Consider the following 143,591-nt stretch of genomic DNA (forward strand, 5'->3'; position numbering starts at 1 on the left):
AGAAATATAATGTCCTTGACCTCACACTCTTTTATATATATATATATATATATATATATATATATATATATATATATATATATATGTGGTGTTTAGCCAAAATCTTAACATGGAAGACCACTTAAATTTGGAAGTGTATTGTTTTACTTTAGGATCAATTCATTTATATCATTTTCTCTTTTATCAATACGACTCAATTACCTCATTGGCCAACTTTATTCTTTTCTCGATCAAAACCTCTTGGTTCACATGGGAAAACCCTTAATAATGACTAGACAAAGAACTACTACTACTTGGATTTGGGTTATCCTTAACAAACATATTAGAACTATTAGAAGACATACCTGATTCTAGTCGGCAATATGATGTTAAGAACTTTTGAAATAGATTATCAACAATAAAGAAAGAATGCTAACGTAAGTGATCAAATGAAAAATGTGTACTTTATTTATAGCACAATCATGGAAACACTTCATCTTCCACCTCTATAATCCCAACCATCAGATAACAGTCAAAGGTTACACCTTTACATCCTCCCAACGTCACATCATTTCCTTCATGCCTGACAACCATCAAATCAAATCTCTTCTTTGTTATGCTTCTTGAGACTGGAGGCTATACTATACCTATAGAGTCAGATGACCAAAGAAATGTAATTTTTCTTTGCACATGATAACTAGGCCGTAGACTATCATCATAGCAACATCTCGTAAGACTTCAACATGTAACATTTTAAGCTTGGGAACCAATGAATTATAGACATCTAGCCGTACCTCGACCATTCAAGTATAAATATTATATTTGTTGGAGTACATCTCAATCATGTAAGTCGACATATACTCGGTCCAAATGTATTTGACTAAAAAAGAACTACACTAGTTAAATTATTAATATTAATAAATTATGATTAAATTATGAATAAAAAATCAAAACAAGATTGCTACCCAATTAATAGATAAGGATCTATAAGCAAAATATATATATATATATATATATATATATATATATATATATATATTAATTACGTTCATTATTATAATATTTATTATAATATGACACATTTAATTTATTTAAGCATCAAAGTTTTTCAGACATAATTTCCTATTAGGGTTAGAATACGAAAAAATAGTAGCTGGTGAAAATGTTTGTAGAGAGTATTATTGATTTCAGGGGAAAGAAAAGATACCCAATGCACGATAGATGATGCACACCTTCAACCCAATAAGCTTTCTCTATTTTACACCATGAATGCATTGAATTCTGTTATGACAATGCTAATTGTTAAATCATTGAAATGAACTTTCTGTACGCCTTTTCTACGAGATCAAACAAAGCTTTCATAACAAGGAAATGTCTTGCGCACTTAGAAACAGGTCGAGCGAATGAAAACATTTGAAAGTGATACAGCAAAATATTTTAATTTACGACAACACAAATTATTGTACTAAAAAATACACACAAACATGTTCTCATGATGTGTTTCAACTATGAAGACCACATCGTTATAAAGATAATATCACGTTCCATTAATTTTACTTTTGCATCACTGATCTCTTTAAAAAAATCCCTTTTCTTTATTTTTGTTTGTTTTGATAGTTATATAGTCTTAACATAAAATGTAGTCAGTCCCTCAACGAAGAATTATGTTATCTTATTATTATCTTGTGCAAACTTCACACTTACAATTTACTTGTATTAATTCTTTTATAACCCTCTTTCATTAATTAGTGTGCATCACGCTCCACTTATTTTAAAGAAACAATGTTTTATTTTGTATATAAAAAAATCCCTTAAAGTGCTTTTAAAAGATAAAGCATTTTTTAATAAAATATTAACCGTTCCCACTAAGCAATACACAGGTGTCAGTTGTTTCAATTTATTTGAATTGGCATGTTGGGTGTTGGGTTATATCACTTCAAGTGTAGTTTGTTGGGTTAAAATAGGACAAATATCATATAGATATAACATTTGTAATATAAGAGTTATATTAAAAGATAATTTATCTAATTTATTAAGATAAAATTTCAATTTAATTAAATAAATACCAAAATATTTAAGAAATTTAATTTAAGTTTAATCTGGGGTTCATTAAATTATTGGTCTAAACTATCTTTATATGGGATGCTAAAACTATTCCATTAGCTAAAAATTAGTTATCTAATATTTAAATTGTAAACAATTTAAATTTAAATAATCCCCTTAATTTTTAAAAATTCAATAATCTACTTAATCAGCCAATGTTAAGCCCTGCATTAATTTATATTAAAGATTCACATTAATTATCGCATTAAGTAAACCCAGAATTTTGCAAGAATAACATACAGGTAAACTTTAAAATCAGAAATTTAATAACTTCAGTAATTCATTGCGGTAGTTTGAGCTTGGTAACTCAAGTTTTGTTCGACAATTCTGGCTAGTTGGATAATTTTGGACATTTTTTTTTAATTAGCATACTTCTCACAATTTTTTTTATAAAAATATTTGACTTATCTTTATTGTCCACCTCAGCATACTTTTTACATTTAAATTATACATTACTCGTATTTAAATTTACTCAGCAAAGACAAATGTGTTTAACAAAGTGATTTATGTTTATATTTATATTTATATTTTATTACATTGCATAAATTCCCTACTCTAATATAAATTTCTCGTATTGATTATTTGAGTCTTTTATATTGGTTAATGAATTGATATGAAAAGTGAGGAAATTTCAATATTTGTAAATATTTTGTTGTAGGAAATGAGTTTTTAGAGAGTGAGAGGATTATATAGTGACTGAATAGAATGTTATTTCTATATTGTTGGCAACTCTAATTGATGAAATGTGATATTTCATATTGATCAGAGAACTATAATCATTATAGAATGTGATGTTTTTCTTTTAAAGTATTACATTCTTAAAAAAATTCAATAATAAAAAACCATGTTGGGAAACTTGATGTATAGATCTACAAAAATGTTGACATTAATCAAAGTTTCTACATCGAAAAAGATGTAAAAATAATTTAGGTCTCAAAATCTAAAACATGAGAAACAGTTATTTAAGATACTAGAGAACTCAAATTGAAATACATGTACAAGATTCTAAGTAGATATGAAATAAAGAGAATAAGGTAAGAGAGTGGAAAATGAAAGTAAATATGATTTGTTTGAATTAAAGGGAGATCGGGAAATGAAACAAATAAAGAAAGGAAAAGATAATGAAAAATGAAGTTGTTAGATTACGATAATATGATTGAAAAGTTTTAAATAGATGTATTGACTTGATAGAATAAATTTAATTGTATACATTTAAAGAATAATTTATAAAATATAAATTTAAAATAAATTAATGTTAAAATTAATTTTTGAGAATATAAATGAAAGCTAAAATACAAATTACTATAAAAATTTAACAAACAAAAAACTATATTTAAAAAAAATTATCCTGATAAATAATAAAAATTTAAATTAATTATTTCTAATTTTATTTATTATTTCAATAGTTTTTATTTTAATTATTATGTTTTTACAATACAAAATATATGTTAAAAATTTGTTTTATTTTATCAACTATTTTAATATTTTTTTTATTTTATCAACTATTTTAATATTTTTTATTTTAATTATTCATTTATTATATTTTAGTATAATATTTTTTAAATATTTAACTATTATCTAATGTTCAAAAGTCGATTATACATAGCATATAATTATTATGATTAACTTCCTTCATAAATCTTTACATTACAGTAAAAAAAGTCTAACAAAATAATTTTGTCTTGTTTTATGTGGATTTCATCTTTCAATACATTGACATTTTATCACTTTCTAAAGTTGTAGATCCAAATATACATTAATAGTGAATTATAATTAATGTAAGAACTTCATGAATGGAAGTAGATCAGGAGTAAAAAAATCTAAGAAGAATCAATCATGGCGATAACAAAAGGGATAGAGTGGAAAAGAACAAGAAGAGTGACAATAATACAACATGTAGAAAGAGATGAAAATTGGTAAAAGTATGCAAAGTGAAAAGGTAAGAAAATAAGATAATGACATGATGCCACTGAGAAGAGAAATGAGAATGAAATGAATAATGAGAAATCATATACGATTTTGCAGATATATTTTAAAAAAACTTTAATACATACTTTATGCTATTGTGTCTCAAGGCACAAAATATAATGCGATACATATTAAGTTATTCTTTAGTTTGATTTTAATTTCTTTATGCAATTTCGTATGTTTTGTTTTTGTTTAATATATTTTTATTATGTAAAAGTTTTTAATCTCTCTAGCTTATCAAATATTGGTTCGAATGCACATTGCTGGTAGAAAAAGGTTAAATTGAAAGTAGATTTTAAAATTACAAGTACTAATGTTTTCTTTAATCAAATATATCAACCAGAATTAAATTAAAGTAGACCGTAGGGATTAAAATATGTTTGAATTCATACCTATAATTTAAAAGAATTATTATTGGCTCGATTTTATATACGAACTTTGGGAAGTTTGAATGAACTACATTGTCTTGTAATAATAAGTGTTTTACGCGTTATTTCTATGCAACGTGAATAAGCATACTAAAATCAGTATTTAGATATTTCATTGGTTAAGTAGAGGTTAGTACGTCTTAACGAAATAGTACATAAGGATTGGTGGTGTTGATATGGAAGATAGTACGTTAATATATTACTTTTTATGTATTAACTTTTTACATGGGATAAGATGGTTGTACACACACAAAAATTATAAAAAGACTAATGATATTTTACACGTTATTTTTTTAACATTAATTATTATTATTTTTCTTTTATAAATATAAAAATCCACCTTTTTATAATTATTTTACTCTTAGAATAATGATTCTTAATGAATGGTTAGTTTAACTTAGTTGTATGAGTAATTGAAGTAGTATACTGGAAATATATAATATTAATTAGTTGAATAGTTAAAGTAAGAGAAAATGAGAGAATGGTTTTGAGAAGATGGTCCTGAAAGAGGCGAAAGGCAGAGTGAAAGTGGCGATGAAAAGGGGGAAAACGGTGCGTCACATCAAATGAAATGAAATGTGTTAATGGTATGTGATCTAATCTAAATTTTGAATAAAGCATAGTCACACACAACAAAAGTCAAGAGCCGCGCCAATCGCGATCTTTCCTTCCTTCTTCCCTTCACTAACCCACCGGCCGCCACACCATACCACGGAGTCAACCTTCTACAATCATAGCCATTTTCATTACCACAATAACTGTAAAATCTTTCATAACAAACACGTGTCTTCATTCTTCAATCATCACTTCTAACTGCTCACACGCACGCCACCACTCCATTCCACAATGCTTCGTTACCTTTTGCTGTTGTTCTTATTGGGCCTGGGAGCCCGGGTGGAGTCACACGAGGAATCGGGCCCCTGGAGCTGCAACTCCGAGTCCGAGATCCGAGTCGAGGCCAATTTCAAACCCGGCGTTATTACACTGGATGGCCACGCCGACGATTGGAAGGACATTGATGCGTCCTACTTCCCCCTCCTCCCCGCCCTCGACCCTGACGCTGAGAATGAATTCAAAGGTGGAAAGATGAGCGTTAAGGTATCGCACTCCATCCGCTTCAGTTAACTTTCGTCATTTTTTTTTCTTTATTATTTTTCTCATTTTTTTTTTTGTTGCAGAGTGTGCATGATGGCCGCGATATCTTCTTTCTATTGCAAGTCGACGGTGATTATGCGTACTCCAAAGGGTAATAATATGCCCTCACACGCATATAAAAAAAACTTCTGGCTAGTTTAGCTTGTTTGTTTTGATACTGAACCAAACTTATTTCTGTTGATAATGTTTTGAAATTTAATGTTAAGGTCCGATATGTTTGTAAATAAGAGAGGATACATCATAATTGTGAGTTTCATTTAAACTTTACTTACATCTTATACGATTTAATCATATTATCGAATTAATCCTATTTATTAACATGATGCTCCACTGAGGTGAGTTCCTGTGTAATGGCTGTATAACAACGTTTTAGATCCATGTTACTTATAAATTAAGTTCTTTATATGTATTATCATTTTCTTCTTTTTTTCTGTGTATGGTAGTTTATGACGAGATTTTGTATGGTTGGTGCATTTGTTTTGCAACGCAGTGAAAGCAAGAAATGTCCATCTGTTGCTCTCATGTTTCAGATTGGAGATGGTGCCTCTTATCATAATGTAAGCTGATGGCACTGAACAATAGTTTGTTCAAATGCTTTCCAAGTTTTGCGGTCTTTGTTGCTTTCAATTATAATCCTGATCCTTTTATCAAAATATTTTTATGAAACATTATTTGATAAAGATTGTGTCGATTGTTATAAGATGGGTGGCTGTGAGGAACATTCAACCTCATGCACTAACAAGACCTGCAAAGGTCATGAAGTTGACATTATGCACTTTTCCATAGGAAGTGCTATTCCAGGACGGCTTTATGGCGGCAATCCCTTGGACAATAGGGATGGAAATGGTGGCGACAGGTGATGTGTTGAAAAGTTTCTTAACTTGTACTGTATTGTTTGACAATTCATGATAGCTCTTTTTTTTGCTGGATGTGTTCATTCAGTTTCCTATATTTTGGTGGTACAGGTTTGGTCACTTGGTTGATCTGTATGCCTGGAATCCACATTGTAGATACTTGGATGGAACTGGTCCTCCAGGTTCTGGTATGTACAAGGGCAACACCATTAATAAGAATTATTTGCTTGTATGACTGAAAAAACAGCTGAATAGGATTGAAACACCCTGTGGAATTATCACAGAGGCTTCCTAGAAATTTGAAATTACTGGTCTGTAGTTACTTCCATGACTTCACTCTTGTTCACTAACCACATCTTCCTTCATACTTATGCCCATTATTCTGGTGTTCATGCAATTCTTTAAGTGGAACATGGTTTATTCTTCTGTATACATTTTCTATTATCATATTACTTGTCTTTTTCCCCTTCCAGTGTTGTCTGTATTTTCTATTGTACGTTATTTAGTTTGCTTACTTATTAATATCCTTAACAGTTTACTCACTTTAGCCATATAAAAAGAAAATATTTATATCTTGTTTTGAACCATGCACGAGGTGGTTCATTATTTTATTCCTTTAGCATAGCATTGGAAATTAAGGTTCACGCTGATATTAATCTCTTCTAAATTTGCTCCTTGGTTTTTCTTCTCAGCAGTTTTTGTAAAGTAATTTATCTTTGCCCTACAAATCCCAATTTAAAATTGATGTAACTTTACATATGAAAATGATTAAGTAGTGATTTTGGCATATGTATGATGCGTCTTAGATTACTTTAAGATGACTTCATTCACATTGGAAGAAAGGGATGTGCCAAAATTAATTAAGGCATCTCTTATCCGTATATTAGAGGACAAGATGTAGATATAAGTGCTGTTAATGCTATAAGATTACATAAGACAACTTTTAAGTTCCTAAGTCAGGTGAAGGTATTAAGTTTTAAATGGCATGACACAAGATGGACAAGTGCTGTTGTTGGGCCCACAGTTCATAGCACTCAACACAATAGCACCAAGCAGTATTTCATTGAAATCATAATATGTCCTACATCAGTTACTTTATACTCAGTGGTATTTTCATAATCTTAAACATATAATATTTTCTCTTTGTATCTAAAATGATGTGTGGAGCATAACATATCCAGTCTCGTAATGGCAAACCAATTTACATTATTTTCTTTATCTGTAGAAAAAACATCATTTCAGCTAGTATATCAAACAAAGATTTATTTTACTAGGTGAAATTAGTCACATGAACAAAAGTCGTTGAAACTTCAAAAATTATTGTTCCAATATACTTGTCTTAACCTGTCGTGATGCCTTTTTTGGAAAAAAATTGAAATGGAGTCCACAAGTTCCAAAGTCGATAATACAATTGAATATGGTGAAAACTCCCTTGTGTTCAATATACACATAGGATCCTCTATTTATAATAGAACAAATATGGACTAAGCCCAAAATACAAATAAGAAATAATAACAAACAAACTAATAAAGATAAAATATAAAGATAATATATCTAACACTCCCCCTCAAGCTCGAGCATACAAATTGTATGTACCAAGCTTGGAACAAATAAACTCAATTCGAGGACCCCTTAATGACTTGGTCAATATATCTGCGAGTTGATCGTTTGACCCAACAAACTCAATACATATTTCTTTAGTCAACAACTTTTCACGAACAATGACAATCAATCTCTATATGTTTAGTCCTTTCGTGAAACACTGGATTTGATGCAATTTGGAGATCAGCTTGATTATCACAATACATCTTCATAGTAGGGATGTCACCGAAGTTAAGCTCTTGAAGGAATTGTTTCACCCATATAACTTCACATGTGAGTGACGCCATCGCCTTATACTCGGCTTCAGCTGTTGATTGAGCTACTATATTTTGTTTCTTACTTTTCCATGAAATAATGTTTCTTCCTAGAAAAACAGAATATCATGTAGGAGACCGTCTATCAATAGGCAAACCTGCCCAATCTGCATCACAATACCCAGAGACCTGAATGCTTCCTTTATCTTCATATAACAATCCTTGCTCGGGAGCCTTTTTGATATACCTTGTAATGACAATATCATCAACATATACTATTAAGTAAACAACCGAATGGTCTGCTTCACTATGTTTTAGCCCAAATTTTTCAACAATGGAGCTAAACTTTCCAAACCAAGCACGTGGTGATTGCTTGAGGCCATATAGAGATCGATGCAATTTGCATATCCTGAGTTCTTCGACAACAGATTGGGCTTCAGCCATGAAGGACACCATATCATGGTCGGCCATTTTAAGAGATGCAATAGAGACGTTGCATATCGTTGGCATAGATGCTTTGAGCTTTCTTCCAAAAGGAGTGACAAGTTTTGAAAGCCCTCAGAGATATAAGAAGTTTAGGTTCCACTAATTGCCATAATAGGGCACACAACTAGAAATCTGCTTGTTTCCACTGATCAACTATTTTAGCAGGCACATGGCTTCCATCTCGCTCAAGGTGGTCATAATGCCCTTGGCCAAGGAACCACATTTCAACGGCAGCAGACCATGATAAATAATTTTTTCCATTTAGCTCCTCGGAGGTAATGGATGGGCTTTCGGAGAAGGAAAAAGTATTGCCATACGCCATCTTTGACGAAGACGAATCACACCAGCGAGGAACAAGAAAACCCTAAGGGTTTAGACGGACAAAACTGTGACGACAGCCGGTGGTGGATGGCCGGCGGCGGGCGATGGCGGATAGCGACACCAAACAAATGATACGAGACAGAAACCAGAGCAGGATCGACCCGCTCTGATACCAAGTTGAATATAGTGAAAACTCCCTTGTATTCAATATACAAAGGGTCCTCTATTTATAATAGAACAAATATGAGCTAAGTCCAAAATACAAATAAGAAATAATAACAAACTAACTAATAAAGATAAAAGATAAAGATAATATATCTAACAAATACTTTGGAAATGGTGACCCTAATGATATCAATGGATATGAGATTGAAATATTGGTGCTAAAAGGGGAGTTTAGGCTACTTTTATTCAAAACTCTCACATCATTTAAAAGACGAGGCTAAGGGAAGTTACAAATACCCTTCTTAGTTAACCCACCATTGATGCACCTTTTCAAAACAAAATTGTGATAGAGCCACTGAATTTAAAACCAACAATAACCTTGGTGTGGTAACTATGTCAACAAGCTTGAGGTCGGAACAATTGAATATCATGTAATCCTATTAATAGATGTCCTTGTACTCTCCCTTGCCTTTTTAATTATTTCCAATGTCTTCTATACGTGTCCAAACCACCTTACTCGATTTTCTATCTTTTTTCTTTTAATTAGTTCCATATCATTATCGTTTTGTGTACACTCATTCCGTATCTTGTCCTCTTATATTATTCCTACCTTTTTCTTGTTATCCCTATAAAGCTCAAGATTGATATCATAAAGTATAGTTAGATGCATATAAGTACCATATAAGTTGTCCTTGAACTATAGTAGGTACTTTGCACTCACAAATGATGTTCAATGACTTTCTTCATTTGAGTCAACCCATTTATATCCTGTGGGTGACAACCTTGTTAATTTCTTCATCATTTTGAAGTATTTGAATGAAATATTTATACCTATAATCTTGTGGTACGACATCTTTCAATTTTACTTTTGTTGAAATGTTAACTCTCACATTGAATAAGAATAAACAAGTGAAGTGTCATATGAATGAAAAAAAATGCAATTCTAATACCTTTGTTGAATATCCTACATCAATTAGATATAAAGCCAAATTATACTATACAAGAGGGTGAAAACCTCAACTTACAAATCAGTTTTGTGAAGTTGAGTTAGACTTGAAGTCTATTTTCTAAGATGGTGTCAAAGTTAATCTTATAAAGGGTTCTATGGCCATCACGCCACTTGTTATCAGACCACTCATAAATATATAGTCCTATGCTTGAGATGTTTAGTCCCCAACGTGAGAAAGTGTGTTGGAAATCTCACCTTAACTAGATATGACCTAATTATTGTATGTAAGTGGGTTCAAACCACACCTTCAAAGTTGGGGGTTAAGTTAGGACTAAATTCACATTTTAAAAACCTTAAAGTTTTTTATTGAATGTGGTGTCATGTTCACTCGTGTAGTTCTCATGGCAGATTGAGGGAATCTTTCAATTGTTTTATCCACTTGGATTCAAATTTAGTATTAGGTTGATGGTTGACTCATACAAATATAAAGAAATTAGTGGTGGATCTATGGATAAAAATTCTTTGTATTGAAATTCTCTCTGACAATAGATCTATGTACAAATGTCAAATGTTGTGTTCAATTGATGTGAGGAAATAATTATTCAAGTGGCTATAGTGTATTGACAATAATGACTGAGCTTTAGGGCCACACAACAATGCAAGTATTATAGCATATTGGCAATACTGTCTAAGGTTTAAGGACCCATTGAATTGTCAATGATAGAAAAAGGTTTATGCTCAGGAGAGACCATACCATGTGAAATAAATGCTCACTTGAAGAAGAAATTTTTGGAGCACAAGTGTGAATATAATGTTTTTACATTTAAGAACGAACAAATTGAGTACATGTAAGTGAAATGAACCTACAAACCTAATGCCTTCAAGCTTTAGATTTGTGGTGTCAAATTCTCTTGTATAGTTTGCCCTTGATCCACTGATAGATATATTCCTAGTGTTTTATGCCATTAGATTCCCAACAATTTCCAAGTCATATTCTTATTGTCTTTTGTTCAAGTTACAATGTGTATACTTTGTTAGACTCATACTTAAGTGAAAAGCTTTTGTCTTCAATTTTATTTTCAAAGCTAAGTTTAAGTTTAACAACTTTCCTTGATTAAAAAAACTGCGTAATTTGTAGAAAGGAAGGCAATTTGGAATAATCCTTTGTATGTCTCTAGCAATCACATTCAAGACTAAGTAAAACAAATAAGGACTTAAGGTTGAGCCTTTTTGTTGTCCTATCACCATCCAAAAGTCCTTCATATTTCCTCATGCAGTTTTCACTCTAGTGGTTATCATATCATAGATTTCTTTTGTAGATTTGATATAGGTCATGAAACATCTTTCTTTTCCAAAGTTATTCACTACACTTCTCTTGATACTCGATTACAAGTTTTCTCAAAGTCAATAAAACTTATATGCAAGTCTCTTTATTTCAGTATCTTTTCATCTACCTCGTAAAATATAAATGAGTTCTGTTGTAAACCTTCCTAGTATTTCTGTTGACTCCCCATAAGTGTTTTCGAAATCTCTTACTTCAGTATCTTTTCATCTACCTTCTAAAATGTAAATGACTTCATTAGTAAACCTCCCTATTATAAAAGTCTCTTCTCTTAAATCTATGCTTTACCACATTTTACATAATTTCTCAGTGACCCATAAGTTAAATCCTCTGTAGTTAACATAATCCCGCATATTATCTTGTTCTTGAATGTGCAAACTAAAGCTCTTTCTCCCCACTTAATTGACATCATAGATCTCAAACTCATTGGTGGGCTGATAAGCACCCAAACACTCGAGGAGCCTACCCTACAAAGCTAACAATTAAAGGGAGAACCAAACACTCATGCTTTATCTCATCCTTAGAGTGACATTTCAGCGTTAACCAGGTTTGATACAAATTGATAAACATCCAAACAGTTGGGGAACCCACCTCAAAAACTAGTTATTAAGGGGGAGAACCAAACACTTAAATACTCCATCAACCGTGCCACACTACTTAATATGGGACTTAGACACCCCCACAATATTAAAGTCCTATGGGACAAATGATACATTGTGCCCGTATGCACTTTTGAACTTCAACAAAAAATACCTTCTAGACCAACAACTTAACTATAATCCATCCTTTTCTGGGTCTTTTTTTGTCAGCACTTGCTACCAAACAAAATCTATTTCTGAACTTAAACTTCCTCTCCCATGAATGATTTGATGTTCCACCTCCTTCATGAAACAAATGTTCATAATTCTAAAATCTTAAGTAAAGAAATAAAAAGTAAACTGCTACCCCTTATATAGTTCTCTAAAACTAGAACCACATGAACTATAAATTGTGTTGCCTCACAGCTGTCCATTTAGATGTCTTCCTAGGAAAATCTTCTTGTGCAACGCCTTGAACTATAAATTATTTTTTTTCAAGTGCTTCAGAACCTACTTGTGGTGCATAACTACCAATAGTATTGATGGTCTCGTTTGCAACCAATAGTTCTAAGGTTCAAATTTGGCTTCAATTTTTTTACATCCACCAACCTCTCTTTCCAATCCTTGTCCACAACAATACCCACACTATTCTTCTCTCTAATTTTCCCGGTATACCAAATTTTAAATCCCGATGTAACTATGTAACTAACTCCTTAACATTTTCTCTAACCCATTTAGACTTTCGTCGTACATAATGTTAATCGTCTTCTGAATCATGGTGCCTACCACCTTTATAAACTTACCTGTCAATGCACCAATATTCCAAGTATAAAAAATCTCTGAACTAGCTCCTCCGTCCACATCTACATATGTTCTAGAAACTACGAGCATTCTTCCTTATTTGACACTATATATGGACATTGATGCTGTGACTCTAGATTATTTGGGTCTGTGCTCAAGTCATATATAGCTCGTTACCTCACCAACTAACATCTGAAATGAATCTCTATGAGAATTATGAATTAAATTTATGTCGGTAGATTTTGTTGACCTATTAATGTTTATGGTTTGAGAGTTACAATAAAATGTCTATTACTTCATAAGAATTGAAAAGAATGATAACGCATCTATTTTCAAAGAGTTAAAATTCTGAAAGGAAAGACACTTCCCTCCAGGCAATGAATTTTTCTTTCATTTGTGTATTATGACTTGGAATGTTGTGGGTTATATATATTTGACATTTTTTGTTTTCAACCCGTCACTTGTTGATATTTGGTAATCTTTATAACTTTTATCATTTAAGGTATATAGACTGACCCTTTTTCTGTTGTCAGCTAATGATTCTAGTGCGCAGAATGACTGGAAGGGTGCCTGGTGGCATAGTAGTTTCACGGTTCACTCAGGTGACTGATTCATTTTAGATTAAAAAACAAGTATTATGTCCTATCAATTAATAATAGTTGGAAGCTGAATTCATACTGAATTTTTGGTTGATAGTGACAGGAATGCCAAAACAATATTTTCTGAGCAGTAGTTAAAATATGTTTCCTTATACATACTACTTATGAAGTAAATGGTTCGTATATATGAGATAAAACATGCTTTGTACTGTGCTTCATTTATAATTTTTGTTTTATCTTATGTCAACAGCACTTGAAAATTTTCATACATGTTAGTGGCAGTTGCTTTCAATTGGTACCGTCTATGTAGGTCAATCTCCCACTAAGTGCCAAAAGTTCAGTGATCCATTAAAGAAGAAAATCCACTTTGTTTCTTATCTTGCCATACAAAATATCCCTTTTTTGGGGAGTAGACCCATATTTTCGTTCTTCGATAGTTACAAGCATCGTCACTTTAGTCTCTATTATTCAAGTTATCATCAAATCAGCCGTTCGTCGATGACATCTTGCTTGAGATCGAGAGACTAAATTGATTTGCATTGTTTAGGTGTTATGTTGATGTTAAAATATAAGGAATATTAAAGTGATAATCTTTTGCATTATTGAGGGGATTATTTTGATGATAAATGTCGAGTACAAAAAATACGGCACCTGTGTTCTCGTAGGACAAAAGTAGGGATTTATTCTATCTTTTATGCTAAAACATATTTTGTATTCTATATTTCTAGTGTATGAAACGCAGTAATGGACATAATTAGGTGCTGGGTCAACGGTAAGAATAGTAATTGATTATCTGGTTTAACCATGTGTGTGTACTAAAATACTTCCTATATATCAAAACAACAGTGTTTTTAGCTTTTGAAGTTATTTTTTCCAGTAATACCTACTCATATAAGTAAAAGTAATTAATATATTATTATTTATATTGAAAGAGAGATGACAGTAAGAAGTAAAGATATTTTTTTACTAGATTTTTATTATTTCTCCATCTCATGTAATTAATGTTTGTTTTTACCCAGATGAAAAGCAACAATAGATATACTACTGCTTTATGAAATGATTTTATTAGTAATTAGTTGTTTCTTAGTCAGGGTACCTTAAAATACTATAAATTTAAACTGAGGTAGTATAACAACAGGAACATAATAACTAACATAGTTTTGGTGTAATTCTTGTTAATATTATGTAATAGGATCAATAGATTCACACATTATTCTTTACTCATGGATAACACTAAAATTTATTGACCTCAGTTATTTTTCTTGGTGGTTCAGACCAGTTCAATCACTGCCTCTGATTTGTTGATTCGAGCTGTTTTTTGTTTTATTTTATTAGAGTACCTTAACTACATTGTCTTAAATCTGATCTCTCTGCTTTAGTTTTACCCTATCATTTAGTTTCTTACCATCTTTTTTTTCCTTCTATTTTATGTATTGGTACTCACATGCTTGTCTATAACAGGTTTCGTAGAGGATGAGAGTCCATATGCAGATAATGGAAAAAAGGGCAAATACTTTTTTGAATTTTCCAGGCCTTTGAGGACCATGGATCATCTTCAACAGGTTAGAACCTAGAAAGTAATACGACATTCAGAAGTTTTATTTGCTAAGAGCTTGCAATGATTAATTGATTTTTTTCCCATCAGCTCAATTATTTATTCTCAAGTTCTCTTTCAATTAATCTTTGGAGCCTTTTGTAAATCTAATAATGGTTTGTGGATGAAAAACAGAAGAACTTATTATTTATCAATTTTGATCAATGCTGGCACGGTGTATCCCAGGTCAAGCGATACAATATTTTTTCAATAGATTTCTATGCTGTTTTCTTGTTGAAACAACTTTGGCTTTGGATGAGACTGCTATACTGTATTGTTTGTTTTACCTTCTTCACAATTCAAACTTGGATTCTGAATACATGTTTATTGGCTATGGCCAAAAACTAAAACATATAGGATTTAGATCACTGCCTCTCTTTTTTTTTGGTTTTGTTTGGGGTGGGAGCATTGATGAAAAAGATGTTTTCAAATATATATGTGCTTGAAGGAATTTTTCTGAATCGTGTGGTTTTTGTTTTGACAAATTTTGTTTTTTTCTTTTAGTTTCTTACTAGCTAAGAACCCATTTTATAGCTTAATTAGAGAGAACTGGAAACCCAATGTATTTGTTTTAATAGTTCTGTACTGAGTAATATCTGTATTCCAAAGCTTCATTTATAAAATAACTAGCAAGTAAAATGATGCAAAATAATACCTTGCAGGACGTGCAATTTAACATCGGTGGATCCAGTAAGATGTCTGTTGCATTCTGGTATCCAGTAGATGGTCAGCCATGGCATGGTTCTGGACACTACTCTGTTAATTGTGATTGGGTTCCCATTGACATATCTGTTGGCGGTTCTTTGAGTGGCAACTCAGTAGATGCAGCATCAAGTAGCTCGTGGAATGTGGCTAGTGCCTTTTCCGTTATACTATCAGTAGCAGCACTTTGTGTGTCTGTGTTTGTGAGCTATCGAGTGTTCAATCCTAAGAGTGTTCCCTTTACACCGTTAGAGAACAATAACCTTTAAATATTGAACCAACAGCTTAAGTTTGAGATTGTACTATTCATTACGTTTGTACTAGATAGGTTTGTACTGTGTAGTGCTTTCTCTTTGCTCTATTTTTTTATTGTAACTGAAGCATTACTTTAGTTATTTTAAGCAGTGTCCAGAAAAGTATTAATTCATTATCTGCATTATGGAGTTCCATCCTCTTCGGCTTAGTTGCAATTGCAGTACTATTTGCTTTTCAGCATCATTCAGTACGAAATCGAACTTGAACTGGAATCCGGCCAAAGGAAGAGGATGATTTTGGGTTTATAAATAAAAACAAATGCGAAAAAAAATGGAAGCATGGCTCCTTTCTTTTTGGTACATGGTTGCATAACTTTGAGACTGGCTGTTGTTGAAAGGGATGGTTAGGTAAAATTCTTCTTTAGGTAACAACTTGACAATTTGAATTTTAACATTTCAAACAAAGTTTACATGAAGTTGTGGTCTATTTTCACTCCAATTAGTCTCAATTAAGTGATACATTGTTCAATACAAAAGGCATACAAAAGAGCAGTTAACTTGATATGATAATATGAGGCATAGGTGATATAATTGAACTTAACCGCTTGCTTATTACTGTATTAAGGTTCCAATTGAATAAAATATATTAGAAAATGTTCATTTATCAAAAGAAACTGCCATCCGTAATATCGACATAAATATAATGTTTAGTCGTGTTGGTTTCTGTATCAATGGTTTGGTTCTTTTATTTTTCTATTTTGTAAAATTAATATTTTAGTAGCGATGCTTACATTATTATTTGGTGAATTGTAATGGTTCCTGTGTTTTAAAAAATAGTAACTGTGATCGAGTAATTAGATATAGTCTTAAAATGAGAGAAGCACGTCGATGGCATCCACAAGTTATATACTCTTTTAAAAATTATGAAGCAAACATAAAAGGCCAAGAATTTTCGCCTCCCTATCAGCTTAACTTGAAACTGTTAGATACTTACAAGAATCGAAAAATACTTACAATATCACCGAAAAGGAAGATGAACTACAGACTTCAACCGTCTCAAATTTAAGTCTCTCTTGAAGGAGATCTTTACTAACAGTACTAATAGTTTGGCATAGTGCTGATAAAAACGAAGACCCAATTCATCACAATAGATTAATAGGTATCAGTATGGCATCCAAATGTTAGTGGTCCTAGACAAATTGAAAAACAAAATTAGAGTGAAATTGTTTTATTTGTGCCATGTTTCGAATGAAAAAATGATTTTCTATTTTTAGTTCTTCTATTTTGAAATAGAAAATACGGGAACGATAAAAATAAAATAAGAACTAAAGATATTTTCCAAATGAAGTATTAAAATAGTTCCAAATCTTATGAAAATAGTTCTCCTGCGCACGATAGTTTTGAGGATCATCTTCCTTCAATCTTGGATCAGTTTCAGGAGACGCTTTGGCCTCATTAATGCAAGTTTTAATCCAGGAATCATCAAAATTCTTAGCCTTGAGAATCTTACACAACTCATCAACACCATCCATATCCGTCTCTTCTTCGTAGTACTTCAGAAAAGCCTCAACAACTTGTCGTGAAAGATGCCATTCATCACCCTTGACTTCTGAAAGCGCTGCATCCAAGTGCCTCAGAGCAGCATCCAATTGACGTTTCTCCAAGAAATACAACATGAACATTTCCTCTATCCTAAACAAAGGGCTTTTGCTCCTCCTGCTAGCCCCCTCAAACACCAATGCAGCTTCTTCCACCATGTTCTGACCCAAATAAGCACTAACGCAGACACCAGCTAACTTCACATCATAGCTAACACAACTAGCTTCCCACTCCTTAAAGCATTTTGTTAAGCCCTCTATATCATTAAGCCTTCGGAGGGTACTAAGCATAACCATATAGCTAAAATTGGTCACAGGGGAGACAGACTTGAGGGAATTCCACACCCTATGAACTTCTCCCAGATTACCTGTCCCAGCGTAGAGGCCAAGCAAGAAATGGTAAGCATCACGCTGCCTTGGCTTCACTCGTTTCTCCAGCTCCTTAAGCATCATTTCAGCCTTCTCAAAGTCCTTAACCTTCACATAAATAGCAGCAAGGTTGCTGTAAGTCTGCCAACCAATTTTATCTTCAGTTTTCATCTCCTCATAGACTCTCTCCACCCCATCAAGATCGCCCAAAGAGGCGCATGCGTTCATCCAGACATGATACGTGAATGAAGACAAGGGAATGCTTCTCCTTTTCATTAGCTCCACCAGGTGAGGCACTTTCTGGGGTTCACCACTTCTCATATACAGACTCATCATATTGTTGAAAGCCAGAGAAGAGACATAACCCAATTCATCCATTTTGTCAAAATGACTCAATGCCTTGTCTTTCATTAGTTCCTTGCAGTAACAGTTCAAGAGAGCACCATACGTATACTTGTTCTTGGCCGGAGTTGGAAGACCACTGAAAAACTCTTCACCCGCAACCACCCCTTTGGTTTTGGACACAAGATCTAATTGCACTGCATAATTATCCCAGGAAAAGTTAATTTTCCTCATCTCCATCCATTTAATTATCTGCCATCATCATAAATTATAAACTTTAACATACATCAAAATCACAAAAATAATTTAAATTGACATTTTATACCTCGAGTGCATGCTGAAATCTGCGATACCTTCGGAGCTCCTCGACACATCTTTCGAGTTCTCTTTTTTTAATGGCTTTGCCTTGCATTACATGGTTGTCTAAAGTTTCCGACACGCTTCCTCCAGTCTTGCCCAACGCCGATAACATTCGATAGATGTTTGGACTTTTTGCTGGACTCTCAGCCGCCGTGCAAAGCCGCCGGAGTAGCAACCGTCCACCAGAAATCAGCCGGCCGAAATTCATCTCCGTTGATCTGGCATCGTCCCACAGCTGGTGCGGGTGCTATTAAAACCCGCTACACGGCGTCGTTTCGATTGTCACTTGAAATACCAGGTAACCGGTAACAATTGTGTGTACTTTAACCTAAGAGCCTGTAAATAAGAAAAGGTTGGTAGATGGAAAGATTGAAAATAAAGTATTAGAATATAAAGGTATTTTAAATTAATAAGATTATATTATTTCTAATGTTAAAAGTACATAATATAAATAAAAATTTGTAAACATGTTTCATTATCTAAAACATATATCATTTCTCTAAAACACTTCTTTTAGATTGTTTTTCCTTTTCTTTAAGTATTTTAATTCCTGAGTCATCTTTTTTATGGTCAGAAAATACTTTGATGATCACGACGGTGATATCTTCAACTTCATGCGATCAAAAATTTTAAAAGAGTAAATTAGTTTCTACTATTTTCTTGAGTTGAGCTTCTTTCTTGCATGTGAGAAGATTCCCTGATTGCATGCAAAATCCTAGAGTTCTTGTGTATTCTTTGATGATCATTGGTTCTAATGATATACTTGAATGAAAATTCTACGGTTTGTAGATATAAATAGAGTTTTTTTAGTTAAGGCAAGGATAATTGCTTTCTAGAGCCATTTGAGCTTTCCAACTAGGTAACGAAAGCTAATAATTGCTTTAATTTAGTGTTAATAAGTATGAATGTATGCTAGATAAGTTATGAGATTAAGGTTTGGTTGAATATGTTATCAATTGTGATTATTGTTGAATGATGTTGGTGTATTGATGAATGAATGTTGTCTATTGAAGCATAATGCTATGTATGATTGTCAATTGGTATCTGCTTTTGTACCATAGGGGCCGAACGGCCTTGGAAAGTGAGACATACCACGTGGGACGGACGACCCTAGAACATCTAGGACAACAGTACATTACCCAAACTGACAGATAAAGCCGAACGACCATATTCGACAGATAAGTTTTCTCTACAAGGATTAAGGTAAACGATGATTAAGGGTAATGCGCCAAGATTGGGTCGAGATTAAGGTACTACTAATCTCAAGCCCACCTCAAAAACTATAAATATAGGTCAAAGGTAAGAGGTAGGTGATCACATTTACTATACATTTAATACTATTGCTCTGACTTCCGTACGAACAATTTGCTGACCTAAGCATCGAAGAATCTTTGGGAGGTACCTCTCTGGACGGTTGGAGTGAAGACGAAGATTAGACGATTAGTTACCCGAACGACATTAAAGAGGAAATTGTGAAGGTGTTAGAAGTGACTCGACCCTATACACGAAACAACTTTAATCTTTAATGTTGTTGTTTTGAAGTTTAGTGAGGTATAAAGTTTTGAAGAATTTAAAGTAGTCAAAATGGAATGTGAAATGCTAGTTTTGGTCTTAAAAAAAGGGGTTTTGATAGGTGAAACTTTGAAGTAATGGTTGGATGGGTTCATTTAAGACTTGCTTAACTAGTTAGTTCACTAAAATTTGGTCGGTAGCATGTCAAATTTGTTGTATGTGTTTTTGGATAGTTAGGTTGATCTAATGGATAAATTCTCTAACAAAATGAGCCAATTGGTATCAAATTCGAAGGGTAAACATTTTTCAAATCAAATTTTGGTGTTAAAGATACAAGTTGGGTCATTGGAATGAGTTATGGGGGTATTTAGATCAAAGTATGAAGTTTCTGAACTTTTGGGGTGGCGCTTAGCGGCACCAAGCAATGCTCCAATGCTAGAAAATTGAGAGTTTTGGCACTTAGTTGCACTAAGGTGGCACTTAGGTGCCAAGTTTCTGAAAGGGTTGGTGCTCAACAACAGGGTATGTCGTTCAATGCCATTATGTTCTTCCCAAATTTGCTTGCTTTGAACTTATTATAACTCTATGGTTTCTTCAATGTTATTTTGGCATCTAAGCTTGATGTAAATGGTTTAGATGCATTTCAATGTATGTATGTTTGTAAAGCTATATAGAATTGACAATAAAGTGAATATCTTGTGAATGAAAATGATGAAAGTGTATTCAATTTTAGTATGTTGAAGGGGATTCCATGGGGAATAACCTTGTGTTGTGCTTGTGTAATGTATTGATGTAAGAGATTTGGAATGGGGGAATGTTTCTTACTCCAATAGTTATCCAAACTCAAGTAGAGAGTGGTAGTTATGTGGTGAGGAGTAGTAAAAGGTCCAAAACCTCAAGTATGTTTGACGATAGGTGTTTGACAAACTAACCTTGTGTGACAGTTTGGATGGTATGTTGTTTCACCACACATGTGCGGGTTCCCCAATAGTTCGACACCAATACATGTATGTGAATGGTGTCTAGAGTCTAGATATATGTAGGCAAAGTTGTACTTGGTTTTAATGGATGTGATATTGGACTTTTTATGTTTATGAATTTTATTAATGGTATATGTGATTCTTTTAAAATTAGTTTACCATGTTGCTTCTGTTTTTGTTTATTGTGTTTGATCTTTCTTCTTGACAGTAATCACCTGATTGGTGTGAGCAGAGAAGGATGTTTCAGTTGAGCAGACACTCAGAGTGGAAGATGTTGATGTATAGATAGTTAGACTTGTATTGTTTTAAATCATAATATTTTGTTGAACCTTTAGTTCAATGTTTACATAATATTAGAAATAGAACTTTTGTATATAAAGTTTGAATTATAGTTATATTTTTGGATAACGGTAATCACATTTTATATGTCCTTTTTTGTTAACCATTCTTGACTATGAAAGATGTGATAATTTCTCTTATGGTATTAAAACTATAATTTGGGATGTTGAAATTTGGTATTAAAACAGTTCTTCCTTAGAAAGATTGTAGGTTATTAGTGTACGAAGTTTTTGTTGTGTACTCTTAATTGTGTCTAAATAGTATTTCAGATTATTTGAGTTAAACTAATGACTTTTGTTTGTATGAGCAGAGTATGACACCTAAGCCTCCTCTTCCGTCACCCACAAATCTGGACATGCCAAATCTAGTAAGGATGATGAAATCCTTCGTGTTGGCAATGTAGCAACAAAATGCATCATTATTTCAGCAAAATATGGTAGCCTTACAGTAGTTAGAAGTTGTTAGGGTGTCAATTGAGACATCCTAAAGGCAGTACATGACAACTATGAACCATATGAGTGATACAAGGTCAGCAGTGGAGCTTTCTCACTCTCCTTTTTCTCAAGCTCAAGAATTTAGTTTGGAGATTTTTCTCACCATCATCCAGCTAAGTTTGATGACAAGATGAGTCATGATGAGGGATATGGAAAGTATTTTTGATCCAAAGAAATGTCCAACAGAAAGCATATTGTCTTTTTCTAAGTACTGTGTAGTGCTTTCTCTTTGCTCTATTTTTTTAATGTAACTGAAGCATTACTTTAGTTATTTTAAGCAGTGTCCAGAAAAGTATTAATTCATTATCTGCATTATGGAGTTCCATCCTCTGCTGCTTAGTTGTTGCAATTGCAGTACTATTTGCTTTTCAGCATCATTCAGTACGAAATCGAACTTGAACTGGAATCCGGCCAAAGGAAGAGGATGATTTTGGGTTTATATATAAAAACAAATGGAAGCATGGCTCCTTTCTTTTTGGTACATGGTTGCATAACTGAGACTGGCTCTGGTTGAAAGTGATTGTTAGGTAAAATTCTTATTTAGGTAACAACTTCCCAATTTGAATTTTAACATTTCAAACAAAGTTTACCTGAAGTTGTGGTCTATTTTCACTTCAATTAGTCTCAATTGAGTGATACATTGTTCAATACAAAAGGCATACAAAAGAGCAGTTAACTTGATATGATAATATGAGGCATAGTGATATAATTGAACTTAACCGTTTGCTTAATACTGTATTAAGGTTACAATTGAATAAAGGAAATTAGAAAATGTTCATTTATCAAAAGAAACTGCCAGACGTAATAGCAACATAAATATAATGTATAGTCGTGTTGGTTTCTGTATCAACGGTTTGGATCTTTTATTTTTCTATTTTGTAAATTTAATATTTTAGCAGCGATGCTTACATTATTATTTGGTGAATTGTAATGGTTCCTGTGTTTTAAAAAAATAGTAACTGTGATCGAGTAATTAGATATAGTCTTAAAATGAGAGAAGCACGTCGATGGCATCCACAAGTTATATACTCTTTCAAAAATTATGAAGAAAACATAAAAAGCGAAGAATTTCCGCCTCCCTATCAGGTTTTGAATGTCAGTAATAAAGACAAAACTTGCGCGGATATTGCATATAAATCGATTTTTGTTAATAAATGAGTCTTTCAACAAACCAATCCCACAGAGTTCACTTTCATAGATTAAAATTATTTCAAGAATCGAAAAATACTTACAATATCACCGAACAGGAAGATGAACTACAGACTTCAACCGTCTCAAATTTAAGTCCCTCTTGAAGGAGATATTTACTAACAGTACTAATAATTTGGCATAGTGCTGATAAAATCGAAGACCCAGTTCATCATAATAGATTAATAGATATCAGTATGGCATCCAAATGTTAGTGGTCCTAGACAAATTGAAAAAGAAAATTAGAGTGAAATTTTTTATTTGTGCCATGTTTCGAATGAAAAAATTATTTCCAATTTTTAGTTCTTCTATTTTGAAATAGAAAATACGGGAACGATAAAAATAAAATAAGAACATAAGATATTTTCCAAATGAAGTATTAAATTCTAAACAATTTTGGAGAAAGTGTTCCAACTCTTATGAAACCATGATAACTGCCAAATCACTTGCATCATAAACTGCGCCTACAAGCTGCAGACAATTGCTTTTTCATGATGTCTAGTTCTCCTGCGCACGATAGTTTGGAGGATCATCTTCCTTCAATCTTGGATCAGTTTCAGGAGACGCTTTGGCCTCATTAATGCAAGTTTTAATCCAGGAATCATCAAAATTCTTAGCCTTGAGAATCTTACACAACTCGTCAACACCATCCATACCCGTGTCTTCTTCGTAGTACTTCAGAAAAGCCCCAACAACTTGTGGTGAAGGATGCCATTCATCACCCTTGACTTCTGAAAGCGCAGCCTCCAAGTGCCTCACAGCAGCATCCAATTGACGTTTCTCCAAGAAATACAATATGAACATTTCCTCAATCCTGAACAAAGGGCTTTTGCTCCTCCTGCTAGCCCCCTCAAACACCAATGCAGCTTCTTCCACCATGTTCTGACCCAAATAAGCACTAACGCAGACACCAGCTAACCTCACATCATAGCTAACACAACTAGCTTCCCACTCCTTAAAACATTTTGTTAAGCCCTCTATATCATTAAGCCTTCGGAGGTTACTAAGCATAGCCAGATAGCTCAAATTGGTCACAGGGGAGACAGACTTGAGGGAATTCCACACTCTGTGAACCTCTCCAAGATTACCAGTCCCGGCATAGAGGCTAAGCAAGCAATGGTAAGCATCACGCTGCCGTGGCTTCACTCGTTTCTCCAGCTCCTTAAGCATCATTTCAGCCTTCTCAAAGTCCTTAACCTTCACAGAAATAGCAGCAAGGTTGCTGTAAGTCTCCCAACCAATTCGATCTTTAGTTTTCATCTCCTCATAGACTCTCTCCACCCCATCAAGATCGCCCAAAGAGGCGCAGCTGTTCATCCAGATATTATACGTGAATGAACACAAGGGAAGGCTTCTCTTTTTCATTAGCTCTACTAGGTGAGGCACTTTCTGGGGTTCACCACTTCTCATATACAGACTCATCAAATTGCTGAAAGCCAGAGAATTGACATAACCCAATTCATTCATTTTGTCAAAATGACTCAATGCCTTGTCTTTCATTAGTTCCTTGCAGTAACAGTTCAAGAGAGCACAATACGTGAACTTGTTCTTGGCTGGAGGAGGAAGACCACTGAAAAACTCTTCAGCCGCAACCACCCCTTTGGTCTTAGACACCAGATCTAATTGCACTGCATAATTATTCCGGGAAGAGTCAATTTTTCTCATCTCCATCCATTCAATTATCTGCAATCATCATAAATAAACTTCAACCTACATCAAAATCACAAGAATAATTTAAATTGATATTTTATACCTCGAGTGCATGCTGAAATCTGCGATACCTTCGGAGCTCCTGGACATATCTTAGGAGTTCTTCTGTTTTTACGGCTTTGCCTTTCATTATATGGTTGTCCAAAGTTTCCGACACGCTTCCTCCAGTCTTGCCCAACGCCGATAACATTCGATAGAGGTCTGGACTTTTTGATGGACTCTCAGCCGCCGTGAAAAGTCGCCTGATTAGCCATCCTCCACCAGAAATCAGCCGACCGTGATTCATCTCATCTGGGATCGTGCCACAGCTGGTGCAGGTGCTATTTGTGTATTGTTGATGGATTCCTGGGTAGGTTTTGTTAAGGTTTATCAAAATCCGCTGTACGGCGTCGTTTCGTTTGTCACTTGAAACAACAGGTAACCGGTAACAATTTTGTGTACTCTAACTGAAGAGTGCGCAGAAATAAGAAAAGGTTGGTATGATGAAAAAAGAGTGAAAATACATAAGTGAGAATTTTGTCACTAAGATAATTTATGTGATCAAATAAGTTTTTTAAAATTGATATATTCAAAACCAAAATTAAAATAATTTTTATATCAAAATAAAATGTGTTAATAATTTTGAAAGATAAAATTTTTAAAATAATAAATTAAATTCATAAAAATACTGAAATTAAAATTTACTTATTTATTTTACTTAAAGTCAAAATTATAGTACTAATTATATAATTATATATAATAAAAAATTATTAAATCATATAAATAATATTCTTTCAATATAATAAATTATTGTGTAAGATTGAAAAAATTATTTAACATTAATTAAATACATTATTGTTGAGGATATGAAAATTGAAATATTGAAGAAGTTTATAAAGAGGAATACGTAAAAAAAAGAATGAAGTGATGGAAGTAGGAGAAGAATGTGAAGAACATCATGAACCGAATTGGCAGTAGAATTAACACCACACTCTCTTAACTTGTATATAAAGAGCATACTGTTTAAAAGGATATATTTCTCTTAATAGTAAATCCATTTAAAAGAACACTGTCTAAATGAAATGAGTTGAAGTTAACTCACAACCCATCTACCTTCCCTTCCAATGTCTCCTTATTTTCATCATTGTCATCTTCTTCACCTCGCGAACATTAGGTACACTCTCTTTGATTTTCTCTTCTTTCTTTTGTTCCCCTAGTTCTACACAATCATTGAGTCATGGATTATTATATTACTCACTTGTGGCAAAATTAGATAGATGTTCTTAGAGAGACAACCATATACACTTCTTTGAAGAATATTTGCTCCCTTCGACATACCCAAACATTTACCAAATCCGAAAATGAAAACCAAGTTGTCATTGATCCTTAAAAACCAGAAGCACTTGTGTTTAGAATTCAAGAAAATGAAACTCCTTTTTGCTTTATGCATGACTCTATTTTTGTTAAACTAGGGCTATGGATCCCCTTATATTGACATTCGTTCGAGCAGTCAATATTCTATGTCGCATTTTGGTATCCATACTTCTACCAACTTATTTATTTACTTTTTCAAATTTAAATTGTTTTCCAATCTTCCTGGACATTTGTGAATGGCTTAGGACTCCTCTATTTTTACCAGTCCTCATATACACAATTTAAAGGAATTTTTTTTTAAATTTGATCATCTTGCACTGGTCCCAACATTTTACAGGGATTTATCTTATATTAGTCAAACCCTCCCTAGTTTTAGTAGGCTCGGCAAAAAGAAGAGTTGGAACAAGACATACTAACCTATTGTGAGCAACATAACACAATTAGAGACAATCTTTAATATATCCAATCTTTAATAAATTTCTTTGTTTTTGCATATTTATGTTATTAAAGTGTTTTTAGACTAGTTTTCGGTTTATTTCTTGATTTAGATCATTCTAGTTTTTTTAAGGTGATAAAATTCAACTTTAATTCCTAATTTTAGTTTCTTATTTTAAGTTATTGTAGCCTTAGTTTTTGTAAGTCGGCTTTGTTTCCTTTTAATATGAATCTTAGTTGTTTTTTTGTGATTTTAGTTTTCAAATTTTAATTATTTCCTGTGTTAATTGATAGTCCAATTTGGTACGTTTCATTTGATAGTATTTGTAAATATTCTGTTTAAAAGATGATTGTTTTAAGCTGATGGATTTTTCAAATTGCACACACCAAACAACTTCCCTAACTTTTTAAAACACATTTATCTTTAGAAATTTAATAAAATAATCACCAACTTTGTATTCATTTATACAGTAAATCAGAGCAATTACTTTATTATTTGTAAGATTCCGTTTTACTTATATATTTTTATATCTATATATTCATTTCTTCCATGTAACAAAATATTTGAAAATTTTGATTATTAAATTATTTTTACAGTAAATTGTTGTTAGTTTTTATTGTAACATGTATAGTTTTTTAAATATTTTTTCAACCAAATAGCTTCACACGCATATATTGTTACAGACATAAACTCTGATTTAATTCTAGATAAAGTGATAATTATTGACTTATTTGATGATTAAAAAATAGTCCCTAAGTTCAATATAAATGCATATCTTAAATAACTTTTTCTATCATCTCGATCACCACCTATCAGTAAAACTAAATAAATCTGTTTTCTCACCATTTTTACAGAACAGAATAGATCATAACTAGCCATGCCTTTCAAATATCGAAACATTCTTTTTGCAATTAAAAGATGAATTTCTTTTGAACACTCAACATGCATAATATCTGGTCTAATGAGAATCAAATACACTAAAATTTATATCATTTACTTGTAGACAGAGCTATCAACCTTCCTCCTTTCATGATCTTTAATAAGCTCCATGCCCACTTCATTAGATATACAAACTGAGTTGCAATTCTTCATTTAAAACCTTGGTAAAGAGTACACATCAGCAGTTGTCAAAACCTTCTATTTGAAGTAAGCTTCGACTACACCAAAAAACTGAATACCAGAATTAACCGATTCTCTGTTTTTTGACTCTTGACACAAATAAGGTGGAACTCCCATCAAAATCATCTGGCAGCCAAAAGCAAATAGGGAATAAAGCACAGAGGCCTGAAAATGAAAGCCATGAAATTGAATGTCCCTTTTCTAATTCGTTATCACCCTCAATTTCTCAAATCTCACCCCAAGAAGACCAAGAGGAATCTGAATGTGCAAATATTGAATTTGAGGAGGATGTATTGGTGGAATAATGATATGATTTTCCAAAGCATAAAGAAGCTTCACTTGATTCCAAGTCAATACAGAATTCAACACTTAATATATTTAACAACTTGTTCTTCATCTTGAATAGCTCATCTCGACTATCACTTGAAACAACAGGTAACAGGTAATAATATATTTGTACATTCTTAAGTAGAGAAAAAAAAAAGTGAAAAAACAAGTGAAAATAGATGAGTGAAAATTTTATCACTGTTATAATTGATGTGATAAAATAATTTTTTTAAATTCATATATTTAAAACTAAAATTAAAATAAATTTTAAGTAAAAATAGAAAGTAGTATATAATTTGGAAAGATACAAAATTATTTTGAAATGATAAATTAAATTCATAAAAATACTAAAATTTAAATTTATGAATTTATTTTAATTACAATTAAAATTACAACATTAATCATATGATTAATTGTACTATATTGTTAAATAATCTAATCAATATTATTTAAATGTAATTAATTATTGTGCAATATTAAAAAATTAAGACATAATTGATTAATTATACTATTGATTGTGTTAACTTGTTTTGCGTAAGTCTATTTGTAATTGTGTGAAAAACTATAACACTTAACTTACCTTTTTTTTATGTTTTTTAATATTTCAATGTTTACTTTTTCAAAATTTCTTCACTTTATTAAATTTTTTGTCGGCGTATTTACGCTTTAAAAGAAACACGCCAATAGAGAGAAATAGAAGTGTTAAGCATTATTACCGGCGGTGATGTCCTGTTTTTAGTGTTGTGTTTAAGTATTCAAAACTATTTTCATTTTCTATTTTCTTTTTTTCTTAAGTTCCAAAATGGTGTGTATCTTTTGCATGTGTTTTCTGATATTTATGTTACAAAATTTGCTTCTATCCATGCAAGATCCCCATATTACATAACTAAATAAAGTGGAACAAATGAGAATTGCAACTTTGAAATTCAAATACAGAGTATAGTCTTCTATGCAATCAATAGTTCTAAGGTCGGCAACAATACCCACTCCATTACTTTCAAGAAGCTGAAAAACATTTTAGATACTAAACAATACATTGACAACAGAAAACACACATGAAAAACTAAAAAAAAAGAGTAGAGAATATGAAGAAGATTATTTATTAACGAACACGTAAGAATATACACAATTGCATAATTTTAGAATACAAATGCTCATATAGAAAGAAAAAAAATGAAAAAATAGGAATAATTAATATGATCTACACTTAAATATTATTCAAATGCATTAACTTTATTTATATTTAAGTAAATATAGACTAATTATAATCTTAATAAATTAAGTAAATATATTATTAGTTTATGAACTTTAACGCGAAATTAAAATTCTATCAGTTGAAAACGCATTTGACACAAAAAAAAATTAATGTAATTGGATTAAAAGGAGTATATTAATTTATTTTTAAAATTTAGAGATCAAAATATATCAAGTTTTAAACATTAGTGAATTTCAATTTCGTATCAACATTTATGTATTAAAAATATACTTAACCTAAAAAAATTAACAAAGTCTAACCCACTAAACAAATTCAATATCTAATAAAATATATAAGGAAACATTAATATTTCAGAAAATAGATAATATTTATTTAATAATACTTATCATACACTGTTATTAGAAGATCTACTAGACATAAAACAAAACTCAACAAATATTACTAACTTTGTCTTCTTCTAAAACAATGTTGTTAAACGATTGTTACTAGCCATCAACATTTAGAACTTTCAAACACTACATTGATATGTTCCTAAGAATAAGTTTAGTTAATATATCAATATGATTCTTTTCATATCAATCTTTTGGACTTTAATGCTAAGAAAATTATACATGATGTTAATATGCTTGGTTCGCTCATAATGAACTTGAACTTTGACCAAACAAATTGCACTTAGACTATAACAAAACATAATAAACCATGTACCTACTCATGAGATTGATTAGTTATGATAAAAGAACATAACTCATTATAAATCATATTCGATCAAGATCCCATGATAAAAAACATAACTCAATATAAATCATATTTGATCAAGATCACTGACATAGTTTGAATATAAATATCTAAGAAAAGTACATTAAGTATCATCTTCATAGAAAAGACCCACATCATAATACCCTTATGTTATGTTTGGATAAGGCAATTTAAGAGAGTAATTCATTTATTTGAAGAATTTGATATAAAATGACTTGTTTTGATGAGAAAATTAAAAAAAAATGAAATTGAGAAATTTTAAGAAGATATTTCAAATAACTAAAATAATATAATTTGAAATTCACTCAAAAATGAGGAAAATGAACTCCACACATTATGGAATTCCTCTTTGGTCAGGATGAAAAAATTCTACAAGCTTACTCGACTTAAGCTTTAATATGCACCAACTCTTCTCGACCTTCGTCTTAAATTCTTATCTTGATGATTAACTCATCTTGATCTTTAGTCATGGTTATCTTGTCACGACCTTCGGTCAAGTTCGAGTTTTCTTGACCTTCGACTAGGATAAACTAATCTTAACATTTGGCTAAAGCAAACTAGTCTCAACTTTTGATCAGGACCGACTAGTCTTGACATTCGACTTGGACCAACTTAGCTCAACAACACAATGGTCCAGTTAATTCAGTTTGTGACGAAGGATGAACATAGTCAACTACGGCTAAGGGAATAAATGAGTGGACTTGGATCAAAAATCGAAACAAACCAATTCAGGCCCAAGATTAAACAGAATTAACCAAATCAAAGACAAATATTTCTAAGTAATTTAACTACTATGTATTTTAATTTCTTAAAATTGTTAAAATTCCTTATCCAAACATAAGATTAAGATACTTAAGTATATGCTTAACCAACAACAAATGCTTTTCCTATATGAACCATGTACCTACTCATGAGATTGATTAGTTTACAAAGTGTGGTCAAACACACAATTACACATACATTACGCTATATCACATTAGTATACACTAAAAAAAAGGAAAAATAATTAAATAATAATTAGTTTAAAGACAAAAAGTAAGTTATTATTATATTAATTGTGTTATACACTGTTTTATTAACTAAAAATTATTAATGTCTAAAATAATTTCTATTATTAATAAAAATTTATAATTAGTTTTTGGATGAAATATAAATTGATCTCTAATATTAAATACAATATTTTAGCTCCAAATTCTAAATTAATTAATCTTTAATTAATAATAGAAACTAATACATATATTTTTGAAATGATTTTATAATTTTATTAGTAGTGTTTTATAGTCTAGTACCTTAAAAGACTATTTGATGGAGAATACTTTGAGATACTCCTTCAACTAGAGATGCTCTCTAAGGTGTGTAAGACTATTTGATGGAGAATACTTTGAGGATACTCCTTCAACTAGAGATGCTCTCTTAAGGTGTGTTGATGAAACTCTTCAAAGAATGGACTCTATGTGAAATGATGAAGGTTACGGAAGCTATCAAAGATGAAGAGATTTTATTGTTAGTGTCGGATAGTCTTAGTAAAAGTTCTTCCAAGAAGTGAGACTAACCATGAAACAGAAGGTAAAAAAACCATGAAACAGAAGGTAAAAAAAAGTTTAGAGAAAGACATTTCATAAGGTGAAAACTAAGGAATAGTAGCCTTGTAATTTTAGAAAAGTAACTCTCCATTCAACTTAGTTCTAAAAATTAGAATAGGGTTGCCCCTCCTTTTATAGGAGGTGGAGGAGGGAGGTAAAGTACAGAAGAGGAGCCCAAAGCATTTAACGGTTTCCAAAATGAAGTATTAAATTCTAAACGATTCGGGAAAAAGTGTTCTTAATCTTATGAAAACCAAGATAACTGCCAAATCACTTGCATCGTAAACTGCGCCTACAAGCTGCACACAGTTGATTTTTCATGATGTCTAGTTCTCCTGCGCAGGATAGTTTTGAGGATCATCTTCCTTCAATCTTGGATCAGTTTCAGGAGACGCTTTGGCCTCATTAATGCAAGTTTTAATCCAGGAATCATCAAAATTCTTAGCCTTGAGAATCTTACACAACTCATCAACACCATCCATATCCGTCTCTTCTTCGTAGTACTTCAGAAAAGCCCCAACAACTTCTGGTGAAAGATGCCATTCATCACCCTTGACTTCTGAAAGCGCAGCCTCCAAGTGCCTCAGAGCAGCATCCAATTGACGTTTCTCCAAGAAATACAACATGAACATTTCCTCAATCCTAAACAAAGGGCTTTTGCTCCTCCTGCTAGCCCCCTCAAACACCAATGCAGCTTCTTCCACCATGTTCTGACCCAAATAAGCACTAACGCAGACACCAGCTAACCTCACATCATAGCTAACACAACTAGCTTCCCACTCCTTAAAGCATTTTGTTAAGCCCTCTATATCATTAAGCCTTCGAAGGGTACTAAGCATTACCATATAGCTAAAATTTGTCACAGGGGAGACAGACTTAAGGGAATTCCACACTCTATGAACTTCTCCCAGATTACCTGTCCCAGCATAGAGGCCAAGCAAGCAATGGTAAGCATCACGCTGCCTTGGCTTCACTCGTTTCTCCAGCTCCTTAAGCATCATTTCAGCCTTCTCAAAGTCCTTAACCTTCACATAAATAGCAGCAAGGTTGCTGTAAGTCTGCCAACCAATTTTATCTTCAGTTTTCATCTCCTCATAGACTCTCTCCACCCCATCAAGATCGCCCAAAGAGGCGCATGCGTTCATCCAGACATGATACGTGAATGAAGACAAGGGAATGCTTCTCCTTTTCATTAGCTCCACCAGGTGAGGCACTTTCTGGGGTTCACCACTTCTCATATACAGACTCATCATATTGTTGAAAGCCAGAGAAGAGACATAACCCAATTCATCCATTTTGTCAAAATGACTCAATGCCTTGTCTTTCATTAGTTCCTTGCAGTAACAGTTCAAGAGAGCACCATACGTATACTTGTTCTTGGCCGGAGTTGGAAGACCACTGAAAAACTCTTCAGCCGCAACCACCCCTTTGGTCTTAGACACAAGATCTAATTGCACTGCATAATTATCCCAGGAAAAGTTAATTTTCCTCATCTCCATCCATTCAATTATCTGCCATCATCATAAATTATAAACTTCAACATACATCAAAATCACAATAATAATTTAAATTGACATTTTATACCTCGAGTGCGTGCTGAAATCTGCGATACCTTCGGAGCTCCTCGACACATCTTTCGAGTTCTCTTTTTTTTATGGCTTTGCCTTGCATTACATGGTTGTCCAAAGTTTCCGACACGCTTCCTCCAGTCTTTTTCAACGCCGATAATATTCGATAGAGGTTTGGACTTTTTGCTGGACTCTCAGCCGCCGTGCAAAGTCTCCGGAGTAGCCATCCTCCGCCAGAAATCAGACGGCCGTGATTCATCTCCGTTGATCTGGGATCGTGCCACAGCTGACGCGGGTGCTATTTTTCTCTTGATCAATTCCATGGTAGGTTTTGTTAGGGTTTATAGAAACGAGCTACACGGCGTCGTTTCGATTGTCACTTGATACAACAGGTAACCGGTACAATTTTGTGTATTTTTAACATAAGAGTGCGTAGAAAAAATAAGAAAAGATTTGTGGGATAGAAAAAGATTGAAAATAGATAGGTGAAGATTTTATCACTATTGATGTGACAAAAATAAGTTTTCTAAATTGATATATTAAAAAATAAAACTAAAATAAATTCTATATCAAAATAAAAAGTATTATATAATTTTGAAAGATAAAAAATTATTTTATAATAATAAATTAAATTTTAAAAAATACAAAAATTAAAATTTATTTATTTATTTTAACTTAAATTAAAATTATAATATTAATTATATAATTATTTATACTAAAAAAATTACTAAATCATATAAACAATATTCTTTCCAATAATTATGTAACATTAAAAGAAATATTCAAGACAATTGATTCCATAAGAGAAAATATGTGTTAAAAATACTCGAAGAAAATGGTATGTTTGCTGCCAAACTAGTATCCAATCTTATGGAACCTTTTACCAGACTAAACAGGTCTTTCAACATTCCTTTATCTAACCCTCAAGTTTATTTTGATTGATTGGTCATATATCATACAACCACCATACCAGACTTAGCTTTTGTCACTTAACAACTGAGCCAATATGTTTCCCAACACATGGGTACTCTTCATTGTTTTTCCATAAAAGTGTTTCGTTATCTCAAAGGATCTCCGGTTAAAGGTCTTCATTTTTCTGCCACTCATCTCTCATTCCTTTTAGTTTTATTGATTCTGACTGGGATTGTTGTATGGAAATCCGGAAATCTAGCACAATATCTTGTGTATATGGGCTTTTCATTAATTTCTTGGAAAACCAAGAAGCATATATCACAATATATCGGTCTTCCTCTAAAGCTAAATACATACCCTTTAAACACATACCCTTTGCAGCTCTGAGTCGAGTTGCAATGGCTTCATTATTTACTCGATTTAAAATTTTCTAGTATTATCCTTATTTTAATTTATTTTTTTTAAATCAATCTACTATATACCTAATTCATAATCCTACTTTTCATGAGCGAACAAAACATGTAGAAATTGACTATTATGTCATTCATGTTGTTGATAAGTTGTAGATAAGTTGATATAAAACACGAACAAAGATTTTTCGAGACATGTAAATCATTGTCTTTAAGGGCTTATTTGCAGTGAGTTGCAAAAGTTTCCTAGGATACAACTAGAACTTTTTAAAAAAATTTTAGAATATTAGAACTCGCAAGTATTTCTTTGAAGTAGAATGAAACACAAGATATAAAGTGTATAAGAAAAGAAAGAAAAATTGAGAAGGTAGTTCCTGGAATAATATTTCCTTTTTAGAGGTGGAGAAAGAGTTTTGTTTTGGTGCCTTCCTTGGAATGAAAGAGGTGTTCTATTGTCGCAACCAGAATTGTACCGGGAAAGACGATAAAACTCATTAAAAATAATAAAAGAAAGAAAAATTGAGATATAATAAGTGACTTGTTTTTACCCATATGAACCTTATTCATGGATATCTAGTCACAAAGGTTGGGTTACCACCACTTGTTTGTTTGCTAGTGACTTAAATCTCATTCCACTCGATGTTCTAAGATCATATTTCTTCCCAAGGGTTTAGTCGATGATTTGCTAGATTTTGTTCTGAAATCACAAAATCAATGGAAATAGTTCCACTCTTTAGCAACTGCTTCACCAAATTGTATCTCAATTGTATATGTTTATTTTTTCCATTGTAATTCTTGTTTTTAGCAATAACTATTGTCGATTGACAATCACAGTGTATTGACACTTATGGGGTTGGTTTCATTCCTAGTGGAATGTTAGTAAAGAATTTTTTTTCAACCACTCAACCTCACTCAGTGGAATGTTAGCAATTCCTAATTAGGACATTGAGTGTATCCACTCAGTCTACCTACTACATAAGTAATATCAAGTCTAGAAAAGATCATCAAGTATAGTAAACTCCAAATTATTTGGGCATATTGAGTCTAAGAAATAGATTCTACTCTATTTTTCATCAATTTAGAGTTAACATCATAGGGGTACTCACGAGTTTGGAATCATAATATCCAAACTTCTTAAGAAGTTTCTCAATGTATTGTTTTTGGGATAGAATATATTATCTCCATTCCTTATGATTCTAATACCTAAAATTACATTGGTTTCACCTATGTCTTTTATTTCAAAATTCGATCCTAGAAACAATTTAGTTCTAGTGACAATCTCACTGCATGTACCAAAGATTAATATGTCATCCACATACAAGCATATAATAACACAATCACCATTTTTAGATTTAGAGTACACACATTTATCAACATCGTTAAGTGAAAACCCATCACTTAGCAATACATTATCAAGTTTTTCATGTCATTATTTTGGTGCTTGTTTCAACTCATACAAAGATTTTAAAAGTTTGCATACTTTACTCTCTTGACTAGGTACAACACATCCTTCAGGTTGAGTCATATAAATTTTCTCTTCTAAAACATCATTCAAAAAGACAATTTTAACATTCATTTGGTGTATCACTAGTTTAAGGATAAGTGTTAAGGCTAACAATACTCAAATAGAGGAAGGAAATCCTAGTCATAAGAGAAAAAGTGTCAAAATAATTTGTTATTTTTCTAAGTAAAACTTTGTGCTATTAATCTTGCCTTATACTTTTCTATAGACCCATCTGGGTGATACTTTTTCTTGAAGATCCACCTACTGATTTAAAATTGTCTAGTGTTGTCCTTATTTCAATTTATTATTTTGAAATCAATCTGCTATATACCTGACTCACAATCCTACCTTTCATGAGATATGTTATAGATAAGTTGTAGATAAATGGACACAAAATACAAACAAAGATTTTTCAAAGCATATAAACCATTGTAATTGAAGACTTATTTGCGATAAGTTGCGCAAGTCCTTAGGATATAATATGAACTCTTCAAAAATTTACGAGGATATTAGGACTAGCAAGTAGTCTCTCTTTGCAATAGAATGAAACCTAGGATATGAAGGGGAAGAGAGAGTTTGTTTTGGTGCCTTCCTTGAAATGAAAGAGGTGCTCGAGTTTTAGATGTGTGAAGTGACCAGCACGAAAAGCCCAAGCCTTGCAGAAGATTCCGCAATATGTGATTCGTTGGAGAAGAAATCAGCAGCCCACCAAGTCCAATTCTTACGGAGGAAGAAAAGCAGCAACCTAGAGTTAATTATGGAGCAGTATAAAATAACAGGCTTTATAACAATTCGTCAAACAAAGTGACCTTCTTCATTTGCTGCCAATTCCTTCTTCTACAGAACTGACTTTTATGTTTACTAAAGCTCTCCATCCCAAAACTTTCGCACACTCTGTCTCCACGCTAGGACTGTTCGATGCTCCCAGTCCCGCTTGAGGGGTATTACCAAATAAATATGTTTTATCGTTAGAATTTGTTACCGTTTTGTCTTATCCTATGCCTACGTGTAAGGTTTGTTACGTTTTGTTATGTACGGATGTTTTCTTCATCCTAGTATATATGACCATTGCTTTTCTGTACATGATAGAACATTAATCAATGAAATATTATTTTTGTGAGACCTATGAATTCAATGACTTCAGAAAAGCCCCGACAACTTCTGGTGAAGGATGTCATTCATCACCCTTGACCTCTGAAAACGTCGCTTCCAAGTGCCTCACAGCAGCATCCAAGTGACGTTTCTCCAAGAAATACAACATGAGCATTTCCTCAATCCTAAACAAAGGCCTTTTGCTCCTCCTGCTAGTCCCACAAACACCAACGTAGCTTCTTCCACATGTTCTGACCCATGTAAGCACTAACACTGACACTAACTAACCTCACATCATACGTGGACGAAGAAAAAGGGTAGGCTTCTTCTCTTCCTCTTAGCCCCCCATTTGAGGCACCTTCTGGGGTTCACCAATTCTCATAAACAGGCTAATCACATTGTTGAAAGCCAGAGGAGTGACATAACCCAATTCATCCATTTTGTAAAAATAATTCAATGGCTTGTCTTTCACTAGTTCCTTGCAGCAACAGTTCAACAGAGCACCATACGTATACTTGTTTGTTCTTGGCTGGAGAAGGAAGACCACTGAAAAAATTCACAGCCGCAACCACCCCTTTGGTCTTGGACACAAGATCTAATTGCACTGCATAATTACTCCAGGAAAGGTCAATTTTCCTCGTCTCCATCCATTCTATTATCTGCAATCATTATAAATTTATAAACTTCAACATCAATATTACAACAACAAAAAATTATAAATTGATATTTGATACGTCGAGTGCTGGAATCTGCGATACCTTCGGAGCTGCTCCACGCATATTTCGAGTTCTGCATTTTTTATGGCTTTGCATTGCATTATGTAGTTGTCCAAAGTTTCCGACACGCTACCTACAGTTACGTCCAAGGCCGATAACATTCGATAGAGAAATACTTTTCACTGGTCTGTCAGCCACCGAACAAATTCGCCGGAGGAGCCATACTCCACCAGGAATCAGATGGGCGTGATTCATCACCGTCGATTGGATCGTCTCACAGTCGGATCGGGTGCTCTGTCTCTTATTGATTCCTTAAAAGGGTTTCGTTAGAGTTTATCAAAACGCGCCACGAGGCGTCGTTTTGATTATGAGTTGAAAAAACCGGTAACCGGTAGTCTTTTTTGAGTTTTTTTAACTGAAGTGATTATGCGGTTTAGTTACGGTTAGAGAGAAATGAAGGCGCTAGGCATTGTCGTTGGTGCTGCCCCATTGCCCGTGCTGTGTTCGCGTGCTCGGAACCATCGTTTTCGCGTTTCCTTTTCTTCTCCTTCGTCAGGTTCCAAAGCGGTGCGTATCTTCTACATTTGTTTTTCATATTCGTGCTACAAAATTCGCTTTGGCCAATGCACGATTCCCATATTCCTGGATTGATCAGGTGGAACAAGTGGGAATTGCAGCTGCGAAACCTGAATACAAGCCTGGGGTGTTTGATGACATGTTTCTCAATTTGTTCCGCAACAAATTGGTACAGGTAAAGAAAACCTTGTAGAGTGCTCTTCTCATACGATGGTTAATTTATTGTAGTAGCTGAGTGGTTGTGAATAATGTAACAGGAAGTTGGATGGGACTCGAAGGAACCTGGATATGATGGACTAATTGAAGTTGCGCATCGTCTAATGATGAAGGGCACTTCCAATTCTACTACCGTGGAAGCAGCGGTATTTCAATTTGTTTCTCTCTCTCAATTACCCCTTTTCTGAAACGTTCTTATATGCTATATCACTTTTCGTAAACTGTTTGGCCCCTTAGAACTGTAATTTTATTATTATTTGGCTCCTTTAAGATGAGAAAGTGTATAACATTAGATAGCCAATTTAATTTGTTTAAGCGTCTCGAAAGGAGAGCTGTTTATGGAGGTCTTAAACTTAACAAGTTTTTGTGCAGTTTTACAATTCAGGCAACTGACAATTGACGTGACAATTCTTATATAAGAAATCAAGAATTGTTGTTTATAAGCAATTTTCTTATCAGAGTTCTTAACATTTTTTAGATAATTGCAGAACGTGTTTGAGAATTTACTTAAATTTCGCGTGCCACTGTAGGACTCACACCGAAAAGTGAGTTAAGTTATTCCATTGTGGTTGCACTGTCGGAGATGTTACAACAGATATTGATTGATAAAATCGTTTGTAGTGAAGTAGAAAACAGTAAAACTTTTCGGCTCAAATAAAACCTAAAAGGCTTATTCGGTAAAAATGAAAAATTGTTTTGAGTGTGATTTTATTTGAGATAATCTTGTATTAAATTAAAAGTTTATTACAAATTGAGCTCATCTTGAGTCTATATGGTATGTTACGAATTTTTAATGGTCATGTTGTCCGAAAGTAAGTTCGCTACCTGTTGTGACAACTTGTGTCAGGTACGAATATTGAGGTCTCTGTTCCCTCCATATCTTTTGGAGCTCTATCAAATGCTCATAGCTCCCATAGGAGGAGGCAAAATTGCGGCTATGATGGTTGGTGAGTCTGATGAGATATATTTCATTTTTCAATTCTTTTAGATGAATCCCGAATCTTTATCCTGCCTCATGTTCCCCTAAGAAATTTGGTTAGATATCCTAAAACGTTTTGGTTTTGAAGCAAGGGTTACTGTATTGACTTGCCAATGGCTAATGGGCCCTTGCAAAGTGAATTCTGTTGATCTAACAGATGGAACCTCATGCAGTAGTGGGGTGAGCACTTGTACTTTTCAATGTGTTTGATCATTTTTAAGTGTTGGTAAAATAATACCAAAAATCTGTAATATTCAAAGCAGTGTATTTGTAAATCTTGTAGGTGTATGTGGAAAGATGCAGGTATCTGGAGGAAAGCAAGTGTGTTGGTATTTGTACCAACACCTGTAAGTTTCCGACACAGGTTAGTGATCTTTAACACACCTGCTTATTTTTATTTTATGTTATAAACAGATGTAAGCGTGTTATGCATGCTTCGAAGTTTTTGCTTTCTCTAGAGGACTGTATTGACTCTTTTCTATGTAGACCTTCTTCAAGGATCATATGGGGGTTCCATTACTTATGGAGCCTAACTTTGGCGATTACAGCTGTCAGGTAATATTAAGTAATCTTTATTGAAAACCAACTTTGTACTTGTCATTACTCTCTCGTCTTTTAAAATTGCAGTTCAAATTCGGAGTTCTTCCCCCACAAGATGATACCATCCTGAAGGAGCCATGCTTGGAAGCCTGTCCAAACGCTTCCCGACGACGCATGGTAGCCAACAATGTAGATGTAACTACGTGCCCAAAGGCATGAATTCATTTTTCTGAGACTTGGGGTTTTCACCTTTATGTTCACTGTCCAAAGCCTCATGTACATTCTTGAAGAAGGAAATACAGCGAGAACCCATGAAATTAGTAATACAACTTATCCTTTTCCAACTAGATTATATGGAGTGCTGATATTTTGTACTTGAATACATTGATATTTAATCTCCTGGATTTAGACATTTTACGATAATGATATAATACAAAAACGTATTTTGTCTTTTGATGGTTTAGTCCAAAATTTAACTTGATTGATGGGAAATCAAAGACGAGAAAATACTAGGGAGATCTTCATTAATGAGTAACAGTAGAGAACTTGACATCTTCAACTTAAAACTTATATTTATGAATCCTTCATACTGGTGTATTGTTTAATTTGTAATATTTCATATTGATGACATCAACTCGTATTTAAACTCTAACTATCTCTTTTTTAAGTGTGATTATCTTGCACATTATAAGCTTCCTTTGAGCGAAAGCTCTTGTTTGTCGGTAAGTACTCGATAATGACTCTTGCTTGTCGTATTACTCGCCTCAACCTAGACCCTGCCAAGAAAAGTTTTTATATACAGAGAGAGATGATGCATTGTCAAAAGAGGTCACAGTGAGATCCATTATTACGAAGGTGATCCTGAAAATTGGCTCCTGCATTCTCTCTCAAATTCTTAAATTCAAACATATTCTATCTAGTATATCCGTCTGCGATAATTGGTTTAAACGATAATTGGTCTAATCAGTAACATCTATTTAAACTAACAGAGCCTAAAACTGACGTTGACTTTGGTAACACTTTGCTGGAAAATTATGTTGAAGTTTTAAGTGCGTAGAATCTTATATTGTTTATATGGACAAGTTAACAAACATAAAAGTGGCAAAGATTTACAAACCTTTTATGTTAAAGAGTTTGGTTTACTGTTTTCTTATCTTCTCTTATGTAATTAGTTGATGGCTCATTGGTAAATAGTCTTACTCCTTAGACTTTCCGACATTAGTTAGAACTTCTTATAAAAAATTAAAAAAATAGTAGCAACCTATGCATTGAGAATTTTTCTTTACATTAATCATTACCTTTTGTGTTATTTATTTTAGAAGGAGAAAACAAGGATGTATTAGAAAAATCACTCTATACTTTTGTAAGTAAAAAATGATATCAAATATTATTTGTTTGTAATAAATTTATTGTAAGAGTGAATCTTCCTGCACCTCCCTCACCTCATCCTGTACCCCCAAAATTACCTATATACCCTTCATTTAATTAAAAGTAAAAACTTTCATTTAATTAAAAGTCAAAACCTCTTCCATTGCATTATTTTATTCTATTTTTCATGGTAAGTGTCAATTTTTTTAATGGAGCATTGCTATACTACACTAGATGTGATCCTGCTAGGCATGTATTATCAATGTTTAATAAAAAAAAATGCCACCACCGCATATCAAATTCCGGTGCTTACGTTTGCCGCAGATCGAACTGCGGCGTGCACCCCAGCGAACCGCACTTCGAAGTCCGGTTCTGCACGTTTGCCGCACTTCCAAATGCGCGTGCACCTCCACCGAGCCGCACTTCCAACTGCGGCTCTAATCCTTGCCGCACTTCCAAATACGGCGTGGACCTCCAGCGAGCCGCACTTCCAACTGCAGCGTGCACCTCCAGCGAGCTCCGATCCCATCAGATCACGACCCACGAACCCAATCACTATCCAAACCCAACCAAGCACATAACAGACAAACCCAACCAAGCACATGAAACAAATATATTACATACTAACCTGGACGCCAGCCACGAACCCGAGCAAAGCAGCGGAGCGGATGCCAGAGACAGACAGAGGAGAGGACGGAGAGAAAAAGAGGGAGGAAGGAGGGGTGTAGATGTAGGGTTTTAGTGAGATGCGGCAGTGAGATGCGGCAGGGGAGGGGAAGAAGATGAGTAAAATAGGTTTAATCTTTTTAATTAAATTTTTTTTCTCTCTCCTCGTTGACTGTGAAAGGGCATTTTTGGAATTCCAGTTTTTTTTGGAGGTGCAGGATGAAGTTGGTGAGGTGCAGGGAGAATGACTCTTATTGTAATACAACCTTTCAAGACTTTATTGAAAAAAAAATTGAACATAGTTAAACTTAAGTAAATCAATACAAAACAAGCATTTATACATATTTTTTCTTCTATTACATGTGTAAATTATGTCTACCATTAATCTCTCATACACAATTGTTGTGAAAACTCATTTATGAAAAGTTTCCATCGAACCACTAATGATAGTTGGTTAAATAGTATACTAGGATTTTATTTTTCGATTAAGCTTTATGTTTCGGATAGTGAAGTCAAAAACTACTTCTGTACACTTAATTGTCTATCTTCCTTTGTCACTTTCTATTTTGGATATCGTTATTCTCAATATTCTTAGTTCAGTCTTCAAGTCCAGCAGTGATGTACCTGTCAAAAGCATTCTAATGCTCAAGTTAGTTACGGGATTCGATCAATTATAACAATGAGTATTAATTTTACAATAAATGTAATCACTTACATCTTTACCTTTTATAGATTTTGAAGTGAGCTTTTAATTAGTGTTGACCCAATTATGACCCAAGAGTTCATAAGTATGTTTGTTGTTAATCATGTAGGCTTTATGAAGAGTAATTTACATTGTACTTAACGATCGGTCACCCCTAAAACATAGACCGACCGATTATAATGTATATAGGTCTCTCCAAGTTTGACAAGATGTTTAGTTTCGAGGAAATTGATATATTGGTAGTCGTAAGAAAGTACATTGATGATTGGTTATACGATATATTTTACAAAATATATTAAATTGTTCTTTAGAGTTAGGTTGGTAGCCAAAATCTTAGTAGTTAATATTAAATACTAGTTTAAAATCTAATCATACTTTTTTATTCATAATAGAAATTATTTTAAATTATCAATAATTTTTAATTTATAAATTGGTATATAAAGTAGTCGTTAAATTGTATATTTCGATTAAGCTTTACAAAAATATATTAAACTCCTTTCTAGAGTTAGCTATTTTTTTGGAAATAAAATTAAAATAATGAAAAAGATATTATAAGCCATAGTAAATAGATGGATAAACCTATTTAGACATTAATTTTTTTTAGTTTATAAATTAATATCTAAATTAGTGATTTTTTTGTTTTTTAAATTGGTTGTTATTTAAGAATATTTTTAAGTGTTTTATTTTATATTTTTTATATGAATAATTTTTATCATTTATTTTTTCTTATTCTATTTTATATATAGATTTTTTATTGATATTTCTTACGCTAGTAAATAACTTCTATTTGTTATATAAATATTTAAAAGTATTTCCTAACAGAAGCATAGAAAGACAATTGAACATGTGTTTTTCTTTAATCGTTTACAGAAAAATTAAACTTCACCGATCATATTCATGACTAGGATGTGATCCCTAAACTCTAGGAACTAATACTTATTCCTTCCTATAAAATAAGAACATAACTGAAAAATAGAAACATAATAAAAAAAAACAGACCAAAAATACTTTTAATTAAAACCTGACATTCCCTTCCTAAAGCCAATGCATTTATACTAGCTGCTGCAATCATGATCCAAAATTTCTTGAATTGTTCTAATTTTAAAGTTTTTTTCATAATATCTAAAAGCTGGTCTTAGGAGCCGCAAAAGCTCAACTTGACTATTTCACCATTCACCAAATCTCGAAAAAAAAAAAAAAAACCTTATATCAATGTGTTTATTTTTTCCCTGAAACATTGGATATCTGGATACTATCAATAAGCGCATAATGTGCTGCTATATATTTTACCTAAGTGGTAGATAAGGCAAGCACTATTTGTTTCTTTCAAGCCTCAAGCCCAAGAAACTGCTCTTATTCTCATCATAAACACAAATTCATATGTAATTTTTTTTTGTCATCAAGTCACTAGAATAATTACTATATGTAAAGGATAGTAATGTTCTACTACCAGCTCCTTTCTTGTATATCGGATTTCCAAATTTGTTATTCCTTTTACATATCATAACTCTCTTTGTTGTAAGCCAATGTTCCATAGTATTACTGGTCATAAATTTGATTATTAAGCTCATTGTATACATTAGATCCAGTGTAGTAAGTATTGCATACATCAAACTTCCAATTAGTTGTTTAAATTTTATTCTTTATACAATCATTTCCCAGATTCATAATATGTCATATATTTTAGTGTTCTTCTTATTCTTCCTATAAAATAAAAACACAACTGCAAAATAGAAACAAAACAAAGATTCTTTTAATTAAAACCTAACATTATTATTTATTTATGTTTCTTGTTTTATATTGTTTGAACTCGACAATATTTTTCACTTAAATCATTTGAACATGTTAATTAAGGTTGAAATTCTAACACACTAAAGATTTCGTTTAATTTAACAATTATTTTAGTTAATGAAAATAGTGTTTTAAAGGCGTTGTTTATCAAATTTCATATTTTGTAAATGTTGAAAAACAAAAAAATGTTTTTTGAATTAGTTAAAAAAGAAGAAGCAATTGTCAACTAATACTCAGAGAATAAACTTACCAATATTCTTAAAACTTTTTTTAATAATATTTCTGCGAAAAAAAAAACCTCCTCAGCGTGGAAAGATATAGAAGAGACGTGACGAGGCGTCTTATCACTGCACTTATGTAGTGTTTCAAGAGAGCTACCTGTCCTTATAACTTCTTACCGTTAGTTTACCGTTAATGTCATTCTTTTTCCGTTAACGGTGGCCACCACCTTTGAGGGACCCAAAACAATTAATTAACCCCTTCCACACCAAAAATCCACACAAAATAACACCGTCGTTCACCCACACCCATTTTTTCCCCCAAACCCAAAACCTTCTCCGTCAGGCCACCGGCAAGTAACCGTGAGTAACCGGTAACGGTGACACCTCCGATTCAGCTCAGTCATGCACACCTTCTTCACTCGGAGTCCCACTTCACTCCCCCAGCTCAATTTCCACCGTTGATTTTATCGCAACCCCGTAGATCTGATCTGAACCGTTCCCGGCATCGCCGATGTCGCTGGTCGCCGGTTCCACCTCTTCAATCGGTAATGATAGGTTTTCGTGTGCAGACCAAGCTTGATTTTTTTTTGTTAGGTTGGGTCTGTTTGACATTTGGCAAATAATGCAGGTGGGTTTAAATCGTTGCTTGGGTTGTTATCTTGCACGGTGTGGTTTGTGGTTGAGTATGGTGAATGTGGTAGAACCCTGCAACAGCAAACACCTTCTTTATCTCCAGCTGCTCTTCCACCTGTGGTTGATGGTGATCTGCCACTACTGGCAAATGCTTTTGGGTTGAAGCATTTGCCTGCACCAATCCCATCACGTGCCAATTTCACCAAAGGAAGAGTACAATTAGAACCTCCGGGTTCTGCGTTTAAGAATATTGCCCCTGTGCATCCCATTGCCGATGCAATTCCTGCTCTCGCTCAACCACCACTGTCCCCTTTTGTTTCCGGTAATTCGAGCAAAATTGTTTTCTAATGGAGTTAAGTTAACCCTCATTTTAGTCCTGAACTTGGAAAGTGCTGTCACGGAATCTCTGTTAGGAGCTATAATTATCGCAAGTTATAAAATTTAGAAACTAATGATAGTGAGTTGTATATTCCAGAGACTAAAATGATGAGAATTTTTGTTTCAAATATTTTTAAATTGATTATTTTCTGATTCTTCTGACTGCTCTCACAAATTTAGGGGCTAAATGGGAGTTCACTTGAAATTCGTTTTTTAGTGCCACTGTCTGTTGGTTGGATTGTGTTTTTTAAACTTGTAATTGCTCGATTAATTTTATTATAAAACACGAACAGATTGTTGCAGACATGACATGGTGTGGAAACGAGGCAGTGAGATTTGCCAATGTGCTTATCCCATAAAGCTAGACTTGCTTCTTTTGAATGTCTCTCTAAACCCTGACTGGAATGTTGTTTTTCTCGATGATTTGGCCACCCAACTTGAGCTGAACACTACCCAAATTGAAATTATTAAATTTTACCTACTGAGCTTGTCGACATTGAATATATCGATGGATATCACTCCAAATAAAGGGATCAGTTTCTCCGCCAGTGAAGCCGCTAAAATAAATTCGTCGCTCTCATTGCATAAGGTTCAACTAGACAGCAGATATGTGGGCAACTACAGTGTCCTCAATATAACCTGGTTTAAAGCTCCACCTCCTTCTCAAGGTATCTAAAATCATTGAACATGTCATTACAAATCATTATACTTTACTGTTGTTGATAATTGGAACTAACACAGTGAAACATTGTTGTATAAAAACAGCCACATATAATGTTAATTTGGAACTTTTTAAAATATGTAAATCTTACTGTCTTGACTACTTCCATTTAACTGTTTTAATTTCACATCCTTTTTTTAATGTTTTTGCTAAGTGGTAAGGAAAGAAGAGAGATATTTTGATGCTCTAAGGAATAATACATTGATAACAAGTGACACGGACCTAACAAATTTTGTTAGGATAGACTCTAATATTATCTTAGAAATTGAACTTTAAGTTTAACTATATGCCTCACAAAATTAGTTTACAAAGTACGGTCTCCATCCTTTTATATACCAAAATTTGGTTATATCTCTAGTAGACATTAGCTCTCCTACATGTACCAATAAATATAAATCATGTAACTTTGATACTTATGAAAGTGTTATCCAAATTTGTGAAATGTTAATTAAGATAGTTCCTTGTATATTGCTTCTAAGTCATAACATCGAACTGTTTAGCTCTGCTTGCTTGTGGTTTGTGTTAGGATCCCATATCAATTATAGATATATATGACTTAGGGTTTCTAAGATTTGGACTATCTTCACGTCATAAATTAGTTTTGGGGGTGGAATTAGACCTAGCCAAAATTTAAGATGACTTATCACAGATTTTGTATCGGCCAACCCTCAACTGTCTAAAATACTTGTTGCCTCTTTGGCTTTCCTAGTATAAAAGAATATCCATGCTTTAGATGTCTAATCCTATGCATGAGGAGGGTATGCTACGATCCCTATTAACTATAGATACAATACAACTAATTGTCCCTTTGGCTTTCCCACTATAAACAAAGTCTTTTAATATTGATGCTTTAGATGTACAATCCTAGGTAGTGCGCTCTAAGAGATCCCTATTGACTATAGATGAAACCAAAATTGAGTTGAACCAAACCCAAATCCCAGAGTTTGCATCTGTGATTCCACAACTACTACACTTCAATGCATGTGTTAGTCTTTCTCGTTGGCTTGTTGCCACATATTTGTATAATTTCAATGAGTTATAACTAATTTTGTAGTAAATTGTCCAATGTTCTTTCTCTGGTCTCTCATTGCTCTAGAGGATGTACTCAACTAGTCTATTGTGAAACCAGATTTTTTGTGGTTTCTGAATTTACTCCTTTGGAAGAGGAACTTCAAACAACCGCCTCTTCGTGGGGGCCTTCAAGGATGTGTTAATAATGAAATCAGTGCATTATATGTATAATATAATATGATAACATATATTTGGGTTCTAATGCAGCTCCTACAATTGCTACATCACCTAAGAGAGCTCCTCACAGGAAAGCACCTCCAACCACATTATCGAGTACTTCTTACAGGGGAAAGCATTCAAACTTGCCTCTTATTCTTGGAATTGTGACTGGCGTACTCTTCATTTCCATTGTATGTGTACTTACACTTTGCTTATGTACGATGAGGCCAAAAGCAAAAACACCTCCCATGGAAACTGGTAAATATTTCTATTTCTAACGTGTTATTTTTCTTTTTTTCATTCCTATAACAGCATATTAAAGTTAAAAGCTGGTACTGATTATGCTTGGTGTCCTTTTTATATTTGGATGTTGTAAAGGCAATAAGTATATCAACTAGAAGAGGGCAACCTGGGTTCCCTCAAACAAAATTTTTCTCATGACGCAGAAATAAGGACAGAAGAAGTTCCCCGAGCTTATTAATTGCAATTGTTCATTATGAGTATTTTCAGAGTGGTTTATTAGTTTCACGACAAAATATTCATTGGAATTCAATATGGCTGTGTATATTGTAAATTGTGATCATTGATTGTGAAAATTAATATAGTTTATAATTTTTTCAACTGAAGCAAGAATATCTATGCTGTTGGAGCAGTGAAGGTTGCCAATTTTTCACATAGTTATAAGTCTGTTTGGAGGAAAATAGCGAAGGCCACATTTTACCTTATTGAGATACTTAAATTTAGGATTTCAACCCAACATGAGTTTACTTTTTCAGATATTAAAAGATAGAAATGCTTGTGGTTCAACTTATATACTTAGTATTTCTGGAGAAATCAGATGTCCATTGATGAACTCAGACTGAAGAGAAAATACAGGAACTTATGGCACTCTTATCTGTTCATTATTTTCGTGTTAGTCTTTTGTCTTCTAGGTTTGCTACTAAGTTTGCTCTCTTTTCTACAGAAAAGCCAAGGACTGAAAGCACAGTGCCAGCTGTTGGGTCTCTTCCCCATCCAACCAGTACACGCTTTATTGCTTATGAAGAACTGAAAGAAGCTACCAATAATTTTGAATTAGCAAGCGTACTCGGAGAAGGAGGTTTTGGTAGAGTTTTTAAAGGTGTCTTGAATGATGGAACTGCTGTTGCAATTAAGAGGCTTACTAGTGGAGGGCAACAGGGTGACAAAGAATTTTTGGTTGAGGTTGAGATGCTTAGTCGGCTGCATCATCGTAACCTTGTAAAACTAGTGGGATACTATAGTAATCGTGACGCATCACAAAATCTACTTTGCTATGAGCTTGTTCCGAATGGAAGTTTAGAGGCCTGGCTTCATGGTAATATAACTTCTCGTATCGTCTTTGTAGTCTTGTACATGTTTTCTACAATGGTGTTGTTTCTAAAACTATATATTATGCTTAATTGAAATTGGCCGACTTGTCCTAGGTCCCCTGGGAATAAATTGCCCTTTGGATTGGGACACTAGAATGAAGATTGCCCTTGATGCTGCAAGAGGACTTGCATACCTGCACGAAGATTCACAGCCCTGTGTTATACACAGAGATTTCAAGGCATCCAACATATTACTTGAGAACAACTTTCATGCAAAAGTTGCAGATTTTGGTCTAGCTAAACAGGCGCCTGAAGGCAGGGCCAATTATTTATCTACTCGAGTCATGGGCACATTTGGGTTAGTCTCAGTCTATTCTTTCTTGTATTATACTAATCATTTTCATTTAATTTAGTTTTAAGATGAAATCAAACTTTTATGTAGGTATGTAGCTCCTGAGTATGCTATGACTGGACATCTTCTTGTTAAAAGCGACGTTTATAGTTATGGGGTTGTCTTGCTGGAACTGTTGACTGGAAGGAAACCAGTGGATATGTCACAGCCAACTGGACAAGAGAACCTTGTTACTTGGGTTAGATTCATACCTTGGCATTCCCTTGTTGAGTTCAAAATTTTCATTTGGAGTTTTATGTTGATTATACAATAATTACGTGGTTATCCCTTTCAGGCAAGACCTATTCTTAGAGACAAGGATCGGTTGGAAGAACTTGCTGATCCAAGGCTTGGGGGAAGGTATCCAAAAGAAGATTTTGTACGTGTTTGCACTATTGCTGCAGCCTGTGTTGCTCCCGAAGCAAGCCAGCGACCTACAATGGGTGAAGTGGTACAGTCACTTAAAATGGTGCAGCGGATCACAGAAAGTCATGATCCTGTGTTAGCCTCATCCATTACACGGCCCAACATGAGACAGTCTTCTACCACCTATGAGTCGGATGGGACATCTTCAATGTTTTCTTCGGGTCCTTACTCTGGTCTAAGTGCCTTTGACCATGACAACATTTCAAGGACGGCTGTTTTCTCGGAAGATCTTCACGAAGGACGATGAAAATGCTTGGAAGAACAAGCTAACCAAGAATGTGTACCCCAAGGTTTTCACACCATGATTTTTGAGGAGTGAATGGAGATTTCCGGGTGTTGTTGCTGATTGGAGAGGATTCTTCCGTGGTCGCTTTTACCATCCTCCTGGGTAAACTGCCATCCTTTCCTCCCCTACGAGACAGTGTTTTCACGTGTGGATGAATTTTGTATATATGTGTAATCTAGTTTGTTTTTACAGACTGGCATCAAAAGCCTTTTTAATTATAAATATATATATCCGCATAGCTTCACTGTGATAATCATACTCAACGAGGGTAAAAAAGATGGCGTAGTATCGATCCCATGAAGCTTAAATTAGTGTTAATATTGTTTTAGAAGGTGATCACAATTCTTCTCCCAGCCTTAATCGCCATAATCTCCCCACCCCCACCTCCTTCCGCTTCAACGCCTGTGACATAGTTTGAGTTAGAATCATCAAATATCAATCAAATTGTTACCTTTTGTTGAGAATAAGACAGAGAATGACTCTGGCCTCATCTTTTCGAGCTTTTAAGGAAATTTGTCATTGCTCGGAGTGTCCTAGTGCGAATTAATTGGATCAAGTTCTTCAAACACTATTCTCCTATTATGTTCATCGGAGTGGCTAGGAGTCTGGAGGAGAGACTGGGCCAGGGTATGATGGGGAACGCTTTTCTCCTTCAGGCACGACAGGGAGATGGAGCTCTACTACAGGGGTGTTGGCAGCATGCGTGACAGTGTTGTTGCTCATGTGTGACACTACATCGGCGGAAGGGAGCTTGAGTGAGGTTGTGTCACTAGAGAAAAGAGGATTGGAGAGGGAGAAGACATTTTAGAGTGACATGTCATCACATCAAACCTTTTAAATATTGATCGTTGAATTGATGATAATTTTTATTTTTTAAGGGATCGGATTGAATAAATATTCTAACTATTGAAACTAAAATACTACTTAAGTATTAAAAAAAAGGCTTAATTAATTTTCAAGTCTCTCGTAAATGTGTCTATTTTCATGTGAGTTGTTATTAAATTTTTGGTGCATTGAATACTCAAAATTTTATATCTTTTAATTGAGTTATGTCACCCTAATTAAGATTTAAAAATATATAAATAAGTAATATAAGGTGATTAATTATGAAATAACTATTTTGTAAAATTAAAAAATAATATTAAGAAATTACTTAAAAGTTAATTATACATACATACACCGTTCAAAAAACTTAAAGTATAATAAAAGAATTGCAAATAGAAACAAAATGAGAACTAGTCGTTAGTTTGGCAAATAGAAAAAAAATGAGAACTGGACGTTAAATTTGCAAATATAAAACATATTTTAAATTGTATTTCATATTTTTGATCCATATTTCAAATGTATTAAATCTCAATTTCAAAATATAATTTGATAATTTAAAAAGTAGAATGAGCAAGTTTAAAACAAATCATAATTTATCATTGATGGAGGCATAATCTATATGTTAAATTACATAATCAATTAATAATCTAATATTAATAACATGCGCATAATATATGTTAAACTACATAATCAATAAATAATCTAATATTAACAACATGCATGTACGCATAATTTGGTTATATAAATAATGTCTTTATGTTATTTTCTTAATACTCAAAAGAGATATCAATGATGAGTTTATTTTTATTTTTTCATAGGAGCTTATTAGAGAGATATTATATATGTGTGATATTGATATATTTTACTTCACTAAATTATCATTTTTACTTTTAATTTAAAATCTCAAGATTTTTTGTTATATAATATTTAATTTTATCATTTTTATCCCATGTGTAACTTTAACTCATACATATTCTCTCATCGAGGTATTTCCATCTTTGCACATAACCAATTGGACAATGATATTTGACATTCAATTTTTTTTCCCATTTAACACTATCTCTCACTAATCTTCTAGTTTATTTCTTTTTTATAAATACAAAAGTTCACTCTAGTTAGGACTATTTTACTTTATAAGTCAGAATTTTTTTCCTAACCTATCGAAATGTGAAGGATAAATAATTAATACGCCTCCTATTCTTTCTCAATGGTACATCAATGTGGCCTCCAACGATCTTGTTCTAGTTTATATTATTAAGTAGGTCTTTGAAGTTTTGTCAAGTTTTGAACAAAATTTCTTCAATTCTATAATTTCGTAATTAAATTTTTATCGACTTACCACTTTTATATACTACAAAAATGTAAATAATCGACCCTCATCGTGGCTTTTTTTCATTATTTTCACCCTCTGTCAAATATAAATAATAGCATAATATTGTAATAATTTTCATTACTTGCACACACTGAAACAAGGTCGATATAAACATTTCTTGAGTTTAAGATGGACATTATAATATTCTCATTATTATTATAACGAAGCTGAATTAATGTTACTATTATAACTATTCCAGCCCTTAATTTAGGGTCCATACGAAAATCATAAGGTGGAGAGCGCGTTTAGGTGAGTTTTACCGGGTCAGCCGGTGGTTTTCTGTTGATGAAGTTGTGGTTGAGAAGAAGGCAAAGTTAGGTATAAAAGGCCGTCCATACCTGGAACAAAATGCAACTCGATTTGATCCTTTGTCTCTCCTCCAAAACGTTTCTCTTCTCTACTCTAAGAAGAAGACGCGTTTCTAAGGAGGAGAGACAATGGATCACTTCAGATTCAACAAAACCCTTCTCCTCATCGGAGCACTCTCTTGCCTCCTCCTATCCACCGCCGTCTCCGCCCGTCAACTTCTAGCGGCACCTGTCCCCCCTGAGCTTACACAATTCTGCAGCGGCACCGATAACCCATCCCTATGTGTCGATACCATCGCCCCCTTCCTATCTGGTTCCTTCGACCCCGTCAAAGCACTGGAGAGCGAGATCAACGCCACCCTCCAGAAGGCCAGCGAGATCGCTGCTTCCATCTCCAAGCAGCTGGAAGATCCCACCACCGCCAAGAACGCTTTGGACGCGCTCAACATCTGCAAGTCTCAGTACGATGACATGTTGGACAGCATAAAGGAGTCTCTGAATCTGGTGGCTCAGATGAACGTGGCGGATGCTTATCACAAAATGAGCGCCGTGATTTCCTACAAATCCAGCTGCGACGACGCTTACACCGAGTCTCCCGGCGTCGAAATGCCCTTCCGCCAGGAAGCCACCACGCTCTTCGAGTTGAGTGGCAATTGCGTCACCGTCCTGGACACCATCGTTAACACTCACAAGGTGTAATCACGGAGAAGGAATGACACATGCATGCATGCATTCTTTTGAGAGTTTGAGGGGTTAATGGTTATATATATATATATTTACGGGTTATTTGTATGAATCTGATCGAAATCGAGTTCGACCAAGGGTTGCCTACATGTATGTTTGCCAGTTTTGGATAACATATCAATAAAATCCTTTACAATAACTTTTATTTCCTTCAACGCGCTACATATAATTATCTCTTTTCTCCCTAAACTAATTTCAGTATATACATTTAATTAACATACACCCAAGACTCAAATATCATCAAATTATCATTCTTATATATTGGTTTTTGCAATAATATTATATATATTATAATATATAAAAAAATCCTAGAAAAGTTACTTCTTATCCCTATACTTTCTTTTATATGTTTTTACCTATTACTTATATTTAACTATTAATTTTTTTATATAGCTACTTCATCACTTAATATAATTTTTAATTACTTCATTATTTTATATACTTTACTTTTATTTCATAAATAATATTATTTAATATATAAGTTTGAATTATTTTATTAATCAATTTAATTAAAGATATGCATCTCTAAAATTTATTTTAAAAATTAGATGATTTTTAAATAAATAGAAAATTAATGTGTGCCATTAGACACACAGTAACTATTATTAATTTTTTTATAATGTATTTTCAATGTATTTATTATTAGTAACATATATTAAAAATATTAATTCATTTTTTATTCTTAATATTATCTTTTATAATTTGTAATTATTTGATCATTTAATAAAGTTAAATTTTTTTATTTTTTACAATTTGTAATATAAATTGTTTAATATTTTTCGTATTTTTAGTTTGTGAAAATTAAACTGATATTATTTATTAAAAAACTAGCATGAATTATATGTATATAGAAATTGATAAATAATTATATTTATAACAAAATAAGTTAAGATAATGTATTTAATAGTTTATTTGAAAGGTTTAAAATATATATTTGTAATAATAACTTCTTAATATTATAAATTTTGTTTTATATTTTTTAATGAACTTTTTACTATTTTTAACTTGAAAATGTAGAGTTCAAGGCTTTAGTAAAACCAAAACAAAAGGTAAAACTAACAAACCAATTCTTTTAAAATATATTATTAATGTATTTATATTACTATTAGTTAAATTCAAAAATATATATTAAAGAAACATTGACTAGACAATTATAACAAAACATTATATAGCAAAAAAAAACATTAGATAAGTCTAGAGATTATACGACTCTATCCATTTTCTGAATAGATGAGTTTTATCGTATACATTAGACAAATTTGTTCATATATTGATTAGACAAGTCTAATAATACACATTAGTTAAGTGTGTTCATATATAAATTAGACAAGTCTAACATCACATATTAAACGAGTTAGTCAATGTACTAATTAGACGAGTTTAACAATACATATTAGACAGTCTATTGATACATTAATTTGTAATTTTAACCAGTCTACTTTACATATTTCTGCATATCCTTTATATTTTTAGAAAGACAACTCTATTTTTGTACATACTTTATCATTTGTATTTTGACAAATTGTACTATTTATATTTTTATAGATATATTAACTTTCTAAACCTATAAATCATTTTTTAGATGGATTATATTCAAAACTTAATTATAAACTTAAAAATATTTATTATTTCTTTCCTCATATTCTCAATCACTAAGAGCTATCAAAACAGGTAACTCAGCTCGATCCGACCCGCTCACCACGGATTGGTTACTTAGTGAGCCAATCCAACCCGACTCACTTATTAGCGAGCTGAAAAAATTCGAACCCGACCCAATGGATAACCCAACTCACCACACATTAGTCACTTAGTGAGTCAACCTAACTCGACTAACTTATTAGCGAAGTGAAAAAATTCGAACCCGACACACCAACAAATCAAATAAAAAGAATATCATACACTCCAAACATATTATGAAAATAAATACAATTCTAATCATTCATAAACTTTTCTTTCTTAATTTGTAGGCAAATTTAATTTCTTAATTATTAATCATCCATCTATAATTTTTATGTTTATTTAGACATGAATTAATGAAAATGGACAAAAAGCATTACTCTAATGACTTTTATTGAAAATAATAACAAAAATATGATAATATTATGAAAATGTAATTTAGTAGTGATTTAATATATTTTTAAAACTAAAAATGAAACAAATTACCACTAACTAAAAATAAAGAATTAAATTTACATAAAAATATCCAGGAAACAAAAAAAAATTATATAATTAAAACTCAAAGGATTAAAATTGTAGAAAAATAATTCAAGATCAAGCAAACATAGTAAAATATATTAAAAAAAATTAAAATTATGCGTAAAATTTAATAGGTGAATTTGGTTGAAAATTTGTATAGATCTCAACTTATCGAACTAAACTGTAAAAGTTAGTAAATATTTTAAAAAATTCAGTCATAATTTTTTATTCAAATAACTTGTTTTATATTACATATTTTAAATTAGTAGTTTATTTCCTACTAAATTACCTTGCGAAATAGAATAAGATATTTGTGTATGACAATATTATCTATTATTTATTCTTTTATTTATTTTTGACCTGATTATCATATACAGGGAGGCTTTCCTTCAACACTAACAAACGCTGGGTTGAGTTCACTGTCGACAAGTTTTGCCCCAACACTCAACTCCGCTATCCCTATTCTTTCTTCTTCTTCTTATTATTAAACAAACACTCTCATACCATTGCACCTTCCTTCTCCTCCACCCATTAACAATGGCTCACACGTCCCTTTTCACTCCCTCTTCCTCTCTCAGATTCAACCCTCTTCTTCTTTCCTCCACTCCCACTTCTTCTTCTTCTCTTCCGCACAACCTTTCTTTCCCCACCCTCTCCAGGTATTTTTTTTTTCTTTATCAATTTGTTTATGGCACCCCATGTACTGCGGTGGTTTTTAAACACTCAATTGCCGTAAAGTTTACATTTTGATGACTAATATGCGAGTTTGTGGTTTTTCGATTTGTTACATTTTATTGCTTGCTTATTTGGTTATTTTAGAGAATTATGGACACCCGATTTGTGGAAGACGACCCTAAATTTTTATGCTGATGGGTAAGGGTGAAAGTGAGATTTTGGGTCACTTTTGGGTTGTGTTTCGAACTGAAAAATGGTTTGATAAATATAGAATTTGAATTGTCTGAGTTTTAAAATGATTAATCTAGGGTGGGTCTGCTGTGAAGGGTTTTTAAAATTTTAATAGCTAAAGCTTGAATTTTTATTATCTACCTTTTATCTGTGCTTAAATTTCCCTTTTTAAAAAGATTGGCAATTTATCATGGAAGAGACTAGAGTATTCTCTGTTATGCTGGATATTTTATGTCTATTAAGGGGATGAAGTCTTGCTGCGGTTTGCAGGAAACTAAGGAAATCGGTGGAAGGTAGAAAGATTAATAAAAATTCTGCTGTGAAGGCAGTGTATGGTGATCAATTTTGGACACCTGAGAGCAGTTCACGTCAGGATATTTGGTCCATAAGGTAGATTTAGTTCTGTTATTAGTTTTATGTTTTAGGTTTTAGCCTCATTTATTGACTCGGATAGTGTTCTTGAAGGAGGGATTTGAAAGTCCCATCTTCCCCTTATTTCCCCACCTATGCACAAGGACAAGGGCCACCTCCTATGGTGCAGGAGCGTTTCCAAAGTGTTATAAGTCAGCTTTTCCAATATGTAGGCAATTTTTACTCTTGTTACTTGAGGTCGAGTATTCAACTTCTGTTTAATCTGGCTAGTATTAATAATGTGTTTTGGTATTTAGAGAATAATTCGTTGTGGTGGAGCTGTTGATGACGATATGGCAAATATCATAGTTGCTCAGCTCCTGTACCTAGATGCTGTTGATCCTAACAAGGTTTGTTCTTTGACATTGAAAACTCATGGTGTATCTTCTTAATCTTTCTCCATATAAAAGTTTTCTGTTGAATTTTTGAGCTGATGTTAAATGATTATAGTTTGGTATTTCTTCATTCAGCTGTTATTGTTATCTTGAATTTGTATTTTGGTAATTTTTGTTGTGTAATAAACTCAATCTTGTTGTGCACGTACTTAGTCAACTACCAATTTTCTCATTATGTTGAACAGGATATTGTCATGTATGTAAATTCTCCAGGAGGGTCGGTTACAGCTGGTAATTATTTGAGTTAACTTCTATATTGCATTGTTTTTATTATATTCAATCTACACATGGTTTCAAAAAGAATATTAGTGTATTTCAAATGTTAAATGCTTCCTTTGTTATTTCTTTCCTCAGGTATGGCAATATTTGATACAATGAGGCACATTCGACCTGATGTGTCTACTGTCTGTGTTGGATTAGCGGCTAGGTAACATTTTGTTCTTTCTCCGGACAATATTACCCTAATGCTGACAGGTTACTGATTATCACCGCCAGTAGAAAGTTAAAAGTTTTATCCCAATTTGTTCTTGGTGCATGCTGCTGGCAGAACAGACTGATTTATTTATTTATGCTGAAAACACATGGAGAATTAAGATGATTAATTGTTAATTATATTAGATATTTGGCTGCCACACTGTATCATGTAAATTTACGTTTTTAAAAACACGAGATTACAATTTTATCTGTGTTTCTTTAATTTGGATGGTTGATCCCTTGATCCTTTTTCCAATTTGTATTTTCCCTATCACTATTGACTTGTATATCTACCCTGGTAAGGCCAATTAATAAAAATAAAATAAGGCATATCAATCTGCTCATTTACTCTTTGGTTTAGTGCAGCCTTGTATCTTGGAATGATATATTTCAAATGAGTTTCCACCGGCTTCAGGATTAGTCATTTGTCAATGTTGAGAACAAATAGTTTCCCTATCATGGTGTGCATTTAAAGGCTGCTGCATTTCATTTGAAAAAATCTACTCCGTTGGTAGTTGCTATGTGGTTGGTTATATTATAGCCGTTTTATCCAATCTTCCAGTATGATATTAGTTCCCGATACCTTTGCGAAAGTAAAGGGGGTGGAGCTGTGATTTTCCCTCTTACTTTCATATAGTGAAATGGGACTGGTAGTGCTGTTGAAGATAAATATTAACTGTTGAATTGAAAGTCTTTAGGCTTTTTGCCTCTGAAAAAATATTCTTAACACTCCCAAGAATTAAAAATCACATCAATATTTACAGTTTGAGAATGAAAAGTGAATGATAGTCAATTATATACTACAGTTATTTATCATTTCTTGTTGAAGAAAATTTAGTTCCCATTCTTACTTATATAAACCTTTTCATGTGCAGTATGGGAGCTTTTCTGCTTAGCGCTGGGACCATTGGTAATAATTCTTGTAACTTGAAATCATTGTATCCTTCTCTTGATGAATGTGTCATCTCTACTCCTCCAAAAGTGAAAAAATGCTTCTTTCTAACTTTAAATCCCTTTCTACAAAACCTCTGAAGGAAAGAGATACAGTTTGCCAAATTCAAGGATTATGATTCATCAACCGCTTGGTGGTGCTCAAGGAGGCCAAACTGACATAGATATTCAGGTACAAACCTCATTTTCCTCCTTTTAATTTTTATTGAACAAATGTCCGATTTACTTCTAATAGTTTATATACATTTTCTATCATAGAAAACTAAAATATTAGGATAGTACTTAAACTCTTTAATGAATTAATTTAAATCAAGATGAATGCCTAATATCGTAGTGAGTTTCCTAATAGCCTAAATTTAAGTATACAAATATGCTTAGTAATTTCTCTATTCATACATTATATTCCATACCCCTGATACTATGATTTCTTTCCTATACTACTAACCTGCTATTTATATCCCATTTCCTACTATTATATATTTGGAATTATCCAGCATTTTTTTAGATTGTATTGAATCAAACTGTTCCACTAGTTGTGAGTGTGAACACCGTTGCAATAAGTGATACTGTGTATGACACTACAAAAGGAAAGTGTAGAACTTACATATTTGTTACTATTTTGTACACATCATATATTCCTAATTTTCCTACAATATCTTGTTGGACATAACTGATTATGATTGTAAATTCTCAGGCTAATGAAATGCTGCATCACAAGGCAAATCTGAATGGATATCTCTCCTATCACACCGGCCAAAGTTTGGAGAAGATTAACCAGGATACAGACCGTGACTTTTTTATGAGTGCAAAAGAAGCCAAGGATTATGGACTAATTGATGGTGTGATTATGAATCCTCTCAAAGCTCTCCAGCCATTAGAGGCTGCAGCAGAGGGTAAAGATCGGGCCAGTGTTTGAGCACCACATTGTTGCACTTTAGTTACCGAGGTAGGGTTAAACTGTAAGATGTTTTTGGTTACTGAGTTCAACTGAACTTTTTAACGGATGTTGATATCTGTGTACCTGTACCAAAATGAGGTCAAATTCATACTTCTATTTATTGCTTTAGATTTTATACTCACAGATGGTTCTTTAATTAATGAATCCTGAATGTAATTTTTCCTTCACCCTTTCGTCTGTGATTATCTGATACTGACATGCTTCGTGCTTCGTTAAATAATGAAACGATATGCTACATCTCTCAGTTATTAATTTTGCATAAAGGCTTTGCATTTTAGTTTAACCTTAAATTGTTTATAAATAAAGTTTTGTAATTTATGAACTTCTGATTATATCAAATGCAGATTGTTCTTATTTCCAATTAACTCTGTATTGTGTTGATTATTTTCAATAATATATTTTGAAATACTCACTGATCCATGTTAACACTATTCTAACCAAATTGGTGTATTTAATCTTATTCTAAAAGTGTTTTATTATTAAAACTTTTGTCCCAAGCCGTGAGAAAGAAAAATGAAAGTTAAATTTGACGCTGCGCTTCCATCGAAATTTTTAATTGGTAATTCATGTTTGAAAATTGTTATCCAGAAAAGCTTTCTGACAAAAAATCATTTTGAATTTGATTTGTCTTTGATTTTCAACCTTCCAAAATTTTAAGTTTCTATTTTAACCTTTATCATCCGTTTCAAAATAGATGAATAATATTTATTTTACAAATATTAAGAATTTGTTTAAGCAACACATGCCTATGTTATATCGCTAATCAATTAAAAATTGCCATGTATAATTTTTGTTCAAAAAGAGCTCAAAAGTAATAACTTTTAAATTTAGATGATAAAAATAAAGATCTGCTCCTTTGGATTCTTTGGAAACAGCGGAAACAGTAATACGATTTAATATTTGAAGGTCATCAACTAATATGTATTTTGTTCCTTTCTATAAAAAATATTATCAACTAAACGTTCTTCCGATACTTTCTTGTTTTCTTTGAAGACGAACACAGAAGATAATGACGCCAAACAGACCTTAAGATTTTTCAATTTACATTTTAGGCTTGAAAATGGACCCAAAATTATAATGGTTGGGTTTGGATGAGTACTCAAGCCCAAACTCTCAGGGAAATAACATTAAATATGATGTTTCTTTCTGCACCCATCAAATTTATTCCTGCATCTCACCCATCAAACTGGATTTTACTTTTCGGAACGCACTAGCCTAATTCCAAAGATATTTTCAGGAAGACATTCATCCCACTCGTATGTTGGTTTTACTATACGATTTTTTATGTGCTACCTGACGTACATGTTTTAATTTTTGGGATTCACATAAGCTTTTCCAATTTTGAGTTTAAGAAAATAAGTATATATATTGGGCTTTTGCCTTTTGTAATATGTGCATAAATCTATTTTGTGTATTTATATTATGTGATAACTTTGTTTGAGATGTGTTCCTAAAAAGAGTTATAAGATTGAATTTAGTTGAACAAGTGGTAAAGAGATATGTTTTTAAGTTGCCTTTTTACTTCTATGATTGTGGTTTTTGTTTTGTAGCATGACATTTGTGACTTTTTTTTATGTTAAAAAGAATATCAGGTGCAAGTTCCTTTCACTAGTAAAAAAACAACTTTTAAAGGCGCCCAATATGCCTCGGTTTTCTAAAAACCGAAGCATAATAAAACGCGGTGGCTTTTTGGTAATTAAAGGGAACGTATATGCTTCGGTTGTTGGGGAACTGGTGCCTAAAACAGATACTACCTCGGTTCACTGGGCCACCCGTGGCATAAACCCCTCTGTCACTCAACCAGTCAGATTGACTAACGTCCCGTCAAGGAGCTATTGCCTCGGCTCCCCCATAAACCGGTGCCGAAAACGACTATGACCTCGGTTGCTCACCCACCCGAGGCATAAACCAATCTGCCATTAACCACCCTCTGCACGTAGTCAGACTGACTGTCTTTTGTGAAGGAGATATCACCTCGGGTCAACACAGAACCGATGCCTAAAGCGGATCTGACCTCGGTTACAGCAGTAAACCGAGGCGTAAACGTCTGCATGTTCAGACTTTTCATCTGACAAATGTCTGTGTCATTCATTTTTTCCACATATATTGCTTCGGGTTTCCCCGGACCGAGGCCGAAAGCATCTACTACCTCTGTTTGGATGCCACCCGAAGCTTATAAGTTCATTTTGAAATTTATTTAAGCTGTTTAGGCCTCGGTTATTTGTAAAACCGAGGCAGTATTGGTTTGATTTTTACCGTAAAACAGAAGGGTTTACGGTTCTTCTTCAACACCTCCCTGTGCTTTCTCTTCTCCGTTGCGACCATCGTTTCTGGGCGAGCCTCCACCACCAAGGCGCCATTGTTGTCTTCTCCGTGCGTCCACCGTCGTGCCTCCATTGTCTCCGGCGAAGCGTTGTCCAAGTCGGGTGGCTATTTCTTGCACGAACTACAGGAGTTCTTTCCAAGCGCTGCTTCCGCCATCGTTCCCGCCGCTCCACCGCCGGTCCGCTGCCGCTCCGCTACCTTTACTGTTGTCCTTTGCTGCCACGGTAAGTTTTTAAAAGCCTTTTCATAGAATTTGTCTGTGGCGATTGATATTCGTTTGAACGAAGAAAGGAATGTCTGATTGTTGCTTGTTGCTTTTTGCTTGGATTCGTTATAAGCTTCCCAATCTGAAACTGTTGTTATCTGCTGTAAGAGTGTTGGAATGAATAGGAAACGATGATGTAAGTGTATGTTGTAACAGTGTGTATGCGTGTGTGATCCGAGACAAACAAGAAAAGGTCCCAATGCACGAGTTAATTGGAAGAAAATCATGACTTTGGTAGCTTAGATTTTGCTCAAATTGTAAAAGGTGTTTAGTGGAATTCTAATGGAAAAAAATGTATACATTTGTTAGTCCATGCTTGAGATTCAACTCATAACCCAAAATATCTTAACTATAATGGTAATTGAGTTAAAAAGTAAACATCTCTAACTTCAACTAAAAAGCTAACACGAAAATTGAAAACATCTAAACAAACTTAATCTTGAGACAATAATAAATTGAAATAATAAATTTACTTATTTAATTCTTTAATTGAATAATAAAGTCCATTCTAAAAAATATTCTAAAAACCTATCAATTACTTTTGGAAGAATTAAAATAAAAAGATAGTAGAGAAACCCAAGTTATTAGGTTCACTTGACCTAGATGCCGGCCACAACTTGTGTTTTGAGTCATGAAGCACTTGACTTTAGGCCAACACGTGTGTATATATATATATATATATATATATATATATATATATATATATATATATATATATATATATATATTTGATTGATATTTTTCTGTGGTGATTTTAATAGTCCTTTGCTTCCTTTTACTTGATGTATGTTGCATATGTAATTATTTGTTTGTTTGGATATATTCTCGTTTTGAATTAGCCTTAGATTCCCGTTTGAGATTGAATACAAAAATTATTTAATATCTCCATTTTTTTCTGAACAAATGTACTTTTTAAAAATGAATAGAAAGTACATGATGTTGTCAATGTTGATATCTGGTCCAAAGCAGCCTGGAAATGACATCGATGTTTATCTAAGGCCACTAGTTGAAGACTTGAAGTTGTTGTGGGTTGATGGGGTTGAAATATTTGATGCCTTTGCTTCAGAAACTTTCATGATGCATGCCATGTTATTTTGCACCATTAATGACTTCCCAGCTTATGGTAATTTGTCGGGGTACAGTGTGAAGGGTCATAAAGCATGTCCTATATGTGAAGAAAACACTGCAGCTCAACAATTAAAACACGGAAGGAAGACAGTATATATGCGTCATCGGCGATTTTTACAATCTAATCATCCATATCGAAGGTTAAAGAAAGCATTCAATGGAGAACAAGAGAAAGACAATGCACCCATTCCACTTACTGGACTTGAAGTTGCTGAGAAAGTTAATAAAGTACATCATATATTTGGGAAAACGTCGAAGAAGTCTTCTATAGCAACCCCTTGGAAGAAGAAATCAATATTCTTTGATCTTCCATATTGGTCAAAGTTAGATGTTAGACATTGCATAGATGTCATGCATGTTGAGAAAAATGTTTGTGATAGCTTGATTGGTACACTACTAAACATCCAGGGAAAAACAAAAGATGGAGTGAATGCGCGTTTGGATTTGGTTGACATGAAGATCCGAGAAGAGTTGGCACCAAGAGAGATTGGTAAACGTACTTATTTGCCCCCTGCATGTTACACAATGTCCAAACAAGAGAAGATAAGTTTTTGTCTTTGTTTAAAGAGTATCAAGGTACCACAAGGATACTCTTCAAATATCAAGAGCTTAGTGTCAATGCAGGACTTAAAGCTTGTTGGACTGAAGTCTCACGATTGCCACGTCTTAATGCAACAGTTGTTACCAGTGGCAATTCGTGGAATTTTGCCCAAAAAAGTTAGGCTGACCATAACTCGATTGTGCTCATTTTTCTCGTCAATTTGTAGTAAAGTCATTGATCCTACAAAGTTAGATGAACTTCAAAGCGAAATTATCATCATCTTGTGTCAACTAGAAATGTTTTTCCCTCCATCCTTTTTTGACATCACGGTGCATTTACTTGTTCATTTGGTCAGAGAAATAAAGTTGTGTGGACCAGTATACTTAAGATGGATGTACCCTATTGAGCGTTATATGAAGATTTTGAAAGGGTACGTCAAAAATCAATATCGTCCAGAAGGTTCAATGATTGAAAGATATATTGCTGAAGAAAGTATTGAGTTTTGCTCTGAGTATATGACTAAAGCAAATCCGATAGGAGTCCCTCGGACATCATGGTTGAGTAGATATTCTACAAGTAAAAGCATCAGAGGTGTGAATGTGGTGACGAAAAGTCGTGAAGAATTGATGCAAGCACATCTGTACATATTAAACAACACAGATGAAGTGATCCCATTTTTGGAAGCACACAAAGCCGTTGTAAAGGACAACTATCCACGACAATCAGAGAAATGGCAGTTGATGGAGCATAACAAAACATTCTTAACCTGGTTCAAATCTGAAGTTTTGAAAGAATCATGGTCCTTTGAGACTTTGTTCTGGTTAGCAAATGGCTTGAAGTTTGATGTTGTATGTTGTACAGGCTACGAAATTAATAATTTCACATTCTATACAAAGACTTTGGATGATAAAAGCACAGTACAAAATAGTGGCGTCAGTCTAGAAGCTGAGTCGCTACAGTTTTCCACATCCAAAGATCAAAATCCTATAGTTGGATCCATGCGATACTATGGTAGAATTGAAGAGATATTTGAAGTTGATTACACTAAGTTTTCCGTTGCACTCTTCAAATGTAAGTGGGTAGACAATAAGAGTGGTGTCAAAATAGATGAATCTGGTATGACACTTGTTGATTTTCGAAAGGTTGGTTATAGAGACGAACCGTTCATCATGGCATATCAAGCATTTATATAATAGTATTTAGTAGATATTAGGATATAGTAAGTTCTAAGTTTATGTTTCTAAGTTGATTTATGTTTTTCTACATTATTATTAGTTTAACTTTGTACATTACATTCATTTATCCTTCAAACTTGATTTATGATTACATTGGTTGATTTATGATTCTAAGAAGTTGATTTATGATTATATTTAATGCATTTATGTTTTATTATAATTTTCATTCAAAATATACGTTTATGGATTTTTCTAGACTGTTCTGGCTGTAAATATATATGCAGGTCTGTTTCTGTAGTGGGGAATGTAGCAGAAACAGACCTCATTTTTAAAAAAAAAACAAGGGAATATGCCTCAGTTAAGGTCATACCCGAGGTAGAAACGAGGTCTACTGCTTCGGTTATGGCTCGAAACGAGGCAGTAGAGGGTGGCTTTATGCCTCGGTTCTGGGGGAACCAAGGCAGTATGTCCTGCAAACGAGTCTACTGCTTCGGTTATGGCTCGAAACGAGGCAGTAGAGGGTGGCTTTATGCCTCGGTTCTGGGGGAACCGAGGCAGTATGTCCTGCAAACGAGTCTACTGCTTCGGTTATGGCTCGAAACGAGGCAGTAGAGGGTGGCTTTATGCCTCGGTTCAGGGGGAACCGAGGCAGTATGTCCTGCAAAAAAAATAAAAATAAAAATAAAAAGTTTACTGCTTCGGGTACGAAGCAACCGAGGCCGTATCGCAATTAAATATGCCTCGGTTCAGACCCGAGGTCAAAAGGGAAAGACATATTGCCTCGCCTGCGTATGCCTCGGTTGTAGAACCGGTGCCTATAAGCAAATCTAACCGGTGCCATTTCCCTTCATTGCACTAGTGTTTAAATAAAGAGGTAATAATTTAAGATTATATATATTGAGTTGAGTATTTGTTTCCCTGGATTAAAATTATTCTTATTGTTCATTTTAGTTAGTGTCATATGCATGCTGAGAACATTGTTTATTTGACTTTATTTTTTTCTGATTCCGTATGTTAATATATTTTAGTCTTTTAAGTTCTCTGTATATGTTTCTATTTAAAATTTGAAATCTAAACTTCATGTTGCTTTAATTTTGTTCTAGGATTAGTTTCACAATGTGATTTAGGTGTTGTTATTATGAGAGTTGTATTGTAAAGAATTCATAAATAATAAATTTTGTTATTAGACAAAGATATATTGTTTTCTACTTTATCTTACCAACATAGTTTATCAAAAACATCATGATTCAAATAAATAATTTTGTATAACAATTATTCTTTAATTTTAATAATAATGATCAACTGTCACATGAAACTCAAGCTGGACAATTATCAACAAGAAATGTTATAACAGGACAATCAAGATGAATAAAGGTTGAATCTAAACTTTTCTGAAGCACATCTATTTATTGTATATCACTATAACAATTATATATATATATATATATATATATATATATATATATATAACTTATTTATTTAAATATAATAATAATTATAATTATATTTTTCAATTAAAAAGAAAAAAAAGACATGCGTACACACTGTAACATCCCAAAATTATACAGTCATCAACTATATACTTAGAATAATCACATATATTAATAATTCAAAACAGTTTTAAACAAAGGGCACGACAATAACGAAAGAGGCCGAACGACCGCAAATGTACATAATTTAACGAGCGTTCACAAAAAGATAAGGACGAACGGTTTACAAAACAATGACCGAACGTCCAACTATTTACAGTCCACAAAAGAGCGCTCGCTCACAGCCGCTCGCTAATCTAACTAAAAACCGAACGCCTCTACTGTTCGGCCTTCACTTCCACTTCTACGAGATTGGCGTCCTCCAAATTTTCTTCTTCCAGTGTTTCTTCCAGTAACGCCTCTCCATCTGCTCACATCCACACGGATGATCATTGCATAAACAGGACGAAGGTTCAAGAACGAACGACAACACAAGAAAGAGACACAGGGTAAGCTTATTGAATTTAATTCAAACCAAAACATACATTGTATACATATCAATTCCAGCAAGTAAGTTCACAACATATACATTCAATTTATACATAAATTTCATCCAAAATCCTGATACTAGACCGACTGTCCGGACTGTATGAATTCTGTGTAGCTACGACGTCCGTGCACCCAGGTGGGATAGCTGTAATACTCGTCAGCCGCCACCTGAGGTTAGTCCATTCTGTCCAAGTTACAGTTATGGACTAAGACCTCCTGCCATTCCCACGCATGACATACTCCTCTCTACTTGAGAACGAGCACTCACGGAATATCAGGATGACCCGCCAGCTAAGCTTGTCACATTCATACTTTACAATCTCAATATCCATTCAAGAGTCGTTCCACCCTGGAACGCTCGTTCAAAATCCAAAATCATAATTTCAGTTCTCATAGTGTTCGCACATCTTAATTTATCCTCTTGAATACATTTTCATTCTATGTTCCACTTTCTTAAGAAGACGAACGTTCACTCCTCTTCATAACGAGGACGAACGTCGAGGGCGAGACCGAGAAAGACTTCTTGAATTAGTTAAATGAACTAACTCTAGTACGATCGGGAAAATACTTAGAATAATTTAAGTTCAATGACTCTGGAACGAATCCAATGGATAGATACCTCACAACTTGGTTGAATAAAATAAACCGAACACAATTTAATTCAGGGGACAAACCGCCAGTCAATGACCGAGCGCGAAAGTAGGCGTTTAATAAATAATTTGGACGAACGTCACCGAAGACTTGGACGAACGCTATTTAAATTTAGGACGAACACTTATGGGAATTTAGGACGAGCGCTATTCTCGCTCATTACAATTTACGGAAATGGACGAGCGTTCGGTCTGAGACCGAGCGCCAATTAGGACAAACGTTCAATAGATGACCGAGCACAATTTAGGACGAACGCTCAGTGTAAGACCGAGCGCTACTTAAGACGAACGCTTGGTATAAACCGAGCGCTATTAGGACGAACGCTCAAATAGCATTTCAAAAGGGGACGCTCGTTCTTAAGTCGAATCCTTTCCAAATGAAAGAAATCCTACTCTAACTCATTGTCAGGGAAAACCGAACGGTAGAAGACCGTTCGATGACGAGCGCGCATTTTCAAAGTAAGAACTATTATTTTGCCCAGATTTTTCATATGATTCATATCTTATAATCTATCTCCACCATAAATCTCATACATTACAGAATTCATATTATCATATTTCAGTTCATACTTTATACATCGTATCAAAATATCAAATTACATACTTTATAAAATTCTCATTAATCATTCATACCAAGCAACCATCAGCATACGAATCAACCAATGCATACCACATTCATTCAGTGTAACAGCGATCGTTCATAACTAATACATCAGCATACAATTCATGCATACAATCCATACCGAACATGCATACAACATACAGTATAAATTAAATTACAATAAGCTTCCCTTACCCGGATTCAGTAGCGAACGTCCTAAAGGGGTGGATCTTGTTTCGTCTAACAGAAGCTCTCTCAACGTTTCTCTTAAGCTTTCCCCACTAAACTAACCAAAAGAAAAATGAAGAGTTTAGCCTACACTGTTACATGCAGCTGAATACCGTTCCCAGGAAGATCAAAAACGATCGCTCAAGTGAAACTTACCAGAACTGGAAGTTGTTCGGTTTGAACTGAAGCTCGCGGTGCAGGGAACGTTCCTACGGTGCTGAAACGTGAACGGAGATAATGGTGGTAAGTTGCAGAAGAGAGAAGGAGAAGGGTTCAAGAGAGAAGGAGGAGAAATGGAGATTTTGAGTTTGGAAGGGGAGAAGGTGCGCGTGAGAGGGAGTGGGAGATTTTCCAGAAAATTCAGTTTTGTTCAAATCCCACTGTCAGACGGACGAGCGTCCCTCTCGTCGACACCTGCACCCCACTACTGACTTCAGAAGTTTCCATTTTGACAAGTGGCGCACATGCACGGCTCGTTGGTGGATTTTCAAACGCTCAGAACACGTGGCGCGGCACATTTATGGAAGTACAGTGGTGACTCAGCACAATAATAAATGGGACGTGACACACACTGATATCATAGGAGTTGTTTTTAAAAACGCATGTAAGCATGAAGGATTTTGCAGTTACCAGCTCTGCTTCTTGGTAACCAGTCAGCAACATTCTGAAAAGAGTCACCTACTGCTGACAGACACTTATCATCGTCAACTTTCATCACTTCCAAATTACAACTGCACTCCACGTAACATTAGGTATGTGGATTTTCAAGTTTTATTCATCTTTTTCGAATTGTTCATATGAATATATAATTATTTTAAATTTAGGATACTAGATTTTTTTTTCTAAACAATTCACTATTTTGTAAAAATTAAAAAGCAATGTATTTTATACTAATATAATGTAATACTTGACTCTAAATTTGTGATTGTCTTATAAATCATTCAGAAAAACCATTAACAAAATAAGCATAAATATGCGAAAATATTTGGAAGAAAGAAGGGAAGGAATCTTAAAAGGGAAAACATGATAATGCTTACTTGGTATATTTATTATTGTGAATAGGATGAATACATACAAAATGAGATAATATAACAGAATAAACAAATAAACAGAAAAATTATAAAAAAATAAACAGGAAACTGAATATCATTGAAAAAACAAAAACTGATTATAGTTGTCCTCAAATTTATATTAAAAATGTCGAATTTAGAACTAAGATCTCGAAAAGAGCAAATCGATTAAAACTTAATGTTGAAACATAATACTACATCGTCAAGGAAATAGGTGAGCTATTTAAGATGATGGTATTTAGGGCATGATATTCACAAATGATGCTATAAGAAATAATATAGAGTTATTTCTTAAAGATGAGTTACCAAGATAAATAGAGAATCTAATTATTAATGAGAGAATATCTAAAAAGAAAAACATTATAATATTGACTACATACATTAATTATTATGAACAAAGTGAACATGTAAAAAAAATGGATATAGCATAAAACTATAAAGAAACAGATAAAGAAAAAACTACAGAAAAAATAGATAAAAAATTAAAAATAATCGAGAGAAAACTAATTAGGGTTGAGAAACCTATGCTAAGAAATATGTATAATGTAGATTAATTTAGATAATCGCTTATCGTCTACTTTATCAATCTATGTATACCATTATTTTTTAGTACTAGATTATCTATTTTATGTTTTTTGTTTAATGCTATGATATACAGGGAGATTGAACTGGAAACCCAGTTATGACTTTTATTTATGAGTTAAATATGTTTTTAGTCCCTAAATTATTGACCGTTGGTTTTAGTCCCTCTATAAAATAAGGTACAATTTGGTCCTCATTCTTTTCGAAACTTTGGTTTTAGTCCTCGAAAACTAACACCGTTAAAAATGTGCTAATGTGTCTAACGTCTCTGCCTAACTGATTACACGTGTCAGCAAAAAAGCAATTACACGTGGACACTGATTACACGTGTCAGTGAAAAAGCAATTACACGTGGACACTGATTACACGTGTCAGTAAAAAGCAATTACACGTGGACAGAGACGCTAGACACATCAGCACATTTTTAACGGTGTTAGTTTTCGAGGACTAAAACCAAAGTTTCAAAAAGAATGAGACCAAATTGTACCTTATTTTGAAAGAGAGACTAAAACCACGGCGAATAGTTTAAAAACTAAAAACAAATTTAATTCTTTATTTATTTATCTGGCATTACAGGGATGTTGGGTCTCATACCATTGAATCCTGTTCACTTCAGAACACGACAGAGGATGTTCCTTGCCTACTGGGGCCCACATCATCCCCACCCAACACTTCCATAACCCTTATCTCATTTTCTTTTATATTTTATAAATAATAATACTTTTTTTTTCTAAGCATGAACAACAATACTTTCTTGAGTTTTGCGTCTGTGTCAACCCTTCCCAAACTAAAAAACCTGTTCCCACGTTGGAGTTGTTATAATTATATTTCAAATACCCTATATATGTTTAAATCTGCAAAGGGTTTGTGATAACAAAGTTTCAGCAAATATCACTTTACATAATTTTTTTTTTCTAATTTGGAGTCTTGCGGAATTAGAGTTTCACCAGAATTAAGATTGCAGTTATTGGTGGTTTATTTGTTGTTTATTTCGCTATTCAAAGATATTTAATCTAACTTACTTTTTAAACGTTCATTTCCAGAAGATGTCAAAGCAGCTATGAGAAAAAGAGGAAAATATATAATCCATACGGATCTTCTTAGTCATTGTGCCTTTCCATATAAATTTTAAACTCTGTGGACAGCGATATGGATAATGATTATAGTAGAGACAGAGCCCTTTTCAACATACCAAAACAGGGACCAATAATATAACCCTTCAGCAGCATTGATGAATCGATCAAACTATATTAACTAGTTAATTAGTTTGATTTTAGAAATTCACCAATTCAGTTTGACAGTGGTCTGAAGGAGTTATATCCATCTATCTAGATTGAGTCAAATTGTAATTTTGATTTGTATCTCTTGTTTTGACTTTCACAATCAATCAAGTTTGGTACACATTTTTATTTTATTTGTCAAATTTGCGTATTTTAAAAGTACGGGTGGGTGAGCTCATTACTTATAACTATTAGATTCTCATGACTAATTTGACTTATATTTTTTTTAAAAAAAAAATGTTTGGTAAAATATAAAGAAGAAGAAGAAAGGAGTAAAATTGATTTTAACACTCTTACACAATATTGCACTTTACCGGACGGCCTAAACTCTAAGAATAGATTTAGATCCTACTTTCAACTAAATATCTATATGAGATACAATTCCTACTTCCTCTTCACTTAATAACTTCAACTGCAATTATATCTAATTCAAGCCAAAAGTTATAGAATGTGGTTCACAATTGATGATATTTTAAGGTAGTAACTTCAGGTATAGTTCAACATGGCGACACCCATCATTTTCAGATAAACTCAACACAACAAGATACCACACAGCATACGATTTATCATGCAAATGCACATCAAATAACTACACATATACTAATTATTCTAGTTGTAAATCTGAGTGAGTGAAATTAGTAACTAAATGCTTGATCATAAGGAGGAAGAGGAGTCCTCGAAAATTCAAAGTGGCTCCATCATCCGTCAAACATGCAGCCAAACACAATACCATTATTCAAAGCAGTATTTTCATTTGTACCAAACCCACGGGAGAGGATAAATAACTAAACAAGGAATTTGTTATAAATCACGTTGATACGTATATTTAATTAGGCCAAACGAAAATAAATATGAAAAGATAGTGAGGAAATGAAGAGCATGTCCTATATATATAAAATGTGAAGTAAGCAATAGCAATGGACGTGGCAACCACTTTTAAACTTGAGGTGGAGAAAATGGTTGTTAAGTCACAAACAGAGGGAGCTTAACGTTGAACTTCCCGTGGGCTGAAAATAAAGAGCCAAGAGGGGTGTTGGTTGGAGTGATTCATGATGATTGGAGCTTGGAAACAAATGAAAGAGTGGTTCAACCTAAGAGAGGTTTTCTACCTCCTCACCGTCGTCATCCTCAGCCTCCTTCTACCTCTGTCTTTTCTTCTCTTGGCCACTCTCTCCGGTGCCCAATATTACCTTCAGACCCTAACTTTGTTCCAGTATTCAACACAAGACTTTCCCTATCTTTTCCACCTTGCCCTCCACATCAACCCATGTCTTCTCTACGTTTTGGTTTCCATTGTCAGCGTAGGGACCCTCATCCAGGGGCTCATGGGTAAAAACAAAATCTTTAGTCAGACACCCTCCAACTCCTCTTCTCTCTCCCTAGCTTGGATTCTCCTATGCGCGTTCCAAGTCTGCGTCGGTTTGGGCATCGAGGGGAGCATTGCAGCTGGCCTTTACGAGTATGATGATGACGTGTCCGGTTTCGGTGCGGAGAGAAGCCTGTTGAGCAGGATGATTTTTCTGCTGGGCCTGCACGAGACCACCTATGTATGGTGTCGGATGGTGGTGAGGCCCGTCGTGGATGACACTGTATTCGCCGGGGCCCGGAAAGAGAGGTGGGTGGAGAGGGTGGGCCTGGCTGCGGGCTTGGGCATCTTGTGGTGGTGGAGGTTGAGGGAGGAGGTGGAGACTCTGGTGGTTGTGGCCCAAGTGAAGAATGAGCAATTGATGGATGTGGGAATTTGTGACTTTGTTGGGTGGTGGTTGTATTATCTCGTTGTGACCATTGGGATGGTGAGGATTGTGAAAGGTATGATGTGGATGTTCATGGTTTCTCTCTGTAGAAGAAGGCCAACAACAATAGAGGTGGAATCGAATCAGAACGACGACAAGGTGTAGATAGAGTTGACCGATTTTCTCTATTCTCCTTTTGCTTTTGTTTTTTTTCTGTTTACTTTCAAATTCACCTTCTCTTACCTCAAATTTTTTCCTCTTCTCTCTGGTCAGAGACATTACAATATTGTATGCTTTTGCAAAATTGTAACAAACGCGCCACTAATATTGTATTGGAAACGTGTTATTGCTCAACATGTCGATGATTAGTTCTTTAACATGGCTTATTATTTGATGTGGCTATTTATTGGCATGACCTGCGACAAATCAATATGATATTTTTTTTATCGTTTAGATAATATAAGTTGTTTTGTCAGAACCGCGTCTGAAATAATCATTCCAAACCGTCTAATAAGATTGGTTTTTGGTGCTAATCTCCCACGACCAACTCTAATGTCGTGATTTCGTTGTGATGGTGTTAATCATATATACCTTTACTTCACCAAAGGAATGTCGTCCTATTTATTTTTTAAAGATAGGTGTACCAAGAGTTTTAATCGTATTGGATTATTACTCGCTATAAGCATCAATGATTAAAGGCATATTATTAATAGTTGATCATTAAAGTCGTTTAGTTTTGATAATTGTACATCAACTTGCTTGGTTTTCAAGAAATAAAATCGTGCTTGGTGTTTTATTTGAATCTTAAAAATTTTAAATTGAAGATTATAATGAACTAAAAGTATTGTATTATTTCTCAAACAATTTTAAGCTTTTATGAATATTTTAATATTGATAGTTTTTTTATTGATTTTTAAAATATTGAAAGAAGTTATAATAAAAGAAAATAGTGTCACACGTAAATCATACATATAATGTCAACGTGTATTGTTTTTAAAAATAGATACGTTAACCACAATAATAATATTGCCAATACTTACGAATACCATCATTACTATTTTTTATGAATTTTTCTTAAATCTCATTTAAGATAAACTATAATGTTAGTTAGAATAAATCCATTAAACGTGTTATTTATTGAAAGGATACAGTAAAACTAATGAATGAAACTACATTATAACTTGATTTTAAATTTTGCAAAGATCCTAAATTTCTATAGACAATCAAGGTTAGCTGACACAGGTGAGGGGTTTTAGTGGGTTAACCTATTACATTGCCATTTATTGAGTTAAAATGTAATAACAGTGAAAGAGTGTTTACAGATATAATTACTTTTACGTTTATAATCTTTAATATATTAGATACGGGACTGTGTTTTGTGTCGATATAACCCTCAGTCTATTTAATTTAAACTTAATTAGTAGGACTCTTTTAGTGTAAAACTATTTTGTTTAAACTTAATTTCAAAGTAATTGGTGCATGGATCTTGACATTTTCTTTCTGGCTGTTTCTTCCACCTCCTTTTATTCTTTCTGCACCCCTATAAATCCCATAAACCTTAAATTATTCCTCATTAAAATTATGAAAGGTAAAAGTTACTCTGAAATACATTTAAAAAATATATTTGACATGTGTATTTCAAATCGTATTTTCATATTTGAACATATCTTCTTGCATGTTTTGAAATATATTTTTTGAATACTTTTGAGTGTATTTCTAAATTTAGAAAAACCTTCCAAATCACGCAATCTAGCATGTATTTTAAAAACAGTTTTGAAATATATTTTTGGATCCAAAAGTATACTCTAAATATGTATTCTAAAATACATTAAAAATAAATCTTCTGAATCAGATGTTCCATAAGGTATTACCGGATTGGGTTGCAACAATTTCTTTTATTTTTCTTAAACCATGTGGGGTTAGTTTTGTTCTCATCCTTAAATTATGCGCACACACATCTACCTCCTCATCATCTAGCCTATTTTCTAGTTGTTTGGTAAACTCTTTTCCATGACTTAGAATTCACTGCAATGACATGTAGAAACTCAAGCATAGAATTTGAATAATATAGGAATGGTGTAATGTAGGTCATGCGTTGAAGGAATTTGTTGTACGTGTAACTCAAACGTTCACAATTTTTCTTTGGTGTTTCTTCACTTTTTTTAATCTAAACAATCTAACTTTCCATCATTTTTTTCTCCATTTTCATCTTTTTGACTCCCTATAATGCAAACAAAGTATTAATTGAAAAGAAGAAGAAGTACTTCTTTTTCTTTAGTTTCAACAAAATGGTCTTACAATTAAAAGCCTTCGTATATGCATCCTACCAGACTAGACAAAGACATATGGCCATAAATATAACCAAAAAATTCCTAGGAAACATCTCATAATGTAGCACAGTTCCTGCTGCAGGACAAATTTAGTCTTAGCCAAAGGATATAGAGATATACTATCAGCAATCTATAGCATATTTCTCGTATTTTTGTGCATGGTAAAGCCTGTCTGGTATTGTGGGACTTTTCTTGGAAATGGCCACTCCCTAATTAAAAAAGGCCATCCATCATTTTCCTCAACTCTTTCGTCACGCTGGCTGAACTTCTTAGGAACACTTATCGGATTAAAACTTTTAAGTATTACTCATAATTTGTATTGATTCGAACATTTGTTTCAATAATGATAAACCAACCATGGATGACGGCGGCATTTGATTTCTTCTAGAAATATTATATATCCCCTCACAAATATTCCTTTCCGACCATGAATAATGATTGTACAAACACCAATGTCGATATTTTTCTTTATAAGCTCATTCTCTCGAGTTTAAATTGTTAATACCCTCCAAGATTTCAGCTAACGCAACATGGGAAGCGGTCCTTTTTCCTTCACACCTTTCAAATTCAACGAATTCCTTGGCGGTTATGGCTCAATACAAGGAGAGGATGTTGTGCTCCAAAGGGAGCACACTTTCTCTTCAACAACGGAGCAACTAACAGGGATAGATACTCACGTAGATCAAACTCAAAAGCAGCAACGTAGTTTCGATTTTGATCACGTGATGACAGAGGAGTTCAACTTAGAATCTGTTCAGCCACCAAAGAAGTCTTCTTTTCAAGAAACTAAGGGACAAAAGGATAAACAAGTGCTGCCATCTTCTCTAGCATCATTACAGCTCCTGAGAAATTATGGAAGCAGGTTCAATAAGCTAGGGACGCAAAACATCAGGTGTAGTGTTGAAACTTGCTTTAGTCCTCAGAAATTATCAACTGAAGAAATAATAAGATTGGCCGGAGCAAGGTATCTTCAACACTCTACACAGTGGCATCATGATATTTGCATCCCCGTGCACCCTTATGGAATGAGCCTTCAGGTTTTATCGGAAGAAGAAAATAGAGGTGTGGAGCTCGCTCAGTTTCTTCTGGCAGCTGTTGATAGGGTAGGCTGCCAGCAATTTGAACGTGCCAGCATGCTACTTTCCCATTTGCTGTGGAACTCCTCAGGTGGTGGTGGAAGCCCCGTTCAGAGAGTTGTCTTTCATTTCTCTCAAGCACTTCTTGAAAGAATCAAAAGAGAAACGAGAGGAAAAGTGACATTGAACAAGTGTGAAAAAAACAAGGAAAGGGAAATGATTGAGAAGCTAAGATTGGATACTAACATGGCTGTTACGTGCCATGAAAAAATTCCTTTCAATCAAGTAATGCAGTTTGCTGGAGTGCAAGCAATTGTGGAACATGTGGCATTTCAAACCAGAATCCATCTCATAAACCTTGATATTGGATGTGGGGTGCAATGCACAGCTTTGATGCAAGCACTGGTTGAGAGGCATGAAAGGCAAGTTGAGCTTCTGAAGATAACTGCCATTGGACTTCAAGGTAAGACCAGACTGGAAGAAACAGGAAAAAGGTTAGTGAGTTTTGCTGAATCCTTGAACTTGCCCTTTTTATATAAGATAGTTTTCGTCAGAAGCATCACAGAGATCAAGGCTGAGCAATTTGGAATTGAAGATGACGAAGCTGTAGCTGTTTATTGTCCTTATATGCTGAGGACGATGGTGTCGGATTTTGTCTCTTTGGAACACTTGATGCGGGTGATGACAAAAATCAGACCAACTATAATGATAGTTCTTGAGTTGGAAGCAAAGCACAATTCACCCTCCTTTGTGAATCGCTTCATTGAAGCATTTTTCTTCTATGCAGCATATTTTGACTGCATTTACACCTGCATGAAGCAGGATTATGAGTGCAGAATGCGAATTGAGGGAATATTATCAGAAGGGATACGGAACATTGTTGCTATGGAAGATGGAGAAAGAAAGGTTAGAGATGTAAAGATAGATGTTTGGAGAAGATTCTTTGCAAGGTATAGAATGGTGGAGACTACATTTAGCGATTCATCATTGTACCAAGCTAACTTGGTTACAAAAAAATTTGAGTGTGGGAATTTCTGCACTGTGGAAAGAAACGGGAAATGCCTAATAATTGGATGGAAAGGAACCACAATTCATTCAATCTCAGCTTGGAAGTTTCTTTAATTTGATTTCAATTGTGGTTTCTTTCCATAAAATTCCCCTTCATGCTTCTTTCATCCATGTATTTGTTAAACCTATATTTTATAATAACTTGAAACTTTTTATTTGAAAGGTGTTTTTCCTTCTGTGTTCCTTATGTATTGTTTTTGTTCAGATTCATGTGTCTTTCACCACCTTTTAACATTTCATTTTTTTTTTATTGGAAATTTAGAAATTAAAATAATATGTTATGCTATTTTTTAGAAAAATAAAAGTCATGTTGATTGGTAGGATTTATTTGCTATTTTCTAAGCCCTAAGAGTACTAATTTTTGTTAGTGGTTATAGATGTCAACATTTACGTGCACTTATCTTTAGTTATTTGCTTTGCACTTATCTTCAGTTATTTGCTTTATAAAAGCAATAGCACTCCTCAATAAAATATTAATGCAGTTTTATATTTTTGTGTTTCTCTCTCTCAACTTTTCCTTCTCAACTTTTCCTTCAATAAAATAACCTACATTTTTATTTTACTTACTCTTATTCTTTTTTAAAAAGAATTGTCATTCTTGTATTTAAATTTTTAATTTATTTTAATCTTTATATTATTTTTTACTCAATTAAATTTTTGTTTTTAAGAAAAAAAAATCATTAAGTTCTCACTTTTTATATATATAAAAAAAAGTTAAAATTTTGATAAGTAATACTTCAAAATTCAATTTAACAAAATAGATAAATCCTTTTGTAGAAACATGAAATTGTTCTTAGTCGAATAGTTTCATATATTTTATAAATAGGAGACTTATATTTTTCCTTCTTTTCTCCACTCTTCAAACCAGAAAATTAATATTTTTATGTATGAAATAACAAGTATCTCTATTTTAAATAATCAATGTAATCTCTTATAAACATGTTATAAAAAGACATTCATTCAAATAATCCACCATTATTAAGAAATCGGTGTGCTCTTGTATCAGTTTGATTTCTTTTTTCATTCAAATAATCCACCATTATTTATTACTTTTTTCTCGATTTATTTTTCTATGAATAACACTTACACATTTGCATTTCTCTTTGTCCTTAAAATGACAAACTTGTGAGCTTAATGATTAAATTAAAAGATTTACACACCTAAGCATTGATCATCTACATTGTCATCACTTGTTTTAATCTGTCTTTCTCCTAATCACCTGAAATTATTTATAAGTGTTGTTTTCTTCAGAAATTTTGTATCTTTAACCGGCTCAAGATTTATTTCTTTTTGTTTTTGAAATCTTAGTCATCTTTTTTTCTACACCCTGACCAATTGTTTTTCAAGATTTTCAAATATACTTTTTGATTGAAAGTGGATCATATTAAATAAATGAACTTTTGTGAAAAATTACTTCAATGAAGTTTGACACTTTTTCACCATCATCATATTCTAAAAAAATCTTAATATTTTCAACGGTGAAGACGAAGGGACACAATAAATGTAGGACAGGGTAAGTTAAATCAACTCCGATGTGTCACACAGCACTAAATCATTCTACCCGAACCCCATATTTCGTGAGGTTGACTCCGAGAATACTGGGAATGCTGTTGGAATAATGAATCTTAAAATTTATATTAAGAAAAAAACTATATAAAGTTATCTTTAATATATATTTATATTATATAAAAATGATAAAATTATGTATTATATAAGAAAAAAATTATAAACTTCCTTTTTGAAACTTTAAGTTCAAAATAATCTCAATCTTTAATATATATATATATATATATATATATATATATATATAATTTTTGCAAGAAGAAATTGAAAAAAACTCATGAGATACTTTCATTGCAATTATACCTAGTGGAATGGTCTTAGCATATATTTTTTAACTTTTTTTTTCATACAGTTAAAAGAACTAGACGAATGAAAGACGTTTCCAACAAAAAAATATCTCTTTTAACAATATTTTTTTGACAATTTTTTAACAATAATTTATGTGCTAATTTATGATTGATCAGTTTCAAATATACATATCAACAAAATAGTAAAACATTGTTAAAAAAAATGATTAAAATACCATTATCCTTTCCGATAACCACCTTTCCAATAACCACAAGAAAAAAAGTGCAAGAATCAGTCCAAACGAAACTTAATTAACTCCTACAGTACAGGCAATAGTGTAAAATAAAACTAAGAAAATAGCATTGCATACCTTACCATTTGTACGCAACCACCAAAAATTACGTTGCGTTTGTTTCCGCGGTAGGCCATGTAAAAGCTAGAAAACTGTTACTTTCTTTCTCACACAGCACACAGCTAGTGAGTCTTTCTTCCTCCTTTGATCGACTCCACACTGCACGGCACATCATCGATGGTGTCCAAACCTACAGACTCCGTTTCCAGACCTCGAGTCAGTTTCTCTCTCTTCCTTCAATTCAAGAATAACTGAATAACTTGCTGTTTAATGTTTCAATTCCTATTTTTTTCTTTTTGATTCATCTTGTAACTGCTTTTCAGAATTTGCTTATGCCTGTATAGAATTTTTAATTTGATGGGATATTCACGAGCGAACATCATTAAGAGCTCTCTGTTCCTCTATCTCTCTGTAATTGAATATCGCAACACTTGAGTTGCGAGTAGGGCTTTTGGATTGTGCTTAGTCTTCAATGTTGGTTTCTGCTTTCTTGTAGATTTTCCGTTACTAATTGAATGGTCTTTTTGCTTCATGAGTGAGAATTGAAATTTTACATTCTACTGCATATAGCGGATTTTGTTTTGTGATTTTCTATTTTTGTATTTTTAACGTGGTAACTTTTTTCTGTAATGTCGACAGAAACAACTTGGAGAGGCTGCAAATGATGCATTGGGAACCTTGTCCCTCAAGATAAATCAGTTGAAAAAGCAAATCCAGGTGGAGAGAATTGTATACATTAAAGTAAGATTGACACCGGGTTTATGCTGCCTTAGCTTTATTCTTCTAGGAAAGTATCCAGACTTGTATAGTTTGTTTGCTGAAGACATAACTTTTTGTTTCTATTTATTCGAGAAGATTGTCTTAATCTCTATCTCGTAACATTTAAATTTTATTTCAGTTCTTGTTTGACATTTTCAGAGAGTTAATTTTTCTAATTTGGTTATATTTGCAAGCAGTTTTCCTTTTAATGTGTGAGGTTATACTTTGTGTGAGGTGCAAGCAGTTTTCCTTTTAATGTTTCTGGGTACAACTTTATGTTATGATTGCTAATTTGAACTTGAATTCAATTAATGGAAAATTTCAATGTTGAGAGGGCTCTTTTTGTACTCATTGCAATCAACCTTAGTTATATTTCTGCAGGAAAAAATTCAGAGCAATGAGAAGAAGCTACAATGTCATACCTCAGGAGTCCTATCAACAATATCAACAAGGGGTTATTCACAGACAGAGGAAAATAGGAAAATTCCAATTCTTTCTAGAATTGACCGTCCTTTATGTAAATTCAATGGTTTCTCTCCGGTCTCAGGAGACAAAGACCACAACAATCAAGATGTATTATCTGCTACAAGTATCAAAATACCATATATTGAAAGATTACCGCCATATACCTCTTGGATATTTCTGGACAGGTGTTTTAACTTTCAAATAATTATTGTTCTCTCCTGATGGGCCTGTTGTGCAATTTTGTTTTTCAAATTGAAGCTACCTACTTTCCATTTTAAAACAGAAACCAAGATTTCAAAGTTTATTGAGCAGTGAGTACCCAGATTGTATAATATTTTTATGCTATTTTAAATCTTTCACATGCATCAGAAATCAGAGAATGGCTGAAGATCAGTCAGTTGTTGGAAGAAGACGAATCTACTATGATCAACATGGAAGTGAAGCACTGATATGTAGTGACAGTGAGGAAGAGTTAACAGAACATGAGGAAGAAAAACATGAATTTTCTGAGGCTGAAGACCGTGTTCTGTGGTAAGTTAGAATGAATAGGGTAGAGCTGTGTTTACAAGGTCCATTTATTTGTGAAGATTCAATGGAAGTAGAATAATCTTGATTGTAACATTTCTCATTAGCTATATGAATAGCATTTAATTGACAAGTAAGATCAATGTTCTGTTGGAGTGCAAATAACTGTCTTAGTATTCAGGAAACAATACTTTTATTGTGATCGCACAAGAATTTTAATAACATTTATAAACTTTAATGAAATGTTCAAGGCTTTCCCTTTCTATAATTACTGTCTTGGTTATTTGATTTACTAGGATGGCATTTGAGGAATATGGGTTAAATGAGGAGGTACTGAATATTGTTAGCGAATTTGTTGGGGGCAAGAGTTCAGAAATTCAGGTAATCTTGCATAACTTGTGGAACGAGATTATGCTTCATGGTTGTTAATCTAACTTTAAAAGAAAAAAATGCATGTGGTGATTTATATTGAGAAGCCATTTTTATTTCTGGAAGAAATTTTGAAAACAATCTGCAGGAGAGGTACAAAAGTATTAAGGAAAAGAACATTGGTAGGTTGGATCAGCCTTCGGAAAACTCAGGAGATCTTGAATCTATTATTGGCATCTCTCCAGAGAAAACCCTGAGTGCTGCATTAGATTCTTTTGATAATCTTTTTTGTCGCCGGTGCCTGGTATGTGCTAAAAGCATGATACTTTTATCATTCTATCATCTCATAGTAAGTGCATCCATTCTTTCTTGCTTTTCATACAGCAGATTTTTGATTGTCGTCTTCATGGCTGTTCTCAACCTTTAGTATATCCTGTAAGTAACTGTATCCTGTGTTATTTTAAACTCAATCCACAATCACCTCATCCATAAGGCTAATTTGATGGTTTACTTCAGAGTGAAAAACAGACAGTATGGTCTGATCCTGAAGGTGACAAGAAACCATGCAGTGATCAGTGTTACCTTAAGGTATTTTTCCTTGCCTGAGATATATATTTGCAAATTTTGAATTTTTTACTAGATTTCAATTCTCAAAGATGAAATTAATCACACCGTCCCCCCCTTCCCCCTCTCTTGGTATTCAGTTGAACAGGTTTTCATTGACTGTAGACTATTATACAATAGATATGGTGGCATTTCTGTGCTCTGTTGGTTTATATTGGAAGTAAAGTAATCCCAGTCAATAATTTTGTATGAGGCATGTTAACTTATTAAGGTGTGCTTTAGATGTAGTATATGCTGATTGATTCTATGCGTGTGTCTGTTTATCTATGGGTGCCCACTTTTGCACCCAGCTTCAATTTCAACTCAGGTGTTTCTTGAATTTGATTTCCATTTCAATTACCAGCAGTTAAATGAAGTCAAAGGTGTGTCAGAAGATGCAACTTCTGGGTCTGATCAAAATAAGAGAACTACAACTATGGAAGAGGCAGATGGGATATTGGCACCCTCCACTATAGAGGAACCTGGTAATCAGAGTACATCACCTTTTCCAACAGAAGTTGATTGTCATAGATCTCTCAATTTAAATGTTCCTATCTCAGTAAGTGTGGAGAAACGGAAAGTCACAAATGTGTCAGACACAGCACTTTGTGACTCAACTCCCCTTCCCGATGGTTCTCAAAATTCTAATAAAAAACTGAAGACTATCTCAGATGATGTAATTACTGTAAATAGTGATTCTAGCAATAACCTTTTGGGTGCATGCGATGAAAGTAAACATACTATTACTTGTGCAATTTTGGACAAATCTGTTAATAATAATTCCAATAAATTAATAGACTCTTCTAGCACTTGCGATACGGATGAACATGACAAAAGTATTGGGGATGGACCCAAAGACCCTACAAATAAAACAGAATTGAAGAAGTTGTCCCCTTCAATGGAAGGGAAAGTTGATGGGATGCCAGGTCTCTCAGATTGGAAACCTCTAGAGAAAGAATTATACTTGAAGGGAGTAGAGATGTTTGGAAGAAATAGGTATGGAGCTTTCTGTGTTTCACCTTACATTATTATTTTAGAAATGCAAGGATGTCACCAAATTTAATTTATAGTGTGTTTGTTCACTTTCTCATGTCTAGCATATGTTTCTTTTGCCTGTTTGCACACTGTTTTGGTATAATTTTATTTTATTTCACTTATCACTGTTGTTGTTGATGTGGAAGTTACACTTTTCTGTCTATAAATGCTACAAACTCAACCTCTCTTTTAACTTCAATTTCAATTAATATTCTGGAAGATGTGAGTAATTACTGAAAATAAAGCTTTTAACTTCGAAGGAGTTTGTAAATTTTTTGTACTTTCATATGTTATCTACTGAGTGAAATGAGTGCTTTGTGTTTCTTGAAAGTAACAAATTGTCTTGCACTCATGTTCTGGAAGAAATCATTGAGCACTTGATCTCTCCCCTCCAGTACCCTCCAAAAAAGAAAATAAAAATGGGTAGAAGAAATAAAGAGTTCATGTAAATGAGAGGGAACCCACCCTCCACATGCTTGATGGGGTTTAGTGAGGGGAGGGTAATGGAGTGGTGGGGGAAGGGGAGGGCAACAAGTAACTTCAAATGTTGCCAAAATGTCATCTTGTAGTAGCCTCGCCTGTATCACAAAATTGTATTACCAATTTAGATTAATACCTGTATCCAAGTAGTGGAAACTCTGTACCTCTGAAATAAATAACCTTCACAACTGTCAGTGGAATTTGATGTATTACACATTATATCCATATAACATATCATGTAGTTATTTGTGAAATAATCTTATTTCTTGTGCTAGTGTTGTGGTCTATTGCAATTTGCAACAGCCCTTTTCATTGTATTATGCAATTAATAATAACTATTGATTTTCTCTGAACGGCAAGTAATAAGCAACCCATTCAGTGCATAATTTGAAAGCTTTGTAGGAAGCTTCTCCAATTGTTACTAATGGTTCTTACGCAAATGAAACTAAAGCATATTGCATTTTCCTGTTATATAATTTTACTTCATGTTAGTTCTAATTTAATTTTGTGCTCATGTAAAGTGAAACTCGTACTCTGCAGCTGCCTCATAGCAAGGAACTTACTTTCTGGCTTAAAGACTTGCATGGAAATAGCTACTTACATGCATGCTGGAGGAGTGTCAATGCCCCACGGATCTATCATTGCACCTAGTTCAATCATGGATGACAAGGGAAAATTTGATGCAGAGTACACAGTGAGAATTTCAATCTTTCCTGTTTCCATCTTCTTTGCCCTACCACATTCTTGTGTAGGTTTTGTAATATACCAATAGGTTATATGGCCAATCTTTTTATTTAAAAAAATTATATAACCAACATCAATATTTTCTGAAATTTCTTTGCAAATAAGATAATTGGTATCTCAATAGGCTAGTTAGGCACCGAACTTAAAATATACGAATTATCTTTGATTGAAGGAATTCTTTTGGCTTTCTTATTTGGCTGCCTCATAAATAGGGTGCTTATGCGTTGAACATGTGAAGAGATTGAGTTACTTTTGAGTTGATAAATATTCCTTCTTTATTACCTCTGCCACATACTCCATTTGTATGATGAGTTTTTTTTTTTTCTTTTAAATAAAACATCATTTTGTACATTGGCCGCACTTAAATTTATTGTGCTACTCTTTGTTCTGAAAACTTCTACCAACCTTTATGAGCACACTCTACTTTAGATGCCCACTAAATTCCTTTGTATCTGGGTTTTCATGTTAGGACCAGGAGATGCCATCTAGGTCACGATTGCTGAGGAAAAGGGGCAAAACTAGGAAGTTTAAATATTCTTGGAAGTCTACTGGCCACCCATCAATATGGAAAAGAATTGCTGATGGGAAAAACCAATCTTGCAAGCAGTATACACCATGTGGATGTCAGTCAATGTGTGGAAAGGAATGTACTTGTGTTAATGGTGGAACATGCTGTGAAAAGTATTGCGGGTATTTCACTTTTCCTTTAATTAAGTATGTAGCTTTTCTATTAATATAATGGAAGAGAAAATTGCAAGACATCTTGTATTTCTCGTAGCTGTGTGTAATATATTGCACTATTTGAATTATTCTTGTTAACACTAAACAATTTGGGAGTAATCTGGATTGGTGGTTGTAATATAACAAGGGTAATCTGGATTGATGGTCAAATATGGTTTCCCTTGGTTAGCAAACATTTGAACATAATACAAGAAGCAATCATCTATTTCTGAGGAGCAACAGATGTATAACTGTCAATATAAAGCTATTTCTACAAAACTCGTTTTTCAGTGGTTAGGTTCCTATAAAATGCAACTTTCAACTTAATGTGTGAACTAAGACTTGATAAATGTAGTTGTGTTCGTAAGTCAGGATTTAATGTAATAAATTGGCTTTCTACCTTCAGTTGTTCAAAAAGCTGCAAAAATCGATTCAGAGGATGCCATTGTGCCAAGAGTCAGTGCAGAAGTCGACAATGTCCGTGTTTTGCTGCAGGACGGGAATGTGACCCAGATGTTTGTCGGAATTGCTGGGTTAGGTAATATGCCTAGTATTTTTGCTGTGAAATTTATTTTAAGACTGCTAGTTTTTGAATGAACATATCTCCATTCTATTGCTTCACCTGATTAAGAAAGTGATTATTCAAAAAATCACCTGTAATATTTGTGCACAAATAATCCAGTATCTCAGTAGTATCAGTTCAATTTGGTTGTTTCTGTGTATTAAACTTTTGGAAAATTTTCAGTCATATATATTGACTGACTTGAGAAACCAAAGTTAAACTCTTGCAATCATTTTTTTTATATCTAGTTTATATAAATATATTATATTTTACCAAATATTAATTTGCATACATTTTAGCAAATATTAATTTGTCCCTTTTAAATATAATGAATGTTTGTTTTTATTAATAAATAGCAAGAAAAAAATTTATAATTCATTAATAATGTGGGTAAATTTGATACATTGGTAACGTTGTTTTAAAATTTCAACAAAATCTACTGAAATAAATTACTTTTTATTGGTGTATTGTGATTGCACTAGAAGTGTCTTATATTAAGGATAAGAGGGATTTATAAATATTAAAACAGAGAGAAGAGAATGTATATGTTTTGCAGGGCCTGAAAGACCCCTCGTATGATCTTCCTTTGCATAACGATAAAAAATTGATACAATGGAAACATGAAAGATCAAAAGACTACCCTAGACTTCTAGGCACAGAACTAAGTACAGCTGGAAGAGGTTCCAACACACTACCTCCTACTTTAGACTTAATAATTACTCTAACATACATAGATTTAATAATTATTCTAACAGAAGTATAATCATGTTAGCCCAGTAGATCCATTGTTTCTTGAGGATTTTTTTGGCGAATCTCTCTGACTTTCACATGCACTGTTCTAGTGCTACCTCCTACAAGTTTCTGGAGACCATTGTTTTCTTCGGCACACACAAGGTTGGGCTTGTGTCGTGCTTAACCATTGAACTATCCAAACATCAAGGCCAACGCAGGTCATCCATCCTTGTGCCCTCTCTCACATCTCTCCCCTGTTCCAAGCACAACTCCAACCGGTGCATGGTAATGCCTGATGACTGACCAACCTGTGCTCAGGTCACCTTCTCCATACATTCCTTCCCCTGTGGTAGTGCCTCCATCGGAGTTTGTTCGGTGGTCTAATCTATTTTTCTCTCCTTGGATTATTTTGTTCTAAATTTCAAGGAAAAAACATATCTTCCAGCACCACATCAACTTTCATAACAAGTTCTTCCATGTAGTCACTTTCGCACCAATATCAATTGTTTCGGGTCCGAGATCTAGGATCACAGTCAAAAATACTTCACAGTCACACTTTTCTTTTCTCGGAAACCCTTAACTTGGTCTCCAAAAAACTACTCCAATGCTCAAGTCACTATATGACAATTCGGTTAGAACAATAAAGTTTTAAATTCACAATAAATCCAATCATCTATCATTTTACCTAAGATTCGTATTTATAGATTTGGAGGTAGACTTATAATTAGCATATGTCTAATCATGGCCCAATAATCAATAAACATACTTTATTGGTAAACTTGATTATTAGTGATCTTTAAGTTTTTTTATCATAACCCTTTGGCCATCTCTAGATCTGGCTGAGCGGTTGGTTACTCAAGTTCTGATGGGATACTCTAACGTGGACCATTCGATTAATAGCTGACTAGGCGGTCATACAGTACATCAATCTTCTCTCATCACCATTAGGCAACTCTTCCATGACCCAGGATGCTTCTCCAACACTTCTTCAAATATATCAATGTCGTTTAAGGCCTATTAAAATTCTAATATGGGACCTATTTTCACCGAATAATGTTATAGTGGACGCTATGTCTGATCTTTTCCCTATCTCTCATACTGAATTCAGTCTCTTCTAGAAATTATTGACCTATTGTAATTTGAAAATATGCATAACCTGTTTCACTATACTAACTAAATTTATCACCGCCTTTCACCATACATATATTTGTTTGTCCTTGTTATCTTTTGTTCCTATTCCTAAGTCTCCAGGTAAAGCTTTATCTCACTTAAAGTGGTTACAAAGCGTGCTTGATGAGATATGTTCTTCAAAGTAGATACTTAGGAGTTTGTTCCTCTTCCAATTGGCAATTAATTGTTTGTGTCGGTGATTTTACACTCTTGAAATGGAACCTGTTGGTAAAATTGATCAGTATAAAACTTGTTTTGTTTGGTTGTCAAAGGATATACACAAATCTATGGCCAAAATTATATTGAGACTTTCTTTTCAGTTGCCAAAAGGATATCTATTCGACTTCCCTTTTCCATTGCAACTACTATTCACCATTAGATGTTATTAGCTTGACATCAATAATGCATTTCTACATGGTCATTTTGATGAGGAAGTCTACATGAAGCAATCTCTTGGAGGAGTCATATAATAATATTGTATGCCGCCTTGAGCAATCACCTATGGTTTGGGGGTTTTCAAACTATCATCTAGCAGTTTGAAATGATACAAACTGATACTGATCATTATTTGTTTTGTTATCCTACTAAAGACTTCATTTTAACTCATCCTGAGTGCAGTAAGTCCATTTTTAAGCTCTCATTGTCAAGACCATTTGCAGGGAGTCGTAAGGATCCTAAAATATATTAAAAATGTTCATAACAAAGACCTCATTTAAGGGAAATACTTAAATTTTTGGGTATTTTGATGTTGACTTGGCAAGATCACCAAGCAATATTGTGTTATTACTAAAAGTAATTTAGTATCGTGGAAAAGTAAGAAACAAAATGTGACAACATCAAATGCAAAAGCAAAATATAGGCAATGGCAGTTGTCACTTGTGATCTAATATGGCTAAAACAACTTCTCAAAGAGCTTAAATTTGAAGAAAACTTTGTATGTGGCAACCAGGTAGCATTACACATTGCCTCTAATCCAGTTTTTCAATTGGGGTAGATTGTTATTTCATAAGTGAAAAATTGAGTTTTGGTACAATACCACTAGATTATATATAAATTATTAGGAATGTCTTTATTTACTCCTTTATCACATATTCATTATTAGAGGAGACTAAATCTTTTCTATATGTTGTATTATTCCGTTTTCTCAATATAAAGCATTTATGTTGTCTCAAAAACATACTATTTCAGTTCGATGACTCTCTTTTCTATGATTTAACTATCCTAAATTCCTTTAAATTCTTAATGAACTACATTGATTGTAATCATTTACTTCTTAGAACTTTAATTTATCCTTTTTTTTATACAGGTAAAGCAATTCTTGTGCGGAAACAATTGGGTAAATCTGAACAGATAATTAGGCTATTAAATTATTCATCACAGGAACTCATATCCTCCACAAGCCCCACCTGCCCCACCCAAAACTTTAGAAACCATGAATTGATAATTCTCTATTTAGCGAGTATCTTCTAGTTTAGAACCACAGTATTTCCCTTTTATGCTGTTTAAGTAAAACATTTCTCAGCGGTTTCCCCTTTTGTATGTTACTTTGACTATATGTTACCCTTCCACCTCAAATCATTGTGATTTCCTTTTAAAATTATGTTCTTTGTAAACAGTTGTGGTGATGGTTCATTAGGGGAGCCACCCCGGCGTGGAGAAGGTCAATGTGGAAATATGAGGCTTCTTTTAAGGCAACAACAGAGAGTAAGTCACTAGGCGTTTAAAATTATCCACATTTCATTCTCATGTCATGAATCAAGACCATTGATGCATAACTCATGCATTTGGGTCTCACTGTTGCTTTATTGGTGTCTGTCAGATTCTCTTGGCAAAGTCTGATGTTGCAGGATGGGGAGCTTTCTTGAAGGTTATTGATAAGATTAACAGATTCGTTTATTTTCTAAATTCTAACATTAGCTTGTTCACCTTGCTAAGATGATGATATTTCAGAACCCTGTTAACAAAAATGATTATCTAGGAGAGTACACAGGAGAACTGATCTCCCACCGAGAAGCCGATAAGCGTGGGAAAATATATGACCGTGCCAACTCTTCTTTCCTTTTTGACTTGAATGATCAGGTATCTCGCATCTTCTACATTTTTCTTCTGTCTTGTGCTGCTCTCGTTCTTTTCTCAATTGAAATAAGTTTCCTTGTATAATTGTTTTATTATATTTTTGTTACTTTTGCCAACCTAGTCTTTTCTGTCAAATTTCTTTCAAGGCAAGCTATAACAAGTTGGCACTGCAATCTAATTTAGACCTTAAAGCTGCCTTCTGTTTTTTAACAGTACGTTCTTGATGCTTATCGCAAAGGAGACAAGTTAAAATTTGCAAACCACTCGTCAAATCCCAACTGCTATGCAAAGGTGAGTTCAGAAACTCAAATTTTAGGAATTTAAAGTAGTACACTTTTGACTCAGTTGCTTTATGTTATAATTGTTGGCCTCTTTTTGTACTTGTGGCATAGGTGATGCTGGTTGCTGGAGATCACCGAGTAGGCATATTTTCCAAGGAACACATAGATGCTAGCGAGGAGCTCTTCTATGATTATCGCTATGGTCCAGATCAAGCACCGCCATGGGCACGTAAACCTGAGGGTTCCAAGAGCGACGAATCAACAGTTTGTCAAGGCAGAGCAAAGAAACACCAGTCTCATTGATGATCCTGGAATCCTGGACCAAGGTCCAGACATACATATTTTTGGTTTCTACTACCTTATATTCTCTACATAAACAAATTTGTGACATCCCATGGGATAGGTTCGAGATCAACTGTCACAGAAGAAGGTCTCATCAAACTGTCATAGAAGAAGGAAACAAATAATCGGTTTTGCTGATGCTAATATGCCTTAAATTATGGATAGGACAGAGCTAGGTAATAAAATGGGCAAGAGATGAAGGCATGACGAAGCAGGTAATGTTGAGGCCAACAAGCTGAAAACTAGCCTAGCCGTTGGGAACAAAAGCAATAGAATTTCATTTCGATACTAGGCATGACATTTCGGCCAACTTGATTTTGCCCTTCATTTTACGAGTCATCCAAGATATTTATAAATAGAATAAAGTGCTGCCAAATGAAAAAGAAATATATTTTAAGTGTTCTTTAGGACATTTCTGACAGCAGAGAAAGAGAAATACTATGCGTTTTTATTTTATTACATGTTATCATTTTAAAGATACTTTTAAAAAAAAATTATACATTTATAAATTTTTATTTATACTTAAATGCAAATATATTATTTACAAAATGAAAAACAATTTTTTTATCTTTATGATTTAAATCACAAATTCAATGTTTTCTCGTCAAATTAATATGTTCAAATGGAATTTTCTTTTGTAAAATATGTATCTTAAGTTCAGTACAGTATCTATAATGTATAGATTAGATATACTCTTATACTTGAAGTATTATATAGTCATAACGTTACACGCTACTATTGTTGGTGTCAATCATATCTGATATTTTATATTCATTAATTTTTATCGATGAATTTCATGTTTACTTTTTACATTTTAAACAATATAAATAAATATTACTTAAAAGCTTATGTATAGTTAAGTATTTATTTTATTTCAAATTTAGGATGTATAATTATGAAGATTCACATAAAAAATGTAATGCTCCTATTTTTTGCATTCTACAATTTTGATCCTTTTATCTTAAAGAAATGCATTCATTTTTTAAATTTTCAACAAATAGTTATTTAACAATCTAATTTAAGACTTTGATATTAACTTTGATTCACAACTGACACATTCTAATGATATTTTTCTTTCTCATTTGAATTGTCATAAAAAAAAAGTTAAGAAAAAAATTATGCAACTACATGAAAGGTAAAGTTAAATTTCTTTAAAATAAACAAATAAATTTAGTAAACACAGTTGAGTGTTATGTAAAAGTCAGCATTAATTAATAATATATTATTGACAATGTCGTAACTTGGATGATTATACTAAAACTATTAATTTTGGAAAAATTGAATTAAATATTAAATATTTTTATTTTAAAACGTGGAATCAAAATAACATATTAAAAATAAACTAAAATGGGTCCCACTCATTTATGCAAGAATAACTGGATGAAATTTATTTATATATTTTGTTATTGATATTTATGAAGTATCCCTTTCGTTGACTGTACCCTTTCAAATCTTAATGTTCAACTTAGTTTTTATTCCAACCATTAATAAAATACAATTCATCATATTTTTATCTATAGTTAATAACATAATAAATTATAACAAATGAAAAAAATGGTGTTAAAGAATGCTTATCTAGCATATTTATCAATAAAAAATCTATAATTTAAAATAACTTAATTGTTGCAGAATTGATTGGGCCAGCATGTATTAAATTCCTAGAATAAAAAAAAGTACATGATCATCAAAAACGGAAATAAGAAAACATTTGCAGGTGAGGCAATTAACTTACTCGAGCATCATGCGAAGCTAAGATTGAAGAGAGAAAAAGCATTGGAACAAGTAATGCAACGAAAACCAAACATAAATAATGGAAGGTACAACAAATCTAAACCAAACGTCCTGTTAAATTATGATCACCACATCCCCAATGTTTAGAATTGTAGAAAGTACGAACTAAAAAACTGCCTCAACAAGTGCGTGCTTCTTTTTGGGGTATCCCATTCCAACCAAATGGTTCAAATACACCTTCCCATCCTTAACAGTTGCTGCTGTGGCCAAACGATGCCTAGGTCCTGAAAATGTTCCCACAACAGAAGCAGTGTTCCACCCATCTGAACTCTCAACTAATCTTCCCGAAGGGTTCCCTGCTGCAACTACAAGCTTGGTAGGAGACACTAGTTCCAAACCATCACCAAAAAAAAGACTCCCTTTAACCTTTATCATCTTCACCTCCTCTCCTTTTGTTAAATCAATCTTGAACAAATTCCCGCTGAAAGTGTGGATCACTATCAGGAACCCGTCTGGGTGGTAAACTATTCCATTTAGCCCAACCATGTTCTTGTACCACTCTTTTGCAGAAAACAACGGGCTTGTAATGGTTGATATAAGCTTCCCTTCCACCCCAACTTTCCAGATTTTATTGCCTTTGGCGTCAGTAACATAGGCATTGCCTTCAGCATCCACTGCAACATCGTCTGCGAAAGATTTTTCATCACCTGCATCCATTACAAAATCGACACTGTCACAATAATGTCACCAAGACCCACTAGCTGTTATCATGAGCCAACCCAAATAGAAAAGTTACTTCTTTGCCGACGGAACAAGATAATAGGACATGCAATAAATAGCTGGTACTGAGTAGGTAGGCCATTTCCCTTTGGTTTTATTATTGTCATGCATGGTTCATAATAACTCACATTGGCCAATGCAATTCACTGCCATCCCTGTGTTTTTTTCTTTCTTGCTTCCTTCTTGCCCACATGCATACGTGCATGCGCTGACAAGTTTTTGTGGCGTTGATGTGAATGTTTTTATGCATATCAGACAGAGCAAACCAACTTTATGGTGTAGATCAAATGTCAAAAGATTTTGACAATAAATACATTTTTATTATCATAAAACAATTACGTATGTTCGAATAAATATCCATAATGATCTCTTACTATGTCTGTGTTTCATATGTTGATTAATGGATTAATAAAAAAGTCAGGTTAATATGAGAGGATGTATTGGAATATATTACCACTGACTTCTTTTTTTTCTAACAGGAAGTGTCATCTAACATCCAACAAAACATATATAGATTATGAATAATGATAAGACGAGATATTTATACTTTTATTTAACATGCAGTATAAAGATAAAATAATTATAAAGATATGAAATTTTATATTTTATTTAAGAAAAAAATAATAACAATAATGTAAAAAATTTGATGTGGGTGAAAGTAACATTTTTGATGTATTATTTTCCTACTTTTTAACTATCGTAACTACCAAGTACCAACTACCACCCATTTTCCATGCGATTTCCCAATGACTTTGTTTAGGTAAGCCACACACAAGACTTTTTCCTCTGATATGGTAGAAGCTAAGAAAAGAAAAACTCTTTATTAACTTCAAAAAATACCCAACAAAAAAAAACCACCAAAATTAAAATTGTTAGCATTTCTTTCAATCATCCAGTCCTGAAGTTGAAATGATAGTGGTTAGTTTTCAAAAGGGAGTTCTCATGGCTTTAGTTTGAGAAAAAAAACAAAGACTTTAACGCTTTAAGACTTGTTGAGATGAAAAAAATAACTGCAAATGATGTTGATGGCATGTTGCGTGTCAAACTTTCAAATTGACCAATAGATATAATTGAAGAATAAAATGTAAATGAAGAGATATGTAAATGAAGAGATAAGACGAACCCTCGTGGAATTCGCACCTAGAAAACTAACATTTTACATCGTTAAGTTTTATGCAACGATCCACACCATGTAATCTCATTAAATTTCAAATGCCATTACAAAATTTACGATAAAACAATTGCATTTGATTTTTATTTTTCCTCTATATATAAACTGAATATGTCTTAATAGTATATGGAAACTTTGCCTTTTGTTTAAAACAGATTGAAGATACTATTGTATAAAATAATAGAGAGAAGATTACATAATATATTAGTGAATGATAAAATAAATTTTTGGTGTTGGACTTCTTAAATTGGAGTTATCTTTTAATAAAATAAATTTAGAGACTATGTTCTAAATGATAACAACGTGGGAGAAAAAACGTATACAATTAAATAGAAATTTGACATTGCTTTTTTCTAAATGTTAGGCCATTGTGTAGAGTCATTATTTGTTTTGAGATTTATTAATCAAATAGTACAGATTGGTTATGATACAGACAAAAACTACACTTGTTTATTATATCAAAAATGTTATTAATGAGAAAGTTGTGACCATCCTAATTATGAATTAATGACAAAGTATCATTGTTACCTTATTTAACAATATTCGTCGTAGGTAAAATATTTTACAAACTGTTATTACGGTATCATTTCCTAGATTTATAAAGAAAAATTGTCGTTGTATATCTATACCATATCAATTGTCTAGACTTCACAATAAGGAATATTAAAATGAGTTGATACTTCTGAGTCAATTCAGTTTCATTATAAATTTTGATTTGGATTGATTGAGTGGAAAAAAAATTATAATTTTCTTAAATATAAATATAAATAAACTCAACTTACTTAAATCTGGAAATTAAACTCAGCTACCTTAACCCACAAATCATACAGAACTTTAGTCATTTAAAATTTCTTTCACAATTTTTATAATTTCTTTAACTCATAAAAAGTTAGTGAATTTAAAAGGACTAATTTTCACCTCAAAGGTGGTCACGGACTCACTCTGACACCTCTCTTCCAATGAGCAAACATGCATTAATTTATGGTTAAAAATGCTAATAGATTCTAAATATTTGAAAATTTAAAATGGATTCTTTAATAAAAAAAATTGGATATTTAATTTTCCACAATTTTTTGTAATTAATTTAGGACACTTCTGAGAAAGGTAGAAAAATAACTTGTGATGATTTTACAAAACTTAATTAGAAAACAAATGTAGAAAATCAATAACTTCCGAGACAAAGTATTAAACTTTTATTTACTTGATTCAATAAAAATAATAACTTCTTATGTTAAACATAATAATATCCCACCAAATGTATACACAACTTCCTCAAAATTAATAACTAAAAGAAATACCGTATGACTTCCACTATCATCCAACAACAATCAATAATTTATACTAAACAAATTAATTGATTTCAAAAATAAATTAATTAGTTCATTATAATCATGCTCCATGCTTGCTACTATTTGTAATTAGTGGATTTTAAAACTTAAACAGTAAGATTAATAGATTAAAAGAAAGAAAGTATCCAAAGAAAAATCAGTTAAAAGTGAGGAGAGAGAGAAGCTTACTAGGGCCACTTAGTTGGGTGAGAAATAGGCGATTCCAGGAGGAGAGATCGTATGCAGCAAGCGCACCGTATCGATTGCCAATGGCATCAGCGTTAACAACGAGAACTCGATTTCTAGGTGAGTCAATAGCGATACCCAAAGACGCGTTTCCGGCCAAATTGGGTTCTTTCACCACCATCACTTCCTCTAACGGCAGCGATAAGTCGGAATCCTTTTCCGGCAACTTAACCTGGCCAACACCACCTTCGAAGAAAGAAACTATGAAGCGACCGTAATGAGAATCCCACTTGGCGCATTCTCGGAACCAGCCAGAACTGTGGTAGTGGTAGACATGGGTGGCGGGGTGGGCTCGCTCCAAAGTGACGATGATTCCGATGGGTATGGCAGTGAGGAGAAGCAGAAAGATCAGAAGCTTTGGAGAACAGAGAGCCATGAGAGAGAGAGAAAGAGAGAGAGAGAAAGAGAGAGCTTTGGGGTGTGTGTTGGGAGTATTGGAGAGTGCAGGTGACAGAAGCAAGTTATGCAAATCAAATTAGGAAGGGGTTTTAAAGGAAAAAATGATACTCTAACCCAGTTCTATTGATTCCATTCTGACACACCTTACGTGGCAGGTTCCACGTAGCTATATTTTCTTTTTTCATTTTGGTTTTATTTTCTAAGTCTTGTTGAAAATGAGGAGGTTCAGTTTTTTATTTTTCATTCACGCCTTTTTTTTTTCTTCTCCTTTCCCATACATTTTTACTGATTACTGTTTTCCCAACTGTCTTCTTCTACCTTCATACACATAGAAAACAGGGAGGCAGAGCAGGGATCTTATTGGGTGGGGATTGGTGTTACTATTATTATTTTTATTTAATTTTTTATTTATTTTAGTCTTTTTTTTATTATTTTTATTGTTTTATTTGGTTAATTCCTTTTATACAGTTTTCTTAAAAATTAATTTATTAGGAATTAATTTCGTGTTCGACACACGATTTAGAATTGATTTTATCTTTTTTATTTTAAAATATAGACTGACTATGTTATATGTTTTATGTTTTGTTTTAAGGTGTTAAATATTCTGAAAAAATACTTCTTTTGTTTTTTAAGATTCATGTTTTAATTTTTGAACTTCCATAGAATTTTTTTTTTAAGTTTTACATTTTAAATTTAAGATCAGAAACTTTGAAGAGAGAAATTTAAGATCAGAAACTTTGAAGAGAGTGCCATGAGAGAGTTTTGGAATGTGTGTTGGGTATGTTGGAAAGTGTTATGAAAATGAAATTAGAAAGGAGTATTAAATAGGAGCCAATTGCACTACACAACAACACAACACAGTCTGCAACACCACATAGCTCATTCTCAAGATCGATGACACTTTAAGTATCCCCACAAGTGAAAAAGGTATTGTAATAAATTTTTATGTGGTATTAATATATTATTGAGTGATGGCAAATTTTTAAACAACTATATTAACAGGTTTTTCATTTATAATTTTTATTTGCATTTTAGTTTTTCGAAAATAAAAACTAAGTTAATTATTATAATTAAACGTTAATTATCAAAATTAAAGATTAATTTAATGTCAGTATTTTTGTTAAATATTATTCATGTTCTAATTCCTGTACAAGACCCACACACCTGTCTTTTTTTATCCGTTTTTCTTTCATTTTTTTTTCTCTTTCCTTTTTTAAAATTTTTGTGTCTAATTCTTATTTTTTTTCCTTAGCTGTAGTTAAGAAAATGGGATTAAAATTTAAATAAAAAAATAATTACTGATTTTAAATAATTCATAATAAAAAATAATTTTAAATTTTATCATTTTAATAATTACATTTTTTAATTCAAATAATTAATCGTTATAAAAAAATATTTATTCTTTTATCATTTTAATAATTAATTTTCAAACTTAAATAATTACTAATAATACTATTTACACTGTATTACCTATAATAATTTTTATTTTAATAACTATAATTTAGTTTATCTATAACTATATTTATAATTATATATATCTTTTATTTTTTTCAATTTCACTCTTTCAATAACTACTTTTAAAATTTAATTAATTTATAAATATTTCAAAAATGTGCACTTAAACGCTGGTATTCATAAAAAAAACAATCTTGACTGACCTTTTTATGCGTCTGCATGCATTTTTATAAATTTATATATATTAATTTTGAAAATTCCAAAATATATATTAATTATTTTTTTCTTAATTTTATAACCAATATTTTAATTATTTGTTTTATTTAAAATTATTTTAAAGGATGATAAATTGTTAATTTGATTTTTTAATAATCAATAGCATCTTGAAATAATCCAATCTGACAAAGTATTTAGTATATCAGTATAGGATTAAAATAAAACAACTTCCATTGTTTAATTTCATCAAGAATTTCCAAATCACTTTGACTACTAGTGAAGCACAAACCGAGAAATAACCTCTGCAGAGAATACTTTATTCTACTGTAAATATAATCATTTAACTGTTGTAACTTATCATCTTCAATGGAAAATTGAAAATATATACACTTGCAGAGCCTTGTGATTACCAGCACACAGCAAAACTATCATAGAAGTTTTATTAAAGAAAATGTTTCCTGCACTGTATGCATGTATCACCACACCTGCATCTGAATCTATCTAACTACTAAAGTAATTTAGGTAGATCCATAGGGTCAGTTTGGAATAATTCAACTTCATCCTGACCCTTTCTAATAAGCAAAACTTATTTGCTTCATTAACACCATAATCACTTTTATTCTCGAAGTTTAATATACTTTCACCGAGAGGAAAAGATACACATCCTTGTGAGTTTTCTGCATAATGCTTGCAGTAGTATATGCATCTACAACATTATTACTGCAAGAAACAATGCAACAATATTGCTGCAAGAAACAATGCCTCCATGTATCCAACATCAACACCTTTGAGTGCATTAAAGGTTCCATCACTAATATTATTCACATTATCATGAAAAGCAGAAGGGTGTTGATTAGCTATTACAGCAAATAAGTTACTTTGAGAACTTCGGTTCAAAAGATTGTCCATCATTTTATTTTGGTCATTCAAGGAACTCCTTTCCTGTAAACACATTGCACAACACTCTCATTAGAAAGAATATGATTATCACTGACATCCTTAGTTAATTTAAGATCAGAAGCAAAATCAAATCCACCATACTCAGCTGCATCTTGTGTACAAGAGTTAAAAGAAACATTACAAATGTAATCACTGTGAACACATATTTTTTCATCAATAGATGAGCTAAATAGACCACTGTACAATTGTTGTCTATTGGATAAGACCAACATTGTATCAAAGTTCTTTTTAACTTGATAAAAGTTGTTTTGATGGGATTGACAAAAGCGCACCCAATATTTCGTTAGCATGAATCATATTGAAAGGAAGTAAACAGAGTCCCAATAAAATTTTCAAGGGACCAACCTTAACTAATTCTCTATTTTAAGTGTTGAAAATTATACACAGATTAGCAATTAATAGTTTGACAGTTTTTTTTCTAAAGGGTGTGGCAAATGGTGAAAGTGGAAGAGACACAGAGAAAGAAAGGAAAGTCTACTTTGAGGATAGAAGGTCTGCTTCTAACATAGATCCTTATATAGTCACCTCCATGATTCCAGAGACCACCATCCTCTAGAAACCATGAACATATGTTTACACCATTCAAAGTTGTGTTTTCAATACCATTTGATCCACAATTTAGTTATGTCTCCAAGGAATTGTTTTCTTAGGTCTTTTAAGCCTTCACTGTCTGCTTGTCCGGTTATGTCTTTGTCCATTTTTATAAAAAATAAAAATAGGTTCAGTTTTTTTTATAATATGATGACTTAATATTTGAATAATTACTTTTTTGCAAAGAAATATTTGAATCGATATTAAGGAAAGTATTTAATTATATTAAAGATAAATTCTCTTAACAATACCAACAAACCAATAGTAACATTGTCCAAAGCTCATCTGATTCTGATATGATGTAAGATTTTAAAATAAAATCAATTGACATTGATGAAGTTGTGTTTGAGACAGATGATACAGACATTCCAACCATTACATCCTCTTCATGTTTAAAGAAAATCAATTGAATGAATGGAGCAAATGCATATTATAGCAGTGGTAATAATCAAGTTTTCATTTCAAGCCATTTAAGAAGTGAATCAAGTTTTTTAGGATGGTCTTCTACCTTGGTCCTAGTTTTGAGTAGACATGGCTAAATTTCTTCTGTGCATCTATTTTAAGAGATTTATAATCTCATCCACCCTTCTACTCACATAATTTATTAATTGTGATATTGTAGCGCTAAACATTAAGTAATAATCATATATTAAAGAACTATATGTAATATCATCAGGTTTCACACAAACTTTCACTATCACAGCTAACACATTTTTTTGCTTCTTTCATCTTTTCTTGTTTACAAATGATAGCATTCAACATATTATAGTATAGACATTAGGCCTAAGGTTATTTGATCCCATTTTAATTTACCAAACCAGTTGTTTCTTGTAACTTATCCACAATGCAAAAGTCATAAACTAGGAAACCATTTCACAATACAAATCATAATATACGTAAACCACGTAAATTAATACATATCTGTGATGTACATTTCCACATCAAACTTAGTTGACTGACCTTCAATTGCTTTGGTTTCTCCCTACAATTTATATGGTAATAGATGTAAACTACAGATGCATGAAGCATAAAAAAATGAATATATATATATATATATATATATATATATATATATATATATATGGGACAGTCACATGTGATAATGATCCAACTTTATTGTAATCATACACACACACACGAAGGATGGTGTGATAGTGTGGGATATGTTGAAGAAGTTCGGGCTAAAATATTTATCAGTGGGCACTAATTTCATTGGATTGAAGCTTATTTACATAATTTAAAACTTGTAATGAGTTATGGGGTAGAGAACCTCTAGAAGTAAAATGAACTTGGAACAAAAAACCATTAGGATTTTAGACATAGGGAGTGAGGTCACAGTTTTGGTCTTGACAGACAATGAAATCATTGATTCCAACCCCTGTACTAATCAGTTAACAAATTCTACAATAAAATTACAATGACAAAGAAAACAGAAGTTACATAGCAATTAAAATGCAGGGTGCAAAATAAAAAAAAATATCAACTCTTCACATCTAATATGCAGCTAGGAAAACATCAGGTTTAGAGAGGTCACATTCCCTAATCAAACAGATACAAAATTTACAAATCATTCGAGCATACTATATAGCAAATAAACCTAACTTGATATAGAAATGAGGTTTCACCTTCTATGATTTCAACGAGCCTCTAGAGATAAATTCACGACGAAATGTCTCTGCCTAAGTTAGTGCATCAAGCAAGCAACCATTGTCTTCCATTTTGGACCGTCAATGCCTCATCAAACAAACCTTTTTTTACAGAGACCTTTGATCATAATATTATAACTACATAAATATATGATCGATACGATTTCTCATTTTACAAATTCCTTCTTTATCTTAACTATAACGTTGATTTTAATTACCTTACTCCTAAGTTCACAAAATTTTAAATTAATATATTTTAACAAGCATCTATCACTTAAAAACTAATTAATTTAAACTGTAGATTAAAATTTAATTTAATTAATTATATCTATAAAAGCTCATAAAACTCCCTCCAAGAGTGAAAAATTACTAAGTTTTCTAAAATGTTAATTATGTCATATAAAAAATCCAAACACCACTTAATTTTTAGCACAACAAATATCTAATAGAATTTCATCCATGAAAATATATTTATTATCGGGGTAAAAAAAAGAGAGCCCTTTCAGTTAAAAAAAAAGTGGTGGTGCTTCGTAGTGTAGGGCCATCAAATTGTTACAAACATGTTGAAAAGTAAATGTAAAAGGTATAATAATGGCATTTCTTTATGCACTTTCATACTTTCTATTTTGTATCCTATAGGTGGTTAAAAGACTAAAGTGTCTCTCTTATCATTATCTATATATTGTATTGTGAATCAACTAAAGAAAAAAAAGTTTAAGATTGTATAATTTGAAAATCAAATAAATGTGTTTTGAGTTATACAATGTAGAAATATATTTTTTTTCACAGAATTTTTTTTTAATTGTGCAATTTAAAAAAAAACTTCTGAATAACACAATTTAAAAATCAAACAATAACTTTTGAATTGTACGGTCTAGAAAATACTTTTAGATTACATGATATAAAACTTCTTTTTATGCAAAAATAATGTCTTTCAAAATGTAAATACTGAATTTTTTTCTATTAAAAATAATAATTTTTAAATTCTGCAATTCATAAGTCAAAAAGAAATATAAGTTGCACAGTTTTAAAGTAAAAACAATCTAATAGTCATGTTTTACAATCAGAGAAAGAATTTTCGTTTTTATGAATGTGCAGAAGAAAAATATGGGATATATTGGGTTGGATGATCTCAAACAAATATGTACAGGCCCAAACTCATTTGGAGTTGGGCCTAGGGCCCACGGCGAGCCGTGGCCTTTCATATACACTAATGGATACCCTCATCGCGTCTTTTCCCGCACTCTCTCGACGATCGTCTTCGCCTGGGTTTCCTTTGGTGAGTTCTCTCCTTCCTCGGTTATCGATATTATTGTAGATCTTCAAACCCTACTTCTGCACGCACCACAACTTTTGGTTCTTCTTCTTTCTAACGGTAGTAATTTCCCCATTCAGTGTTATTTGTTTCGACGAAATTCTTGTCCACTCTGTTGACCATTTTTTACTTACAATAAAATTTTGGGGGGGAAGTCGGCAATTGGGTTAAGATTAAAATTATAGTTGTTAAACGTTCAAACATTGCATCGGATTAAACTATCGATGTTCATCATGATCACATCTGGTGAAAGACTGGTTATACGAATTGTTTTTTATTATTTTGTTGGGAAGTAATTTGTAGGTTTTATGTTAGATTTTTTATTTATGTTTTGGGTTGTGTGGGTTTCGTGTCATAGGATTTGATGTGATTCGTGAATTGATTTCACTTGAAGGATAATTAATCAAACGAAGCTATACTGGTGGATATGAATAAGTGTATTAGGTTTCAATAATGGTTACTTTTTTTGGTCCATAGATTTGAACCACCAGTGTTTGAAGACTTTCTCTCCGACTAGTTCTGCTCGGCCGGGAACTAAGAAAAGTCTGGCTAAATATTGCGCCAAGGATCGACCTTAGATTCTAGTGATTGATGTATTCATTACGTTGCTATAACTTTCATGTTCTAATGGTCGATGTATTCATTTTGGAAGATTGTTTGTTTTAATTGAGAATGCAGCTGTCGGCATTTATCATTTGTTTGGTTGTCTACAGTTTGGTACATCCTGATAAACAGGATCGAAAATTTACGAATAATTCCTTAAAATTTTCATCCCCAGTTTTATTGGTAGGCGAAAATATCTTGGGGACATATGAGGGGCAAACTCCTGTGTTTCCCTCCTTTTGTCATTAAAGATAAAGTTTCAACAACAAGAAGTCAATGAAATGTTTTGGTGTCTCATCTCTTTTACTTCTCTTGCTTTGTTTTATTAAATCATGCTATCAGATCGATAAAGTTTAACTGGCCTCTTTTGAACTGTCTCCAATTTACATATTTAATATATTTAAATATTTAAAAATCGATGTTTTGTAGTTTGTAGAATTGACAAGCCTAAAGATACACTCAAATGGCTGGTCCTAGGATTGCCCATGCTACCTTGAAAGGTCCAAGTGTGGTAAAGGAGATATTAATTGGAATAACACTCGGCATTGCTGCTGGTAGTGTGTGGAAGATGCACCACTGGAATGAGCAGAGGAAAATCAGGACCTTCTACGATTTACTTGAAAAAGGTGAGATCGGTGTTGTTGTGGAGGAACAGTAGAACTGTTCTTGCTTTGTTGCCTATGCTCTTCATATATATAGGCTTTTTTCCCCTGCTATATTCAATTGGCTCTTTAAATGTAAATGAGCCAACTAACTGATGAGATTGAAAAGAATAAGTTTCTTGCACTGATTGAGTACTATGTCGCCTTGTAAAATTTCATACAGTTATGCTTTAATTTTATGATTGGATTATTCTCTTCCTGTTGCACAGCTGTAGATGTTTTTATTTTCTGTTTTATTGTTTTCTGCATATTTTTGGTCACATGTTAAGAACTCAATCAATTCCTTTTTGGAAGTTGCTAGATGTAATATTTTATTATGTTAGTATATGCTGTTCGGCTAGGTTTGGGCTTGTTGCAATTGCACTTGGGCTTGACTTAGAAAATTAGTGTAAGGGTAACGATCAGTATTTTATTTCCTTTCCTTTCCATCTTATCCCTGAATTTCAAAAACTAGTACCATTGGATTATGTAAATAGGCATCAGTTCATCCAGGATATAAAATCCCTCCAAAACGTGGTATATTCCAATTCTAGAATAAAAACTTTAAATTTCTGTGTAATATTTGTCTTCAAGGAGTGATTCTTAGTGCAATAGTAGGTTGTTTATGGCTTGCAGCTGTAAGACCGTATATGTACCCTCTCCAAATCACACACTTGTTTAGAGCCTCATACATTAGGCTACCCTATTTAATATACTAGTCTCCCTACCGGTGAGAAAAAAAATATTTTTACTTAATATATTAAGATAGAATTGGTTTTAGCTAATTTTATAGCTTCAGGGTTTTGATGTTTTCGTAAAAATGGAAGTAATTGGCTGATTGCATTAGCTGTTACTATTCACAGCTAGTAGATTCAGTCTTATTAGAGTCACTCGCACAGCCCCTTTTGCAGCCACGCGTCAAACCCAACCCTTTCTTTTTCTTTCCAAACCCAATGCAACAAACAAGAGGAAGTTTTGATTGACACAACGAGGGGAAGATTTGATTGTCTTGAATGAAAAACAATCTTGAAAATTTTGAACTTAATGCTTGTTCCTGTGGAGAAAATGTGGGAAGAATGAGATGCTGCGAGAAGTTGATCAAATATGTGAGTGGAAAGGAAGAACAGAGGTGCAGAGATAAAGAATATGATGATTCTTTATTTAAGTTTAATTCCTGTGTCATTTTCCTTTTTTTTTATTTAGGTTTAATTGTTACAACATGGGTTACTAACATCATCATACAATTAACGTTGTCAATGAAAAAATTAACGAAATGAACTTAATTTATGTATACATTAAACTAAGTGTGGATGAAGTTCGTATTTTTAAAAAATGGAGATCAAATTGACACACAACATTAAACCTTTCCGAGATAAAAGTGTTTGAAGTTGACTCGAACATGATTCATTTTATTTACGAGACAACTTGAGTTGTTTTACATTTAAAGAACAGATGTTTAAAACTCTCTTCATTTTCTATACACAATCTTGTTACTAATTGTACTCCCCTACAGGCTAAGTTAACCTTTGTTGTCTTCTCTACTTAGATTCCCTTGCAATATATTATATGCTGACTTGATTGAAAATGATCTGTCATCTTCCTACATTCATACGAAAGAGCCCACGCTATCTCAATTGAACGCTAGATATGAGTTGCATAAATTCTTGTTCATGAAAACTTTCTCATAGTAGTCTAGCTTTTTTCTAACTTAAATTCCAAGTGCCCCCCTCTTCCATAAATCCCCTATAATTCTAGGGAACCTACAACAGATAGTTGTACCCACTTATTCTCCCAGAACTTACTCTCCAACATTGTAATCAAACCATAAACCTTGGTGGCTACTATTCCACATACAATACGTAGATCGCTCCACCATCAGAATTCGTTATGTGCTCTATTGGATTCATTTAAGTTTTTCCAAGATTCATATTTAGATTTTAATACTTCTTTCCACAAACCTTGGTTATCCATACCTATTCTCCATTTTCATTTTGCAAAAGAACTTTGTTGAAGTTTTCAATATTTCTAATTCCCAGTCTTTCTTCATCCTTAATTTTTGTATAAAATTTCCTATTTATTCCAAACTATATTTTTTTCCTCAGTTTTCCATCTCCAAATAAAGTTTCTTTATACTTATAAAAACTTATAACATACTGACACTTTAAAGAAAGAGAAATAGTAGATACACGAAATGTCAGAATTTATAAGATATATACTATCCGTGAAGGATAACAATCTACTTTTCCATATATGTACTTTTCACAATATGCTAAAACGGAAATATTTTAATTAATTATTATTATGTAGCTTTAACATAAACAATTAAAATTATATAAATATATAATTTAACGTTTAAATGGAGAAAATTTTAGAAGCATTAACAAAAATATTTAGTAAAAGCTATAAGAATTTGATGGTTCTCTGTATATTCAAAACGTAGATATAATAACAAAATATATTGGGCTGGCGTGTAGAAGAAGGTATGTGTGCCCATTTTTCTCTTTTTCACACCGACAAGTACGCATGTAATATATACATCTAGTAGAGTTATTATTTTATTTTCCATAGAGTTGAAGAAATAAACCTTAACTTTTAATTTAAATAGTTATATATTCAAAGAGTGTATTTTTTTTTTCCCAAGTCAAAGTAACTTGCGAGTTATTTGTTTCTTTCTGAGAAGACAATCTGCAACAAGATTACAGATTACAGAATTTACTATAGCATAATAATACTTTAACATTTTTTTTACAACATTTTAACATTATATACGTGTCATTATGTGATTAGTCCAAAATTATTCTACAATCAATAATAATAATCATAAACACCAATATAGACTTTAATCACATAATAACAAGTAAATAGTGTTAAAATATTGTAAAAAAAATATTATTAAAGTATCATTATTCTTTACTAAAATCAATTAACACTCAATACATATGTTAAAAAATAAAAATTTATAAAATATATGATGTAATAAATAAAATCAAGATACACGTGTATATTTTTTTATAGATAATAATGGTTGATAATAATACTCTAAACGAATAAAAAGAAATAAAAAGGAGTTTACATTTGGAAGAAGCACGCAATAGATTAGATTAGATATATAGATAGCCAACGTTTTGTAACTACTTTGTTTGTCATATTTTAGGCAACTATCACAACATCTGGTTGGCTATAATGTGAGAGCGTCAATGATATTTTCGCGTCCAAACACAAAAGCTTTCGGGAGCAGCAAAATATCAAGATTTTAATAGCAGTCCAACATTCTAGAACCTCCTTATGAAGAAACCGAACCAAACGCAACTAAGGTTGGAAAGAGCAATGTCTGTGCATGTGTTCTCTTGACAAAATGAAAATATCTGTTGTGCTAGAAAACAAAGAAAGGTTAAGTGTTGGACGTGGAAGACAACATGTGGTTGTGAGAAGATAAGTAATATGCGTACACATATTCATCAGCGTTGGTTATATATACCTAACTAAATCGCTGCTATCCCCTCACAAAACCTCTTCATTGCAGAGTTAGTCGTTTCAGCTAAGAAAAGAGGAACAAAACAATGGCAACAATAGCAGGTGGTGTCAGTCTTTCGAGCCCAAGGAGAGTATTTGCTAATGCCAAGGGATCAAACTCTGCGCCAAAGGCCCAGGCAATTAGCTTCCCACTCTTCAGGCCCACACATAAATGGCCCGCTTTGGTAGGGGTGGGGAAGGCCCGGCTCATTCGTGCAACGCCGGAAAAGATAGCGGATAAGGTGGAGGAGAGCATAAAGAGCGCGGAGGAGACCTGCTCGGGAGGCGGGACTGACGCGGAATGCGCGGCGGCTTGGGATGAGGTGGAGGAGCTGAGCGCTGAGGCGAGCCACGCCAGAGCGAAGCAGAAGGAGTCTGACCCGCTGGAGAGCTACTGCAAGGATAACCCCGAAACCGATGAGTGCCGCACTTATGATAATTAAGTTATCTTGTGTTACATGTTTCAATGAATCCACTTGTATTAATTAATTCTTATTTATAAATTATACCAATAATTCAAACTCTGCCACTCTTCCCAGTGGTTGTGTTGTGGTGGATGCTTAGGTGCAACTTTTATATACTTGTAAATGTCAACACTTCAACGTAAATGATGCAAATGGTGACTTGTACACCAAAACATTTTTAATAGACTTACCACATGAATAGCTGGAATTTTGAATTTGTTTATATTATTTAAAATATTAAGGTTTAGTGAGATGGAACATATAGAGTGCGTTTTGTAATAAAAAATAAAAGTGATTGTCGTTTTTGTCATTGGTTGTTCAACATGATTAGGTCATTAAGGATTGTCAGGATTATTGTAGTTTTTATATATTTTTTAATTTTTTTTAGATTTTATTTTAAAAATTTATAAAACATTTTTTTAGATATCTACATATATTTATGGATATATGATGGTTCTATAATATTTATGTGTATTTTTTAAATGGATATCCGACATGTATTTACATGAAATCTGTACAGAAAACCAAGAAATTAAAGTACAATTCAAGAATTTCTCGTGGGACAATTCAAAATATATCTTTATGAAACTTGCAGTGTGAATAGAAAACATCAAAATGTTATTCGATTGTTCTATTTAGGGTGTATGTTCATCTAGAGTTATAGAGCTTTCAAAATTGGAGTCACACTATCAAATCAGATTTATTAAGTGAATAAAGCAATATATTTGTAAGTCGTCAAATTCTTATGAAGGTCAAAAGCAATCTTGGTTACCGATAAATTCAATATAAGTCCAATTTTAATATCTCAATTCTACACGAAATGAGGTTAAACCGTCATTGTTTTCCATGATAAAGAAAAATTTTCACCTCAAAAAGATCAAAGTGTTAACTCAGATATACTCATCCACTATCCTGATTATGATTAAATAATTTAAATTATGTTACATAAGTCTCAATGTGGATGCATATTACACAACCAATATTCCACTTGTACTCTCTCAAAATCATTTGGGCTCATGATTAGGATCTGATTAGGGTATTTAAGAGGTCCTTCTTTTCTTTCTTTAATTTAATTTTGGGTTTTAGAAAATACCTTATCCTCTTCATAGTACTTCCATTCTAATAAATTTATTTATTTATCCATAAAATGTAAACCAACTCGCATGATAACGGAAGGAATTAAAATAGTCAGAGCTCGAGTTTTTGATATTTGTTTGCACTTGAAAATGTTAGAATAAAAGTGTGGACCAAGAGATGATGCAAGCTAAGGATTAAAATATAATATTAGATTAAAAAAAGTTTAGCTAACTACACACAATGTGATTACTAGGATGCTCAAAGAAACAAATTATCACGAGATATTATCAAGAATAAATTTCAGAAGATATTCCAAAAACAATTGAAGATGAATATGAAATAACAGAAAGACAAATTCAAAAGAAAAGATTATATTATAAAAAGAATAATGTGTACACTAGTGCAGTCAAGGGAAACGATAGCGGTTATTTTCGCCTATAGGCACCGATTCCACAACCGAGGCATATACAGGCGAAGTAAAAAAGGGTAGTTTTTTGCCTCGGTTCTAAACCGAGTCAAAAGGGTTTGGATTTTGTCTCAGTTCACAGACAACTGAGGCAGTAGAGTGTTTTTAATTTTTTTAATCTTAACCGAGATCACTTGTCGGTTCCTCATTCTGTTCTGTTTTTCTATGCTCTTTTGCTTTCTCTTTTCCTTCTCTTTGTGCCTTAAATTTCTCTCTCTCTTTTTTAATCTCAAGTCGTTAATAACAATGCTTAACCTGGAATTTTATTTCATCCATGTTTTTACACAAGTGGGGGCAAAAATACTTGATCCTTTGAGGAAGAAAATTACTTTTGACAAACTCAAAGGACAGTGTCCTGTTGAATATTTAACTCCATTGCATCAATTGTAATCATACATTTGTGCATTCATTGCATCCACAAATATTCTGCACAAATTATGGTTTACATCAGTTATTTAATTCTCAAACAAGTTACAAATAGATCAATTTTCTTATTTTGCGAAATGAACTTAGTTTATACCTGGAGAACATTACAAACTCCAAAAAGGATCTAGAAGGCAGAGCCCAACTCTGCATGATAGACCATGTATCACCATCTACAGGCATTGGTGGCAAAGAATCTTTTCACCCATGCATTCTCCCCATGGCTTTTGAGAAAGCAAACCTTCGCTCAAACACAAGAAGCTCTAGAGCCGTGATCAGAAACCTTCGCTCAAATCACAATTTCTTTCCAGACAAACTCCAACCTGCACTAACAACCCAGATTTTCAACCCCAATTATCACCATCCACCCCAAGACCTTTTGCAACGATAGAAGAGACATTGTCCTTAGCCTTCACATAAAAAACCAAAGTTGCATGTATTTAATTTGTGTTATAAAGAATCACCTTTTCCAGGAAGAACTGAAAGCACATGGGTGACAGAAAACTTCCAAGTGCTGGAATACAGTGGCTAAGATCGAATTTATGGCATTAACCTACTTGCATGATGTACTATATGAAGTATACCGATCGAAATTGATTGTCATTAAGTAGGTACTAATAGGTCAGATTGTCTTACGCTCTATAAATATATTGCATTAATGATTAATTTTTGGGTTTGATTACCTAAAATATATTGCACTAATGGTTAATGAATGGAGGTGGCTGTCACAAGCCTTATAAGTAGACAACTGATGTCCAAGTACAATCATCTTCTTCGATCCTAATAAAATATAGACCTCTTTATGAAACATATATGACTTGAGCGTCGGAGTGTCTTCTGCAGGTCAACCACCAATTGGGAAGGATTACTTGAAGAGTTGGCCGATCGGAGCATAGCAAGGAAGGACGATCGACCATCGGACAAATGTTATTGAAACATTTTGGCGCCTACCGTGGGACCGAGCGGCATCCCCATGAAGCCACGAAGAACCAGACGCGCGCTCAGTCTCGACATCGCTATTCGGATCAACACCAGGTTTTGTAACAAGAGTAAAAAATTTCGTAATAATTCCTAAAGGCATGACTTTTGTTTTGAGAACTTTTAGGAACGTTCAGCCCTACATCTGACCTTCACAGGTTCCAGTTTTCATTATAATTTACAAATTATAATATATTTATTTAACTCATATTTTTGTGAGTAAAAATATCCTCCACAAGAAGGTACAGAGCTGCGTTCGACCTTGTTAGGTTCTACCAAATCTTAATTTTAAATTATAAAATATTATGCACAGGATGATTCAAAGCTGCGTTCAACTTTGCCAGATTCTGCCAACTCTTAATCTTAAATTATAAAATATCCTGCACAGGATGGTTCAAAGTTGCGGTCAACCTTGCCAAGTTCTACCAACTCTTAATCTTAAATTATAAAATATCCTGCACAGGATGGTTCATAGGTGCGTTCAACCTTATCAGGTTCTACCGACTCTTAATTTTAAATTATAAAATATCCTACACAGAAAGGTACAGAGTTGCGTTCAACCTTGTCAGGTTCTACCGACTCTTAATCTTAAATTATAAAATATTATGTACTGGATGGTTCAAAGCTGCGTTCAACCTTGTTAGGTTCTACCAACTCTTAATTTTAAACTATAAAATATTATGCACAGGATGGTTCAGAGCTGCGTTCAACCTTGTCAGGTTCTACCAACTCTTAATTTTAAATTATAAAATATCATGCACAGGAAGGTACAGAGCTGCGTTCAACCTTGTCAGGTTCTACCAACTCTTAAATTATAAAATATTATGCATAGGATGGTTCAAAGCTGCGTTCAACCTTGTCAGGTTCTACCAACTCTTAATTTTAAATTATAAAATATCCTGCACATGAAGGTACAGAGTTGCGTTCAACCTTGTCAGGTTCTACCAACTCTTAAATTATAAATATTATGCACATGATGGTTCAGATCTACGTTCAACCTTGTCAAGTTCTAACGACACTTAATTTTAAATTATAAAATATTATGTGCAGGAAGGTTCAGACCTCAACTTGGTCAGCTATAATGGTCGGTCGGGGGAAGTCAGAAAAATGGCTTCAGAAATCCCCGCTCAACGTAGGAAGTCAGAAAAATGACTCTTGCCTCAAGACCGCTCGGGGGAAGTCAGAAAAATGGCTTCAGAAATCCCCGCTCAACGCAGACAGTCAGAAAAATGACTCCTGCCTCAGGACCGCTCGGGGGGAAGTCAGAAAAGTGGCTTCAGAAATCACCGCTCAACACAGAAAGTCAGAAAAATGACTCCTGCCTCAAGACCCCTCGGGGGAAGTCAGAAAAATGGCTTCAGAAATCCCCGCTCAACGCAAACAGTCAGAAAAATGACTCCTGCCTCTGGACCGCTCTGGGGAAGTCAGAAAAATGGCTTCAGAAATCCCCACTCAATACAGGAAGTTAGAAAAATGACTCCTGCCTCAAGACCGCTCGAGGGGAAGTCAGGAAAATGGCTTCAGAAATCCCCGCTCAACGCAGGCAGTCAGAAAAATGACTCCTACCCCAAGACCACTCGGGGGGAAGTCAGAAAAATGGCTTCAGAAATCCCCGCTCAACGCAGGAAGTCAGAAAAATGACTCATGCCTCAAGCCACTCGGGGGAAGTTAGAAAACTGGCTTCAGAAATCCCCGCTCAGCGCAAGAAGTCAGAAAAATGACTCCTGCCTCAGGACCGCTCGGGGGAAGTCAAAAAAATGGCTTCAGAAATCCCCGTTCAACGTAGGAAGTCAAGAAAATGACTCTTGTCTCAAGCCGCTCGGGGGAAGTTAGAAAAATGGCTTCAGAAATCCCTGCTCAACGCAAGAAGTCAGAAAAATGACTCCTGCCTCAAGACCGCTCGGGGGAAGTCAAAACAATGGCTTCAGAAATCCCCGCTCAACGCAGGAAGTCAGAAAAATGTCTCCTACCTCAAGCCGCTCGGGGGAAAGTCAGAAAAATGGCTTCAGAAATCCCCGCTCAACGCATGAAGTCAGAAAAATGACTCCTGCCTCAAGTCACTCGGGGGGAAGTCAGAAAAATGGCTTCAGAAATCCCCGTTCAACGTAGGAAGTTTGAAAAAGAACTCTTATCAGTCAACTACTCAACAAGTTCAGCTTTGTCAGGTTCCAATGCCTTTTCATTATAAAAATAAATATTGAAGCGTTTACTTTATTTAAAAGCATATTTTTTGGAGTGAAAATCTCTTGCAAAGGAAAAAGTGTCAAAGAGAACTCTTAGCATTTTCTGTTCAATCTAAGAAACAGATCCAAAGAGAACTCCTAGAGTTCGCCGCTCGGTACATAGAGCAATGAAGACTTAAAGCATCAAAGATAGACTTCCTAAAGACCTCTTTTAAAGCTCATAATAATCCCTACGCACCTCTTTTAATAAAGAGCTTGCTCAGACTTGGGGGGCTTATGTACTACATGAAGTACACCGATCGAAATTGATTGTCATTAAACAGGTACTAATAGGTCAGATTGCCTTACGCTCTACAAATATATTGCATTAATGATTAATTATTGGGTTTGATTACCTAAAATATATTGCACTAATGGTTAATGAATGAAGGTGATTGTCGCAAGCCTTATAAGTAGACAACTGATGTCCAGGTACAATCATCTTCTTCTATCCTAATAAAATATAGACCTCTTTATGAAACATATATGACTTGAGCGTCGGAGTGTCTTCTGCAGGTCAACCACCAATCAGGAAGGATTACTTGAAGAGTTGGCCGATCGGAGCATAACAAGGAAGGACGACCGACCATCGGACAAATGGTACCGAAACACATGAGAATACCATAACGTGGGCAAAACTAATGCATGAGTTAGTCTTATACTTAGTTATAACGGTGCATGTGATCTTGTTAAGCATTTAGTGAAAAGTCTAAGAGAAAGAGAAGGGATAAAAAATGTACATTGCATATCCAACAGTAGAACCATCAAGATCCAATCAAGTGGTTGATCTTGCCTTTTAAGAAAAAAATTTAAAGTTTATAAAATTAAGAGAGTAAAGAGAAAACAAAAGAGTTTATAAATTCTTGAAAAACAATAACAAAAAAAAGATATACTCCTCGGTTTCTTCGAATTTAATTCTAGATAATTAACAAAGACCAATATTGAAAACATAATTCTTAACTTCTATCTGAAGGAACCTGAAAACAAAAAATTATATAAACAATTAATTAAATAAAATATAAGATATACCTTATCACTAGCATATGTTCAAAGATGTACATTACTTCATTGATAATAGCCTGTTTGAATCATTGTTTGAGTGAGTGAAAATGAGAGGAGGAAAATAGAGAAAATGGGTGTTGTAAAAGCTGACAATAAAAGAATAAAGATCACGAACAAAGGATTTCCTGAGGCGTGTAGATCAATGTCTTTAAGGACTTATCCGCGGTGTATTGCGCAAGCCCCAAGATACAACAGGAACTTCTCATAATTTTTGAGGATTTCAGAACTAGCAAGGATCTCTAAAAAGATAATAAAATAAACCCAGAATATTTTTAGAGAACGAAAAAAAGAGAAAGAATTGAACTAAGGGAAGAGAGAATGAGAGAAGAATAATTTCTGATGATATTTAGGAATGAAAGAAAGGCTCTATTTATAGAGCTAGGAGGGAGCCAATGTGCCTACTAAATCAGGAAAAAATCTCGTGGCTTAAGAAAGACTTCAACAACTTAATCTCGAGCTTTGGGGAAGAGAAAACTCAATCTTTGCATAAGAAATCACCAAGAAGCTTGTGAAACAACATCAACTTTCTAATACAATATGTTTTGCAATATAATATTTAAATTTAAAGCCTCAACGTTTAGAACATTATATTTTACAATATAATATTTAAATTTTATAATAATATAATATTTGTGGTGTATTGCGCAAGCCACCCAGAATACTAGAATGCTTGAGGATCTTAAGAGTTTCAGAAAATGAATGTGGAGGAAAGGTTTAAATCTTAAAAAAAGGATAACGATATCTTTTGACATTGTACGACTGTTAAAATTAAATTTTATATAAAACTAGTTAAGTAGATTTAAACAATATTTAAAAGGTAAAAACAGTTATGTGTGTGTTAAAAAAAAGATAAAAATAGTAATAATTATTTGTATTAATATAAAATAACTCTCTATGAAAAAAAATCATTACATTAATTTTGAGGTCATAGTAAATTAAAATTTAGAAAACGCTAATAACAATAATTATTTAATATAAAATAATTCTCATTTAAGATATAAAAATGAAAAAAAAATTACTACATTTCATACTAAATTAATTTACTGGTCTCCCTAACTCTCACTTTCTAAATCACTAAAGAACTAAAGTAACAGAGAATGAATTATAACATGAAGTGAATTGAAGTAATGGGAATGTAAGTGCAGGAAAGTATCAACTAAAAATAAAATTCAGGGCGATCTTTGTTCAATAGATAAATCTAACTTTAGCTTTTCTCAATTTTAGCTTTCCTCAATAAGACATCTTGTTATAGAAGGTTCACCTTGGAGTCCTTACAGTTTAAATCAAACCTTAATCATGCAAAACTTTAAAAATTCTATTTAACCAAACAAAACCAAGAAAGATAATTCTTAACCTAGAGAAAGATAACACGTGCAGAGAAATTGTAAAGGCTGGAAATGTTTATCAAGAAAAAAAAACTGTGTTGAAACTGTAAAGTCTAGCTTCAGAAAATTAAGAAAATTAAAGAAAATGTAAGAAATTCAAGCTTGACAGAACTATACAAGAACACAAAAGCAATGCAAGAATCAAAAGGGTACAACAAAACTCAAGAACAGAAAGGGTAGGAAATGTAAAGAAACGGATAAATTAAAGATTCAATCAGTAAAAACAGTCAAGATTGCAAAATTGAAAAAGAAATGAAAAATGGCATTTATAAAAGCAAGCATTTCTACAATACAAGCACAAAAAAGGGAGACTTAACCCTGGTTGCATGCGGCTTCAAAACAGGAACCTTGATCACTTCTTGAATCCATAGAAACTCCAGCTCACCCAGGCTGTCCCATTTGAGACTTCGACATTGAAAATAGTTTTACTGGTTCGCACTCCCATGAGACAGCTTCAACCCTCCCACCGTGCTGACTCAGCCTTTGGTTCGATTAGTTCATAATAAATTCAATTTTAGAAAAGGCTAATAGTAATTATTATTATTGTAAAATAACTCTCATTTAAGATATAAAAATGAAAAAAATAATCATTATATTTCATACTAAATTAATTTACCGTTCTCCCTGAGTCTCACTTTCAAAATCTCTAAAGAACTTTCGATTTATAATAAAACTTTTAATCTAAAAATGTAGTTATCTCCTAAAATAATATTGATTAAAAGATAGTTTGTAACATTCCATTTTTAATAATAAAATACTACTAAAATGAATATCACACATATGATATTGGAACTACAATGAGAAAATAAGCTTACGAAAGACAAAGTCTACACTTGTAGAATCATCTGACCTCCCAATCGTTTCACCTTCACCTCGCGGTGGAGCAACTCTAAAGAATGTCTCCCTGAGCTCACATCATTAAGGTGATTATCGCAAAAGAAAAAACATACACAAAGACAAACAACAAGCAAGAGTAAGCTAGATTCAAAACAATTAATTATATTTATATATATAACTATTTAAACAGTATACATAAGGCAAACATATCACAACACAATCATCAAACACTTTATGCAAACACTATCATGAATGGACTGTCCGGACATAGAATGATTGTTGAGCTATGACGAGTTGTACACTAAAAACACTACAAAACTCATCGAAGAACTACCATTTTGTTTCCTTACAAATTTTAATCAAATAACACCTCTAACAAGACTTAAATTATCTCATGACAACACCAAGACAGTTACTTTCTGACCTCAACCTCTCTTTCTCAAACTCACTCATCCAAACCCCCCATTTTTAGACTTAAAACTCAAGAATTTGACCAACCTTCACTCCAACCACTTGAACTTAGTTTTAAACCACCAAACCACTTCACCATACACAATTACAACATCAGAAACATTATAATTTCACACTGTCTAACACTCAAACAGGTCATATAATACTTGATCATCATCCATACACCAAACATATTAATGCAAACATACAATTTTACTTAATTCATGTTATCATACACAGAAAAGTTAACTTTTAAAAACACAAACAGAATTCTAAGCATAGGTCTAACTTCCTTTACCTTAGTTAGAATTACCCCGACTCTCTAACATTGTCGCTCCTTCCGCAAGGAAATTCTAAAAATACCTACGCATCACCAATTGATGATTGAAAAGTGACCCTAAAACCTCAAATTGACTAAGAATTTTAGGAAAAACTCCTCTTTTACATGCAAAGACAGATTTAAATGTAAGATCAAAGACTGAGAATAGAAGGAGAAAAAGGGATAAAAACTTACTTGCTCTATTGCATAAATTAATCGGTGGATAATGAAGACAACTCAGTGATGATCACATAAAAACTTTCTGATTGTCAAACACATGATCGGAGGGAAAGAAATTGTAGAGAGAAGGTAGAGAATTTTAGAAAAGTGATTTCTAGATGATACATTTTAAAATAACGAAACTCGTTTATAACAAAATTATTTATAAATAAACCATTTAATATTAAAATAACCGAGTCTCACTATTTTTAAACTACCACCACTTCTAAAATACCATTTTATGAGATTTTACATAGTTTAGATATATAATTAAATTTATGAAATCTAATTCAATGTGTACCTCATAATTACTTTATATCTTAAATAATCAATTTAATATATTCTTCCAAATTTATCACTAAATCTTTTATCTTTTAAAAAATAAAATAAATTTTTAAATTAATAAACCATTATATCTCCTATCATAATCTTTTCAATATTTTATTATCACTTATTAATGTCTAACTTTAAGAATATCACATATTATTTAACATTACCTAATGTAACAAATATTCTCATATCTGTTTATAGGTAGATTAAATGTGAATATTATATTACACATACCTACATTATTTATTATTCACAAAAAGTTAAAAGTAAACTAAATTTAATTAAAATTAAATTTTAATTTATATTATATTTTTTTGTAATTTTATTAATATTTTATTTTAAAAATTATAAAATATATTTTTAAATATTTACGAGTATCTAAATATATTTGTAAAATATCCACAAATACTTTTTTAATGATATGCGATATATAGAGAGTTGATTTTTTGTTGCAGATTGGATAATAAGTAGACACTATTAATGTCTGATCCGATCCATTGTCATTCCTAAATTCATCTTAAGATTTGTTGTTGCATTGTATTTTAGTTGATTTTTCAAGGTTTTATTTAAAATTTTGAAAATTGAACACCATAAAGAAATTAAATATTAAAATATTTATTAATTTAGGAAGTCAAGATTTACGCATAATTTAATTTAACAATTATTATCAGAAAGTATATATTATGTACATATGTCACCAAAATCATAGATGTGAAGTAATTTTTAAGTGAACAAAATTTAGTAAAAGTATATAAAAAAATAACCACTTATCTTTGAAAGCAAATGTTAGATGATTCTATCATCCAACGTATATTAACACTATTTTGAACGAATTTTATAAGGAAGTATAATTTCTACTTAGTATATGTTAATGTTTTGTAAAAGGGAATAACGCAGAACATTTAATGGTGTGTGGTATTAATGTAGTTAAACCTATACCTAATTCGTTCAACTTTTACATTTAACAACTTTTAAGCCATTATATTTAGATGTTGTTAAGCCATTATATTTAGATTCTACTTTGTTTTAAGTGCTCCTAATCAATTTTCAGGAATAGGTATAAATTTTGATGATAAATTTTTTGCACTATGGTTATTGAATACTTTATTAGAGTTTTTCCTAATCAATTTTCAGGAATACGTATAAATTTTGATGATAAAGTTTTTAGACTATGGTTATTGAATACTTTATCAGAGTTTTAGGTGATATTTTGATTCTCAATTCAAATTCAGCTTTGAATAATATTGTTTCTTTTCATACGACAAAAAGTTATGCTCTTAATTGAAATATGAGAAGAAAGACGCATTTTTCTTCATCTCGGTATGGGATGTTTGTCATAAGAATTAGGGAGAGAAGTCAGAAAAAGGAATCAAAAGGTGGTAGAGAGAAGAACATATTTCATTGATAATCTCTTCACTCACACTCAATATTAGAGCAATGTACAATTGAGAATGTAATTGTGAGTCTAAAACTCATATTGGGTAGAGATGAAAAAGTTGAGAACTTATAAGAAGGAATTCACATAAACTCATTGTTTTGATATTTTGGTTTGAAAGTGGTGTTTATGTGATTGAGCTCATGTCTCGTCGATGTTATGTCTCTTTTGATGATCCTCCCTCGATAGACTTATCAGTGATATCTACGTCAATGATTAATTTGTGGTAATTAGTTTATACGAGTACACTATATTATCTTTGTATCAAAAGTCTTTCTGACAAAAAGAGTAAGTAAGTGTGTCTTATTAAAATGAACGACGGTACAAAAGGAGTACTCATGATTGGAAATGTTTTCACTTGAAGAGAAGTGTATCAATGTGGAAGACATTCACCCTTGAGAGAGAGATTGTTGAGAATGCAAGTGAATCTCAGTCCCCATATTGGGTAGAAGTGAGAAAGTTGAACATCTTATAGAAAGAAAGACGGATGAACCAATTATCTTAAGGTCTTTTTGTTGAAAGTAGTGTTAATCATTTATATAATTAGACTTAAATCTTATTAATATTGTGTCTATCAAATTATTCTCTTCCAAGATACCTATAATATACTAATAGATATTTTATTGATTTAATTGATTACCTTTTCACTTTCAGTCAATGTTAAGAATTGTGAACTCAAATATTTCACCAATCTAATTAGTGTTGGGTACAAACAAAGTCTCACATCGGATAAATATATAAAATACACATGACTTTATACACATAAAATACATCCCTTAGTAAGAAGTCTTTTAGAGTGGTACCAAAAGTAACAATTAGCTCATTTTTGTTTGTTATAAGAGTTATAATACGAAATCTTAATTTACTTTTTATGGGTTTCATTAAGCTACATCAATTTTAAAACCTTCTTGCAACTTTTATTCTATTAGAAAGGTCTTATAAAACTCACACCCTAATTAACATTTCGTTTTCTTTATGTTTCCAAAACAATTTTTGTTTTATTTTATGACCCTCGAAATGACTTTGCAATGACGATGTTATTAACTGTTTTTTTCACTTTCACTTAAAACTACATAGGATTGTATATTGACATTTTATTAATCTAATTAATAGTGCGTTTATTGAGATTATCAAATGAAATATTAGATCTATTAAAAAAACACACAAAATTCAAATACCTATTGTATTATTTCCAACAATCAATCAAGTTATTAACCTAACAATAGCTAAACTAACAAAACAATCAAGATAAATAACAACAAAAAATATATATCTGGAAAAAATAATTAAATATAAATCAGGAATTTCATATTCAAACGTTAATAGGCAACTTCTTATCTTGGCTTCAACATGTATTCAATAGATTTATTTAATCCCTTTTTTTTGTTAGCGATAATAAAATAGTCAGACAAGTTTATTTATTAATCAATTCCAAAACAATCATTAATATGAAAATCTTTAAATATTATTACACCTATTCAACATAAAAAAAAGTTAGTATTTTTATTTTTTTTAAGGAAGTGTATAATAAAAAAGTGAAGTGTCCATATCTCATTAGTCGTTAAAAAATGGCCTTTGGTGTGCACTAGGGCTACCTATCTGAACCGGTTCCATCCTTTTTTTCTTATATCATTCGGTAATTTCATTTTAAAATAGTATTTATTAATATTTCACCATGTAATTGCCATAAATAAACGCACTATACTTTAGTCCATTCAGAAAATGATTTCCCAATCATCGTCATTTAATATTACTTTTTTTGTCACCTAAAGTTTTAAAGAAATGAAAGTGTGGTCTTACTTTAAAATTATAAAGTATATAATATATTTAATTATATAAGAGCAACATTCATATTCATCTTCATCAGCCTATAAAGAAAGAAATTGAGAGGTCAATTTTGCCAACCATGGAAAGTGAAAATATCAATCAACTACTGCGAAACCCGAAGTGGTTGGTGACATTATTTTAATCAAAACGAGACATTTCAAATACGGCATCTCACCCCACTTGGTAAATCACGCGCCAACCTACGAGCGTACTGCAACGCAAACAGTGAACAAAGGAATAATCGGAATCAACGTAAAAAGATACTCATATCTTAGAAGAAAAATGAGTTTTTAAAGAAATATAATCGGTTACGTGTAAGTGATGAAAAAAGTATTATGAAAAAATAAAATACCTTAGAAATTTAGGTAAATAATTCAAAAAGAAATTATATAAGAAAGACTTTTTAAATAAAACAAAACAAAAGATTAAAGATAATAATGCCTTTTTTATATTTATTATCAATTTAAAAAATTGTTTTAATATTTTTAATAATTTTATAATACAAAAAGTCACAACAACATTCAAATCGAAGTAAATATATTGATTTAGTTTAATTTGATCCAAAATGTATACTAAATTTAAATCAAATAAAATCAAACTACCTTTAATTTAATATTTGGCTCTAACGATTGTTTGATAATCGAACTAAAATGAATTGTAGACAGAGATGCATATAGACCAAACAACTGATTAAAACAAAATATGATAATTATTCAGCAGTAACACTTAAAATTATTATTTTGGGGTTTGTTTTTATAAGAATTAAAGTCAACTATTTTTAAATTAGGAATGAAAATAATCAGCTGATCTTTTTAAAAATATATGTTTAAAATTGTAAGATAAATTGTTCAATTCAACTTTGTATTTTAAATTTAAACACGTCACACAATATATCAAATTAGCAACATAAAGTTTATTCATTTTGACTTAGCTAATTTATTGACAATCTGATTAAACATAATATTATTCTAAAAGAAATTATATTTACAGTATTATCTAATTAGTTAAGAGTAAATAATTTCATACTAACAATTTATCAAGATTTATAACTTTTCTTTTTATTTAATGATATAATTGTTTATTACTGAGCAGGCTATAAATAAGAAAGAGGAGTTGAAGTTTGTTCAGTTACTTTATGAGCTATGTTATCAGGAGGTTATTTAAAATATTTTTTTCATATAATTTTTGGATATGTATTTGTTGTTTTAATAAAATGTTTCTAATGTAGAAATGTGTACTCCTAACAAAAACGTGAATATATGGAAATAATAACAAAATGTAGAGTCTAACAATAATGCTGAAGTACTTTGCAACTGAAACAAACAAGAATCCGTCAAAAATGTATTTCCTGCGTGATTAGTTTATGAATCTCTTCGAAAACAATGAAACACGTTTACGTTTCATTTTTATATCTCGAAATATATATTTAACTGACTATACACTATTTATTATGTAAAAATTAAAAGACCATTTCATATTATTATCATAGAGAGGATAATAAATTGATAAATTCAGGAGAGGAAAAGAAAAAAAAAAGTTACTTTGCAACATTCACATTATTATAATTTGTAAATAAGTACATTATATTTGTAAGAACTATTAATTAGTTTATAGATTTTTTTTATTTAATATGAATAAATTTAAAAATGAAATAAAAAACCCATTTTCAATATCGATCCAAAAAAATCAATGAGGGCCACAATGGTTAACGAATATGGGACAACCACAATCCATGACGGATACTCTGTCCTAAATACAACACATACTCCAATTTGTAATTTCAAACACAATATCGATACAAGCAAATACATTCAGAACAGCAAACACAAACTTAAAAATTAAAACCCACGCACACCATCACTCGTAAACACCACCATTCCCTTAATTTATTTGTCAACACCAGCAATAATTAAACCTAACCACCGGAAGACCTAATTCAATTATGAAGCAAACAGTCCTTCAGTTCCATGGAGGAACATGTCCGGCGACGCCATCATAGGGTGGGGGATCTGCCAAGGATTGAAGAGAAGGTCCGGAATCTGCGGGATCTCGACGGAGAGGTCGCCGACGTCTTCGGCGATCTCGAGAATTGAATTCAGAAACCGCAAACGATCGGCGAGCTCCATTGTCCGAGCTTTGAGGATGTCGTTGGCAGCTTCCATCTCAACGTACGCTTCCTCCTTCGCCTTTATGCTCTGCGCCAGATGTACGTTCTCGTTTTGCAATCGGCTCGCTTCTTCGGTTAGGTTTTCCAGCTGCTTCTGCTTCCGCATCCGCGATCTCCTCGCCGATTCGCGGTTCGACTCCATCCGCTTCCTCTTCCTCTCGTCTACGGCCGGATCTCCTCCCTCCGACGATCCTGAACTCGCAGGACGTTGAATCGAAGCCATTGAATTCGCAATTGGTGGTTTTTGCCAAGGTTAGGGAAATTAGCGTTTTGTAGATCTAATTAATTGTCAGAAATTCGAAAAAATAGGGGCTGCAATGAAGAAGCTAGGAGATTGAGAGGGAGTTCATGAGAAGACGTAGAACCAGTAGAGGAAGACGACGGAGAAGGAGTGGAGGAGACGGATTCGACGCATGGGGTTCGCCAGGGTCATAGAAATTCCGTAAACATTTGATTTCGAACAAGGTAGAAACAAAATAGCTTGATCGAAGATAGGATATAGATTATGAAGACAAAAAAGGGGGATTTGGGTTAGGTAGAAGAATCTGGGGAAGGTGAAAAGGTTTATCCGAAGAAGGTTTCAATAGGTGTAAGAGTTAGGTTTTATAGAAAAAATGTGGGGTTAGGTTGGGGTGGAAAACGTGCTAGGGTGCACTAGGGTAGGAATAATTAATTGAAAATTTTGATTCTTTAAGAGCTTAATGACAACGCGTCACAGCTGGCGCCAACGTGACGACTGAGAAAGAAACAGCTATTTTTCTTCCAGAGTAATTGAAAAACATGACTACAACTAGGAAACGCACATTTCATTTAAATATCTGCTGTATTTTCAATTAAATTATAAAAACATTTTCAATTCAATCCTAACCTTAATGGCCAGAAAATAAAAACAATTTTCCTATCTACTTACTTTTTTTTTATAAATGATTTTATATTAAAATATTAGGCATGACTATTTTTTATAAATTAAATATTTAATTCAATTTTAAATTTTTTATAAATATCATTATTTTTAATCGAACTTTTATTAAAAAATTGTTATATTGAAAATTATACTTTTAATTGAGTATATATTTTATTTTTTGTTAATTATACTGTATGATTAATATTTTATTTCATTATTTTGTCCAACATTATCGTCTTACATAAATCACGATATAAGTATATATAAATTACAAAAAATTACAATCCCTAATATATGTAAAATAATGGAATATTAAAAAAATTAAATTGAAAAATACAAAGTATTTAAATATTTTGTAAACTAAGAAAGTTTAATAAACTTAAATTAAAATACTCCATTTGTAAATTATTGTAGCATGCTTTTTTAAGCTTAAATTAAAAGCATTTTATATATTTAATCTAACATTATTAATGATCGTCGCATGCTTTTTAAAATTATATTTTAAAATTTAATATAAATTTATTTTATTTTATTAAAAACATTTAAGTTTGAAAATTTGTACACAAAAACAAACCAAATATACTTTTAATAATATTATCATATTTTATCGTGTGTATTTAAAAGTTCATAATCCATTCGGCATATTTTTTATAAGTTATTATCGTTTTTTAACTATTTTTACATGGATGTAAATTCCATGCATTACTCTCGTAGTTACGTAGTTAGTGGAAAACTTTTCTTCCAAATCACTCTATTTTGTTTTGCTTTCAAACTTATTTTCTAACCAATATTAGTTGAAAAAAAAAATCCTCCAAATCACATTATTTTGTTTTACTTTTAACTTATTTTTAATATTTAAAATATCAATAAATAACAAATTTATATTCAGTACAAAAATAGTTAAGAAAATTAATTACGTAAGCAAAAATTCAAAGAAAATAACTTAAATTTTTTTTTAGTTATGAATTTGGAGAAACAATAACACAAATAATAGAGCATATTTAAATTTGGAGATGTTTATAACTATTTGAAGAGTCTGGTCAAGTGAGAAAAATTAAATTTACAATATTTATACGTTGTTTTGTCTTGTAATTATTATTTGTAATTTGCATGTGTTGTTAGAAAGAATTGGGGATAAAATTAGTTTTTATTTTTAAATATGGTTTAGTATGTAAAATTGATGTGATATTGTGTGAATTGGATGATAATTATATTTGAGTGGTTGTGATTTATTGTAATTTGTTTTTGTGTGTAAATGAAAGAATTGAAATATGAGTAATTAAGCAAATTTGTATAAGTCTCATGGTGTGTAAAACTTTTTTGAGTCAAAGCACTAAGGGGAAAGTATCAAATTTTCAATTCAATAAGTCAAATTCCCTCTACCACATCATTCTTTTTTCTAATTTCTAATACAATGTTGAGCAGCAACAAAATGGTGTTGAATGCTAGTTCTTTTAACAAGGTTTGAAAGCATTTTAACTCGACATTAAGAGTCAAAATGTACGTTGAACATTACTTTTTGTGAATACTTTGACACTCCAGAATATGTCACTAAGTGTCAGAAAATGTCGTTGAGTGCCAGTTTTTGCAAAAGCTTTGGTGTTGAATGCCACCATTGATGTTAATTTCGTTGTTTGTTCTATTCGCTCTGTAGCTATTTTTTGTAGTTTTATTGGTTGACATCATTCATGTTCATGGCTTTAATAGTTGATGGATTTATTGATAAATATGCATGTGTGTAATGATGTGTGAACCTACGATGATGATTGGCCTATTAAGGGATATGAGCATTGTATTTGGTGTAATTTCAGGGATCTTGTATGGAGATTCTATGGTAACATTCTTATAGTGTATGCATTGAGATGTATGAATTCAAGTAAGAAGATATTCTTACACTCTAATAATAATTTACACTTAAATAAAGTAGAATGTGTTACATGGCAAATAGTAGCAGGGGCTTCGAGTTTATGAGCTTTTGTTTGGCCTAAAGCGTGGAAGGGATTAATCTTAGGTGTGGTATGGTGAAATCCATTAACAATGGTTCTATACAACAATAAAGGTCACTACAAGTGTACGCCTCTAGTGAATTTAGTGCTAATGCATGTATCCGAAAAATTAAGTGTAGAATAGTATTTTATTATATAGTTTATATCTAGTGGATTGTTTGGATTACATTGTTTTGTGATATAACATGATTTATTAATATATGATGTTTCTTTTTCAAATTAGTTTACCATTTTATGTTGTTTGTTTTGTATGTGTTTGTTTTTTTTTCTTTTGTAATCATCACCTTCTTGGTGTGAGCAAATGAAAATGCAAAATTTAGATATATTTCTTAAAAATAGTTAAAATTGTCATGAATAATAAATAGTGCAGTTTTTGTTAGTTTAGTATGATTATGTAAATGTCATATTTCTATAATATTTTTTTTTTAGGAATGTATTAAAATATTTTATACTATGAATTATCTATTTTAAATATTATTATGAAAGATCTCATTTTATTAGTTTAATATTATTAAAATGATATATTACAAAAATTAGCTAAAAACAATTATAATTTATAAATTAAAATTCTTAAAAAAAGAAGTAATTAACTATTGTGTATTAAATATCTTTGTATTAATTAAACTAATAGATAATGTATTAATGTTACATAATACATTCATTAATTTTGTGGGTGCGTGTTTATAATTATATTTACTGTTGTTATTTTATGGGTGCAGTGTTTATAATTTTGTTTTTTTATTTATTTTTATTATTATTATTTCATTAATTGCAACCTATTTTTATTCATTTATTGTCATTAGTGAGGTGTTTATAACTCAATTTTATTTGTTTAATGTTATTATTTTTATTTTATTGGTGAGATGTTTATAACTTTATTTTTATTTATTATTGTTATTATCTTATTAGAAGGGGTTAATAATCTCATTTTTATTTATTTATATTATTTTCATTTATTTAAAGAGTGTCTTTAACTTCATTTTCATTTATCTATATTTATATTTATATTTGGTGAGGTATTTTTAACCTCAATCTCGTTTTTATTTATTTACTTTATGATTAAACTATAGAATAAGTTTTAATTTCTAATAATTACTATATATATATATATTATATGATAAATAAATATTTGATTTATTATAGTTGGAGGTATAATTTTGAAAATTTAAATGAATATATATTAGTTCATTTATCCTGATTAGCCACTATTAAATAATTTTACTTTGAGATTTAAATGAGTAGATTATTAGCTCATTTATCTTAACCAACTACTTGAGAAAATTTATTCGAATCTTTATAACGGTAATATAAAGTGAAATTAATGAATTCATCAAGAATTTATGGTGTATTATTTTTATATGATATGAATTGTTTGAATTAAATTAATGACAATAATGTTATATGTATTATGATTTAATGTCAATTGGTTATCCCTTGTGTCTTCACCTATATAATGACTAAACTATATACATTAGCAAATATAGGTGTAAATGCTAGAAGAATAATTGGATTAAGACAAATATGACTATTTTCATTTGTCATTTGTAAATATTTGTAATACGATATATTTGTATTTTGTTTTGTAGAAGATCTTTTGAATTATAATGTCCTTATTGTTTAAAAACTTTAGACGTTACATTGTTCATCCTCTAAGTTAAATCATTCAGTCGAGGAGTTTTAGGAGGAGTGTTCTCATGTGCAATACCATGCTATTTGTAATAAGCACCAAAGGGTCCATGATACTCACCACCATTGTTAGTACAAATGCGTTTCAACTTTTTGTTTGATTGTTTTTTCAACCAAGGCACAAAATTCTTTGAACTTCTCCAATATTTAGTCTTTTCTCTATAAAGTATATACCTCGAGTTTCTTGGAAAAATCATCAATAAAGGTAACAAAGTAAAGTGCACCACTAAATGACTTTAACTTTAATGGACCACAAACATCAAAATGTACCAATTCAATTAACTATGACTTCCTTAAGGAATGATACTTCTTAAAGAGAGGAATGATACTTTTTAAATGATACTTTGGTTTCTTTATCAGCCATGCAGTGAGAACATTTCCAACTTTGCACTTTTTAATCCCAAAAGCATGTCCATTTTAGGTAACACACTAAGTCATTTTTCACTTGTATGACCAAGCCTTGGATGCTACAAAGATGCCTCTATATAAATAACATCCACACTGTCTTTAACAACCAAAGATTTAGTCTAATACACTTTAAAGTTTTTCTTCCCTCTGGCCATAACCAAGTTACCTTTAGTTAGCTTCTATTTATCATAACCAAAGTGATAATCATAACCATTATTACCAAGCAAATGCATAAATATCAGATTAAACTGAACACTTAAAGCATGTTTGACTCCTCTGAATAATAACTACACTCCCAATTGATTTGCAAGCAAATATCACCAATACCAACAACCTTTGACAAACCATAATAACTCATCTTTAACATTTCAAAATCACCAGAAGTGTAAGATGTGAAGAACTTCTTCCTCAATGTAACGTGCAGTATGACACCATTATCAATAATCCACATGCTTTCATCAAATACAAGATTAACTGACTCACAATCTAGAAGAAGAATAAGATCACCACTTATAGTATAGTGACACGATTATCATCATTATCTTTTTGCTTGTCTTTGTTGTCCTTTTTCCATCTAAAACAATACTTTTGTATGTGCCATATTTTATTACAATAATAACATTTCTATTATTGTATCTTTACTTGGTCTTGTTCATGTTGCTTTTTCTGACTTTCCTCCCTAATTCTTATGACAAGCATCCCACACTAAGATGAAGAAAAATGTGACTTCCTTCTCATCTCTTCATTAAAAGCATCACTCGTTGCCATCTAAAAAGGAACAATGTCATTCAAAGTTGAGTTTGTAATTGAGAATCAAAATATCACCCAAGACTTTGGTAGAGTATTCGATAACCATAGTCCAAAAACTTCATCATCAAAGTTTATACCCATTTTTGGCAATTGATCTAGGAGTCCCTAAAACTCATCTAAGTGATCTAATATGGGAGAATTCTACCTATACCTAAAGTTCATCAAGCAATAACAAACACATTTTATTATTTCCTGACTCAAAAGCATACAAAAACTCAATCTTCTCCCACAAAGTTCTAGCATGTGTCTCATTAGCAATGTGATTATAAACATTGTCTTCAACATATTGTTGAATAAAATCACACACTTGTTGGTACTCAAACTTTCATTCTTCATTTGATATGAAGTTTAACTTTTATGTATAAAAAATGGAAAGATGCAATTTCTTCCAAACAACAAAATTGTTCATCTTGTCTTTCCATAAACCACAATTTATACCAATAAAAGCAATCATCTTTGTGTTTGCCACCATCATTCAAGCAAGTAAATATAGCTCTAAACCAATAACTCTATTGCAACTTTGATGGGAAAAAACAACAACACAACCAATATACTAGAGAATGTAGTAAATGTAATTCTACTAACCTGCAAAAAAAAAAAGGTGAGAAGCAATAACTAATGGACAACATCAGTAAATCACCACAAAGCAAAGACACTAAGATTTTAACATGGAAAACCCTTTAAAGGAAGGATAAAAATCACAAGTTGTCCAAACCAAAGAAATGGATTCATCATAATCAACAAGGAGTACAAATAAGTCTTAATCAATTACATAAAATAATGATAACTCCCATCTAAACAACAAAGCAACAAAACTTGCAAATGAAGAACAATAAATATAAAAAATACATAGCTACCGAACTAAATATCTCATAACTCAAACCTTGTTTCAACAATCCAACCAATCACAATGAAGAACAATATGTCTCGAACTTGTTGTCAAATTTTCAATGCGATCCAACGGCGAACAAATCTATAGTATCGATTTTACAATCGTAGCTATGTGAAAAATGTGAATAGTTTTCTCTCTTCCCCTCTCTCAATATGCTCATGTTCTAAGTAAATTGTGACTTTTTTTTTGTCTCTCTCTTACTTTTCACCCCTCTCAGGTTAAGTAGACATCAAATGATTTTTTCAACTTTTGAACCTTTTCTTCACATAGATGTGATAATCTACGTATACTCAAAGTTGGTTATTCATACACTTGTTCTAAAGGTTATATATGGGTACTTCAAGTAAGTAAAAATATAAAATAAATCTATTTCACACCTTACTATAGATTGTTTAAATACATTTTAATTCATTTTGTTAGATTTTAGTTCTCTTAAGTTGAAGGTCATCAACTTACATGACATGAAATGACTTCCCAACCTTCTTGATGGGAAATAAATATAATTTTTCTTTGTAAAGAGTTCACTGAGTAGATAGACATACTTTTACTATAATATTAATAGTGTCATTTAAAAAAATAATAACGCAATATAAATTATATATTTTGAAAATAAAAATTGTAGTTTTTTTTTCTAAATTATACTATTTTAAAACTATCAAATTCAGGATAAACTTTCAAATTACATAATCAAAACAAATAATTCTCATTTTTTACTTTTTATTGATCTATTATCACAAATTGAATAATCCAAACAAAATTATAAATCTACGGTACTCCTAAATAAACAAAAAGGCGAAATCAATGAATTGAAGGACGACCGACACTCATAAGGGTTATTTGAACTTTTATTAGATCCAACGGTGGTGTAGGAAGAAAAACCTAATTTCTTGGTGAATCTATCAGGATAAGAAAGCTGGGCCAGACCAGTCGTTGACATCGAGCTCCGAATGAGTAGTCAGCCCAGGTCAACTAGACATGGGCCAACGAGCCATGTAGGCCCGTTTTCCACTCACCTCGAACATGGTCATTCGCTTTCAACTTTCAACAAAGATCAAACTCGTTTCACTACATTTCACAGATCGGAGAGAGAACGCAGTTGGTTCAACCGACACAACAGAGGAAACGAGAAGAGAAAGAAGAAAATGGGGACTGATGAAGTACCAATGGACGACAAGGCGAAGAGGATGAGAGATCTGCTATCGAGTTTCTACTCACCAGACCCTTCCAACTCCAACACCACCTCCAGAAACGCTTCCCTTGACGATATCAATTCCACCTCCTTCGATCCCGATCAGTACATGAACATCCTGGTAAAATCGTATCCCTCTTCTTCAATTAATCACTCTCATCGCGAAACACGAACTTGAACTAACTTGAATTGAACTTTCACTCGATTTCATTGAACGAATGGATGAATTATGCAGGCGTACAAGTCCAATTTGGAAGGGCTGCTTCAACGTCACGTTGAAATGGCTGCTGAAATAAAGAATCTCGACACCGACTTGCAAATGCTGGTCTACGAGAATTACAACAAGTTCATTAGTGCAACGGACACTATAAAGAGGCATTTATACATATAACCCTCCCTCACTTGCTTTATCGTGTCAAAATTGCCTGCATCTAATGCTTGCTTTTCGAACAGGATGAAGAGTAACATTTCAGGGATGGAGGCGAACATGGAACAGCTTCTTGAGAAGGTAACCGTAACGTACCTACTTTGTTGAAAATATTAGAATCAAAGCAAGTGGAAGAAAGGGAGTTTGATGGTACTTCGCATTTTTCTCCAAAACGCAGATCATGTCTGTGCAGTCAAGAAGTGACAATGTCAACACTTCTTTATTTGACAAAAGGGAGCATATTGAGAAGGTGCATCGGACTTGTAATCTTCTTCGTAAAGTTCAGGTATTACTTATCAAAGCAAGCGTACCTATTTCTTTATTCTGGCTTTGCATCACTGAAATATTCGTGTTCCATATATCCGTTAGTGATATGAGTTGTGAGCGTTTTTTGTGGAAGTGGAATATGACTGACATACTTTTCACCTTTGCCGAAGAGTAGTTCATATATGATCTACCCGATAGACTAGGTAAGTGCATCAAGTCAGAGGCTTACGCAGATGCCGTCAGGTTCTATACTGGAGCAATGCCAATTTTTAAGGTTGTGCCTGGCCTATATAGTTTCTGATTCAATCCCTTTATTATTTTTACATACAACAAGTTAATCCAGGTCTCAGATGGAATATCTCGTTTTCCCCTTCTTTATTAGGCATATGGAGATTCATCATTCCGGGATTGTAAGCAAGCTTCTGAGGAAGCAATGACTATCATAGTAAAAAACTTACAGGTATAGTTCTTTCATCTATGTCAGACTGATCGGACATGAACCATAAACTAAAATGCAAGTTGACACTGAATTTATTTATCTATTCCTTTTTTGGCAATCACGGAAAATTAATCGTGGCTTATTTTATTGCTAAGTTGTAAAATTTACAATTGATGGATAGCTGGATGCTATCTTTTGTAGTAACTGAATTCATCATAGTAAACTTGGATAGGATTAGCTTACCCTATGCACCATTCTAATCTGGTCTTCCAAACACGGTAAAACTTAAAATGTTCAATTGGTCACTATTAAAATTAACATACATATATAGTCTCTTGTTTTTAGTAGAAGCTTGTTATCATGATTTGACATTTTTCTCTCTAACCAGGGGAAGCTATTTTCGGATTCTGAATCAATACAAGTGAGAGCTGATGCAGCAGTGCTTCTTAAGCAGTTGGATTTTCCGGTTTGTTCACTTTTTATAAATAGAAGAATTGCTTTTTTCATGCTAGATAAGATATGATGGAATATTATCAACTAGTAAATATTTTCTGAATTTTACTGTTGAAGAACTGCCATGTTCTCTTTCCCTACCTTTCAGACAGAAATCGCATCATATTTTTGTGTGTGTTATCAATAAATATTGCATGATGCTAGGTTTTCAATTTATTGGCAGGTGGATAATTTAAAGACGAAGTTATTTGAAAAGTTAGAACAATCTATTACAGACATTCGACTTAACCCTATAGAAATAAACAATGCATCCAGGGACTATTCTGCTCACGAGGTAACTAGTGCCAAAGCATTATCCTTTTGTATATTGTCTTTCTCTCTTACCCAATGATATCTGATATTACTAATTTACTATCATATCTTTGGCTACTTAAGATGTCCACGACAAAACAACATTGAGGTTATGTGTGTATCCTAGAGCACCAATTTAAGCAAGATATTCTTCACCAACCAAAATTATTGTCATAATAAAAGTATGACCACTCCATAGATTACATACTTCATCCATAAGTAGTGATTTAGTGTCCTGAAGTGTTGAATATGAATATGTGACACAAATTGAAGTTGTTAGAATAAGTATTAAAATCTGGCTAGGAAATAGTTGTGTTGGGAACTACTTCCTGTTGTACCTATGAGTTGTACCTAGTTTTGTACCAAGGAGTCTAGTGTAGTCTTTTGATCTTTCATATTCTAATTGTATTGGATTTCTATTATTATAAATAGAAGATTATAAGAGGGGTCTTTCAAGTCCTCTAAAATATATTTTTCTCTTTTTTAATCTTAAGTTTTCATGCATCAGTTAGGTATATACATGTTGGGATTTTTCTTGAGGATATATTGGGGACATTCATCATTAATGAGTCATGAGTCACCATATAGGAGATCATGACACCACCTTTTACCCAAAACTTTAAGGCTATGTGTTTGACTTTTTTTTTTCTTATGTTACTCAACTTTTTTATTTTTACTCAATGTGAAATTTTCAACTCATACTTGGATTCCTAACAATCTCTCTTTCAAGCGTGAGTTGAGTTTTACCATAATGGAACATGCTTGTATCTATCAACCTCAACACATTTTCCCTGATCCTAACTATTGTTGTTTTTTACTATGACAAGACATACTTACCTTCATCTAAGCCATTTTCCAAGACAAACCATACCTGATACTATTGTTGGGATTTTTTTAGGGGATACATGGGGAGATTCATCACCACTGAGCTGTGAGTCAACTATATAAGAGATCATAACACTGCCTCCAACCCAAAATCTTAAAGCTTTGTTTTTATGGGTCTTTATATGTTATTTAACTTTCTCATTTCTATTCAATGTGAGATTTTTTACTCATACATGAATTTGTAAAATTGTATTTATGCAAGTAACTCTAAAATTGTTGATGTTCATGTGCTGGACAAGAATGTTGAGGAGTTGGCCAATAACAGGAAATAAACAAGTAATGATTACATGGATGGTTATGTCAAATAATCTGCCAAGGGAATTCATGAATGAAATATTATTACTCTTCAAATCAATTCCACTTTTTCCCCTTCTATTCAGCCTATTTTACTTCCATTTGTATGTATGTTTTTTTCTTGTAACTGATGTTATAAGATTGATGAATTATCATTGTTCCCGTTTCTTAATGTAGGCAGCTGTTCATGAATTTGTGGAGGCAGTTCGTGCATTTAGAGTTATATTTCCTGATTCCGATGAACAATTGGTTAAACTTGCTGAAGACTTAGTCACCAAGTTCGTATCATTATTTTTCCTCAGGAAACATTTTTATTTACATGTGATTAAATTTGTATAATATCATATATGCACACTTTTTTACTGTATGTTAGGAACTTTGTAATTGCTGAGGAATATGTAAAGACACGGATTTGCCCAGATGATCTACTTGGTGTTCTTCGTAAGTAGTTGCCCTTTGTTAGTACTTCAGTATTTTTTGTGTGTGTTCATAGCTTATTGGAAAAATACTTGATTTCTAAAACTATATGTCTTTTTACTTTCAGTACTGCATTAAATGAGTCAATGGCATTCGTCCCATGCCCGTTATATGATATTTACTTTTAATATACAAATTAGCATTTGGTTATATGCCTGGATTTTTTAAATTACATGGAATTTTTCTCTCTCTGAGCAATGCAGTTCTATTTCTCAAAGGCACAAGTTGTGCTTAGTGGGCCTTATTTACTGCTTATCAATATGAACACATAAACACTGTATGGTAGAACTTATGAAAATAGTCTTTGATATGTTCCTAGTTGTTTTCAGCTTATTTTGATATGCTTTCAAGGATGACTTATGAAAATAATTCTAGAAACAACTTATAAAAAAATGCTTATATAATGTAACTAAGTTTTTTCCCAAAGCGTCCAAATGTATTGAAAAGGTCTGTGTGTCTTTATACTAACAAAATACTAACAACTAACATTTTCTGATAAAAAAAAAGTGCTGCCTATATGCATTCATGTGGTTATGTCTTTTTGATATCATTTATTGCAATGGAGTGTTTTTCTAATCATGTCTTTTAGATGATATATTTGGACCATAAGGAGAAACTCGTCATTATCTCCATTTGTATTTGGCTATAAATTCATCTCATAGATTGTGTTATGTATGATAAATTAAAGTTTCTTACTTATGTGGTTTGAGTATTTAATCCATTGGAACCACTATAATATTAATCAGTAATATGGATATGTTTTTGCGAAATATTTTCAAGATGCTAATGAGTGCATTCACCTGAATACATCTTGGCAAAGAGCTATACCAAAGAGAAAAGCTAAATTCCATTTGCCCTGTTTAATACAATAGGAAGCACTTGACCCTTTTTTCCCCATTTACCCTTGTGTAAATTTTCAGTAATTTATGTGTCCGAACCTTTTCTTTTTCTCTTAAACTTGTCAAGATTTTGTATTTATATTATTTTACTCTCCGTTTCCTTTTTAGTGTCATTTCTGCGTTTTTTTTGTTGGGGATGGAATGGAAAAGGAAAGGAAGAAGGAGAAAGAGAGTGGAAGGTGAGGATGTTTGAATTGAAGAAAAGAGAGTGTGAAAGGGGAGAACCATGAATAACAAGGTTGTTGTTAAGTTTATTGATGTAAAAAAATAAAAATAAAAATTAAATTAATTGAAAGTATAATAAATTACCAACACACTCTTGTTAAAATTTAATTAAAATAAATGTAAATTAAAATTAAAAGATAATTAGTTATAAAATAATTATTTTATAAAATTGAAAATAATATAAAAATTATTTTAAAATTTTTATTTAATTTATTTAAATAATTAATTATAATTATTTTCTATCTATTTTCTACCTATCAATTTAAAAAATAAGAATATAATAAAACTAATTTATAATTTAATTGATTAAATTTAATGTTTTATAAAATTAATTACTAAATATTAAAATTTATTTTATAAAATGTTAATATTTAAGTTGTTTTACTTATTATTATAATATTATTCATTTTAATTGTTTATTAGATTATAATAAAACGCACCTTAGCATAATTATTATGTTCAAATTTTTCAACTTTCGTCGGGAAAGTTAAGTATGAAATTTTGTTTAGTTTTCCCTTTTTTAAGGTTTTGTTTTCAAGTTTTCTTCACTTTTCTTCACTCCTTATGTTTTGTGTAGTTAAAAAAAACTTATGGTTAGGTTGTTTTGGGGAAATCAATAAATGTTTTAAATTTTCTCGGTCTTGATAAAAATTTATAAGATTTCTTACTTTACTCTTTTTCATTTCTACGCTGCAATAAATGCATATACGTAATCTAATACAAGATTGGATGAAGAGTAAATGTATAAATGAGAACAGAGTAATTAGTATTGTATTGAAATTTGAAGAAGAAAGCTAAATAAAAACAAAAATCTTTCAAAATTTCAATAGTTCAAAGGAAACAAAGGGAATAATTGTTAAACCAGTTTCAAAACTTCTTTAAATTTGTAATTACAGGAGTTATCTGGAATGATGTGCTCCTAATAGATGAAGTCTTGCAGGAAGCAGCTCTCTCAAACCATTCTCTTGAGGTTATCCATATATCTTTTTTCGTTCACCTAAGTTGTAGCTATTCAATTTTCTCCTTTCGCATATTTTTAGAATATAATCATTAAAAAGTTAATTTCAATCAACTAATCCTAAATATTTCCAGGCTGCAAAGGTTGTCCTCATGTCATTTGTTAGAAGTGAATTTTCTCATCTTCTGCAAGACATCTCAGGTTAGTTCTTTGACTTGTAATTAGAATGTTTCTGATATTAGGTTTCAGCTTAAAGTTTAAAATACTTTCCCTACCTTGTAGGAGAATCAAGAAATTAAAAATCTTAGTTAGATGATTGCACCAATGTGACAGATTTTATTTTTTTTACAATGATCAGAAGCATAGAATGCTATAAATTTTGTTGTTGCTTATTCTCACTTGTAAAAATAGCTCTATTATGTATTCACATGGTTTTGGCTACTGGAAAAATTTTAGAAAGTTGTCTTCCTAAATGTACACTGAGATAGCATCTGTTTTGTAGGCTCCCTCTTACAAATCCTGAAAAAGGATGGTGCAGAACAGTGCTCTCTTGATGTTGTTCTTGATGCAAGTACAAAATCAGTTCTTCAAGGAAGCTTGAATGTGTTGTTGGTAAGCACGTTTTTATGCTTAGATTGTTCTAATCAAGTTTATATGCAATTATGTATACATCATGCATGTATTGCCATTGAGATTTTCTCCCATTTCCGTTTTATATCATTTGATTTACATTTAATCAGTCTCCTTCAGGATTTCCGCAAAATTTTAGATGAAAACTCTGGGATCGTAGTTAGATTAAGAGAGTTAATTATTGATTGGGTTCAAGAAGGACTTCAGGACTTTTTTACGAAATTGGAGGATCAGTTCCTTCTATTATCAGGTAGAAGTAACTCATCTATTCAAGCACACGGTTTGGCAGAGGGTGCTCAAGGGGATAAAGCTTTTGCTGGCCTTGTCCTTGTGCTGGCCCAGTTGTCTGCTTTCATTGAACAAACTGTCATCCCAAAAGTCACCGAGGCAAGGGTTCACTTTATAGACTTATAATTCAATTCCTGGAATTTCACTGTGTTGCTTTTTGTTTCAGATCCTCTGGGTATACCTAAAAGTTTTCCTTGTAATCTTCAGGAAATAGCTTCTTCCTTTTCTGGGGGTAGCATTAGAGGTCATGAATCCGGACCTGCCTTTGTTCCTGGAGAAATATGTCGAAAATTTCGGTCAGCTGGTGAAAAGTTCCTGCACTTGGTACGTTTTTAAGTTCATATTTTGCTTTTAATGAAATTGCAATTGATGACTCGTTTTGTCCTTGTCTGTATGTCACTCATTCTTATTCATACATTCCCTAGGTAATGCCTAAAGCATGTTTAGTGTTTTTCAGCTTGATTTGAATACCAGATAATATTTATGTTTGCATGGAAAAGATGAGTTCCAATTTGATTGACCATTTAAGCCTGTTGACAGTGCCTGTTTGCATGTGAAATACAATCCCATTCAAAACCTGGAAATGATGCAGTTGTTACATTATGTATTGTGAGCTTTCTCTCATGAACTGACTAGTTTAGCTGCCTGTTCAGTTTTACACTGTCGGTTAATTTTATGTGGAACGATGTATTAGTTTTTTCAGGAATGTTGACAACTGAGTTTTGAGCAGTTCTTATTAATTTCTTCTGTGGTTTTTGTTGATTTTTGTCTTGGCTTTTACTTGACTGGTAGTGGACTTTGTAATCCTATGTACGTATGGTGCATTTGATTGTAAAATGGTCATGTTTTCTAGAATATTTGGTTGTCCTTTGAATTTATTAAGGATGGATAGCTCCTATGGCTTTGCTTTGATGTTCTGGGATCGTTTCTTATAAGCGAACTAGCGAGCTTTACTTCACTTTCTTTGTTTCGTAGTACACTTTCTTGAGTACTCCGGTTTTGGTGGATATTTAATCTCCAGTTATCTGTACCTGATCCGTACAAGTTCTCTATTTTTTTTATTATCTAAAATATTTCAAATTGAACAGTGTTTCCCTATACTTTTTTTTTTCAGTACGTAAATATGAGAACTCAGAGGATATCATTTCTCCTGAAGAAGAGGTTTACCACCCCTAATTGGGTTAAGGTCAGTCTGTTGTATCCGTCTTTTGGTGATTGATTGTCTTTGAAACAGCTTGAATCTGGAATTTTTTCTTTTCTTTACACAGCATAAAGAGCCAAGAGAAGTTCATATGTTTGTTGATCTGTTTCTTCAAGAGGTTGGTATATCTATGTATTTAAGATCAACCACATTTTTATGTGTCTTTTAACTTTGCACTGAATGGTTTAAGCGTCGCAGTTGAATACTAGTCGTGTTAAATTTTGCTTATCTGGAATATAATGAATGAGCATGATGCTTTACATCTGTCTATGTGATGAGAATGTTCTGTAATTAATTGAAGCAACAACAATAAAAAAAAAATCTTATTCCATTCGGTGAGGTTGACTTTGTGGATTACACAACACTGTTCGCTTTGGTTAAAGATCAAATTTTAATTGAAGCAAACTGGAGGAAATTTTAATTTCCTTTATTTTCTTTTTGTTCCAGCTTGAAGGTATAGTTAAGGAAGTGAAGCAGATATTGCCTCAAGGTAGACGTAAGCACCGCAGGACTGATAGTAATGGAAGTAGTGCTTCCTCAAGGAGCAACCCATTACGGGAAGAGAAACTGGGTAGGTCGAACACTCAAAGGGCAAGGAGCCAGCTTTTGGAAACGCATCTGGCAAAGTTGTTTAAGCAGAAAGTTGAAATTTTTAACAAAGTAGAATATACACAGGTATTTTGTGACTATTATATTGGAGACTTAAATGTGAATAGTTGGTTGGGAGGGAGCCCTGATATCATTTTCCTTATGGGCCGCAGGAGTCTGTTGTTACAACTTTAGTTAAATTGTGTCTTAAAAGTTTACAAGAATTTGCCCGACTCCAGACTTTTAACCGAAGTGGATTCCAGCAAATTCAAGTGGATATCCAGTTCCTAAGGATCCCTTTAAGGGATATAGTTGAAGATGAAGCTGCCATCGACTTCTTGCTTGATGAGGTAGGAAAATTTCTCTTAAACATAGTTTTCATGGTGATGTCACGCAGTTTTCTTTTCCCCCTGTTCTGAACTCATCCGTATGCCCTAGCTTCTTTTAATTCTTAATAGCTTATGCATCTGTTGTGCTTATTTTTATTTTTGTATCTTTTGGGCGTAGGTGATTGTTGCCACCGCAGAACGGTGCCTAGATCCGGTTCCATTGGAGCCTCCCATATTGGACAAACTTATACGAGCAAAGTTGGCTAAAACCGAGCAGCAAAATACAGATTCTTCTTCATAAATATTTTTGTGGAAGCATTGGATATATATGTTTGTCATCTCGTAAAATTTATGGTTTGGTTTTGGCCCTTGAAAACTAACTTTTTGTTCACTTTGTAAATCTATTGTAACATATGTCATATTGCCATTTTATTTTTGTGAGCATTGAAACATGAGGAAGTTATATTCATTCATGGAGGGATCCAGAAACCAATTAAAGCGGGTTCGGTTTTCCCTCCGCCCCCTTTATAATTATTTAAATATAATCTTAAAACAAATTTCTTTACTAAATACTGACGTTAACAAATAAATTTACTAATTTTAAACAAAATTATATTTATTTTTTTAACGTATAAAAATAAGAACACAGCTGAAATATGACTAAAGATTTATGTAATAAACAATAAAATTTCTATATATCTAAAAAGATGCACGAACTTGATTTGAGAGAAATGTAATTGATTATTTTAAGATGGTCATAATTAAGAAGAGAATTAAGTTTAAAGATAACCGATTATCGTGAAATTATTATAAAATGATAATCGATTATTTGAAAATATAATTAATTATTTAAAAGTTTTATAATATTGTTTGGGTAAATAATAAATTATTGTTTTGAATAATTAATTAAATTGTTTTTAGTAGATTTCATATCTTAATAAAAACAAATCTACTAAAAACAATATAATTGTTATCATAAATGATATCAATTAATCTTATTTCTCAATTATATATTGATAAGAATTTCTCACAAAATTAAAACAAACTTTTTACGTTAATACATGTGTTAAAAAGGTCTCTAAGAGTTGTTCAAGATTCTCTATAGTTTTAAAATACATCTTTTCAGTTTTATTAAATGTAGTGCTCTTGAAAGAAGTTGTATCTACAAGCTCTTTATGAAAAGTTTTCTTTTTACATTCAGAAATCAGGGACATTTAAGTGATATCTTTTCCAATTCATTTTCTCATTAGTTGATTTGGTTTCTACACGTAATTTAGTGCGTTAGTGTAGTATATTTCTATACTTAGTATTGCTTTTTTTGATAGGCTAATAATAAATTTCATGATAAGTTAATAGGAAAAATGTATGTTTATGTTGAATTTAAAAAAACGATGGAATAATTCATGATTGGATTGAACTCGACATTCAAGCATAACCAAATTAATCTATATTTTTCTTTTATGTCTATCATTTATTTTTCTTTTTATTAATAGTTATTCTTTTCTTTTCTTTTTAAATATTTACTCTTGAAAAACAAGGAAATAATCTCTAAATTGTTGGAGAAGTTAAAGAATCTGATTTTAGAAAAATGAACATTTATAAAAAAAATGGAGAATGTAATGTATATATATTTTATTTATAACCATATAAATTACTTTAATTTCAGTATTTGCTATTCTAGTATTAAACCATTTTTCCAATGCAATTCATACAAACAAACAACCTTATCGTGACATGTGCGAGACAAATAACTACATTTAATAAAGTGAAAGTGTGGGCCCCGGCACTATGTTTTCAAATTTAAAACACAAATAATTTAATTTAAATATATGAAATTAAATTTATACAAATATAAAATTTTAACTCATTAAAAATAAAATAGCATCATATATAAATTAAAATTAATATAAATATTAAGTTTAATCCTCTAAAATAAAATCACTTCATAAAAAATATAGATACAATGGAGAATAAAACATCATATTTAAATATTTCATCAAGCTGGTTTCTAGAATTTGAATCGGCAATGATTAATTTTCAGAAAATTCCATTTGATAACAAACATTGACATTAGTTATAGTCGTACGAATATTATTATATTGTAAGAACAAATGTATAGAGTAAGAGAGACGGATAAGCCAATGCATTGTGTTTATTAAGCTTCTGTTAATGCGAATTTGAGAGCGACGATTTATTAATGCATGATTGTTCGTTTGAGCTGAAATGAATGAATCATCAAAGACGGATTTGTGGGACGCATTCTGTTTTCATTACTCGTAAAATTGAAGAGATTTACATGGATTGTTGATGAAAAATCGTGTGTGTCCTCCACTTGATACGCAACACAAAGGTGGCGTAACCGGTTACAGGAGTATGAAGCACATGTAATGGGAGGGGGTGGCGTAACTGGTTACAGAAGCATGTAACCAGTTATAGGAGCTTATTAATTTTGGTGGCACACACGTAACCGGTTACGCAAACGCGTAACCGGTTACAGATTCTTTTTTTTTTATATTTATTATGCAAACTTATTTTTCAGTTTTTTTATAATTATTTTAATATTATAATTTAAAAAAATCTACATCTTAATAAAATTAGGTATATTATATTTTTTAATTTATTAAAAATAAGTTGATTATTTAATTTTTATAATTTTTAAACATTAATTTTATAAATTATTTTTTTTCTTTATAAACATTTTTACAATTAAATATAACATTTATAAATAACATTTTATATTATTTTTATAACTAGGGGCATTTTGGTAATCTTTAATTTCTACCAATTAAACTCATTTTTAAAATCTATCACATCAATCAAATCCTATACTAATTCTCACAAACTGTACTTCCAAATTCACTATCAAATACCCACAAATCCACTCAAAAAAACTAACAAAAAAATTACCCTCAAATCCACTCAAATCCATTCAAATCATCTCCCCCAAATCATCTCCCCCAAATCATCTTCCCCAAATCACTCTAAACGAACAAAGCCTAAATGTTGAAGAAAAAAAATGTTAGTAAGTCACTTGACATAACAGGAATACAAATATGTAACCAAAAGACAAATTTACCTACCAAAGTATAAGGTTAAAAAAATTATATATATATATATATATATATATATATATATATATATATATATATATATATAATAACTATACAACGGTGAAATTAAATAGAAAAATTAAGATTATATTTAATAACAGAAACAGTTTTGATCCTAATTTTTTTATCACTGTGATCATATGTACTAGACAATTTTTTTACACCATTTAAATAAAATTATCAAATAAAGTAAAAAATAATAGCAATTCATTTCGTTTCAGTCTGAAATGAATTATGGTCAATTACATAAAATAATTTCATCCGTTATTAATGCTTTTGTTAATCATTATTGTTTTCTTCTTTAATGTTAAAAACTTTCAAAACAAAGTTTTTAAATTGAAGATATTATTTTGAAAATTATTATAAAATTTGTGATCATTTATTATTTTTTATTGTACTAATTTGATTTTTCATTTCTTTTACATCAGTACAACATACTCTTTTTGTAACTCGTTGTATTATTTTTAAC

The 143,591-nt window shown here is 32.4% G+C and overlaps 16 protein-coding genes and 1 long non-coding RNA gene across 29 annotated transcripts; 12 read left to right on the forward strand and 5 right to left on the reverse strand.

Annotated features, from left to right (window-relative positions):
- Positions 1-4,916: 4,916 nt before the first annotated feature.
- LOC108325919 (uncharacterized) lies at positions 4,917-16,327 on the forward strand. The gene is made up of 8 exons (XM_017559060.2): positions 4,917-5,576; positions 5,657-5,724; positions 6,124-6,190; positions 6,335-6,489; positions 6,599-6,675; positions 13,519-13,587; positions 15,046-15,146; positions 15,841-16,327. Exons 1-8 carry the CDS (start codon positions 5,325-5,327, stop codon positions 16,147-16,149), a joined length of 1,098 nt encoding a protein of 365 aa, XP_017414549.1. The 5' UTR covers positions 4,917-5,324; the 3' UTR covers positions 16,150-16,327.
- Positions 16,328-17,444: 1,117 nt separating this feature from the next.
- LOC108325918 (pentatricopeptide repeat-containing protein At1g02370, mitochondrial) lies at positions 17,445-19,093 on the reverse strand. 2 transcript variants are annotated; one of them, XM_017559059.2, is made up of 2 exons: positions 18,769-19,093; positions 17,445-18,695 (listed from the first exon to the last, which is right to left on the reverse strand). In XM_017559059.2, exons 1-2 carry the CDS (start codon positions 19,009-19,011, stop codon positions 17,460-17,462), a joined length of 1,479 nt encoding a protein of 492 aa, XP_017414548.1. In that variant the 5' UTR covers positions 19,012-19,093; the 3' UTR covers positions 17,445-17,459. The 2 variants fall into 2 exon arrangements, with proteins under 2 accessions (XP_017414548.1, XP_052731229.1); XM_052875269.1 differs by having other exon boundaries at positions 17,445-18,640; positions 18,769-19,067.
- On the forward strand, positions 18,965-22,651 carry LOC128195984 (uncharacterized). Its single transcript, XR_008248001.1, has 3 exons — positions 18,965-19,101; positions 21,504-21,574; positions 21,945-22,651. It is a non-coding gene; the product is annotated as an uncharacterized LOC128195984 (long non-coding RNA).
- A 1,008-nt stretch (positions 22,652-23,659) lies between these two features.
- Positions 23,660-25,376, reverse strand: LOC108324954 (pentatricopeptide repeat-containing protein At1g02370, mitochondrial). Its single transcript, XM_017557913.2, has 2 exons — positions 25,070-25,376; positions 23,660-24,999 (listed from the first exon to the last, which is right to left on the reverse strand). The coding sequence occupies exons 1-2, from the start codon at positions 25,310-25,312 to the stop codon at positions 23,815-23,817; spliced, it is 1,428 nt and encodes a 475-aa protein (XP_017413402.1). The 5' UTR covers positions 25,313-25,376; the 3' UTR covers positions 23,660-23,814.
- Positions 25,377-31,852: 6,476 nt separating this feature from the next.
- On the reverse strand, positions 31,853-33,699 carry LOC108326522 (pentatricopeptide repeat-containing protein At1g02370, mitochondrial). Of its 2 annotated transcripts, none has more exons than XM_017560075.2 (2): positions 33,401-33,699; positions 31,853-33,327 (listed from the first exon to the last, which is right to left on the reverse strand). In XM_017560075.2, exons 1-2 carry the CDS (start codon positions 33,641-33,643, stop codon positions 32,143-32,145), a joined length of 1,428 nt encoding a protein of 475 aa, XP_017415564.1. In that variant the 5' UTR covers positions 33,644-33,699; the 3' UTR covers positions 31,853-32,142. The 2 variants fall into 2 exon arrangements, with proteins under 2 accessions (XP_017415564.1, XP_052731230.1); XM_052875270.1 differs by having other exon boundaries at positions 31,853-33,272; positions 33,401-33,600.
- A 4,650-nt stretch (positions 33,700-38,349) lies between these two features.
- LOC108326523 (beta-carotene isomerase D27, chloroplastic) lies at positions 38,350-40,785 on the forward strand. The gene is made up of 8 exons (XM_017560076.2): positions 38,350-38,585; positions 38,674-38,769; positions 38,852-38,956; positions 39,658-39,757; positions 39,878-39,969; positions 40,073-40,153; positions 40,276-40,344; positions 40,417-40,785. The coding sequence occupies exons 1-8, from the start codon at positions 38,472-38,474 to the stop codon at positions 40,546-40,548; spliced, it is 789 nt and encodes a 262-aa protein (XP_017415565.1). The 5' UTR covers positions 38,350-38,471; the 3' UTR covers positions 40,549-40,785.
- Positions 40,786-45,212: 4,427 nt separating this feature from the next.
- LOC108326281 (proline-rich receptor-like protein kinase PERK3) lies at positions 45,213-50,712 on the forward strand. The gene is made up of 8 exons (XM_017559678.2): positions 45,213-45,623; positions 45,707-46,033; positions 46,383-46,757; positions 48,089-48,298; positions 49,005-49,376; positions 49,486-49,729; positions 49,814-49,961; positions 50,058-50,712. The coding sequence occupies exons 1-8, from the start codon at positions 45,590-45,592 to the stop codon at positions 50,433-50,435; spliced, it is 2,088 nt and encodes a 695-aa protein (XP_017415167.1). The 5' UTR covers positions 45,213-45,589; the 3' UTR covers positions 50,436-50,712.
- A 2,396-nt stretch (positions 50,713-53,108) lies between these two features.
- Positions 53,109-53,678, forward strand: LOC108325651 (uncharacterized). Its single transcript, XM_017558746.2, has one exon. It carries the CDS (start codon positions 53,109-53,111, stop codon positions 53,676-53,678), a length of 570 nt encoding a protein of 189 aa, XP_017414235.1.
- A 2,615-nt stretch (positions 53,679-56,293) lies between these two features.
- LOC108324110 (ATP-dependent Clp protease proteolytic subunit 5, chloroplastic) lies at positions 56,294-60,181 on the forward strand. Its single transcript, XM_017556942.2, has 9 exons — positions 56,294-56,578; positions 57,096-57,215; positions 57,291-57,405; positions 57,494-57,586; positions 57,817-57,862; positions 57,986-58,058; positions 58,981-59,015; positions 59,140-59,228; positions 59,751-60,181. The coding sequence occupies exons 1-9, from the start codon at positions 56,457-56,459 to the stop codon at positions 59,970-59,972; spliced, it is 915 nt and encodes a 304-aa protein (XP_017412431.1). The 5' UTR covers positions 56,294-56,456; the 3' UTR covers positions 59,973-60,181.
- A 12,653-nt stretch (positions 60,182-72,834) lies between these two features.
- LOC108325358 (uncharacterized) lies at positions 72,835-74,012 on the forward strand. The gene has a single exon (XM_017558420.2). The coding sequence runs from the start codon at positions 72,927-72,929 to the stop codon at positions 73,773-73,775; it is 849 nt and encodes a 282-aa protein (XP_017413909.1). The 5' UTR covers positions 72,835-72,926; the 3' UTR covers positions 73,776-74,012.
- Positions 74,013-76,480: 2,468 nt separating this feature from the next.
- Positions 76,481-78,138, forward strand: LOC108324674 (DELLA protein RGL2). Its single transcript, XM_017557615.2, has one exon. The coding sequence runs from the start codon at positions 76,666-76,668 to the stop codon at positions 78,136-78,138; it is 1,473 nt and encodes a 490-aa protein (XP_017413104.2). The 5' UTR covers positions 76,481-76,665.
- A 2,157-nt stretch (positions 78,139-80,295) lies between these two features.
- On the forward strand, positions 80,296-91,606 carry LOC108326306 (histone-lysine N-methyltransferase EZA1). Of its 10 annotated transcripts, none has more exons than XM_017559728.2 (18): positions 80,299-80,503; positions 80,927-81,028; positions 81,428-81,696; positions 81,881-82,042; positions 82,333-82,417; positions 82,554-82,709; positions 82,790-82,840; positions 82,922-82,993; positions 83,373-83,493; positions 83,806-84,004; positions 85,064-85,217; positions 85,737-85,957; positions 86,394-86,525; positions 90,068-90,155; positions 90,271-90,318; positions 90,402-90,530; positions 90,741-90,818; positions 90,920-91,606. In XM_017559728.2, exons 1-18 carry the CDS (start codon positions 80,465-80,467, stop codon positions 91,109-91,111), a joined length of 2,298 nt encoding a protein of 765 aa, XP_017415217.1. In that variant the 5' UTR covers positions 80,299-80,464; the 3' UTR covers positions 91,112-91,606. The 10 variants fall into 10 exon arrangements, 8 of the variants coding, with proteins under 8 accessions (XP_052731232.1, XP_017415217.1, XP_052731233.1 ...); XM_052875273.1 differs by having other exon boundaries at positions 83,376-83,493; XM_017559724.2 differs by having other exon boundaries at positions 83,373-84,004.
- A 1,330-nt stretch (positions 91,607-92,936) lies between these two features.
- Positions 92,937-96,879, reverse strand: LOC108324114 (uncharacterized). Its single transcript, XM_017556946.2, has 2 exons — positions 96,350-96,879; positions 92,937-93,588 (listed from the first exon to the last, which is right to left on the reverse strand). Exons 1-2 carry the CDS (start codon positions 96,780-96,782, stop codon positions 93,047-93,049), a joined length of 975 nt encoding a protein of 324 aa, XP_017412435.1. The 5' UTR covers positions 96,783-96,879; the 3' UTR covers positions 92,937-93,046.
- A 5,960-nt stretch (positions 96,880-102,839) lies between these two features.
- On the forward strand, positions 102,840-104,448 carry LOC108325228 (cytochrome c oxidase subunit 5C-2-like). Of its 2 annotated transcripts, none has more exons than XM_017558259.2 (2): positions 102,840-102,952; positions 104,021-104,448. In XM_017558259.2, exon 2 carries the CDS (start codon positions 104,055-104,057, stop codon positions 104,247-104,249), a length of 195 nt encoding a protein of 64 aa, XP_017413748.1. In that variant the 5' UTR covers positions 102,840-102,952; positions 104,021-104,054; the 3' UTR covers positions 104,250-104,448. The 2 variants fall into 2 exon arrangements, with proteins under 2 accessions (XP_017413748.1, XP_052731235.1); XM_052875275.1 differs by having other exon boundaries at positions 102,932-103,048.
- Positions 104,449-107,755: 3,307 nt separating this feature from the next.
- Positions 107,756-108,269, forward strand: LOC108325523 (calvin cycle protein CP12-2, chloroplastic). Its single transcript, XM_017558605.2, has one exon. It carries the CDS (start codon positions 107,793-107,795, stop codon positions 108,186-108,188), a length of 396 nt encoding a protein of 131 aa, XP_017414094.1. The 5' UTR covers positions 107,756-107,792; the 3' UTR covers positions 108,189-108,269.
- A 14,617-nt stretch (positions 108,270-122,886) lies between these two features.
- LOC108324992 (bZIP transcription factor 53) lies at positions 122,887-124,149 on the reverse strand. The gene has a single exon (XM_017557964.2). It carries the CDS (start codon positions 123,627-123,629, stop codon positions 123,180-123,182), a length of 450 nt encoding a protein of 149 aa, XP_017413453.1. The 5' UTR covers positions 123,630-124,149; the 3' UTR covers positions 122,887-123,179.
- Positions 124,150-131,145: 6,996 nt separating this feature from the next.
- LOC108326443 (vacuolar protein sorting-associated protein 51 homolog) lies at positions 131,146-140,481 on the forward strand. Its single transcript, XM_017559955.2, has 20 exons — positions 131,146-131,422; positions 131,537-131,676; positions 131,755-131,809; positions 131,907-132,014; positions 132,171-132,269; positions 132,378-132,455; positions 132,823-132,900; positions 133,111-133,221; positions 134,595-134,695; positions 134,791-134,858; positions 136,915-136,988; positions 137,111-137,177; positions 137,479-137,588; positions 137,727-137,993; positions 138,102-138,218; positions 139,009-139,080; positions 139,163-139,213; positions 139,543-139,770; positions 139,857-140,033; positions 140,191-140,481. Exons 1-20 carry the CDS (start codon positions 131,255-131,257, stop codon positions 140,311-140,313), a joined length of 2,292 nt encoding a protein of 763 aa, XP_017415444.1. The 5' UTR covers positions 131,146-131,254; the 3' UTR covers positions 140,314-140,481.
- Positions 140,482-143,591: the final 3,110 nt, after the last annotated feature.

This window comes from Vigna angularis, chromosome 3 (assembly GCF_016808095.1).
Source record: "Vigna angularis cultivar LongXiaoDou No.4 chromosome 3, ASM1680809v1, whole genome shotgun sequence".
Taxonomy (NCBI): Eukaryota; Viridiplantae; Streptophyta; class Magnoliopsida; order Fabales; family Fabaceae; genus Vigna; species Vigna angularis.

Excerpts from the sequence above, each read along its gene's own strand:
- LOC108325919 (XM_017559060.2), top strand. The coding sequence starts at position 5,325 with ATGCTTCGTTACCTTTTGCTGTTGTTCTTATTGGGCCTGGGAGCCCGG. Across the intron at positions 6,490-6,598 it reads GATGGAAATGGTGGCGACAG|GTTTGGTCACTTGGTTGATC; the intron begins GTGATGTGTTGA and ends TTGGTGGTACAG. Across the intron at positions 15,147-15,840 it reads CCATGGATCATCTTCAACAG|GACGTGCAATTTAACATCGG; the intron begins GTTAGAACCTAG and ends AATACCTTGCAG.
- LOC108325918 (XM_017559059.2), bottom strand. The coding sequence starts at position 19,011 with ATGAATTTCGGCCGGCTGATTTCTGGTGGACGGTTGCTACTCCGGCGG. Across the intron at positions 18,696-18,768 it reads GATTTCAGCATGCACTCGAG|ATAATTAAATGGATGGAGAT; the intron begins GTATAAAATGTC and ends TGATGATGGCAG.
- LOC108324954 (XM_017557913.2), bottom strand. The coding sequence starts at position 25,312 with ATGAATCACGGTCGGCTGATTTCTGGTGGAGGATGGCTAATCAGGCGA. Across the intron at positions 25,000-25,069 it reads GATTTCAGCATGCACTCGAG|ATAATTGAATGGATGGAGAT; the intron begins GTATAAAATATC and ends TGATGATTGCAG.
- LOC108326522 (XM_017560075.2), bottom strand. The coding sequence starts at position 33,643 with ATGAATCACGGCCGTCTGATTTCTGGCGGAGGATGGCTACTCCGGAGA. Across the intron at positions 33,328-33,400 it reads GATTTCAGCACGCACTCGAG|ATAATTGAATGGATGGAGAT; the intron begins GTATAAAATGTC and ends TGATGATGGCAG.
- LOC108326523 (XM_017560076.2), top strand. The coding sequence starts at position 38,472 with ATGAAGGCGCTAGGCATTGTCGTTGGTGCTGCCCCATTGCCCGTGCTG. Across the intron at positions 38,586-38,673 it reads CTTCGTCAGGTTCCAAAGCG|GTGGAACAAGTGGGAATTGC; the intron begins GTGCGTATCTTC and ends TGGATTGATCAG. Across the intron at positions 38,957-39,657 it reads CTACTACCGTGGAAGCAGCG|GTACGAATATTGAGGTCTCT; the intron begins GTATTTCAATTT and ends AACTTGTGTCAG.
- LOC108326281 (XM_017559678.2), top strand. The coding sequence starts at position 45,590 with ATGTCGCTGGTCGCCGGTTCCACCTCTTCAATCG. Across the intron at positions 45,624-45,706 it reads CGGTTCCACCTCTTCAATCG|GTGGGTTTAAATCGTTGCTT; the intron begins GTAATGATAGGT and ends CAAATAATGCAG. Across the intron at positions 49,730-49,813 it reads CGAGTCATGGGCACATTTGG|GTATGTAGCTCCTGAGTATG; the intron begins GTTAGTCTCAGT and ends ACTTTTATGTAG.
- LOC108325651 (XM_017558746.2), top strand. The coding sequence starts at position 53,109 with ATGGATCACTTCAGATTCAACAAAACCCTTCTCCTCATCGGAGCACTC.
- LOC108324110 (XM_017556942.2), top strand. The coding sequence starts at position 56,457 with ATGGCTCACACGTCCCTTTTCACTCCCTCTTCCTCTCTCAGATTCAAC. Across the intron at positions 56,579-57,095 it reads TCTTTCCCCACCCTCTCCAG|GAAACTAAGGAAATCGGTGG; the intron begins GTATTTTTTTTT and ends TGCGGTTTGCAG. Across the intron at positions 57,406-57,493 it reads TAAGTCAGCTTTTCCAATAT|AGAATAATTCGTTGTGGTGG; the intron begins GTAGGCAATTTT and ends TTTGGTATTTAG.
- LOC108325358 (XM_017558420.2), top strand. The coding sequence starts at position 72,927 with ATGATGATTGGAGCTTGGAAACAAATGAAAGAGTGGTTCAACCTAAGA.
- LOC108324674 (XM_017557615.2), top strand. The coding sequence starts at position 76,666 with ATGACAGAGGAGTTCAACTTAGAATCTGTTCAGCCACCAAAGAAGTCT.
- LOC108326306 (XM_017559724.2), top strand. The coding sequence starts at position 80,465 with ATGGTGTCCAAACCTACAGACTCCGTTTCCAGACCTCGA. Across the intron at positions 85,218-85,736 it reads AATTTGATGCAGAGTACACA|GACCAGGAGATGCCATCTAG; the intron begins GTGAGAATTTCA and ends TTTTCATGTTAG. Across the intron at positions 85,958-86,393 it reads TGCTGTGAAAAGTATTGCGG|TTGTTCAAAAAGCTGCAAAA; the intron begins GTATTTCACTTT and ends TTCTACCTTCAG.
- LOC108324114 (XM_017556946.2), bottom strand. The coding sequence starts at position 96,782 with ATGGCTCTCTGTTCTCCAAAGCTTCTGATCTTTCTGCTTCTCCTCACT. Across the intron at positions 93,589-96,349 it reads CACCCAACTAAGTGGCCCTA|GTGATGAAAAATCTTTCGCA; the intron begins GTAAGCTTCTCT and ends TAATGGATGCAG.
- LOC108325228 (XM_017558259.2), top strand. The coding sequence starts at position 104,055 with ATGGCTGGTCCTAGGATTGCCCATGCTACCTTGAAAGGTCCAAGTGTG.
- LOC108325523 (XM_017558605.2), top strand. The coding sequence starts at position 107,793 with ATGGCAACAATAGCAGGTGGTGTCAGTCTTTCGAGCCCAAGGAGAGTA.
- LOC108324992 (XM_017557964.2), bottom strand. The coding sequence starts at position 123,629 with ATGGCTTCGATTCAACGTCCTGCGAGTTCAGGATCGTCGGAGGGAGGA.
- LOC108326443 (XM_017559955.2), top strand. The coding sequence starts at position 131,255 with ATGGGGACTGATGAAGTACCAATGGACGACAAGGCGAAGAGGATGAGA. Across the intron at positions 138,219-139,008 it reads GTGAAAAGTTCCTGCACTTG|TACGTAAATATGAGAACTCA; the intron begins GTACGTTTTTAA and ends TTTTTTTTTCAG. Across the intron at positions 139,081-139,162 it reads CCACCCCTAATTGGGTTAAG|CATAAAGAGCCAAGAGAAGT; the intron begins GTCAGTCTGTTG and ends TTCTTTACACAG.